Source organism: Brachyhypopomus gauderio, chromosome 18 (assembly GCF_052324685.1).
Source record: "Brachyhypopomus gauderio isolate BG-103 chromosome 18, BGAUD_0.2, whole genome shotgun sequence".
In the NCBI taxonomy this organism is placed as follows: Eukaryota; Metazoa; Chordata; class Actinopteri; order Gymnotiformes; family Hypopomidae; genus Brachyhypopomus; species Brachyhypopomus gauderio.
Window position 1 is genome coordinate 19,074,269 of NC_135228.1, and position 141,483 is coordinate 19,215,751.

Sequence of the window (141,483 nt, forward strand, 5' to 3'; positions counted from 1 at the left end):
TTAACAGGAGCAGAGCTGCAAGGCGGTAGGTGGACCAGGCGCAACTAACAGAACGTCGATAGATTAGAGTGACGCTCTAACTCCAGCCAACAAGGGGGGCTGGGGGTTCAGGTGCCAAATCGATGACGAAAAACGTAACCCCCAAATCCCTAAACTGGGGTCCAAATGACCCTGTCTAACTCGTCAACTATCAAATTAGCTACTCTGAACCCATGTCCCCACACAAATAACTAGCCAGCTTTACGATCACTAGACTTTAATATTTGTATTTGAACACCTTGAAGGAAAAACTATGTCAAAACTCATCAAAAGAAGAAGCTGCTATAGATTAAAACATGCGGGGAGACACTAATAACCGTTTATTGTCGTTACCACGGAAGTAGGCTACCGTAAAGTTCGCCCTATTCCCACTGTTCTCGTTGTGGTCCTGCACACTAGCGCAGAGTCATGCTCGTCGCTCCTCTTCTGGTGTGTAGTGGATTAGGATTAAGACAATCTCATTCCAAAACAAGGCAAGAGTAATCGAACACATTGCTTTGCACATTGCTTTGCACATTGCTACAGTATATAGTGCGTTGGTGTAGTCTGCTTTTCACAGAAACATACATTTCTAAATATGCAAATGTATAAATAAACTAAAATTTATTTGCTGTTTAACAACCTGTATTAACTAATTTCTGTTTTATGTTGCACATTTATTAATGTATTTATTTATTATTATTATTTAAATGTAATACATTTTATTTATTGATCACCTTTCTTCCTTCAAATCAAATCAAATTTATTTGTATAGCACTTTTCACAACACATGTTGTCACAAAGCAGCTTTACAATCTTCATATTTCTGGAAAGCAAAAATTATTTGAAGACAAAATGCTGTTTGCAAATACACAAGGAAACGTTACAATAATCACGTGACTAGTCTGGAAAATCCAATTTTATACATAAATTTCATCTAGAAATAACAATAATAAAAAAAAACCCTGAAACTCATTTGCTGCCATTCTAACATATTTGAAAAATTTCCCGACACATGGCATCACATTTTATTTTTTATAATGGCTAATAGTAGACTATAATGACAGAGATTTATAAAGTACAATCATAACAATATAAACCATAATCATATAGGCTAAATGGAAATCAATGCAATTATATGAAGACAAGTCCAGATATTGTGACCACATTGTTGAAAATTGTGGTTTGTATTAACTTTATAATCACATCTGTGTGGGCCTCAGTGACATGTTCTTCTCTGGCCCTCTGCCTTCTGGCTCTATATTCCTATTTGCTCTCCTCCTCTCTTCTTCTCCAATCATCTCTCCTTCTCTCTTCTTCTCCAGTCATCTCTCCTTCTCTCTTCTTCTCCAGTCATCTTTCCTCCTCTCTTCTTCTCCAATAATCTCTCCTTCTCTCTTCTTCTCCAGTCATCTCTCCTCCTCCAATCATCTCTCCTTCTCTCTTCTTCTCCAATCATCTCTCCTCTCTTCTTCTCCAGTCATCTTTCCTCCTCTCTTCTTCTCCATTCATCTCTCCTCCTCTCTTCTTCTCCAGTCATTTATTCTCTGCTACCAATCGAATATCACAGTCACCGTTCCTCTTTGTCATGGCAATTCACTGTGAATAAAAGCTGACTATTTAAAAAAATATATTTACTGACACTTTCTTTTAGTAAAAATATTTATTTCCACAATTACAACTCCAGCTCCAAATGACATACTGACATTAAGGTTACCTCTCCATGCAAGTCACAGACATTATAAAGACGTGGGTGAAGTGCTATAGTGTTACCATAAGTGTCCCTTTAACTACTGATGGGAACATATTTTTAACTCCTTTATACATAATATTGGGAGGGACATTTTGAACATATAAGGAGGAGTTTGTGTTTCCCCCAGTACTAGTCGTGATTAAGGGGGCGTGGTAAGTCAGCGGCATCATGTCCTGCCTTTGAGTGGAGCCGTTGCTGGATACAGGAGTATAGAGGTGATGACCTCATCAACAATATCTGACACCACATGACGCCCACAACATTTGGACAATGTACCGATTCTTCAGTGTACATACTGGACACCACATGGCAGTGTTATCAGGTTTAGAACAAGCCTAAAAGATACAGACAGCCTCTCTCTCTCTCTCTCTCTCTCTCTCTCATATATATATATATATATATATATATATATATATATATATATATATTTTGTGAAATAGCATCACCTTAAAAATGGGCAAGAAAGATAAAACCGCTCGACTCCAGCCATTCTGTAATAAAAGAAAAAAATGAAAGCTTCTTCTGAAAAGCTTCATTATTTAAAAGACTTCCAAAGGCAAAGTCCATCAGAAGATATGAAAACCACATCAAGCCTCAGCTGCAGGGGCCTCTTTTCAATGCAATGAATCATTATTGACGGTCACCCTGGGGCGATGGACAAACAGATGGGTTCTATTGCCAGTAATTGGACTTCCTAGAAAGGCCATTGGTGTATATAGCTTGACTGAGTATGCTGCATCTTCACACAGGTACCGTTGGGTGCAATCAACACGGGCAAAACATTACCATTTAAAACCAATCACATATGCAGTATACAAAAAGAGCAGGAGCGAACCCCTTCACACACATCCTCTAAACACAACCCCGGTGTCTGCACACGTGCTACAATTACACAGTGCAAGCAGCTCACAATCAATTAGTGAAGATGAGGAATTCATTCAGAACTATTTAATAACTGGAGAAATCCTTCTCTATTACAAAATCCTAATAAACAACAAAACAAATCAAAAGGAGAACAAAAATAGTTTAAATATTTGTTCCGAGGATGAAACAGGACTCTCACGAGATGACCGAAATAGAACCAAGGTGTCAGCAAACATTTCTGGGCATAGAATGAACTCGGACTTCAGATTTGCATTATATAAAATGATATAGTCTTAATTAAAGATGGTCCACAACATTTCTGAATATATAGGTCGGCTTCAATAAAGTACCAAGACCCCCCCCAAAATTTCATTTAATGTCGAATAAAGTTAACACATTTTGGCGGCAAGTTTTTATGTGGATGTATGGGGTTATCACACAATCCAACTGACTCTTTTTGCAGAAGACAATACATTAAAAGCGCTATATAATAAAAAGAAATAGCAGATATGTGTAGGCTGGTCCTCATTCCTTTCCTTCCACACATGCCGAGGGACACCCCGTGGGACACCCCGAGGGACACCCCGTGGGACACCCCGTGGGACACCCTGGGGGCCTTGGGGCCAACGCCAACGCTGAATAAATTGTGAACTTGAGGCTGGAGTTGGCTAAATAAGCTAAATATGAGAAACCAAAATCTAATCTAGATAAAAGTTCTAGAAATAAGTACATATCAAAGTGATTCTGTTCTGTGAGCATGGACATTCTTCCCATTTAAAAAAAAGAAACGTGCTTTGTGGTCAAAAATCCGCAGATGTCCATGCGAGTTAACAGTCATTCCTTTAAAAGCTAAAGGGTAGAGCGAACTTTCAACATTCCTCATTTTCAAATGAAAAAGAACTTGAATGGTGCACGTTGCCTTCAGCCTTGTTGTAAAGAAACACAATATATTTGGATATCAATTGCATCTAAATAGAAAAAGATGACATAAACATACTAGTTGTGACTTAGGAACAAGTTCAGAATAAAACTATACCATAATAACCTGAAAGTGACCGGCCTGCTTACAGGGGGATGCCAGGCCATGTTTAGAAATTCAAAATAAAGCAAAAAGCATGTACACAGCACCTTGTATGGCACACATTCTGTCAATGTAAGTGTGTGTGTGTGTGTGTGTGAACCAACTCGTTGTTCTCATTGTAGCCATAACAGGGATCACCAACTGGGATATAAAGCATCACTACAGAAGGACAGACTGACACTGCTGCGTGAAGCTCGCACGTTTGTCAAAACAAGACTTCAAAAAATAAAAGTAAAAGTTAAAAATACATTACCGTAAACATCCTTCTCGCATGCAGACACTGCAAAGTTTTATCAAACACAGATTCATGACTGAATTTCATCGTTCTGCATCATTAAGCTTGAGATGTCATATCGCATTTCGAATGAGCAGACACACAAAATGTCCTGTAGTCAAAAGTCCACATTGTAACACACGTCTTGGACTGGAACATGAAAATATTTCAGAACACAGAAAACATGTACTTACACATTTAACAATACATAAAAAGTGACATTTGTCAAAACTGTTCATTGACTACGTTTACATTCCACAATGTATATGTCATTTTTTTTTATGCTTCTCTGTAAATTTTGCACGATTGTCTCATTTTATGAGCAGGCGGTTGCTGATATGTAGTTTCAAATCATTCATCCGACTTCATTTTTTCGTTCTCAGTGTGGTGATGCTTGTCGCCTTATCCCACAGCGTCTGGAGCCGTTCAGGACCGGAGAATCACGATAGTCACTTGGCCTCCGCTGGTATTTTACACATCATCAGAATTTGTTTCAAGGCCTTCTGCACATCTTCATCCATTTGACCCTAACACGAAACCAGTGGCAAAAACAAGACAACAATATTTTAGCTGCTGACTAAAAAGCTGAACGGCTACCTGCATGGTCACTATATATAAGGATGACTGGAGAGGCCGCAGACCTGGACAGCGTAGAGGAGGTGCATCCGATACACAGAGACGATTTCATGGTGCTGTTTCTTACATTCCTGTTATGAAAAGAAATGTCCATTATAAAATGGTTTATAACCGTGTTGTTTATACAGAGCCACTGCCAATGCTAACAATGTTAACTTCTTTGCTAAATGACACAGAAGAAGAACTTGGTAGTAAATAAATGAATGATTGAATGAATGAGTCAAATGATGGCTGCTTGTATTCAGAACACAATAGATCAAGTGTGTAACATACAGCTAGTTGGTATTGGAGCTGCTTGATTTGCTGCTGGAGAGATTCGACCTGCTGGTTCTGCTGTCTTTTAGGGCTGCTGGTGGTATAGGAGAGCTGGGACAGACTGTTCAGGGCATCTTTCAACTTGCCGACCTCCTTTGACAGGTCATCGATCTTAAATGAAGAAAACCGAACACTGCTAGTGACCGACAGATGAAATGTTCCTGGACTGAGGGTTAGTGAGCCTGACCGAAACCCTGACTGAACTCACTGAACTCACCTTCTTCAGTTAAGTCACTGAACTCACCTTCTTGTTCTTCTCCCGTTCAGAGTTGACGTGGTTCTCCACCTGTTTCTTCAGGTGCGTGATGACGTCCTGGGCCTCCCTGTGCTTGGTGTTTAATGCGTTGCTCTCCTGCTCCCTCGATAAGGCCATCTTCTGCAACACCTGCTTCTCATTTCTTACGTCCTTCACCTCCTGCCAGGCGGACGTCACCTCCAGGGCCATCTCGTCCTGCTTCCTGAGCGCGTCCTGAAGGAGGTGGGTCACTTCCTTAACCTCCTTCTCCAGCGACTCCCTCATCTGCTGGTGCTCCGACCTGGACACGGAGTCCTCTGGTGGCGCGTTGTTCTTCGCCAACAACTGGCTCTGTAGAGCTTCCAGTTGCGAGGTCTTCCCGCAGAGCTGCGCTTTAAGGTCCTCCACCTCAGCTTCCAATTCCTTCACGGCATTCCCCAAGGACGCCACGACCCGAGTGTGGTCACCGATGGCCACGGAGGCCTTGGCTTGCCCTTCGGCCTCCTGCTTGAGCCGAGAAACCTCCCTCAGGGCCGCCTGGTATTTGACCTCCATGTCCTTCAGTGTGTTCTGCACGTCCTTGTTCTTGACGGAGAGCTCTTGTATTTTCTGCTCGTTCTGCTCTTTGGCGGAAGCCGCCACGTCTGGCCTCTCCTTGGCCTCCGCGGCTTTGGCCTGGAGCTGGTTGCGGACAACGCTCAGTTCACTTTTGGCCTCGCTGTACGACTTCGAGAGTTCCAGCAGCCGCCTCTGGAGACCCTCAATAACCTCGGCCAGCTCTGCCTTCATCTCCTCGAAGTCTTTGGCAGCGGCCTCGACGGGCACCGTGCCACGCAGGGCTTCCTGAAGGATCCTGATCTCCTCCTGAGCCTCCTTGTACTTTTCAATCAACAGCGCCTTCTCCTGGTTGACGTTCTCCACCAGGACGTCGCAGGACTTCTTCAGTTCCTCGCGCTCGTCCTCGGTAACGCGGCGGCTCTGGAGACGAGCCTCCAGGCCCTTTATCAAACCGGCGTCGCGCGTCTTCTCCTCCTGTAACTTCGTCAGCTTTGCTTTCAGATCTTTAATCTCCTGTTCGAGACAGCCCTTCAAATACTGAAACTTCTGAATCACCGGATCATCCCCGGCACTCGCGTGTCCTCTCCCTTCTGCTCTAGCAGTCCGCACCTCTTCCAACACTTCCTGGTATTTTCTCTGCATGTCCGCGAGCTCGGCTCCGAGTTCAGCCGCACTTCCCGACAAGCTTTCGGCGCCGGCGTCGTCCGCGCAGGAGCCGGGCTCGAGCTGGGCCTGCAGCGAGCGGTTCTCCAACCGCGACTCCTGCAGTTTGGCCTGCAAACTCTGCAGTGCCTCCCTGAGCAGCAGGACCTCATCTCCACCTCCCTGCTCCTCGTGCCTGAGAGACGCGCCGCTCACGTCTACGTGGGGGGAGCGGTGGGAGGCTCTGGACCCGATGCTGTTTGGGCGAGAGGGCTTCCCGTCTTCTTCGCCTTGAGGAGCGGGACGTTTCTGCTCAGAAACAATAACAGTACAGTACGATCACAGTATCAAATAAATCTGCCTAGTTCAAAGTACATAAACCTGAAGCGTCTGCGGTTGCAGTCATTAGGCAGGTCCAGAGGATAATAACAACCTCTTTTCATTCTCTCTACTGAGATCTACATTATGTAAGGCCATTATTTTGTTTCTCTACAGAGCAATTACCTTGATTATCTGTGCGAGCTGTTGATTTTCCAGGGAGAGGGAGGCCACCTTTGCTTGCAGTGATGCAAGTAATGAGGAACCTGAATTCTCACGGTGTGCCGTCTGTGTCAACACAAGAAACCAAACAAGTGTCTGGTTTAAAAAACCCCTTTATTACTTCTGAGGCAGAAGCTCTTGCTGTATGCCTATTGAAGCCTGCAATATGTCTGCATGCTAATTCTCTAATCAAGCTTCAGGTCAGTAGACTTGGAGAAACGTGTGTAAGGTCTAACTAGCCAGCTCTAGAAATGTTATTACTGAACACCATAAATGGCTCTGAAAAGTCACGTAGGACATTCCAAGGTCCTCAGTCAACTCAAAGGCTTTTGAGACTCTAAGGAAATAAAACACGAATGACAAGAACATACGATCGCTCGTCAATATTATTAACGTAGTGATGCAAGACGTCAAACCGAGGCTTCAAACCGACTGCTCTAATTCAGAAACGCAAGACTAGGTCTCGCGCGACGGTGGAGATGGAGGTGACGTTGGGTCCCCTCACGTGAGCTTACTCCACCTGGAGAACCTTACAAGGCCGGTCCGTACTCGCCTTGGGCTCACTCCACTCCACTATTTGATGCTTCAGATCTTCAACGGCCTCCAGCAGGGAGTTCCTTTCCTCCTGGAGCTTCTCGATCTCCTCCTTCAGCGCGAAGCTACGTAGCTCCTCCTCCTGCAGCAAAAAAAAAATAATGTTTTTTCGGCGAGAGCGGAAAGGTGAGGCGGGGAGGTTGGCACGGTCAGGAACTCCTGCTCAGTCCACCACGAAACGGATCCATTTTGGCTCTGGTGCCTGCAGTGCAGTGTAGTTTACCTTGTAATTGAACCTCTTGGATGAATCACTTCTACTTGATATGGGAGTTTCAGTTGGGGTGAAATAAGGCGGAGAGACCATACCAGTCACCTGAAAAGTGTTGAAAAGGACATAAAAGTCAAACTAAAAGGCAGAGATATTCAATAGCAATGTAAGACCAAAACCAGGACCAAGGGTCCACGTTCCTCAGCAACTTCAATATCAAAACAAAGTCGCTCCACTTTTCTTTTTTTATGACTTACTTTCATTTTTTGATGTTCCCAAGGATTCTGTCACATAGTTACTGCTGAAAGGCATTAAACCCCAACCAAGAAGAGGACAGACTATTTTCCATCTAAGATCCGCTAAACTGGTACTGAAAGAACTGGCGAAAGAAATGGCCTTTCATTTACTTCACTAGACTTCAGAAAGTCTTTATTTGTCCATTTGGGTTCCATTGTGGTCTCAGTTCTACAAAACCTTGAGAAGAGCCTTAGAATGAATGCTTTTAAATATAATACAAACAAGCCAACAGATATGGCATCTCAGCTGGGGCATCCTACACCCTCCATATGTAGCCGAGCAGAGATGACCGTGGACGGACTGAGCGCAGGACGAGACTCTGTTACCTGCTCTGGGCTGATGGGAGGTGGAGGTGCTTTTCTCTTTTTGGGGGTTGTGTTTCTCTCCTCATTTAGCTTAGGCACGTGATCATGCTGAATGCAAATGCAAGACAGAAAGAAAAAAAAGAAAGAATAAGAGTGCAAAAAAGGGCAAGAGAGAAAAAGTAAGAGATTGAGAAATAGTGTGTGTGTGTGAGAGAGAGAGAGAGAGAGAGAGAGAGAGAGAGAGAGAGAGAGAGAGAGAGAGAGAGAGAGAGAGAGAGAGAGAGAGAGAGACCAGGGGGTTCAACATGATCAATAAGAAAAATATAACAAAAGAATTTGGAATAAGTTTTCTAGCTAGAGTGTGAGGCAAATGTTCATGTTAAAAGTCCAGTAAAAGACTGTACAGGGGAATGGCTGTATTCAGCGACAAATCTACCACTCTGCCCAGTTATGGCCCAGCATGGGGTTTAAAATGCGCTCAGCTGGTTGACTACAGCTGCAAAAACCTAAAGATAATGATAATCTTAATAGTGATTAATTGTGAACTTTAGGTATGTATGGGAGTAATAATCCTTCACAAACTCAAAGATGTATTAATTCAGATAAGGAAAATATGAAAAGAAAATGTAATGAAAATAAATAAAAATAAGCAGCTTACCTGTGGTGTTCCGGTTGTATTCTTATCTGCTTTTACAAACAAAAAACAAACAAAAAAAATGGGGTGGCGGTATGAACGAAAAATGAAATGTCATGTCACTGTCACCTTTATTGATCACAGTTAATAAATCTATCCAGTTAATAAAAGCTTTCCATTTATCAAACAAACCTGAGAATGTACGCAGAGGAAATAATAACTGACCACCACAAGAGGGCAATGTTGAGCTTACATAGTTTGGAAACCGGTGTGCGTGCTGCTCACACCGCTTTGACCAAAAGAGGAAAAATAAATGACAGAATGGCGCTGCTCATGAAACTCCACCCACTGCAGCTCTTTCGTGGGTGAGAACATTTAAAAAGAGAAGATGGTCACGGCAAATAAGTCAAGGATGTCTCATGCATCTTCCTTTACCACAGAGGGGCCCACAGGACAAGAGCAAAGAGCATACTTAGAGAATTCATTATTCTCTTTAGGAGACAATCCAAGTGCCTCCTTCAAAAGTTCCCATAATCAATCACAATTTTCCCTACGGAGTGCTCACGAACAAAAGTTAGGCCACCGCTTTTGACATGTAAGGAGAAAAGAAGACTATTTTTGCTTCACAACTGACACTTCTGACTATGCATTTCATCCTATTTATTGGACATAATAATGACCACCGGAATCCTTCTCTGTATTGCCTGCTTCAGATGTTTGTATTTCACTGGCCTACACCGCTATGCCCTTACCTCAAGAGCCCTCTCCTTCTATGGCCCAAAGAACATTCCTGTGGCTGTAAAAATGTAGTTCTCTGTTCTGAGTTTTAGCCTCACTGAGTCATGCCGCTCTACTCATACCAGCCCGTACACCTCACTGAACATGGCTGGGGTGCTAAAAACAGCGTATACGTCGCTGTCTTTGTGGGAGGAAAAAGGCGGTCGAGGGAATTTGGAGTTGAACTGCGCTAGGGATTAAACGAGTATCACCTGAGTCGGTCTGCAGGCGGAGGAGGGCGGCGTTGATGGTGGCCAGGACCTCGGCCACACCAGACAGCTTGGCGTAGTGCAGGACGTCGTGGCCCAACGAGTCGACGGCGTCCAGGTCGGCTCCGCCCTGAAGCAACACCTCCACCGCGGGCCCACCGCCCATCTCGCTCGCTAGCATGACGGCGGTCCTGTCAGACAGCGAGGCGTCAGTCACCGGCGAGTCATGGGCAGTTGGCTGTTAGCCAAGCACAAACTCCGGCATAATAACACCACAGACCCTTCAGCACTCTGAAGAGCACAAAGTAGTTCGGTCACGGCCCGAGTTCACCAGTCGTGAAAAGAACAGAGTAGTGGTGATAATTCTAGAATTTTGTTGTGGTGATAAGGCCCCCACCTGCCACTCTTCTCACAAGCGTTGATGTCCGCCCCCCAGTCCAGGAGGCTGCGACACACCTCCGCATGGACGTTTCTGGCAGACAACAGCAGGGGTGTGAGTCCATCCTAATGGAAGAGAAGTTTAATTCCTCACCGGCATGTTACATGTTTCAAGGTCACAACGCCAGTTACGACTGGTCTAAAAATCCACAGATATTACAGCCGCACAATGACGTGATCCTCTGTGGTGTGAGACAGACACACAGTCAACTCCATAAAAGGAAACTGTGACGTGCTGAAGGAACACACCCAGGCAGAGGGGGCACCAGGGGGCACGTGCTCCAGCTTCAGGAAGTCAATTAAAGCCCCAGAGCAACATCATGGTTTGAATGCAAAACAAAATTACACCACCTTAAAAGAGTTCAGAGTGGAGGTTTCCTCTAGCTAGGGACGGAGTGCAAAGGGGATGAATCCTCCCCACGCCGTGGAATCAACCCCCCCACATACCCCACCCCCCTCTGTCCTGCACCTCCCCCAAGGTCACTGTGGGCTGTGGCAGTTAGCCCAATCCAGGAAACCAGCACCTCATCAAAATCCCATTTAGAGAGGCTTAAGCTGAGCTTCACTCCGCATCCAGGAAGGTGAAAGTTCACCCTCCCCCAAGTACACGGATGTGTATGCATGCAGTTGAACATTTGCATTGGTGCCGAATCACTGACCTTCAAAAAGTGCACGTCACAATCTGGTTCAGTGCACATAAATCAGTGCCAAACTGACAGCAGTCAATACAGAGCACTCAAGGTAGATTGGTTTTCTAGGGACAAGCACTCTGCATCCACATGTGTTTTGGCTTTAGTGCACTAGTTCATACACTCTCGGAACAGCAGACCGTCTTGTAAAGGCTGATCTAGACTCTCTGTGTCAACTCCAACAACATGGTGCAGATTTCAGCACCAAAGTGTAAAAGGAATGAAACACTGCTAGTCTTAATTTTTGGTACAAAATGGTCTTTGTGTGTGTGTGTGTGTTTGTGTGTGTGTGTGTGTGTGTTGTGTGCGCATGTCTTTGAGCAGCTGTGCATGCGTTATTGACCCAAAAGTCCTTTCAAATTCCCTGCAATTTCATTGAATGTGAGCAGGCTCAGAGGAATTGACCCAAGCCCAAACAGTAAAATGTAAAGAGAACAAAATAGTCTCTGTTCTATATAGAGTAACTGTGTCCTGCCGTCTGTACTGGAAAGAACTCCAGAGCTGTGGGGGGGACCAATTTAACAATCTGACATTTAAGCCCTGTGTCATGCTAGCGCTTGGCCTGAACCTGCGGGGGATGTTATGGCTTTGGTTAAAACCAACACAGAGGGAGGAGCCAAACTGGGACTGATGGGGTATTTTCAGACCATTTCAGAGTTCAGCACAATGGTGTTTGTTTTAAGCACCACGCAAGACACACACTGCCATTTCAGACTCTACAGCAGCAGTTATTACCTCATCTCTATTTTTGCCGGTCCGCTTAAGTAAAATTAGCATGCACTACGCTGACGTAGTTTCTGTTCCATAATTAATAAAAATTAACATCGCAAGTTGCTCTTAAGACAAGTTATCTGCAAAACATGAAACCAGAGCAGCCATTCATTTGCACTACACAGGTCCAGGCTGAATAGTGGAATACGCTTCAACTCCGGTGTTCAAAACCCCATCCCCCCCAGGCACTCTGTGCAAGGTGATCACTGATAATGAATGCTAATCGAAACAAGGTCATCGCCAGTTTAACGATGAGGGGGCCTCTTTGCACAAAAAAACAGACCTCAAAATCCCTGATCGTTTAGTACTGCCTTTCTGTTGCTGCTTGACCAACAGACAAGCTTTACTCCTCAGTCTCAATTTCCATGTCCGCCACACTAGTTTTACATTTCCAGTAAATTTAGTTCCTTGTTAAAATATTTTTGTGGTGTTTCATCACAGCTTATAGACACATGGAAAGTTTAAGATTAGCAAATTGGCACACCTCCTTTTTCAAGAGAAGGGGACTTTTCCAGATGTAAGCTTCCCACTCAATGTGGACCATGCCAAAGTTTTGGCCAGCATGGTACTGACGCGGTTGCCAAGCACAGAGTGAGCGTTATGGAGACGGAGAGCATCTGAGCGGGACACTAAGCACTACTCTGCAGCTCTGTCATTTTCACTGACTCGTGTGGGTTTTCTTCTTCTTCTCCTCTTTTCATTGAGCATCAGGTCCCACCGAGAAACTCCCACAGTGCCTCGTCAGTCGACATCAAAGCTTTCATTTGTCTGATCCCAGCATGCCATCAAAGTAATGTGCGTTTCTATATTTCTGCCTTCCAGAGAGAGCAGCTAACGAGGGCGGAGACGTCGTCGTGCCACAGGGAAGCAACAAAAACAAACATGCGATGTGTCTGACTCGGGAGGTCTGCGCTCCTGGGTGGCTCTCATCGCCTGGGTTGTGCTCAGAGCACTGTGTTGTAGAGCAACCACGACGGGTTATCAACAGAAGGAAGACAGTTCATTAAAGAGGTTCATACTCCACAGCACAACTGCAGAGTGCAGCACCATTTTATTGACAAATACATCCAGTTTAATCTAAGATTTCATATTTAGTGTTGACCTTTTTAAAGATTTCTGCAATTCACCTTGGCATGCGGGATATCGGCTTCTGGGCAAAATCTTGACCAATGGCAATCCATTCTTACCTAATAAGTGCTTAGAGTTGATCACAGTTTCTGTGTTTTTGTTTGTTCATCCTCTTTTTGAGGACTGACTCCAGCTTCTCAAAGGCATTGAGATCTGGGAATGTTCCCGGCCAAGGACCAATGACCGTATACGCCACACACGAAAGGTCTCGTGATGCTTCTGTGATGGCATGACGCAGGACTCAAGGTGGTCAGTCTTCTTTGCTGCCCTTCTTGACACCAGGCCGTCATCCAAAAGCTGTGCGTGTAGACACACACACACACACACACACACACACACACACACACACACACACCTTCTGCCATTCCTGAGCATGCTCTGCGCTGATGGTGACTCAACGATCCCGTAGCTCCTTCCTGCTTAGGAGACGGTCCTGTCACTTGCTTGACATGAAGCCTCTTCACTTCTCTTCTTGAAGTTATTGGTTATTGAATGCATAGCTGAATTAGGTGCCATCTTACAAGCAGCAATGTCCTTGACTGTGAAGCATTTTTGATGTAATGCAACAATGACTGCCCATGTTTGCTTTGAGATATCCACGGTTAACAGAAGGAAATGTTTAAAGCACCACCATTCTGAAGCAACCAGTCTGCTCTTCTAATCAGCACGACAGGGTGAGATTAGCTGCCTTGTCCTCATTAACACAATCTCCAGCGCTAACGAGAAAATCAATGAAATAATGATAGCAAGCCATGTTGTGGCAGGGCTGAAACTCGGTGGCTAGAATGCAGTAATTTTGTGATTAAGTTCATTTTCATGGCAAGGAATGACTTTGTAATTTAAACTACAATCTGATCATTCTTTATAGCAATCTAGAGTTGATGCAAATTGCCATCATAAAAACTGACACAGCAAACTTTGTGAAAACCAAAATTTGTGTCAGTCTCAAAACCCTTGGCTACAACTGTATAAGGAAGAGATGAAAGGAAAAGATAAGACATCACAGGAGAGGTGAAGAGAGGTAGACTGGACAGCAGATGAGAGGAGAGGAGAGGAGAGGAGGAGAGGAGAGAGTCATGTATAATTAGGGAGAGAATCAGTGTGCCTGAAATAAACCAGACAACAATCAGCTTAACAAATGGCCTAATGCCCAGCAGAGGGGCAGGGAACAGTAGAGGCATACAGAGCAATCTCGTTCTCATGGAGACCTCAAGTCTGCAAGTGGAAGACTATAATGACCACAACCACAGCACCGAGCTGAACTCCAGAGAGAACAAGGCGGGTGTGCGGTTGTGTGTTTATTGTCGCACGTGGCTGAGGTAATCCGCAGACACCATTTGGATAGCAGCAACATGTGCAATGAAGTGGCCAAGGGGCAGAGGGGAGTGGCCACCGGGCAGAGGGGAGTGGGGAACGTGGACTGTGTGTTGGGTGAGGGGCCTCCAGAACGGTCAGGCCGTGTCTACGTACCGCATCTTTGAGATTCACCGAACACTTGTGCTCACACAGAAGTTGGACAATCCCAACGTTTCCACTCGCAGCTGTGAGACAGAACAAAAACACCAGGCCTTAATCTTCCTGCTGAAGAGCTACATGTAAAACACCGAACATCCTTACAGCAGTAATCAGTGTGTTCACACTGTCCCGTGGAGTGGCGCAGCCTGACTCAACGTTTCTACCATTTTTCTACCATTTCCTCCTAACAAATCAACACCCCACCCTAACAAAATGAGTCCTCCATATGCTACGCACACAAAAGGAGCCCGCAGTTACCATCGACTGGCATGCGGGTGGTCAGCCTGTTCCTTTCTACCCCACAGTAACCTGACTGGCTGCCATCCTGCCTGGGGCAGGTGGCTGTTGGCTTTCCAACTCTGTCCTGTATTTTTATCCTGATGGCACAAACACAAAGTGCTGGCAAAAGGTTCAGTGGTCAACAGATGTAATGGCACCATCAGTACAGCTTTCTTTCGAATTCAGGGGCAATCTGGCTCGCCGAGAGGCAATTTCTCACAAGTTGAAACTCTCACTGCCTGCAAAAGCTTTTTCCAGCAGTCTGATACAGTCAGGTTTTAATAAGGTTCGTTCAGGACAGACGTCCTGCTGAGACTAGTGCACAGAGGACAATCAGGCAGAACAAAAAAATAAGTCCAACTCCAAACAGTGTGGTTAAATCTACAGGATCCCTGGCCTGGTTTCCCTCTTACCTGCGAGGTGAAGAGCTGTCCTCCCAGAGCAGTCCACAGCATCAACCACACATTTACTCTGTAGGACCAAACACAGCATTACATCACTATCAACATCAACGTCTTGTCCCCAAATTCTCATGTATTCTCGTTAATGACGTTAGACTGAAACAAAGCTGCCTTACAGCGATCGAGGGGCGTTTTTGGGGGAGGAGTGGTAATGGATGCTCATAGCATTCTCTCCTATTAAAGATTTAACAGTGTGTCAGAGCAGCGCTCACGGCTGAGGAAGCACAATTTGAGGAGTGAGGTACGACACCTCAGATCTGACTGCAGACGCCCATTAGTGGTTTTGGCTTCTTTGTTTTGTGTGAAGTCCACATGGTGCGAATGTACTGATCAGGGAGTTCTGATCAGCGCTAGTCAAGCTTTTTACATGAACAGAAGTTACGAAATGTACAAGACCGCCTGTGAGCTGAATGCTTCACTTTTAAAGTATGGGCCGATCACCTTTGCAGCAGGAGAGGTTAAAAGGGGATAAACATAATTGCGTTTATATAAAAGATGCAAACCCGATGAACCAGTCCTGCAACCAACCTGTTCAATGAAAACATCTGTGTAGGCATTTCCCAAAGCGCTCACGTTTGTACATGAACCGGAGTCCGCTAATCCCAGGACTGAATGGAAAGACTGGTGTGGCTGTGGTGGCGTGAGCAGGTTAGGCGAGAGAGCTTCTCTAGATCAGGCTACAGGAGGATCAGCTCGGCCGGCTGGAGCGGCCAGGGAGGGGGACAGTCACACCCGAATGGGAAGGGTCACGTGCCAACAGCGTGCGTGGGCAGCTCAAAGCCTCACGTGAGCCAAACCACACGGCCAGGTAAGTATGCAGCAGCTGGCCCATCGTTTAGTAAAGGTGCACAGCGCAGATCTGGAAAATATGCCAAAGTCCTTCTTAAAAGTAATTTTGTAAGTAGCTCTGCAGAAAAGCATCCGTTAAACTGCGTCAGTGTGTCTGTGCACAGGTTCATTATCAGTGATGCATCACACGTGCAATATCTTCACTGGACACAGATTCCAACTCAGCACTGGTTTCTGAACAGCACGTGAGAAGACAGGAAGTAGGTTTTGTAATTCACATCTGCCAAATGTGAATTAATTCTTGAGTGTAGTGAACCAGTTGCCGGCTCATGGCAGATTGCTACGTTCTTCACATAACTTAAGGCTGCGTTCACACTAGAGCAGTGCCTGCTGGGAACGATCGGGCTACACAAACAAACGCCGACACATAATCGCCTGACTGGCCTGGATTATTTGGTTTCATAACAACTCAAATAGCAACAAGATGCACGATGAATAAATGTTTTTGTGGTGGTGGTGGTGGTGGTGGGGGGTGTTTAAATTTTACATTCAAAGTTTAAATAAAAAGGGACCGGAGAATAGACTGGAGAATGAACTGCTTTTAGGCATGAAAGACAGATACCTCATATCACCTCATATTGAACACTAAATGGCCTGTTAATGGCGTTTTCCTGACTGACTGTAAAACACGGTGTGCTGTTAGGATACCCAATAATATGGGACATATTACGCACTTTGTTAGATTCAAGGTTAAAAACAGATTATATTAAAAACACTATATTACCTGCAGGAGTTTTCTGGCACACTCTAGTTGGTTGTTTTTGACAGCAAGGTGTAAAGCACTGGAACCTGGTGCAAACAGGAAGAAAAGTGAGACCTACATTCAGCAGGATCTAAGAGACGTCAAGAGTGGAGTGTGTGTTAATAGTGCGACACTGTTATTCACAGACCAGTGGGGAATCATTAGGTCCCAGAGAGCCTAACCTGAACCATCCACCACGGACACGTCAGTTCCATGAGTCAGAATAGCAGCGAGGCACTCGGCCTGTCCACGAGAGGCTGCTACATGGAGACTGAGGGAGAGGACACACACACACACACACACACACACACACACACTTTGAGAATGTGCACTTGATAATTCCATTATGATTACATGGTGCACTAGGATACATGCTGAACTGGGAAAGCGCATATCATAATAACATGGCCATCGTCTTCTGCCAACAGTCCCAGGATCTATGAGCAATCGCAGAGGAACACAAACACAACCATGTTCACCGGTGCCAGCTTACAGCACTAGAGCAATGCGCTTTTGACTTGACCTGATGAAGCATTAAAGAACGCACAGCAACACACAGACAAGATCTTCAGACAGGATTTACTAGAGGAAGCATGCGAGTGATTTTAATCATTAATCCATCGTACGTCATTGTCAGTCATTCATGTATGAAGTGCATACTTTCTCCAATTCCCTGGAACTCCTGGAATCTCTGGCCCATGGGAAACCAGCCATACTAAAATCCTGCAGTGTTACCAGCCATAGAGTCTCAATTCAGTTCAGTTCCCCGGTGCTTTTGAGGCACATTAATGGTCGATATCTACCATCTCATCACCACCCGCTTCTGTGTGGCACAGATGCTCACAAGACTCAGTCTTCATCGAAAAAGTAAGGATGAAGCAGGATCAAAGCAAATGTAATCTAAAAGTTCACAGATGTAAAAAAGCATCGTCAGATCAGAGCCAGAGCGCAAAATACACGATCTGTTCAGAATCTGTTCCAACACATTCAAACAAGAGGGTCCAGCTGGAGCCATGATATCACTCCACTGCACAATGTCTTTGACGACACAGCTGTATCACTCCACTGCACCTCTTGGAGGACACAGCTGTCTCTTCACCTGATCTCAGTGGACACTGCTTGAAATGTTTATTGTCCTGTAAAGATTCTCTAGGATACATTGCGTTTTGCAAAACATGATGCATTCATCATGGTAAATCCAAAAGAACCAAAACAACAACAATTTCAAGTTGTAACAAGCTTGTGGAGCAAAATCATGTTTTTAAGTGATTGAGTCAATCATGATTTGTTTGATCAAAATTCAGGTTTATTTATAAATATCACAGACCACCCAATCGTGCATCACCTTCATATCTGTCTGGTTATTTCCCCGCAAAATCCATTTTTACTACAAGGAGGAAATTTAACACCTTTAAATGGACTTTTAAAAGTATACCAATGCATCAATCCACTTCAAATATGGGTGGAGAATACCTTTCTGTTGAACATTTTCTGCATATATAACACTCACTAACCTTTTCTAACATTCTTGTAACCCTATACTGCATTCATTCACACAATCAACTTACACAATTAAAATTAAAATTCAAAGATAAAACTTGTTATAGCTGAAACCAGTAATAATCAGTGTTTGAAGACAATGATTCTAGCATTAATATAATCGTGTGCCAAGTCGAGTACTTTTAAATGTGAATTATATGATAAGCAGAGAATGTAATGAGCAAATTATAAAGGATCTCATGTGCAGTCTATCCACAAATTGGACGTGTTCATGGCAATTGGAGCGTCTCAGAATACCACACAAGCCTGTGGTCTATACAGCTTACGTTCCACCAGCTTGCCAAGACTCCTGTGGCTCAACACAATGGCCATTTCACATGGTCAGATAAAGAGTTATTGTGAGTTTATGATGAAGTTTCCTCTCAGTCAATTGCACTGAGACTATGCACTAGGAATTCAGGTCAGTAGTGTTTGAATGCATTACATCTGTAGTAAAGACATCAGACCAGGACTTCATCTTCCGCTGCTCTGGGGTTGGAATCAGTTACTAAAACACTTAAATACTTGCAAGAAGATTGCCAGTGTATATAAAAGAGCATAAAACATAGCCAAAGGGAGAATGACAGTTTAATATTTGGTCAGTGGACATTAGAACTAGGGATGCAAATGATTAATCGACTTTCGATTAATTGTCGATTAAGACGTTACTCGATCAAAATGTATTAATCACGATTAATCATTAGAGAGCGCTCCTGTATTAACTTGAACAGAGCGTAAGAACGAGAGGTGAACACGTGTCGCGAAAGACCAGAGTGGAAAACAAAATGAAGCGGGCGAAAAGACGTGCGGTGTGGGACCATTTTGAAGCGTGTTCGGGAAACGAGGCAGAAACTGCGTAATCCAGAAAATCCCAAGGAGGGAAACTTTATTTTCCACGCAACTCAAACAATAGCTTCCCCTCCCCTGGCGCGCGCAGGCGCCGCTCTCCCAGTGTCACTTAAAGGGCCAAGTGCCTGTCTGTTAGGGAATTCGCTGCGAGGAGTAGTAGTCGCTACAATTTCAACATTGTTAATTTAGGCAAAGAAGTCAAATGTTCTGTGTGTAATGCGGTATTGAAGTACAACAGTTCCACTAGCTCACTCAATTATCATTTGAACACCATGCATGCAGCTGTCCTGCATATCACCAGTGCACCTGGTCAACCTAAAATCACAGCTACACTGGGAAGGCGAGCGTTTTCGAAGCTCGCTACAAAAAAATACGAGTGAGCTAAAAACAAAGCTATCTACTGCTACTACTGTAGCCCTTACAACAGATTGTTGGACGGCTCTAACAACAGAAAGTTACATTACCGTGACGTGCCACTACACTGACGAGAACTGGCAGCTAAAATCTGCAGTGCTGATTACGACGAACATGTCGGATAGACACACCGCTGACAGTTTAACTGACAAGCTCAATGATGTTGTGGAAACTTGGGCACTCTCCGGTCGCGTTACAGCATGTGTTCACTACAAAGCTAGAAACATTGTCCAAACATGGGCTCAATAATATTCTGTTTGGCTCTCTATTTAATTTCTTCTTTTTTTTAAACATTTTTTTTTTAATGTCAATGTTTCAAATTGAACTGAGCCAGTCCTTAATTTATTCCTTTTTTAAAATGAAAGAATGTATTTTGTTATACCATAAAAATTTCCTCATGCATAATTACTTGAGCAATATATAATATAATACAATATAATTATCATAATATTATATATACTTTTTGAACAAAGTGTTTTAACTACACTGCTCAAAAAAATAAAGGGAACACTTAAACAACACAATGTAACTCCAAGTCATCCACACTTCGTGTTCAGATAGGAAGCAGCACTGATTGTGAATCAATTTCAACTGCTCTTGTGCAAATGGAACAGACAACATGTAGAAATGAGAGATTTTCAACTGATTTCAAAGATTTTTATTAATTGAGATCTAGGATGTGTTATTTTAGTGTTCCCTTAATTTTTTTGAGCAGTATATTTAGCTGATATTTTTAAAAGCCCTATTGAAACACTGAAATTCAGGTGAAAAACGCCGCTTATCGATTAATCGAAAGTCGATCGATAAGATCAGTCAACTAACGATTAATGAATTAATCGATAATTTGCATCCCTAATTAGAACGCATAAAAATAAAACATTAGCCCTGTCACACACTTTAAAACTAAAGTGAAATTAAAAAAGGAAGTGAAACCATAACAATGCATTGGCTAAAACATGAAATGGTTGACAAAGCAACCTGGCAGTGAAATAGGCCCCAGTTTAAAACAACGGGGTGCAATCGCACAACCCTAATGTCAGTCTGAGTCTCCCGGAGACGTTCTTGGCATTGGTTCAGTTCTTTTCAGCACATTCTGGGCATCCAGAGGGCCTTGAGAAATGAGCAAAAGGTGTTAAATGGAAAATGCAATTTGATTACGACGTGTGACCATGCCACATCTGCACTGCCACGATGGAACAAGATGCATTTGTAATATCAGAGCAGCAGCGGCACGTATCTGGAGCTTCAACTTTCATCCGCCCTGCTAAACAGACCTCAAAGCCGGTTCTGAATGTGTTCTCCTTTAACGTAGCCCTGTGCGTGGAGGTGAGGCGCGATGGCCGACCTCTGACCCTTCCGTACTTACGCAGACCTGCCCTCACTGTCCAGCTTGGTGGCGCAGGCTCCTTTCTTCGCCAGGAGCGTCGTGACCTTGTCCGTCTCGCCGTGCTCCACAGCACTGAGGAGACGCTCGTCGTTCCTGCTCCACTCGTTGGCCTGAGGACCAGAAGAACGCCGGTTTCATTACGCCAACAAAGCAGACGAGTCAAAAGGTCGTCGGTATAGGTGCGGGATTCTCTGAATGGAGTGTGAACTCTGTAATTAATGCTAATTAATTCGATGAAATTAGCATGTTACAAAAATTTATTAAGCTCATTAAGGCTGGAAAATGAACGTCTTTGTGTCAAGTGTTTGCTGAATGGCGGGGGACAAGGTCACCTTGAAATAGCACTCATTACTCGAACAGCTGTCAAAACGGGCATGTTGAAACGGAGTATTACAGCACTTCCCTTATACTCAAATGGACTTGTACAGATGATGCGTTTCAAATTAGATTATTTGCGTATCGCACAACCTTCACATCATCCCCCTATATCAAGTTAAATGTGCCATATTTTGTCAATTGTGATTTTTCACCGCAATCGAAATTTGTCCTCCACTTTTTACCCATCTTTGCAGTTAGAACACACACACACATTAGTGATTACTAGGGGGCTGTTGGGGTTAAGTGCCTTGCTGAAGGGCACCTCAGTCATGGCCTCAGGTCTGGGAATCGAACCCACGACACTCCGGTCACAAGACCAGTTCCCTACAACAAGGCCATTACTGCCCCAGCTAAGTTATAAAATTTTGCCATAGTTCTGTAATAAATACCAAAAACACATGAAAAGCAAGCGCACCGATGAGTCAGCGAGCACAACAATGTCCTGTCACAACAAACGAGAAAGAAAAACATTTAGGAATGACAATGTCCCGGCCCTCTGAAACGACCCCTGTGACTGAGAGGTGGAGAGGTTAGAGCACCACCACGCTCACGAGGCCACATCCACCCGAAAAGGTCCCCTCAAAGTCATCTGCGGTGTGAGCACTTTCCCAGTGGACGGTAACAAACATTAGAGCCAGGCAGCTAGCTCTCTGTTACAGTGTGTGGGTGTGTTTTTTTAAGGAGTCGGTTAAGGCCATAACGCTAAAGATGAGGCAGCATGAAATAAATAGGAACTCTGGATGACATCGCTCAGCATTTTATTTTAGACTGTGAGAGGAGAGAAGGCAGCGTTTAAAGCACCAGGAGGAAGGTGGTCCGCAGAGGTCAGCCAAAAAAATGTGGAGGGCCCTTCTAGAGCCCGTCACTATTTTTGGAAGGCATCGCAATACTACACTTCCTGCTGACAGATTATGGAAAACTCCGCGGTGCTATATTTGTAAACTGCTTGTATCTGACCTACAATTCACAGTCACCTGGTGCAGCTAAAACCAAACTTACAAAGCAAATTAGCATTTATTTCTGAAACAAAAGAGATCAAGCTTTATTTATTCTTGTGTTGCTGCACTGAATTATATTCGTTTTAAGGCCAATGTTTTAGCAAACACAAAAAAAACATTTATTGACACATATCTGGATCACTTTCACTACGACACGGTTTAGTTTGTTTGTGATATAGGTAATTTGCAAGCCATAAGATGCAGAAATGTATAAATTGTTCACTGCTTGAGGGCGTCACACTGTGCTCTATACAGCTCTCCTTGTGACTGGTGTGAAATAGACTACTGTCAATGGTTTGATTCATCTTGCCCATTTGATTCAAACGGGTGGGCTACAGCCACTTTTAAGCAACATGATGCATCGGCTGTCAGAAGCTGTGACTGGGGAAATGGGGCTGAGGGAGAGAATACAAATTCCAGATCAATCAAAATCAGAAGCTGCTCGTTTTTGCACAATCAAAAACAAACGGCACCCCCCCAACAGTCGGCCGTGAACATTTAATATGAACAACATGTGCAAGAAATACTCATGCAAGGCCTCAAATACTTGCAGGGAAGTGCCCTGTGCTCACAGACCCTCTGAAATCAGGCTTTATTGTGTGACGTGTTTCAACCCATAGAACTGGCTATAAGACATTAGCACTCTGTGATGTCTGCACACTACTGGTCAGTTCTACGGGACAGGAGGTGAATCACTGCTGCTCAGCGCTGGACCTGCAGCAAACCTGCCCTGCAAATTGTAGAACTCAAAGTGCTCTCACACTCCTGACAACGCGTTCACAAGTGCTTCAAGAGTGTTTGAAGAGGCAGAACATTAAAATGTACAGAGAATGCCTTCTCTAGATCCAGGACTGAGAAACAATAAATTAGGCAATTAATTTTAAACCAAGTAACAAAACTCAAAATATTCTATTACTGACTGATCCTAATCTAGACACCAGGCAAATCTATAAATCTACAAATCGCGCAGACTTCCAGAAACACAGGCATTTACTCCACTTCCTGTACTTCTCCAACAATCATGTAGACCTCCATCAGCTTTGACCCAGTCATACGGCACCTTATCAGGAAGAAGGCTGAGTGACTTGTAACCCATCGGGGAACATGGAAACCTCTCCACCCATTTCTTAATGTAAACACTTAACTGTTATCTGATTAAATTCTTCCTCAGCAGAGCAATATTTAAGGGGCACAAGGCAGCAGAGACGAGTAATATAAACTAAGCAACCCGGCAGTATAAACCCAACAGGCCTTAGTATTCTATTCCCGTACACCATTTGGATACAATGGTGAAAATTAATGGATATAATGTGTTGAATTGAGAATGTCAGTATAGTGAACTCCACCTCAGACACCAAAGGAATAACCACAGATATGACCAACAGATAAGCTAAGCACCTTTATTCAAGCTTTGAGCCTGACCACAATGAACTGCAGTCATCTCTGAAAGGCGGCAATAATCTAGTCCACTTCTGCTGACATCTGATTCAACACCGGTGTCTCAGTGGATCTCTGATCCAGCCAGCTACATGGCATCATCTACAAAGATTAGTGTGATGACACTCTTCTCCGGTTCCCCCTCCACCCAGTGAGAACGGGAGAGCTGCCATGCAGAGTCAGTAGCGCTCCATTTTCCATCCATTATGGCAAAACACCGTGAATAATATTCATGTGAAAATGAGCAGACTCGCCCCACCTGGATACACAGGGTCAAAAGTTACTATAATGTGACTATTAAAATCTATAGAGTTGCTGCATGTTTAACATCTAGCCTACCCGTTATGGGTCTGTTCCTGCAGTGCTGTTCAAGGATAATGCATTTCCCATTTAAATGTGATTCCAAGTTTTCCAAGTCAAGGGAGTTCTTTGCTTTCCAGTGTTACATTTGCTTTGGTCTTTAGGGGCCAACACCTAGATGTCTAGACGCTGCAATAATGTTAATTTAATCCAATAAAACGATTTTAGCTGTTCCAATACTATTACGTAACTCATTTATCCACATGATACATATCGATGTTATATTCAGCAAAGCCTCTAAACACATTACTATCAATTGCACAGGATTGATACTGAAAACAAGCATGAGAAATGTGCGTAACAAAGAAGGCACTTGTGCTAACAAAGTTTAGACCGCCTGCGGTTGCACACAGGCCAAAGGGATCATGTACTCATGTACAACGATACCTCATGTGAACCAGTCACTGGACCGCTTGGCTTGCAAACTAATAGCTTCTCATATTTTGAGTCTGAAGCAGTACAATCTGAGAAAAGCTTGGGCTATGACCTCTTATCACACAAGTCTCTGTTCCAGCCTGGCACAGTTTCGTGTTAGTAATGGGGGTATCTCTGCTAATGGCCACACATGGCAAAACGAGGTGTATAACGCAAACTCACACGCAAGGACCCTGGAGGAACCGAAGCCCATTATGATATTGTGCGTGTGTTTATTATTATTTGATTGACAGCTTGGAGGAAAAATGCAGAATAATCACCTCAGCCTTTTCAGAACTGGCTTTACATGTTCTTAGGACCGGCAGGCCCACTGCTGACAGATACGCCAATGGGTATAGACAAAATATGGCAAAATATTGGCACGGTGTTATTAGTAAGACAATTAATGCATGAAAAGGGAGAGCCACTCAGATCTGCTGATCCTTCCACGGTATTCATTATAGTATCAAACAAGAGGATGAGAATATTAAACAATTATAGTCTACCGCCTATGGCATTCATGAAGAATATGACGGAAAAGGAGTATCTGTTAGAAATTAGTTTTCACTGCACTCTCTAGCCATGCTAATTTATGATGGCAAAAGTCCACTAAGACCGTAATGTCCCTTAAGATTATTACCAGATCTTCAGGCATGTGGCATATTGGTTAAACATTGAAATTAGAAATGGTGAGGCAGGAACGGCCAGGCAGGAACGGCCAGGCAGGAATGTCGTGTTCTGCTGTCCTGCACAATGCTTCACGCATGACTCGGCTCTCTAGAGAGCGGCACTGTATCCAGGAGAATCTTCTAGAAGTGCCAGGGAGACCTGGAAAAGGCTTTAGTTCAGATTTATACTGGTCAGCAGAGACCAGCAACAGCTGGTAAACCCACTCAGATTTCTACTGAAGTCTTGGCCATATTTTCACCCACAGCAACGATCTGGGCTTAAACATTCTGCACCCCCCCCACCCAAACCAACCCCCCTGACCCTCACCCTTCGATCCCCAGTAACACACTGACAAAGCCCCGAGCCCCCGAGCTCTGCTGTCATGTTGCCACATACTGTACAAATTAGCCAATGTGCAATAATTGTGAGCTGCACACAACTGTAGGAGGAAATGAATACAGTCTGTCACATCTGATGGTTAAGAAACACTGCAGCTGCTGGCTGAGCCCTACCATGCAAATCTATAGAAGATACTGAGGCATTCCTGCGTAATCCCATTGCAAAGCAGAGCACCTCTGAGTAAGCCAGGGGAAATATCCGCGGTCCTGGACCATAATGGAGTAGTTAAGACTTCCAGTATTTGCTAACGAAGACAACGTGAATCATGTCTGAAAACAATGTGCCTTCTCACAAACAAGAGGCAAAACTGCTTAAACAATAAAAAACAAAATGTCAAATAGTGCATCTAAGCTTTTGGCAGGCAGAAACAAGTATAGACCCGATTTCAGGCACGAATCCACACGAATAGATTACAAAAGCTCCAAAACTCTGTAGCCAAGGGCTTCACCTAGCTTTGAACATACATCACCCCCCCCAAAAAACAAATGGACGTGTCCTTGTGCTTTTTTAAACCTGGACTCTGTCCATGTTCTTCCTGGGACTCTATCCTCCCCGTCCTCCCTCGGGCCTGACCTACCCTGGCTGAGGTGGGGGGGCTGTATGGGCGGAGACAGAGTGTAGACTACCACCATGCTGGAGACTGACGAGAACCCATGTACACCGCACTGGGCAGCAGCCCCAGAGGCTGCCTGGGTCACGGCCCAGAGAAGGATGAGTTTATGCCTGTAAAGGCGAAGGAGTGAAGGCTAAAAATAGAGCCATTTCCCTTCGGCATTCTTTGGACTCTCCCTCACATTCTTCAGAAAAACCTGAACTTAGTCTGTGTAGGTTTTAATTCTGAGGCAATGCCAAATAACTGCGGCACTACACATCCTTTTCAGACAAAGAGCCTTTCCTATTCTTAAATATATAGGATTTAATACAAAAGGCCATTTCGTAGTGGTGCTACATATGTAGCATGATGTTTAATTAATTTCCAAGAAAATGGTCACAGAACATTATTATGTGAGCACTATACAAAAATACTGCAAGGCTAAACAATTACTTTGAACCTGACAAACCATTAAACAAGAACAATCAAAAATCCAAAAAAAGTGCTTTGCTATTGTGATGCGATGCGCTTTACTAACGCTTTATTCACATGTGCTGCAAAGTTACTTTGAGAGTTTCTGAATGCACGATTGAATGTTTTATTTGGAAGTACTAAACTTTAATGTCAATATAATTTCCTGTGCGCTGGTTTCTTTATCTCAGATCAGCTACCTGTGCCATTACTTCAGCCTTTGAGTTTAAACCAGGGAGACAGGAGGGTTGAAGCAGAACGTGGTGTCAGATTTATTCTCACATAAAATTGCTCACTATTGATCAATTTTTTTTAAGTGCCTGTGATCTATTCTAAACATAAGCAGCAGTCACCAGCCTCAACTGTCCATGGCATGCACGTCATAAGTACCTGCAAGATATTATAAGATCATTTTGGTGCTTCTGAAATCTGCCTCTTTCCACAATTGCATGCAGTTTAGCACTGGTTATTCAGACCGCTGCATTAAGCAAGAGGGTTTACTGTATAATCCAGATAAGACATGAACTTATAATGGGTGCGGCTGGGAGGGAGGTGTGTGTGTGTGGGGTGGGGGGGATTAATCTGCTCAGCCTTGGCAGCTGGGACTGGTCTTATACAGTCTGATACAGTCCTTTCATACTAGCAGTAGCTGCTGTGTCCGTTCTCTCTCACTTTACCATCCAGCTAAATTTATTCTGATTGGTCACCTGGAGCTCTGTCTGAAGTCACCAACTTAATCCTGATTGATTCTTCACATAGCATATTGTAGCTGGAAGCAACTGTCAGTCCCTAAAGCGGATATACCACAGAATTTAACCACAGGCAAAATGAATGAATGAAAAATTACAGATCAGCAAAGAAACATGAGAACCTAAATTCAATCAAATGTGTAATTAACATGAGGTGTGATTTGTAATAAATTAATACATTGCATGCTTATTTAATTGATTGTTTTGATGTTGACTGACATGTGAGAATATGCAAATTTATATACACCTGGCCCTGTCAATAGCCACAGCTATTTATAACGTGTCAGTTTGAGATGTTCTTGGCATGTTCTTAAGCGCTCACAGCTCAGGTCCTCCTCTTTAACATCCATGTAGTAAAAGACAACGTCTCCTAAGGGGGTCAGACCAGGACAATTAGTGTGAGACATTAGTGTGTAACCTGTCTGCTGTAGTCCAGAAGCTCAGAAGAAGGATTTGCATCAAAATATCAATGACCCAAATTCAGTCCACAAACACACTTCTGGTACCCCAGTACCACAAGGACTTCAGGTCATGCAGGTTTCTGTTTACAAGGCAGAAACTGTTTCTGTAGTCCCTCCAGTCATAACTTACAAAAGATCATCTCACCATTTAAAACACGGATGGCATTACAACTATCCAGACACCACTGATATCCATTTTTACATACACGCAAACTTGTCACTCAGCTAGACTCAATTAAGTATAACATTTCAAAACAACAGAAATAGGCTTCCAAAAAACTGTACAGCTGCAACAAAAATTTTTTTCTGCTTAATTCACAAGAAAGGTACCAATATTCTGTCCTAACAAATATAGTTAATCAGACAGAGTGAAAAATTCCTCATGCTTCAGTTAGTTTAAAATTGATTCACTGCATGCCTGTGTGTCAGTGAATGTGGTAGAGTACTGAGGATATTTATGCATTTATGGCTTTGGTCATGAGTAGATTCCAAATGAGGTATAATATGCACTCTGGTAGAAATCTATAGTGATCTATCATAACACATATGCATGACTAATTAATATTCATAACATGCTAATGCATAACACATGCTAACTAACATAGCAGCATTTAATAACTCAAATATTCTACCTCTATTAAATTATTGGGCTTAAGAGTTAAAATCCCCAGCCTGTAATTATTGTATGTCACATGATATATTTCACTCACCTCTGGAACTCTGAAGAAAAGCTACTTTACAAGCCTAACAAAATGAAGGAATGAACTAATGAATCATCACCTAGTAAATCATGCAGGTTTCACTAGCATCCCAGACAGCCAGTACATCTGTGCAAAACAACTTTATTAAGCAAAATACGGAAGCACTATACAAATGAATGAGATTGTGAGCCTCATAAGATGCTGATTACACACCACAATTTTTTCGACCTGTACTGTCAGCGTACCATGAATGTACCCTTGCACCAAGCCATGTATACATAACATACACATCTACAGTGATGGCCAAACAAATAACTTGCAACACAAAACTGAAACAATCCAGTTTCAACAAGTTCAAAAATTCAGAAAAAAGATAAGATGCCAGTAGTTTACATACCATGGTGTACATGGCAGCTCCTGGCTGGTATCTAGTGTGGAAGTAGCACCTAACCACTACACAGGAGCTGGAATGCTCAGATGTTTTCTTTAAAGAAAGAAAAATCTTGCACACATGACCCACAAGTGAGTTCATAACAAAACAAACACTTCTCATATTACTACCAAAACACACATTCATGCACAGCAGTACCTGGATGCAAGATCTTTGCAGAAGATTACTTGGATGGCTATTTTAGGCAGGCACACACAATTCAGGTCACAGAGATGCACAATTCACTGCATTTAAGCCACATGCTTTAGTTTAAATGCACAAAGTGCTCGACATGAACTTGATTCTAAACCACTCCGTACAAGAAGCTTGGGAACGTTGGGAACACAGCCACGGCCATAAGCTTAGAAGACAAAAAAACATGGAGATGTAATTAATGATGCATCTGTTGCCATATTAAATCATGAACATCTAACATGTAAAACATACTGCAGCATTACCAGATCTACTCAACAACCTGCTGGCCTCAGATATTTATATTGGCTCTCCTGATCTCCTGTTTTGTCCAAGTATGAATGGCCTGGCTCTAAAAGACATTCCTAAACAGTTTGTGGCCGACACAAAACCTAAAATATAATCAAGAGGCTATTTTCTTTCTATGGTTCTTCATTACTCTCTTTCCAAAGTATGTCCTATACCACATGGTACAGAAATTAGGAGTTTAACTGGTCACACACTCAAAGAAAAGGCAGAGGCTTGGCCTAAGCACAATGCTTTTAAACGGACAGATCATTAGAAAAACAATTGAATGCACACACACACAAAAGATATATACGCTTTTACTTATATCTTCACATAATAGAAAGGCCAACCTACATAGCTTCATAACGCCACTATTGATGGAATTCAGTTGTAGGTGGATTTATTTCTAAACCTCTTGTAAAAGACTGTTACCAAGCAACCAAGCTGTTAAGAACACCTACTATTTAACTATACAGAGTTTAATCTGTTTTGCACAATATTTGCCACCAGTTACAGGTCATTTTTTAAATAAGGAACTTTATCATTTTTTATGCAAAGTAGGCCTTATCTCAACCTGTCGAGACACTTTCATGTCAAATGAAAATATTGTAAGGAATCAAACATGTGCATATAATTTTTTTTCTCAATTGCAGAAACATACAGTATGAACCCCCCCCCCCCCCCCTCTAAAAGAAGACGTTGAGCATCACTTCTGTAAATGCTACAACAGTTAAATGTATTACAGCTGACCAGGGCCTCTCACATGCCAGGTCTCCGGGCTCCCCAGGCCCGTTTGGCACACAAACTTTACCCTGGCGCTCCCTTTAGCTGAGGCAAAGCAGCACACAGTGGAAGCACATTGCGGTCTTCAGAGAGGATGCACACTGACATTTAAACTCCAAAGACTGAACTTATCCAGTCTGTTGTTTTAGCTTTTGCAATTATTTAGATTTTCCTTAAAGAAGCTTTAGATAATAGTGACTGACAAAATTAGTAAACTGAAACATGTGTGGTGATGTTTGGCACTGAAACAACCTTTAACATTTGGATAAAATACGTTTTGTGAGAGATTTTGATGTTAAGCTGCATGCCTATAGGAGAGAGGCACTGTTATGAGTTACACAAATGGGAGTTTAACCACTATGAACATTCACGGATGTTCAAACAGGTGCTGCCCTCAATAGCAACCAGAACTTTTACTTGGTGCTGCATGATATTCTGTTTGCAATAATCACGGCATTTTACTCTCTGACCAAGTTAAAGGAGCAGTGGTTAGGCAAGCAAAGACACAGGCCTACATTTACAAACATTTAACTCGCATCCCACTAAATTCTTACACAGGAGACTATGAGTGATGACCCTCCATTATGGTCACTGCTGAATCACAAAACAGTGGAAGCTAGTCACTTCCTCTTCAGCTCTTTCCCCTCTCTGGAGGGCAGAAACTCCCATCAGAGAACAGTCACTCCCAGCCATGAGTCAGTTATGACACAGTTATGCAGACACTTCCTTCTCCAAAGTTGTCCAGTGGTAGGAGGCAGGTACACACTTGTGTTTTGTGAGAACAGACAAGCATCTGCCCACAGTTTGACCAACTACAAGATTCAAGATGATTAATGAATATTCAATGAATATATGCAAATGAGTACATGCAAATACAGAACTACAAATAGCAAATAGCCAAATACAGAAACATGAAGGCACTGATAACCGAGTACCATATTATCTGGGAAGGATCATAGGTTTGGTTCCCTACACGAAGTCTCACAGATCCAAGGCACAATCTCAAAGGGCATGAACAAGAAAATCATTCAATTTACGGTTTTATTTAGGCATCCATTTTCATCTTAAAGACGATTAGACTAATGTTTTGATATAAAGGAATGCGAGCTCCATCCAGTATAAACATCAGTTATGCCATTAAACACCACAGATGCATGACATGTACACGACTCCATTCAGTTCCGAGCTCGTTTGTACTTACATCAGTCTTCCTGAACTTCGCTTTGAGGCTTTTCATGTTAGTCCATGCAGTTCCCAACAGATCCAGGCGTGTCTGAATGAAATCACAAGTTTTACACACTGAAATGCAAGGTCACACCAGCACATCGATTGTCTACTACTAATGCTCATAATGTGGCCTAACTGATACGTCACACGGTGGACAGGCCTTCTGCCAAGGTGCCTTCAAAAGGGAACTACTGCAGTCACACTAGCTGAAGTCATTAATATTCCTAGGGCGCAATCACTGTTGCTGAGGCACCTCAGCGGGAAAGTGAAAAGTTCAGCCTGAACATTGAGAGTAATCGGCTAGCTTGGTAGCTCGTAGTATAAATCAGATAACAAAAGCAAACAACGTTTTTTTATCAACAACCTTCTGGAATACGTGTAACACTGCATTCCAAACAAAGTTAGCTGACAGAAATGACAAGCACAAATGCAAACAATATGGTTACGTATGGCTTGCTATCCAGAAAGCTGCCTAGCTTACATGTTCTCATCTGCGTCTACGGAGAGCCTCTCAAGACTACCGCTATTAAAAGACTCCGAATTCGTGAAACAATTACGCAGGATAACTGTTCTTACATTCTCAACTTACCCGCTTTGCAAAAGTTGAACGGCACGGAGTTGTACGAATAGTTGCAAACAGACCCGTAGAGAGCAATAAAACTTCACATCGTATTAAATGCGCGGGGTTTGCTCGAATGCACAATGCTGGAAATAAGCGACAAGCTATTGCATATACAACCTTGCAAGAACATAAATGTTCGCCGACAAGACTCCCATTCAAATGTCTGGAACCCTACGCGCGAGCGCTCGCTCTGCCTTTGATCGTTCCCCGGGCAGAGTGACGTCACCTTCCATGTGTCCTCGTGACTGTATTGAAATCTGAGTATTTCACCGCTAAAATATCCTATCAGCACGGGTAACCGGTACGGAAAATATAAATTGCTTCACAGTACCAGCTCCCTAGCTCAGAAAGAAAAGACTCTGGGGGCTGTTTGCTACTGAATTCACTTAACTTAAGTTTCCATCCAACCGGCACAGTTGAGTTCAATCTTCACAATGAATTTGAGGCTAGTGTGCAAACATTGCCAATGTTTGGGAAGTGCGCCGCAAGGTGGATACAACCAACGAGTGCGCTTTGTGTCGCTCTAGCGATCATTCACTTTGTACAATAAAACTCCGGAGGTATAGCATGATTAAAATTCAGAAGTGAGTTTGCTCAAAAGAATTCACGGAAGTCCTGAAACTAACGGACCACTGTCCAATATATATATATATATATATATATATATATATATATATATATATATATATATATATATATATATATATATTTTTTTTTTTTTTTTTTTTTTCTAACTTTTATTAGGTTATTTTAAAAGTTCAATAAATATAGAAGGTAATTAGTCAAATTATCTGTGGCTACCTCAAACACACCTTATTATTTATTTTCTTATAAATGCATGTAGGCTACTTGATCCTTCAAATGTCAAAAGCACAACAGATCAGTCGAGACACCCCGTAACCTTTTCAATTTTCTCAGAATCTTGGCTGGGGTTTTTCTGTTCAAACAATCTACTCCTTCCTGGAGCAATATTTTCTGTGGCCCAGTAAAACTATTGCTACCCATTCTTTTAAAATCTCACACCATGACCCTGACAATAGATCTTCTACCTGAAATGTAGCACTCCTGTGCGTCTTCTGTGTATTTGTCTGTGCTATGTATATCTGAGAACATTTTATATAATTGTAATATCTGTGGATGTGCTGTTTTAAAAAGGTTTAAATGATTGACCCATTAGACTGTGTTTAAACTCAATGAAAAGCTTCATAAGAATATTGAGTTTCTCAAAAATTAAATCTGCAGAAGAGGCTTTGCTCTGCATGATTAGAGATTCATGAGAAATGACAATTTTAGTAATGGGCGAGTTGAAGGACAGAAAACGTAATCTTTAAAATCCTGATTGCACGCACAGTAAAATAATGCTGATGTACTATTTAAAGAAGAGATACTGTAGATTTTAAAGTGCAATCAATGGAAATCTCAGTGTCTTGTGCAGCAGTACATTGGACAGATTTTTTTAGCCTATGGACCTCGACTATTAAATCATGCTATGGTTGCTATTCTTGTTACTGATAATGATAATAAAAGCCTGGCATTTGCTGGCCATGTCTTTGCTGTGCTGATGACATTCAATACCATGTACCAGATGATAATCATAAACGTACAGTGCTGCTTGAAGGTTTGTGAACCCAGGTTGTGAAACCTTCAATTTCATCTTCTTTATTAATTCTTTGGTAAAAGGACTTCTGTGCTTAAGGTTATAGTCCTTCTGCAAGACCCAAATTCTCTTCGGATTGAGCTCATGGACAGATGACCTGACATTTTCCTGTAGAATTTGCTGGTATAATTCAGAATTCATTGTTCCATCAATGATGGCAAGCCGTCCTGGCCCAGTTGCAGGAAAACAGGCCCAAACTACAACACTACCACCATCGTGTTTCACAGAAGGGATGAGTTTTTTATGTTAGAATGTAGTGTGTTCTGTTATGGTAAAGTGTGGTAAGTGTTCTCCTGACAGTGGACTCATGACCATTACCTTTAGAAGATATCTTAGAAGATTAGAAGATACCTTCGGCTCTTTTGTGACCTTGCAGGCTATTACACACCTTTGTAGATTGTGTAGATGTTAAATACTTTAAAATGAACCACCTCACCTGGATTGTCTAGAGCAGGGGTGCCCATTACGTCGATCGCGAAGGAAGTGTCGGTCAATTGCAAAGGAATGTGGGTAGATCGCATGACATTAAAAAGTAGTGGATGAATGACAGGCTATCATCCATCTGCACTGACGGTTGTATTTTGATTGACATACATGGTAGCCAATCTGACGTCTAGGGTTTGACACACGCATCCCCCCCCCCCCCCCCCCAACAACTTATGTGTAAAATCCTACTTCTGTAATTCCACTTTAGTGATAGTTCCAATAAAAAAATAATCGTTTGAGTCTTTCAGTAGTTCCAGCCTGATTATTATCAACAACTCCTCGTCCTCAGAAATCTCCCATGTTCATGCCATGATAAACTTCCACAAACGTTGTGTAGAAGAAGTTGTAGAAGAACTCTTAGGGAGTTGAATTGTCATGTTCAGCTTGTTTAGGGTGGGTCTGGATCTTCAATTCTGTAAAGCTGTTTTACTACAATGTTTATGATAAAACAAACAAATAAACAAACAACATCAACCAACAATCAACTGAAATTAAAATTTGAATTGTTAATGTGAGTACGTAAGTCATTAAGTCATGTGTGTAAGTACATAATTGAAAAAATAAATTAAATTTCTATAAAAGTTGATGAAGGAGTAATTAACCATGACAAATTAACATGTTCTCAATAAATACATGCAAATGAACCATCATATTGATTGATGCCCCAACAAAGTCCTGCAGGGCAATTACGAGATATTCATTTGAATTATTGTCTCTCCAGCAGGGGGTGGTGTAGTTCTCTTGTAGCTTCTGTGGCTTTTTATCATCTTTAGTCATCCCCCATGCTATCAGAGACATGTAACCTCCATCTCCTCAACACTTTCTCTGTCACCATAGAGTCTCTCGGGGTACATTTATGGAAGCTGCCCATCTTTATATTTCACAACCGGCAAAGGCAATAAGAATCAGAGACAGGCCATGGTGTGATTCGATACCACAAACTGAGTCTGTGCTTAGTGAGTGCTGTTGACAGAACAATACTACATATGGCTGCAGGCACTGCACATATGAGAGCACTGTACGATAATCACATGATATGCATTCCTTTGCTTTTTCATATTTCATAAACAATTTTTATTGTATATTAAATATCAAACGCTGAATCCTACCAGGATCTCTTATAGAGATGTTCACTATTCCAGAAGTGGATATGACTTGATATTTGAATACATATATATTTTATCTTTGATCTTCTTTACATTGAAGATAGTTCATAATGACAGTGGCTGTATGTTTGGGTTTGTTGTCCTGCTGCAAGATAATGTTGGGACCAATCAAATGCCTCCATGATGGTATTACATGATGGATGTATTTCTGAGCATTGAGGACACCATTAATCCTGACCTAATCCCACACTGCATTTGCTGAAATTCAGCCACAAACTTGCAAGGAACCTCCACCATGTTCCAACTGCAGACAGTCAATATTGTACAGCCCTTTGGCCATCTAAACATGATTTGTCTTTCATCTGCTTCACTAGATTTCCTTGGCCGACCACTGGCTTTACAGTCCTGGGTGTTGCCTGTTTCGTTTTCCATCTTCAAAAGATCTTGTCCAGCACATCTTGAAACCCGTGTGCTTTGAAACCTTGGAGAGACCTTGATAATGCAGGGTAACTACCTTGTGGCTTGTTGCTGTGCTCAGTCTCACCATGGTGCATGACCTGAGACATGAAACTGTCTTTTCCCACCTCACCTTTGTAGCAGAGTTTGACTGTTCCTCACCCAGTTTTAAACCTCCTACACAGCTGTTTCAGTTTCAGGTAATGACTGTGTTTCGACCTACATATGAAGATCATTATCATCTGTAGAATTGTTTAATCCCATGCCTGACTGTAATCCTACAAAGATTGTGCAAAGAAGGGTCACATCAAATATTGATTTGACATCTTTTTTGTTTAATCACTATGCATTTTATTAATTGACAAAAATAAACTTAACACTTTTTTAAAGCATTTTTAATTTGCATCATTTTTCACACAACACACTGAGAAGTATTCTTTGTAATCAAATGTTTAAGAAGCACAGCTCACTGAATAAAGAACATGTCTAAAATGATTAAAAATAAGAGGACAATTCACAAAAGGTCTGAAAATACTTATTCAGTAAAATAATGCAACAGAGAATCAGAAAGCAAGGGTAAAGTGAATGCTTTATACGTACAGAGAACGCCACTGCGAGATTCAAACACTTGAGTATGTCATCATAAACCATACATTACAAAGTTATCGTGCTGTTGTATTCTTTTTTAAGTATACTGTTAATCCAGGAAACATGTCTCTTGGAGAGACGAGTATAGACACCAGGTTTCTTGGGGTTACCGCAGCCATCTCCTCCTGACACTATACCCACAATGCTCTTCTTACATTCCAGAGGTCCACCAGAATCACCCTGAAAAGGCAGAAAAAATCAAAGCTTGTTTCAAGTACGCTTGATAGCCTAAGCACTTATAAAAGGGAGGTGTAGATTAAACTCGGAAGGGTGGCATACCAGACATGCATCTCTTTTTCCCTTTTTGTTTCCGGCGCACAGCATATCGTCAGTGATCACAGGGTTGCCGTTGTAGTAAAGGTTGCACTGGGCCCTTTTCACCACAGTCACCTCAGCCTCTAGAAGTGTGTCACTGCCTTCTTGACTTTCTTTACTAGTAGTCCCCCATCCACTTACTTTACATTTTGTTCCATGTGAGATGTCTTTTGCAGATTTGGAGACTGCCTTCACCTCCACTACTTTTTTTTTAATCTGGGCTTTTTTGTGGAGCTAGGGATAAAAACAAACAACCAATCAACATTATTTAATTATTTAAAATAATTTTATTTATGTAATTATTGTGCATGGCATATGAATCTAACGCCAGGGACACACCAAACACACAATGTAGAAATAAACATCAATTCCGACCGTCGCACCTCGTTATCTGCAAGTGCTGCATTCGAACACACAAGTCTAAAGCCTGGTTTAAGCCTGGTTTATACTTGACGCGCCGGTCCGCGCGACGAAAATGACGTAATCGCTGTGGCTCCGCCCGTGCGCGACCTCTCGAATTTTGTAACTTCGCGCGCGCAATTCGAGAGGTGCACGACCGCGCGAGGAACTCGCGCACGGGCGGAGCCTCAAGTATGGCGTCAAATCCAAGTCAATAATCGCGAGCGCGGAAAATCATTTCGCGCGAGGAAAAGTGCTTATTCGCGCGAGCAAAAATGCTCTCGCGCGCGCGGAGAGAGCTTCCTCGCGCGAGCAAAACTACTCTCGCGCGAGCAAACCTGCTCTCGCGCGAGCAAAACGACTTTCGCGCGAGCAAAACTACTCTCGCGCGCGAGGAGAGTGTTGCTTGCGCGAGGAAAATTTGTCACACCCTTTCTGCTTGCGATTAAGCTCCTGCTCGCGTACCAGATTGTTTGATTTTTGACAGTCGTGGGAGGGACCCAGACAGGATTGGCTTCTGGATGTGAATTGTGATTGGCTGTCAGTAGGGTCTGTTTCATGTTTATTTTTTCACGATATCAACGCATTTAGACAGTTGGAAGCTCCATGAACTATGGTAAAACAAATAACCAGCTAGCTAGCTAGATATTTATAAGTCCGACTAGTTAGCTAACTAACTATGGATACAATGCTAATGTCAGACTTATTTTAACATACACAAAGAAAAGTTTTGCTGCAAGGTATTGTTAGTTTTCACATTAACATCTAAGGATTTTTACCTCATAAACCAAGTGTCCACATATGTGGGCATTATGCAATAATGGCAATACGTTGAACGATGTACCATGTCATAGATTTTTAAGCCGTTCATATAAATAATAATAGTAAATTTGTACAAAATGTGTTGTTGCTGTAAATAGAAACAAATATAAAATTTTCCATTTTTATTGCCTAAAAAGCTAAATCTAAAAACATTTGTGTGTGCGTGTGTTTGATATATTGTCTTACTGTAAAATTCATCAATATACACATATGTACTTAGTAGTGAGTAGAATGGAAATCACGTTATTAAGGTATATATTGAACATATGTTAGGCCTAGTACACGTTGATCATTGTATGCCTTACATGCTTGTAGGCACTCTCTAGTAATAAAGTAGTAAATTGTGTGAAGGCACTCCTTGTGAGATGAAGGCAGACAGCCCTGAAGGTCTCTGGTTTGTAGATAAGCATGAGCTGCATCTGAATGGTGCATCTGACGTACCGTGGCAGGGAAGGAGTGATGGGGGTGATACCTCACCCCATCACCTCACCTCACGTGGGCCACCAATGAGACCTAACATGCTTAACTCGTGTCATGGAAGTATGATGTAATTATGTAGCAAATCATGTAGTTTGATACCTCACCCCATCACCTCACCTCATGTGGGCCACCAGTCAGACCTAACATGCTTAACTCATGTCATGGAAGTATGATGTAATCATGTAGCAAAATAGTATAAGAACTATGGTCTGTGAGTGGGGGCAGCTTTCTCTTACAGACACTCTTGAGTGTGTGTACTGGAGATCTCTGGATCGATCCATCTTTCTATTTTTCTGTCTTTTGTCTTTAATAAACTTTGTACTCTACTCTGATACCATACCCAACTGCTTTTGACTTTTCTTGGTCACCATTAAGGTTCAAATTTCAACGACAGTACATTATAGCACACATGTATATGTGTTGTTTTTCAACCAGGGCAGTGTAGATCATCAACATCACACTATACAGTTATTGAGGATATTCCAGTAGGCAGTGCGTCAGAGTCCACTTACAGTGACAGTGACATCAGCGAAGGAGAATATGAGCCAGATGTGAGACGAAGTGAAAAAAAGCGAAAAATAACAAAACGAGGAAGGGAACAAAGGAAATGAGGGAGGTTTAAATAATTAGCAAAGAAAACAGAATGTCAGAGGCAGGAATAGAATCTGGAGATACAAGGGTACTGATTCCCATTGAGTCCCACCTATGTTCATGGGGATTTTTGAGGTGAAAGCGCAGGGTGAGGTACCCATTGAGTTATTCTTCAATCTTTTTCGAGACTCACTAATAGATGAGACTGTTTTTGAGGGATTTCACCCAAGGAAATAGCTGTGGAATAATCTGAATATTTTGACATCACTGCCTATCTTTATTTATCCAATTCAAGCTAAATTGTAGCCTGAACGGCATTAAATTGCAATTAACTGTTGTCACGTCTACGCCCCCTCTCCTAGCTGTCACTCTAGGTTCCCTTGTGTCTGCGTTTACTTGCCTGTTTATCCTGCCCAGCTCGTTGTCTCTGTGATTTCCCATTGTTTGCCACGCCCCTGTTATCATTGTTCGCACCTGGTCTTTGTCTAGTCCTGTGTATAATAGTCCCGGTGTCTCCCATGTCTGTATCGGTCTTTTTGTTCATTCGTTCCGTATGCCCTTGTGGAGTTCGCTGTTTCTGTTCTGTCATCTTTGTGAGTACGTCCAGCCTAGTCTTTGTTCCCCTGCCTGGTTTTGTTCTTTGTTTTGCCATGTCTGTTCGTATTTCATGTCTGGACTGCCTGCCCGTTATGACCCATGCCCGTGACTTCGACTCTGCCTTTGGAATTTCCTTTAATAAATCTCGCTCTCCTCAGCGTTTGTGTTCGCCTCCCTGTTCTGCCCAGCGCAGATCGTTACAACTGTTCAAATGTTAAGAGCTGTTTGTTTCAAGATTATTTTAACAGAACAAAACTTACTTGTTTTAATGAAAAGAGGATAGATTCTCACAATTTGTTATATATTTGGGCAATTTTTATAGAAAATATTCACTCTGTTCTTGTATGGTGTCCACATATGTGGACAGTTGAATAACTTTATTTTAAAAATTTTTTATGTAAAATAATAAACCATTTGACTTTTTATGCAAGTCAGACTAATAAAAACAATTATTTAAATCTAGCCACAAGCGGAGATTGTAGGTTCACACACGTATAGGCCTAAGCAGCCAAAGAAAACCAATGTGTTTTGAGCAAATGTTTGACCTTTGATATGAATGTATGAAGTGTTTTTTTTTATCTCAGATGAGGCACTAAATCTACAAAAAATCAAAATGTGGCTAAATGTATTGGCAAAAAATTATTCAGATCATATAACTAAATCACATGCTGAGATTAGCTTTGTGTTTATGTGTTTGCAAGGTGTTTCATGTAAGCAATGCTTTTCAGTAGGTTCCAGTATTTGGCCAGTAGATGGAGCCAAAGTACTACCATACAGATATTACAGCGATGAAAAGAAATTTTAGTGAAATAAAATGTTCATTCCTGGTCAGGCAGTATACTTTTTGTTATAAGATGTAATTACAAAGTTATTTGGCTCATTGGTCTGAATCATACAAGATTCATTACTTCTCTGTATTCTGCATGACAGGATTGCAGCATTAGTTTTGATAATTTTAGAGGTTTTTGTGTACAGTAGCGTCCCCGACAGGTCAATTTGAATCAAACTTGGAGCACATCACAGGAACCTCAATCCATGACAGCATTTGAAATTAGGAGTTGATCACTGTGACAGAAATTATGTCATTCTTGATTAGGTCACGTCATTTAGATTATAAGAGATCATTATGAACGTTATGATTTAGTACATGTCGTTCTGATTAAGCAGAAGGACTACAATAATGAAGTAGTGTGTTTCAGTGTAATCATGTACTTATGTTTAGTTAATATTATGCATTTGTGCCATACTGTGACCCAGGTCAGGGAGAGTGCGAAGGGTAAGAGCACTCTGTTAACTGGTACTCACTAGTCTACTATACTTGGGTCATTTAGCTTTCTCTGTGTTCAACTGATACATCAGTTTCTTCCGCTAACTCTAGGGAAGTCCATATTAGGAGATACACATATGTGAGACAAAGTAGCCTGTTGGGCGCCTATGTTTTGGAACATGCTGTGCTTAAGATAACCTGTTTGCTAGAACTGCTGAATGGTGTTTAGGATTGTATATAAACAGGGGGACTGTCCCCTTGCTTTCAGTGTTGGTTTACATGGTTTGAGTTATAGCAACATAGGTCATATATGGCATGGCCTCAATGATATAATGAAAAAAATTACCAACCTGAAAATTAAAAAATCCAAAATTGTTTTGATAATTATTCACCTAGAGATTGCAACAACAAATACATTGTATATAGAAACAAATCTTTATTTTACCATCTATGGTTTCACAATATACTCTTGGTACAACAGTTATTTAACTCAAATGGCTCTCTACTGACAAATCAAGAATTTAGTAAATATTTAGTAACTAAGATTTAGTAATTAAATTCAGTGTTGCAATTCCTTTTGCTGAATTAGTTATAAAATGCTATATATGCTGGAGTGAGTATGCTATTTAAAAGTACACCAGGACATGATCCAACATTATTACCCATCGACCCAACCAATCTTGAAATAGGGAAAATATGTTTCTCTACATCACACAATAGTAATCATTATATATGCTCACTGTTTCAGAAAGATGGTGTATCTAATCCATATGTATCTATTGGAACACCATCTTTAACAACCTCAACTGGAAAGAGATCTGGACCTTGCCAGCAAAATATATATCATACATAAAGTGAAAGAAGTATATTTTAAAATAATTTACAGTTTATCCATCAAAAACATTTTTAACAATGGTTTATAAAGGACATGGAAGCGAATTGCACTTTCTGCAGAATTTGCAGATATCGCGAAAAAATATACATGAAACGGACCCTACTGACAGCCAATCACAATTCACATCCAGAAGCCAATCCTGTCTGGGTCCCTCCCACGACTGTCAAAAATCAAACGATCTGCTCCGCGAGCAGGAGCTTAATCGCAAGCAGAAAGGGTGTGACAAATTTTCCTCGCGCAAGCAACTCTCTCCTCGCGCGCGAGAGTAGTTTTGCTCGCGCGAAAGTCGTTTTGCTCGCGCGAGAGTAGGTTTGCTCGCGCGAGGAAGCTCTCTCCGCGCGCGCGAGAGCATTTTTGCTCGCGCGAATAAGCACTTTTCCTCGCGCGAAATGATTTTCCGCGCTCGCGATTATTGAATTGGATTTGACGCCATACTCAAGCCTGGTATACTTTCGCGAGCGACCGTAGCGCGCGGCTCCGCCCACCTCGCGCGACCCTGCGCGAGCGGTGTAGGCGTTCGAGCGGCGCGAGGGTCCGCGCGGCGAAAATGACGTAATCGCTGAGGCTCCGCCCGTGCGCGAGTGCCTCGCGCGGTCGTGCACCTCTCGAAGTTCGCGCGCGCCGCGCTTCAGCGCGATCGACAAAGTCATGTTTGCAGGGTTCATACACCTATACAAGGTGGAATTAAAGCACTTGTACGGCACTTTCAAGGTCCATTTCAATATTTTCCAGCATGATAAACATAATTAAGTTAAATATTAATACATATACTCGAAATGATTCAAAATAATTCGCTTTTTTATCACATTATTTGATGGTTGTTTATTTTCAAAACGCTCAATCTTAACGTCTTCACGTTCTCTCATGTTTCGTCCTGGAATTACAAGAGGCTCGTATTTGTTAACGTAATTTCAACATTTTAATGTACTTTAGCCTAAATTCCAGCACTTTTCAAACCTGAAACACAAAGCAACATCAAAATGCGTCAGGTAAATGTTCATTCCCCTTTTTTTGAGGGGTGTTTCTTAAACCAGGCTTAAAGCGAGACACACGTACGCACTGCGCCTGCGCAACAGAAAACGACTCAGAAGACACCGTCGCTTCTTGAAGATTTATTTTAACGGGTGTATTGACTTCTCAGAATAAACCGTATTGTTTTGGGTGACTCCCAACTCGTTTTGTGCTCAACCATATACTCACATATGGCAACGTCAAGGTAATAGCAAACGTATCAGAAAACGTTCGCGTTCATAGTCTGCAGAGATAATAAACGCGGCCCAACTGACATTTCGTGAAAAGAAAATATTTAATGATTTAAACCAAACTAAATAAACACAAAACGACATTTATTACAAATGTATCTAAACGACAGTGCCGACAGGTCTTGTGTTGCTCAAAGCTTTCTAAATTCCTTCCAGTTCTCGCTCTTTTGAGAGTGAACGCGCGCGCCCAGAGGAGGTTGTGTTGGGCTCGTGACACATAAACGTAGATACTACATAAACGTGTTGATTGCATCAAGACCTTTTGACTTCGTCAGGAACTTCTATTTAAACAAAAAATCTCTCTTTGCCTCTTGCACAAAACAAGGAAAAGCAGACATTTCCAGACATGTAAGGCCAAATTGGTTTAGAGTTGGGTTAATGTAGGCTACTAAAAGATAGTAACAAAGATAACACAAGGTTAAACACAACATAACATTTGAGGTGCATCTGATTTGAATGCAGCACTCGGTTATTATCACACCTAGCACTTTCAAATCGGGGGATGTTTCAGTAGGTCGTATGAGGACACTGTCGGTCTTATTGCCTTCTCGGTTTATAAATATTCTTTAGACTTCAGAATTTCATGTTGTGAAATGACTTTACCTGAAGTAGCATGATGTCATCTTCTTTTGATTTCTTACTGAATGTTTCAGGGATATGATAACGTTGGACTCTTATACGCTGAACGTTTGCATCATTTGATAAAGAAACCGCACCTAAAAGGACGCTCGCCGATTCTTGTTTTAGAAAGCTGAAAAAAAAGTATTTTTGGTAATATCGCTAAAGTGTAACATGAGGTATAGGCTGTAATCTTTTACATTAACAATAAGTCTCCTATACACTTTCACGGTAAAAAAAATTCTCTTATGAAACATCGTTACTGAAAGTAACCGTCATTCTAAAGTAGGCTACAAACAATCAGTGTCAAACTTATCAAATGTAGCTTTTTAAAAGTATTCGTTCAATTTATATTTCAAGATAACTAACGTACAATAAAGCAAACTATTGCTCACCCTTTGCAGTGAGCCGCAGTCAAAACCCACTGATCCTCAATCAGTATTCCTCCACAAACATGGTGCTTTTCGGACTGAACCGACACCATCCACGGTTTTTTGACCTGCTTCCCTCCTATGATGGAATCATCCATGCAAGCTGAAAAAAGGATATTTGTTATACTATTGGTGATACTGCAATTATTGTAAATGTTTCAAGGCACAACCCAACAGAAAAGCACGTTTACCTGTTTCTTGTAAAATGGCAAAAAGCAGAATGCAATTATAAAAAAGATGTAGAATAATCATCATCTTGATTAATTAACCTCGAGTCAACGCAACAATGTCTCAGTGCTTAAAGAACCTGGCGAGAACATCAGACTGCTTCAGAGCAGATCTGTGGTTACATTTGTGGTCATGTCTGTTGGGTAGGCATGATGCGCAAAGTTTGTCATAAACTTTTCCAAATCTCTGTGAGGTACACACACACACACACACACACACACACACACACACACACACACACACACACACACACACACACACACGTGCGTGACTGTATTGCCATGTTTAAAACACTTAAACACTTTTAATAATTTATATTCATGCATATCTATTATTTATTTATTTTTCTTTTGTATTTTTTGCTTTCCTTTTGATTTTGTACTGTTCTCATCTTGACTTCAATTACTATTTCATGCTAACTACAGTTCTTTTCATGTTAATTACTATGAACTTACAGTGGAGTTTTTACTTTCCTTTATATGGTAAAGGTTCACACTTTTTTCGGATCATGCCAGTAAAGCTTACTTGAAATTGAATTCAGTTCACTTGGAATTATAACCAAAGATCTATTTTAGAGGAAAGGCAAGTTCATGAAACTCAAATAGAAGGCAAAAGCAGTTGATTGTAAAGCTTTGTGTGATGCCCAGCTAGTGGAAACACAGGCCATGTTTCATTGTTTCTCTGTCTCTCCAGAAAATCCTTTATTCCCACAGTCATTATAACCAGGATTACAGCAGTCACCCTATGACATCAAAGCTTAAATTAATTAATCGTATCTCAGAATCTGAAAAAGAAAATCTCACCAGTCTACAAGCAGCACTTTAAAACCCAGTAGTGTATATTTTAACACCTTCAGAATGACAGCACAACAGGAAACGTGCATCTGTAGACCTTTCTGGACCACTTGGAGGTGTGAATCTCAGTAAGTAGTGAGGTGTGAAGACCAAGACCTTTTGTCAAACATGAAATTTAAAAGGAAACTTTAATGAAACTTTGTCTTAGAATTTAGTTTTTATGTTATAGCTTCATAATCTGACACAGAATTGTGCAAGTCAGAGTGAACAGGAGCACACGTTGGGATACACCAAGGCCTTGTGTGAAGATATCTCTGGCTTCCTTCTCACTGAGCTGAATAATTAGAATTTGCCTTTGAAGCATCACCCTGCAGAAGTACTGCTTATCGCTCCTCCATGGGTGTTCATCAACTATTAAATCATTCTGAAACAGGATCACTCACCAAGTTCTGCCATTCCCTAACCCCATGGCTTCGTGAAATGTATAAGGTAGTTGCTATTTCATAGTTTATGTTATGTTCAACTTATTTCTTTAAGTTTAAATCACATTACAGAGACAGCTTGAACATTCATTGGTTATCTTTTTCAGTTTGAATGAACCTTCTACACAGTTTAAAGAGATCATTTGTACTCCAGAATACACCAGAGACTAAATTCACACTAATTGTACGTAGTACAATAACGAACATACAGGAGCTATTGTCACAGGATCAGACAACAGACATACCAAAAGGCACATGAACATATCCAGACCAGTCACACAGGCGGACAAGGTATAAAAAAACAAAACAAAAACAAATACAGAACACTAGGAAGAAAGAAACATGGGTAGGGAATAGACATTATGAGAAGTAGAGTCTCAGGAATCAGTGTGAGAAGAGTTAATTAAGCGGTTAATGGCGTCTGCATGGAATGTGCAGCACTGGTGGACTGGACCTGTGGGTTTAGAGGGAGAGCCAGAGAACAGAATCAAGCTACAGGTGTGTCAGTATGTGGGTGATTGAGAATGATGGAGTGGCTGAGGGTGTGTGTGTGTGTGTGTGTGTGTGTGTGTGTGTGTGTGTGTGTGTGTGTGTGTGTGTGTGTGTGTGTGTGTGTCTGTGTGTGGGTGTGAGTGGGTGTCTCCACGTCTCCACTGAGCTCTGGGGCCCGGCTCACCGTGATAGCTATGAATCAAACTGAATGTTCTGAGATATTTTAAACAGTGGTGGAATGAGTTTACACATTTAAATGGCAGTTTGGAAAGATATTATGGTGTCCACCACTACCTGGAAGAAATATTGTGGGGACAGGAAGACACAGGCAGGACTCCCAGAGTGCCATGTGTTATAGTACATTGATGTTTTATTGTTGGTTAAAGCTGTTGATTTGTGTGTGCATGTGTTTTATTTTTTGTGTCATTTTCTTGTTTAGTTTTGTTTGAACTTTTTTAGTTTTGACATTCCCCTTTCCGTCATTTAGTTTCTGTACTGTGCTGCTTGTGTACATGATATAAAATAAAGGAACTTGTCCTGAGCAAAACTGTCTCCCAGCTCTCCTGCATCAGTGCTATCGTATTTTATACCATCCACTCAGTTTTACAAGCATTTTCCTGTAATGGGATTGTCAATATTGTCTGCATCAGAGAATATGTTTGCTGGCTAAATTAAAGATGAGGTCAGTCTTCAACTGGTTGTGTGCTGATGCATACACTGACACTGATTCCACACTTCTCCTTAGAGTGGCCTTCCTCTGGAGACCTGGATGAAACAGAAAGATGGAATATCTATTCACTAAATAAAAAAAACTAGTTATAACATGTTACTTGTGACAGAATCTCTCCCTCTCTCTGCCTTGTGATTTATCAGGTTCTGGCCTGAAGCAGATCTACACCAATTATGAATGAATGAATGAATTAATGAATGAATGAATGAATGAAAGTATACTTACACTCACCGGCCATTAGGTACACCTTGCTATTACTGGGTGGGACCCCCTTTTGCCTTCAGAACTGCCTTAATCCTTCGTGGCATAGATTCATCAAGGTACTGGAAACATTCCTCAGAGAGTCTGGTCCATATTGACATGATAACATCACACAGTTGCTACAGATTTGACGGCTGCACATCCATGATGTGAATCTCCCGTTCCGGCACATCCCGAAATGGACTGTGGAGGCCGTTGGAGTACAGTCGTGTTCAAGAAACCAGCCTGAGATTATTCTCACTTTATGACATGGTGCGTTATCCTGCTGGAAGTAGCCATCAGAAGATGGGTACACTGTGGTCATAAAGGGATGGACATGGTCTTCTGCTGCTGTAGCCCATCCACCTCAAGGTTCGATGTGTTGTGTGTTCAGAGATGCTCTTCTGCATGCCTCAGTTGTAATGACTGGTTATTTGAGTTACTGTTGCTGTTCTATCAGCTCAAACCAGTCTTGCCATTCTCCTCTGACCTCTGGCATCAACAAGGAATTTAAGCCCACAAAACTGTCGCTTACTGGATATTTTCAAATTTTTTGTACCATTCTCTGTAAACCCTATGGTTTTAGAAATGGTTGTGCATGAAAATCTCAGTAGATCAGCAGTTTCTAAAATACTCAGACCAGCCTATCTGGCACCAACAACCATGACACGTTCATTATCGTCTTGGTCATGTCTACATGCCTAAATGCATTGAGTTGCTGCCATGTGATTGTGCTACATTTGCATTAATGAGCAGTTGGACAGGTGTACCTAATAAAGTGGCCAGTGAGTGTATATAACACCTTTCAAGGTGACCTAAGGATGCTTTCCTATCAACAAACACAGCTTTTACACCCAGTCACACTCCCCAAAGTAACAAATATTTACTCCGAAGTTTGACAAATGAAAAATTCCTATTGTCAAAAATGAATGAATGAATGAATGTTCAACTTATATAGCGCATTTCTAGATACCCAAGGTCGTTTTACAATTCATAATACAGGTACAACTCTTACACAACCAATCACACTCCGGCGAGAAGTGGCAGCCAACTGCACACAGTGTACACTCTACTGGGATCCACAGCCCCCTGGGGGACTGAATGAGGTGCAGGAAGGGGGGAGAGGACAGACCCTAGTGACAGAGCACCATCCACCACTGGGCACACAAGCACACACACATTCATGTACACACACTCACACAACTGCTTTTTATTGAACATGAAGAGATACAGACACACTCAGAGAGAATTTGTCAGGGAATCAGGGAGGCCAATTTTACCTAACCTCCATGTCTTTGGACTGTGGGAGGAAACCAGAGATCCTGGAGGAAACCCACGCAGACACGGGGAGAACATGAAAACTCCACTTAAATAAGGGCTTGAACCCAAGACCCCAGTGCTGAGAGGCAAACGTGCTAACCACCAAGCCACCGAAAAATAAAATCAATGATTTCTGCAAATGTTAATTTGATAAAATGTGATTATCATTTACAGGAAATTTGATATTTCCTGTATGTGAGTTCCAGAATTAATGTGGCCCTTGGTAAATTTGCCCGTGTGACACTGAAGAGCATCGACTGCAAGGGATGGGATTTAATCTGTCAATTATTTTAAATTAATCAAAATCATTATAGAATCCTTAAAATGCATGTCCATATTGATCTCTTCAATCATACATCACTCTCCCAATAATAAGTCAAAATACCAGGAGGAACTGTGACACATGGAGTTAAAAACCTGGGGCTCAACACTCAAATAATTATGGAGATGACAGAAAAAAGCACCACCCTCTGGTGCCGCATGACGTTCACAGCTCCAGAGTCAGAAGAGAAGAATCGTGCAAGTTTGTTTTGTTTTATCTGTATGGCCTTGATGATTTCTGCACCAAAGCCTTACTTACTCCAAACGGATGTCTGTTGCCACAAATCTTCATTTTGTCTCATTTTAACACAGAGCTCAGTTCATTCAGAGCACCAGTGATGGTTTGTGCCGCTGGAGGCATCAAGGGAAGAGGGGGTGGACACAAACGCTGAGAAGAGCCAGATTTATTGTGTGGAAATCAATATCCAGAGTTAGATAGACGGTCCGAGGTCATAGCACGAGAGCAGTCAGACATAAACAAAACCAACATGTAAGGACTTAGACAACATTCCACGCAATTCCATACAAAATAACCAGCAACTCAGCAACACAAACAAGCAACCAAAGGGTATAAACACACACACTTAAACAAGCTACACATGAAAGCAACAACGAGGGGCTAGGTTACGAAACATGTGGATACAGGTGGGAGTGGGGCAGACGTGACAGTCACCACGACATTTAGAAGGTGTCACAACAGATCAGGCAAACACAGCAGTACAGGAAAAAAACAGGCAACGGCAGGAACCAAGGCAGACCTCTTCCGGGTCACAGGAACAGGCGCCAACCCACACAGGGTCACAGGAACTGAGGGCGTGGCCCCACCCACGCAGGACACAGTGGCAGACTGAGTGGCATGCTTGTCTTCTACCTCCACTGGTGTCTGGGTGACGTTGGAGGAAGATACAGATATGAGATCTCCTTGTTGGTTCTGGACCTGTCTGCTCCACCTCACCTGAGGCACCGGCACACACAGAGTGCACATTCCATCCATCGAGCCACGTCTTGGGTTACAGGTATATCCTCCCTGTAACGATCTCCAAGACGGCCTGACTCTGGCACTGACCCGGCCTTCCATAGTACTCAGCAGGTAAACAAAACATATCTGTAAATACCTGCGTCTCCCGTGGGGAATCACCTTTACCTGCAGGGGACTCACTGTCTCCGAGAAGCCATCGCCGATACCTGTGAGGTTCCTCCTGCGTAGAAGCAGTCAGAACCTCAAACCGGTGAAGAAGCTCCTCAGAGTCTCGCTCTCTAGCTGTGTCCTCATTAGGCTGGTTATTATGTGACATCGGAGGCGTCAGGGGATGAGAGGGCGGACACAAACGCCGAGAAGAACGAGATTTATTGTGCGCAAATCCATATCCAGAGTTAGATAGACGGTGCTACCGAGGTCAGACGTAGACATAATAACAAAATACATAAGAAACCAAATAACAGGAACAGGGCAAACCAACATGCTACGAAAAACAGTTCACAATGACCATGAACATGCAATTCCATACAAAAAAACCAGCAGTTTGAACAAGCAACCAAAATACACACACACTGAAACAATTTACACATGACACCAATAACGAGGGGCCGAATTACAAGACATGAGGAGGGACGATGACTGACAAAACACCATGGCTACATAAACAAAACACACATGACTGATAGGAGGGGCGGGGCAGACATGACATGTTTAGTTAATTTGCAGCATTGACGTTCATGGTTTGATGACAGCAGAGTAGTTCTTCTTGGTGCACGAGGATGCTACTTTACTATTGGAAACTTGATGAGCTAAGATGCAGATTTTAACGTGGAACGAATGATAGGCGGACGTAAGAGAGAGATCTGTAAGAGTAATGTGTAGAAAAACCACCCAAGACGCCCAGAGGAGGAGCTGAAAATGCATCCAGAGATCTAGTTTACCATCTGGAAGACCAGATGTTTTAAAGCTGGGTGTGGTTGTTGTCCCCTGCCTTTACTACAAATGGAGTCAGATGCTATTGTGAGACCATTGGGAGTGTCCCCATGGTAGTGTGATGGAGACTGTCACTCAGGAAAGTAAAGATTGGGCTGCTGTGATGGTTTTTTGGTCAGAGGTCAGAGGTCAGAGGTCAGAACCAGGTAAGGTGTGGTTGTTGTCCTCAGCCTTTGGAGGCAGGGGAAAGTTGCTGTTTGTGGTGTGTCTACTGCAGTTGTCAATAATATAACGTTGACAAAACTTATTTTAATATATCACTTTTTCCTGTTTTGAAATGTGGATTGGATTATCCGAAATCATATATTGGATTTCTGGGGAAGTAGGACTATTACTGCTGAGATAAAACACAGCATGGAAGCTCAATAGAATGAATATTGTCTTAATCAAAAGTCATGTCAACAAGGTTTGCTATTTTCCAGCAGCAGGTCTGAAATTCTCAAAGCCTCAAGTAATTCAAATGTGGACAATTAATTGATCAACATGTGAACATTCAGCATGCTGAGAAGTTCTGTAATCAAATCTACTAGCCATACACACACGTATATGGTGAACAGACTGTAGATTAACATCTGTAGCTAGCTAGTAAATGTATTTTTCTTTTGCTAGCTACCGATACAATGTATCCCTTCATGTCGTGGACAAACTATGATTTATTTTTATCTTACTTTCCCTTCACTTTGATATCAACTCCAAACACAGCTCAGATTCATGTGTATGGGCTGTGCTTTCATTAGCTTCCCTACTGATTCTGTCTAAACTTACCAAAGAGTTTCATAGCCGTGTTTGGGGGCTATGATAATAAAGACTCATGGTGAGCAGAGTTTTGAAATACATTTGACCTGATATGCATGTGAGTATTTATTCTTTTGCCTCCTTTCATGTGGTAAACATTGGAAATTTGTGCAAGCCATTGATTCAACTTTTGCTAAAGATGCCTCCATCTCTGTAGCAGGTGCTTCCCAGTCTCCTCAACTCATCAACAAATCTAAAACAAGGGGAGGAGCAGCTCTTGCAGAATGAAGAAGCATCACGTGACCCAGTTTACCAGCTATAAACGCAGTGTTGCAGTCAGATTCATTGCATGGCCCATCGTCCTTCATGGTAAACACTGTCACGACTCAAGCTGAAGTCAGAACCTCCAGCACAAAAGTTCAGCTTATGGTGCTGTCTTTCATGACTATAACAACATCACCAAAACAAGTTGTTCCACCTGATAATTGTGTTCTATATTTATCCAAGAAATAGAGAGGCAATATGTGCAAATGGCTTTTACCTCAGGAATGATGAAGGCCATTAATGAAATTCACAATTTAATAAGTGAACGTGTGTATTGATGTAACAACCAGATTTCAACTTTGCACTGATTTGCCAATGGCAGGCTTTCTGTCAACAAAAATGAAGATGTAAACAGTTCTACTCCTTTTAGAAAAGTGACTGCACCGTTGTTCACCACTCATGATGAACATCCATTCAAGTAAATAACATCCCATCAGTCTGTTCTCAGTGCAAGGGCGTTCTCTGTCCTCCACATCAGAAGCCATGCTGATGTTAAATCACATAATATGAATAGGAATAGGAAGTGTAAGAAATTTCTATTTGCTCTGCAAATTTGCTGACGTTTAAGGTTTATTGATATATGGAGAAAGAAAAAGAAATAAACAAATTTCATGTTCAGTACCACAGAAAATGAATTCGAACTACTTACTGGGATGTTCCTGTTGGTTATTGAATCTTACTGCACTGAAAGGTAAAAAGAAAAGAAAACAGGAATCAGTTTGTTTGCTTACCAATAAATGACACTTATGGAATGTAACGTATTTGGCAAATACAAAGACACGGAGATAGACAGTTCACAGTACACAGTACACAGTAGGTTAATGTGTTTCAATGTAAATTACTGCAAATTCTTGCAGTTTCCCTTTGCAATGAAGGTGGAGCGTTTTACTTTGTGAAAATTATTGTTGTGGATTTTTTTTATACTATGTAATTTAATTACTATTAAACAACACTCCAAGTTTCAAAATCTTTGAATGCCCTTTGCATTAGGATAACTTAGTAGCACCAAAATCTAGACATATTGGGTAGCTGCTTGTGTGCGTAAAAATACGCCATCCAATCCAATGGACTCTTGCTTCAATAAAAAGGACCGGGCGGTTCTATCACACAGAAATGACAATAAACGATAGAGAGCTTCGGTCCAACTTCACTCAACACAAGCAAGCTTTCTTTATTATCTGCTTTTTATTTAGATACTGTATCTTTTAACGCTAAAACATGGACGTCGTTTGATCTAAAATCGCCTGTTTATTCAAAGAAAATCCCCCCAAAAAATATGGCTTGGGGAAAGTGATAAAGGACGTCTAAAATGATATCGGAACTGCCATATTTTCGTAGAAGCTTGCACTTGGAGAAGTTTGTGCATCACCTGTGTTTTAACAAGGAGTGAGTATGCGCTCCAGCAATGCAGCGGAGCTCGACCACGCAGGAGATCGTCGGTGATCTTCTGGGAAGGTTCCCGATCCTCGAGTACAACTCAAGTTTCATGTTTAATCAAACCAACCGAACATGGAGTGATTTACAGGACCTCGTGGAACTAGATATGACAGACTTGGTCGGAGACGGATCGGCAGTCCTAAGAATCCTCATCTCCAGTATTTATTCAGTGGTGTGCGCTCTGGGTCTAATCGGCAACGTCCTCGTCCTGCATCTCATGAAATCCAAGCAAGCTTGGAAAAAGTCGTCCATCAACCTGTTTGTTACCGGTTTAGCCATCACCGATTTTCAGTTTGTTTTAACTCTGCCCTTCTGGGCAATAGAAAACGCCATGGACTTCACGTGGTTATTTGGGAAAGCCATGTGTAAGATAGTGTCATACGTGACTGCCATGAACATGTACGCCAGCGTGTTCTTCCTGACCGCCATGAGCGTGGCCAGGTACTGCTGCGTGGCCTCGGCGCTGGAGAGCCGGAGACGCCGGCTGCGCTTTTCTGCGCGCTGGATGAGTGTGGTTATATGGTTATCTGCGGTGGTCGCCGCGCTTCCCAACGCGATCTTCTCCACGACAGCCTCCGTTTCCAACGAGGAACTGTGCCTGGTCAAATTCCCCGACCGGAGCGGCGACGCACAGTTCTGGCTGGGTTTATATCACGCACAGAAGGTTCTCCTGGGGTTCCTCGTCCCTTTTGGAATCATCTCCGTGTGTTACTTGCTCCTCCTGCGCTTCATAACTAACAAAAACGTCAACACCTCCAGCGCAAAGAGACGTTCAAAAGTTACGAAGTCGGTAACTATAGTGGTCCTGTCGTTTTTCTTGTGCTGGCTACCGAACCACGCACTGACCACATGGGGTATACTGATCAAATTAAATGCGATCCATTTCAGCTACGAGTATTACACCACGCAGGTGTATATCTTCCCAGTCACCGTCTGCTTGGCACACTCTAACAGCTGCCTCAATCCCATATTGTACTGCTTGATGAGAAGAGAATTTAGAAAAGCTTTGAAAAAGCTCTTTTGGCAAATGACTTCGCCGTCTGTCACTAATATGCGACCCTTTACCGCCTCCACAAAGCATGATCACGAAGAACAGGGGCAGGTTCTGGTCCCGCTCAGTCGAGCTGAGCCGCCTCTTATTTTTTATCCACCTGGGGCTGTTATTTATAATGGAAAAAACGACCTTCTGCCCAACAGTACGTAAAAACGTTTATCAGAATATTCGATGTACAACCGATTAATCTGCCCCGTAGTATTTACATTCTCTATACGTTTACCTTTCAGTGTTTTTTTGTATACAACTTGCCTTCTTTTCAATGGGCTAGTTCCTTTGCTTTGACAATGTTCAGCTTTTGACTGTAAATAAGTTATTTTTGCATATCCGTTTTTTGTTTGTTTGTTTCAAAAAGATGTAATGAGAATTGGATTGTAAACATTTAAAGCATACGTTTGAATATTTGGACAAAGCCACGAAGCTCATCTCAAGTAATTTATATATTCACAGTTGCATTTTACAAATGTACAGTGTATTTATGTGTATAACCTGTCAATAAGTGGACAAAATCTTTGTGTTCAGAGTTATTATGAGCCAAAAGTTCCAAAACATGCTTGTATTAAGATCACTCTATGTCAATGAAACAAGCTTTATGGTCAGAAAAGAAAAAAACATTCACTACCACAAAAAAAGAGAAAGAAATAAAGCAAATGCAGGTAATTGATTCAGCTCCGTTTATCACAACTGTTAACCTCATATCCTGGTGAGAGATTTACTTCATAAAATCTTAACATGCAATTAATTTGAGGTCATCTTGGGTGATTTCTCATTATATCTTTCCTGTGAAGGCACATGAAGTGGACAGATATGACCTTTAATAACCTGCTCTTAGACCCACAGGTACCGTTTGCTTTCTCCCACTCAGCAAATGCCAAGCAATATGGTAATTCCATTTGTATAACTTTCACAGCACCTAAAATAACTGTTTGGCGCACAGAAGACAGGCCACTACAAAGATACAAAGACAGACGATGTGTTTATTCACCGGTCAGACCAAGTTCAATCTACATGTTTTATGAAGAGAGCGATGAAGAGGCAGCCGATGAGGGACACCGTTGAAGCTGATAGCACCACTACCACAACACTGCCGGCCAGGTTCACCAGAGCCCCCAGTCCAGCTCCTACTATGATCTGGGCCAGCTGCACCATGCAGGTAATGGCAGCGCAGTCCGCCCCCATGCCGCGTCCCTGGACAGAGGGGTCCTTGCTGCCCCGTCTTCTCTGATTCTGTAGGACACGAGAATTTAGAGAGAAGGAGACGACAAGTCCTGTATCAAGTGCATAAATGATTAGTTACTTTAGATGGGTTTCTTTGAGCTAAAGTAGCCAGAAGAATCCATATGAAGGAAAAAAGTGATATGTTGGCTAATTTGTTGCTAAATTAAACAATACTAACTTAATAGTTTTATTACAAATAAGTAAGTTTTTCTTAATATATACCACTAGCCTTTGGTACTTGGGCTCTATGGTGAAAATCAAATGTTTGTTTCAAGGAGAAAACGTAATTTTTATACCACTTAAAATCAACACCAAGTGTAACTCATTCTAAGTTGTGGGGCTTGATAAGTTTGCAATGCAACTCTCCATTCACGACCTTTCTCATTAGTCCTGTAAACGCACTGCCTTCTCCGGCAAGAGGCAGTGACTCATTTAAGCAAATGATTGAGGCTTCCTCTGACATATAACATTGTTTGGAGAATTACCATGAAAGACATCAAATTAATGTTTTCAGGGTTTTTTTTGGTCAGATTGCTGACAAAAATGCTTCATTATAGATTATACTATGAGTTGATTGGATTACTGCCCTTAGGGCATTTAGCAAACCTCCCCCACCCACCCTCAAGAGACTAATAGCTCATTTTTACTACCACTTCATTAAAAATTTTAATCTCACGAGTAAACCTGAGTGGCCAACACCTCAGGCAGGCATCTAGTCAAAGTCAGATATATACTGATGATTAAAGGCTCTGTACAGTTTACAGGTTCAGTTTGCAGATGGACCTAGATTATTTCATACTGAGCATTTGCCAGTAATATGTGTCTTAGATTTACAAGAGGTCCAAATTCCTGTCTCTGACATTTCCAGTGGCCACAACAGCTGAGCCATTAAGTCTCATCTGTCTTGAGGTGTTAGGATCCAATTCTTTGAAATTTTCAGCTCCACATCTCAGAATACAAAACATTTTATTGCAAAAACCTAAATGTTTACACTAGTCTACCTATTTGTATAAATTCACAATAAATATAGGCTTCTTCATATTTAGCAAATACCCCACTGGCTAAATAAGAATTTTCCCAAGAATCATTAGTATACTTCAAGCACATGTTGATAGCATACATATTTTGATATATTTTCATTGAATTACTTTTAGGTTTTAGAATTTTAGACATATAAGTGATTACTCTTATTATGTTTGGAAGATCAGGTTCAGCACTGTTTGTTCAATTGCCTACCGTGGATGAGACACATTATAGATAAGAGAAGCATGAATGGATACAGTCTGTGTATAACAGTGTCTGTTTTGGATGACAGGGGAGGAATGTTAAGTTAAAGTTTCCCTTCATGAATTACAGAAGGATAGGCTAAGCTCTGATGGAAAGGGTTCAATTATTATTGCCCTCCCCTCCTGTGCTATGGGCTCCAGTGCAATTGCGCACCACCCAGAACCTGTATTGTCTCACCAGTGCAATAGAATAGGCTTCCATAGAAGTGTTTCAAATAAAGAATATGAAATAAAGTGTACCAGTGTAGTGTCTAGTCATGGTCAGGGCATCCCATTGTCGGGAAGCCCTCCGAAGTCTAAAATTTCTCTTGTACTTTATATTTTACAACTCAATATTTTCACAATACTCAATATTTTCAGTAAAATGAGTCATATCCAGTCTCTGACACACTTATCAGCACACATTATAAAACTCATTTGCCTTTCAAAAGGGAAAGTAACAATCCACTAGCAAGTACAATAGCAATCCAAGAGCTTTGCAATATGCTTTTATCACATAGAGAATAAAGCTGCACAGAGCGAGCCTTTCTTTCTAGCATGGCCTGATACTGACCTCCTCTTCCTTATGGTACTCTGAGATAAGGTTGAATGGAATGGTATAAAGGGTGCTGGACATCACACCAAACACAGTGCACAGTGTCAGTGTGGAAATGATGTTGGGAAACAGGCCGATCAGACTGGTGCCCAGTCCAAATGAGAAGTATCCTAAAAAGTAGAGTCCCTTCAGGCCAATGTAGGGCAGCAGCAGTCTCTGTACATCTGTGCACAAGAACATTTCACAGAATAAATACGTTGGCTTGTAATATCTAAAACGATGCTCTATATTAAGTGTGTGTCTTACGTAACAGATCAGACATTCAGAGCAGAGTTCACACTTTAAATAATCAGTGGATCATCTAATGCTTTTAGCATGCAGTATGTTTGGTCATTGAACAAAACTGAGTCAATAAGTCATTGGAATAGCCCTCTGAAACCTGGTCCTTAAGAATAAATACCCAGAAAGAATCCTTTCAGTCATTTAGATTAATGACAGCATTTCTCTGACTCTGATTCACAGACAGAGAGAGAGAGACAGAGAGAGATTGCTGCTGCACAGGCAGGTATATTGACAGGTGGTCTAATAGGACCAGTGGGCAATGCACTCACATCAGGGGGCAGGAACACTTACAGGAGTAGAGAGCGGAGGACACGGCGTTGATGCACAGACCCCAGCAGCCCACCTCCACACCCCTCTCATAGGTGACATACGCGGTGGAATTGTGAGCCGCATACGGGTTCCCCTTATACACAATCTAGAAGTAGCATGCACAGACATCATCAGACACCACTGCCATTCTGTAAAGGGCAGAGCAACAACAGGTGACAGCGGGGGAGGGCTGTGTGTCAATTAGTCAACATCTATCAATGGGGGGTCCATCACTAATAATGCAAGCCTCCTAAAATATAAAGCTCCTTGATTTAATCACAGCTAGTGGGGAAAAGCCTGAATGGGCCCAGTGTATGATAATAGCTTATACATCAGTTATTCTGCTGGGAGCAGCATGGGTTGTTTTTAGTGCATTTGACATCCTACTGAGAGAGCTTTAAATATTAAATATTTTCTCTCCGGCAACAAACAGGAAAAAATGGCGTTGCATTCATACCTACATATATACATGCACAGATGAAGGACCTCTGTCTGAAACATGCTTTTGTGCTATACTGTGATTTTTTTTATCATATATGAAGATGAAGGACCTCTGTCTAAAAATGTTCTGTTTCTCTGGAAATTCTGTGTACTGCACTACAATTTTGAAAAATGAGAGAGAGAGAGAGAGAGAGAGAGAGAGAGAGAGAAAGAGAGAGAGAGAGAGAGAGAGAGAGAGAGATACACACACACACGCGCACACACACACACACACACACACACACACACACACACACACACACTCAATGTCCACTTTATTAGAGACACCATCTCTTTTACGATTGCATAAATTCAGGTGAGCAAGTTTGCACTGGTTCAGTTTCCACACCAGTCCCCATTACAATCAGGACAATCATGTGATTTGAGCAACTTCAAATGAGGTATGATCATCGGGCAGCATGACCAGCAAAAGCTGCCAACTCCGTGGGGTTTCCTTGTGCTGTGGTGTCCAGACCATACCGAGGCTGGTGTGACTGAGGAAAATATTCAGCAAAAATGGCTCCTGTAGTCATAAAAACATGTTGATGGAAGGTTTCATAGGAGAATGTCAGGAATCATTCTGACAAACAGGCAACGCACAGGCAATGAAAAATGCAGTCACATACAACCCTGTTGCTCTATGTAACGTGCCCGAATACACAACATCAATCATACCTTATTCTTCCTCACGCTTTGTCCTTCTACTAGAGGTCTTGGAATTTCATGGTGCAGCTTTTCTTGTTTTTTTATAGGAATGTCTGGTCTGAGATTTGTGTAATTCCTGGGATTTGTTAGAGCCACTCCTCCATCTTAGGGGACAAAGCCTCCAGCGCCCCTCACCACTGGGACAAGCTTGACGCCGATCTGCTACCTTCTGTTTCCTCTTTCACTCCCTTGTATTTTTACAGCTTCTCGTAGTCCTTCTCTCCACCTTGTCCCCCATCACGATGTCTGGTAGGTTTGCTATCACTTATCTTAGCCTGGTTATTCTCCATCGCTCTCTGTGGCTCCTCCCACTTGGAATATGGGTGTCCAGCTAGCATATGTTACTGTATATGACCCCTGCCACTCCTTAGTGTCTCTCACAGTATATGCGTCTCCTGCCCGGATGTTGTCCTGCTACTAGGAGCTGAATTGTCTCACAGACTACTTTGCATTGTCTGGCCGCTTGTCTAGTGTGATCTTGTCTACCAGACTTGTCTGATCTGTTGTGATTCATCCCTGCTCTGATCAGCCTGGCACATAAGTTATTTTATCTTGTGCAGTTATGATTTGTTGATAGAGCTTGATGCCGGCCATGTACAGGTGGCTAATTGACGTCCTTATGCCACCATCACTGATGATCTATTTGTGTGGATGATCATAACTAAGGTAACTACCGTCAACTACTGTTGCAAGACTCCTCTGACTTAGTGGAAAGCTATCATCAGGCAGTATGCCAGCAGTCATGAATACAATACCCTAAGTTACAGAATACAAGCTATAGGTCACTTCTGCTGACCCAACATCTGTGGTCAGTGATTAAGAGCACCACAAGTTCCCAGAGCAGAAACCATTCGGCATCTCAACAGCAGATGTCCAAGAGTACGTAAGGAACATTAAGACCTGGGTAGACATGATTCATGATCGCTTGTACAAACTAACAGCTCTGCTGGTCAGCCGGCAAAACAAATGAATCACTAGTTCAATCACTAATTCCCAGATTCCCAGGTTCAACTACAAGATATATACAGAAGAATATATATATATACATACACACACACACACACACACACACACACACACACACTGGATGGCAACTTTATTTGACACACTCATTTAAACACACTCTGCAATGAACTGCTGCAATTTATCATGGCACAGACTCCACTAGGTGTTGAAATTGATTCGCAGGGATGTTGATCTGTGTGGACAGCGTATCTTCTTGTAGTTACTACAAATAAAATGGAGGTACTGACCTGAATAGCCTGTTCTGCCAGAGATGCTCTGTAGGATTAAAATATGGGGACTGTGAAGTCCAGGTAAGCAAGGAACGTTGGTGAAACTACTCCATGAACATTAGTGCACTTCCACCAGCCTGAAGTGTTGACACCTGACGGGAGGCCTCATCGATCCTGCTGCTTGCACTGAACTTTGACCCTTACATCAGCATGGTGCAAGAGGAATCTGGATTCATCTGACCAGGTGATGTATTTCCACTGCTCAGCGACCCAACTGTTGTGATCTTTTGCCTACTGGAGTCTTGCCTTTCTGTAACCCTTAGGCAGACTATCTGCTGTTAAAGCCCATATGTGCTACAGCACGATGAATTGTGTGTTCAGGCATGTTAATTTATACTAGTATATACTGTATGTTAGTGTAAATATAGGTTAACATATTCTGCATACAGGTACACCTGTAAACACAGCTGAAAACATCAGAGATTATGGATTCTTCCTACGCTACCTCCATCTGACAGTTTACTATAGTACATTGAAGTACTTGAAGACTATGAAACACTTCTCAAAGTTTTAGTTACTGCTACAACTCTTTTTCCATATAATTTCTGTGTATCTCATTAGCATGAGCTTAATTTCACAGCATGAGATTCTAACCCTGCTGGACCGTCAGTGTCATTTAGCACTGGCAAAATAACTGAATCATTCAATTCATTCAGTTAAATTCATCAGGATGGTCTGTCAGATGGCTGACTGTATGTATCTATCCCAGTTGAACAATAATTAAGGGTAGTTGTGCCAAAAAGCTCGCAATTTGTTTTTCCCTATGGCATAATGAATGCAGCTCTTCTATAGCTGGTAATGAAAATAATTAGAAGGACTGGTTAGTGAATTAGGATGAATGGAAGGCATATAAAATAGAACCATTGGAAGTACCATCCCATCATGAAAGCAATCATGTGATGTAGCTATAATGTGATGGATGTCCTCCAGAAACCTTTATGTTACTGGGCGTATAAATGTTTATAACTGTGTATTTCCTACGAAAATGATACATTTTTGCTTGTTTTACCTTAGTTCATGTTTCACCTGTTCAGAAAACAGCTACATTGACAATCTACTGTTAATCTACTGTCCTTTTAAGACTCCCAATATTTTAAGGTTGATCTTTAGATCCCCATGGAATGAATGAAAATTCTTTAACTGGTTTCACCACCTTAAATTTTAGAAGCACTTTGCTTGCACAATTGATGAAGGACCTCTGTCCAATCCATTCTGAAGTACCGCGTGAAGTTCAATGCAATTGTCTGTCTGGCTCTCTGTCTGTCTGTCTATCCACACATACCAGCATCATACTTAACAAAAGATGTTACTAACCTGCCCCATGAAGTCAGTGAAGAAGAGCATGTTACACAGGAAAGCAGTCCAGCCCAGCAGGTGACTCACACACAGGCAACGGTACTGACTGGGCATGTTGATCATGGCGGATAGTAACGATCTTAGAGTCATCCTCTTCTGTACCTGCAACACACACATACACACATACACACACACACACACACACACACACACACACACACACACACACACACACGAGCAGGCACACGCACACACACGCGCACACACGTGCAGAAACACACCAAATTAATAATGAAAATTACCCATACACAGACCCATAAAGCCATTTACAAAAGTAAATCTCTACTCTAAGGCCTTTGGGGCCGTGTTTGAAATAAGAAGCTTTGCTAAAATTACAAAAAGAACTCTTTTATGTTGCCAGGTGTAAATGCCAAATTTTTTTAACTCCATGCTTATTTTACTGATATTGTGCTGATGGCAGATATCACGCTGCAGGGCACGTGATTACAGAACCACTTATCAAAGGGTCCATGGATCCCTTTAAGAAATTACATTTTATCTAAATGAGGCAGGGAAAATAAGATTAAGTAAGCATCTGTAGTCATTTCATTACCATAGATATCATCTTTAGTTTCCACCACCCCCTCTAATCTTAAAAGACTCCAACATAATGAGGCAGAAATGATGGAAATCTGAAAAGTTAATTACCTGGTCCTAAGAGCACAGGAAGAGGCCTAATAGAAAATAGGCTACATCATTAGGAAACATAATTGGCAAAGAATTCAGCCAGATATTCATAGGAGTTTGTCTTTCATTATGTTACCTCTGCTTGTTACCTGCCTACCTCGTACAGCCTTTATCAACCAACGTGAAACAACGTGAAACTGCTCCTCTCGGTGAGAAAGAGACTCAGGAGGTCATGAAATGCACCCTAATCAGTTCAAACTGTCTTTTCATTTTACACAGGCGGCCGTTGCTCTAGTGACATCATTCCTTGTCTGCCGTTGAGACTCGCATAAAAGCAGAAGGCAACAATTAATCTGTTAATGTTCACGTTGGTCTAGTGAACAAGGGAAGATAAAGGCCCTGATTATGTATTTCCAATTGTATTATTCCATGTGTCATATGCATTGTGTCATGAAAAGTCGTCCGAGAGACGTATGGCGTGTCCTTTCATTAGAGCTGAAACGATGGTCTCGCACTGCAGTTCCTTCCTCTGAACGAGCCTGGTGTGTGCTGCTAAATCTCCATAAACCTAATCATCCATGAACCACTGCAGATGGCTGAGGGTTTAGCTCCCTCCTTCAAACGCAGCGTTAGGGAAGAGACTATACTACAGCCCCTTGCTTGGTTTAAATATGATACTGAACTCCAAAACCCCTACACGTAAGCATTCTCTAGGCCAGGTCTCCCAGCACCATTAGCTCCGTGTGGATCAGGGCGCCACGTGGAGGTGTATACAGACAGTGAGCTCTGGGGCAGACGTCTAAGGGACAGATGGTCTGTGTGAGGCCAGCAGTTAATCATTGATGGAGCTCAGAATAGCAGCATTACTGTGACATCTCAGGTTTTTCCTCCCCTAAACCATATCTTTCACAGTAGCACTAAAAACATGGTTGTCAGTAACTTAACAGCAGAAGTTGTTAGTTTCTGGATGCAGAGCACACACTAGCGATTTCAACAGATACTGTCTTTCAGTATTCTAAAAGTTGAACAGGTAGTCTACTTCAGAGGGAGGTATTGCTCTGGAATAACTTAAACCTGCACGATTCATTCTTGGAGAGCTGTTTCACAGTAATGAACCCCATCAGTGAATAGAGAGCCACATCTCGTATGACTCACATGGCACATTTCAGGCTTAAGAAGCAAGACTATGGCTTCACAAAGAGCATGTCTGATTTTTGCTACAGAGGCTGAAGACATTAATCTAGAAAGACATTAATTTCTAGAAATCAAAACAACGTTTTAGAACCCTGATCAGGACAAAGAAATAGACCATGCTTTCACACCCTTGATAATTTTATCCTTCCTCTTCCTTTGAATACTTTTAAGAAGCTGAAAGAAGGTGGAAGGGTCTACAGAAGACAGGCAGCAGGGTGGAGTGTCATGACCCACCTCTCTGTTGACACTGGAGGTGACCGAGTTGGCCTCGCTGAGTGCAGAGAAGGATCGGGGGCGGAGCTCTGCCGGGGGCGGAGTTTCCCCGGGCAGGGCTGTGCCATAGGCAGCACTGCCCGTGCCCAGCAGCGGGGCGGCCGGCCCGAACGGGTCAGGCACAGGCTGCTTGAACAGAGGCGCCTCAGGGATGCTGAAGAGGTGTAGAGTGAGGAAGAAGATCCACGTCAGCGCCGAGAAGAAATAGATCACCTGGTACTCAGAGCCCAGCAGGACGCCCAGAGCTGTGTGGGCCCAGTCCATCGCCCCAGTCAGGTAGCCAAAGGCTCCGCCCAGACCTGTGGTGCAACATGAAATAAGTGATGTGGTTTTGGCATAACAAAAAACATGTGAATATGCTGTTGCAGCCTTTCTGTACTGCTAATCTGGGGTACAACAAACTAGAGTAAATCTAGCTGGAAGAAAATGTAAAATTACTCCCAGTGGGCAAAGTTTTTAGGAATGTACCCCAATAACCTTATTATTATTGTTCTTATAGGAGCAAAAGGTGGTTTTATAAAATTTTAGACTGAAGGGCCTCAGTGCAAGCAGAAATTATATCAAATTTTGACATTGAACATTTCCTGAAATTAAAATTTTGATTTGCAATAAAAATACTAGCTGTAGCAATGTCATGTGTAATTCAGATCCATCTGATGAGATTTAAGGGGGTTGAAGACCATTGCAAAGCACTGTACATGATCTATATTCAGGGCTTTGCTAGCAAGTTCGAATTTATATATCAGGTGAGCAAAACGTATATTATAGCAAAAAAAAAACAAAAAACAAAACAGTAGTACCATATTCCCCAGTGCTGTTGGGAATTTACAGATCTAATAGATTAACGGGTGTAGTTCATATATATCAAAAGCATATTGACACAAACCAAAATGAGATGCTTGACCATACAAAGCACAAGTCCATCCTAACTTATTACACAGACTCACAGCTGTTCTTCATGCAGAACAAAACAAATATCAGCCTTGCAAAATTGGACCTGGGCCTTCTGGAACAGGACCTGATGCAAATCAGTTTGGATAACAAAACAATTCAGAAAAATACATTAGTAGTAATTCCAGAATTGTATTCGATCAGATTTAGGAGAAAATGGATTTGGAGATTATTCTTCGTAAAAGGCCCTGAATGCAACAGCCAAGGCTCAATCACATAAAGCACGTGGAAAACCCGAGAGGCTCTAGCTGGAGTGTACAAACTGAAGTCAAAACTCTTGCTTTTTATTTGAGTAGTGTAATTAAATTACACTACTCAAATAAAAAGGAAGAGTTTTGTCTTCAGTGATTGACAAATCTAATTATTGAAATCTAATCATTTCAATCAGTGAAATTTGTATAAAATGCAACCTTCATGCAAATAAACAAATACATATTCATGCATGCACATGTACACGTGAAAACACACACACATACACACACCCACCCACTTACCCGCCCACACACACACACACACACACACACACACACACGGCCTAGAGCTGTAGTTTGAACTGGTCATATGCATATCAACCCATGATCCCAACACATGACTAACCCTGCACTGGATTAGTACATACTGAGCATGCTCAGAGCGCTCTGTGCCTGTTTCCTGTATTCTCACACACCGTATTATACATATCTCACATACTTGCATATCTCTCCCCACCAGTTTCACTGAACTGCAGTAAATATTTTGAGCACCAGCCCCCCAGGCTATCTGTTCTCTTTACATTTCCATGTTACCAAGTTACACTCCATCATCCTTTCAACCCTCACCTCAGTTTTTCATTTACATATGATTTCCTACAATTAAGGGTAATTTTTTCTCAGTGTTTACCTGCTTTTTTGCTCTTTTATGTTATGAAATCATAATCCACATGTGAACTTGCAGAACTCGTCACCAACCTCTAATTCAAACGCTTGTGCAAGAAATACACTAGAAATTTGGAGTTAGGGAAACGCGAACGGTTTTCAAAATCGCCTGGCTAATTCCTTCTTAATGCAACAAAAGCCCAGCAGAGACCCTGTCACCACTAATTAGATGCTGGGCTTTATTACGTCAGTAGAAGCCAAGGGCATGCAGCCTGCTGAACCTTCTGTGCGACCAGAAACCCAGAGTGAGCTGCAGATACAAAGGCCTGTGCTCCACTCCAACCCAAGAGTCACTTACAGTCATGTGCTGCCAGAACTTCAAAAGCCACCTGGGAATAAGAATTTACCTCACATTCTGAGAGTGATAAACAATCGCCCAGTGTTACAAAATGTCTTTACAACAGCTATATAAAATGTCTTGGTCTTGAAATTATAAGACAGTGGAAAACAGAAGGAGAAGAGCTAAATGAATTAGAGATCTGAATTAGATATCTGTGTGTGCAATGAATCTTACTGAATGTTTACTTAAATGTGAACACACTACGAAATTACAGAATTTTCTGCTTTACAAGTATACAACTTCAGGAAAGTTATTACCATGATGTGTATATGTAACTGCATATAATGTGAAGCAATTTGACGCACAACGCACAGTCTGTGGGATTCTAGCTGGTGGCTTGTGCTACATCACCAGTCACACACAGACAGAGAATCAACGTTTAAAGCATTTTCCACAGCATGGAAGAGGAAGATACAAAACAGAAATCTGCTGTCAATCCAATAAATGTCAAGATCACTTTATAGCCTTCTCTGAAACTCCCTGATGTGATTCTCGGAGACCACAAATATATCCTTTGACATAAAAGGGTATAAAAGACAAAGAGGCACGTTTTATAGCAATACAAGCACTGGCCATTCCCAGTTACCTACCTTTTATGGTATTGAGATTACCAGAGAGAAAGTGAGAGAGAGAGAGAGAGAGAGAAATAGAGAGAGAGAAATAGAGCGAGAGAGAGCGAGAGAGAGAGAGGCAGAGGTTGGGATAAGACAATGAAAGGGTGAAGAGTCAGATAAACATTGTTGCTACATTGCATAAATGTTTGTAAGCAGTTACACATCTACAATAGAATATATCTACAGCAGGAAGCATTCAGTGCAGATGTGAACTGGACACGTGGGGGCATTCAGGAATTTTCCCTTACCAGTAAATAGGGCATGATAGTGAAGACCTCTTTCCTTGTCCTCGTAAGAGCACACATCAAACAGATAGGCTTTCACCGGCCCGTCTATGAAGTCTGCCGCAAAGTCAAAGAGCACCACTCCAATCATCACCACCGCGATGGCCCAGATCTTCCTCACACCCCTGGTTGGTATTACGGCTGCAACAGCGAGAGCACATTTGCAGCGTCAACTTCAATAAACACGCTCTTAACGGACGCGAGTACACAAATTCTACATCCCAAGATCCTCGGCTTTCAATTAGGTGAAACCTTTTCAGAAATGCACTTACGGCTCACCAAAACAGATACCAAGTACCAAGATGCTTCTTTCATTTAAATTCTCTAAATTCTCTTTGAATGGTACTCACATACATAAATGTCTAGACAGGGTGCTGTAACACAGTAAATGTTAAGAAGAACAGGACATCATAAAACAGCAGGAAAAAGACCAATGTAGTAAACAAGTAAATACAACAATAAATTAAGTACTGTCTGTTCTTTAGATCTATAGAATTCAGATAATTATGATCTAGATATAAATAATAAATAGAATTATTTAATTTAAATTCAAAGCAAATCAAGGTCTCCTTCAGTGTATGATCTTCGATGTAAACATGCTGTTATTGCTACTTTAATTAATGTGTAATTTAGAAAATATTTTCCAAAAAATATGCTAAATATTTTAAAGCATACCTAGAAGAAAATGCACATAATGAAGCTCTGATTCCAGACAGTTTTTGACATTTTTTCCAACATGCACTGCTGTTTCACACACACAGGCATTTCATATCCTCAGAACAAGCAAGCAATACACACAGGGACATACCAACAATACAGACAGGAAAAAAAGCAAAAAGACACAGATTAACAAAAACAGACAACGCCATAATATCTGGCCGCTCAAAGGTAATTCCGTAATATCCAGTCAGCTAAAGCTTCCGTGATCGAGGCACTTAAGTTACCTGTGACACCTCACCTGTTACCACTGCATCTCCGTTAAGGAACATGGTGATGCCCACCAGCATCATGACTCCCAGGGACAGGATGTAGGGTCTCCTCCGGCCCCAGGAGGAGCGGCAGTAGTCACTGGCCGAGCCGATGACCGGCTGCAAGGTGAAACCCAGCAGGGGGCTGATGAGCCAAACCAGGCTGTAGAGGCTCCGTGGCAGCCCCACGCTGAGCAGCACGGGCGTGACGAACGCCGCCTCCACTGCGTAGCAGAACTCCCGTCCGAACATCACCATGGCGTGCATGACGAGCCGGCCCCGTGACCTCCGCTCGGGCTGCGGTGGCACCCCCGACCCCTCGGCGTGGGCCTGGGCCCCTTTGGATGTTCTGCCCAGCGAGTGGGGCTCCAGAGCGCTAATGTGGCTGCCCAGCTGGGGGAAGCCATGGGGCTTGTCCTCGGTGAGAAGAGTCATGGCGTTCGGCTCTCACTGGTCAGCAAGCTCCTGAAACGAGTAGCTGCTAATTAGGACCACATCGCTGAACTAAGAGCATGCAGGAGGAGCACTTTACTACCACTCGAGATGAGGTCTGGACTGAGCAGAGTTAAGGCAAGTCCAGTTTTTTTCTTCTGCCTCCCAGTTGTAAGCACGTGATAAAGATTAAGAGCCGAGAGGTCATTCTCACTTTACATGGAATTTCTACCTACAAAAGAATGAGCATTGAGAATCAGTGTTGGTATGATGAGATAATAGTTGTGACCAGGCACAATTAAAGGGTAATCTGTGAGCACATGTTTGTTTATGGAAAAAAAAAATTACCTTCAAGGTATAATTGGCAGGATCACAGCTTAACCTTTAGCAGCAGCCTACGTACAAGGGCTCTTTTGTGGACTCTTTCTGCTGTGGCGTGTGCACATTAAGTTTATCAAATGATGCAGCATGTGATCTCAAACTTCAGCAGGAGGGAGGGGGGTTCCAGTGTACAATGAAAGTTCAAGAATTTAAAGACACAACGATGGAGACACCATGTCTGCTATGTACTACGTCCAAGAAAACTTGTTCCTTGAGTTCCAAATAACTTGCAGGTTTAGATGTGGACTTGTGTAAAAACAGATCACTCACAAGCATTATGAGACACTTTTTGGCAGAGAAACCACTTTTTATTACTGATAATTCAGAGTGAGAGGGAAGCAGCCAGGCCATGGCTCACTAAAGTCGTCGCTTAGAGCCACTCGGATTAAAATGTCACATTTTTAGCATATCTGCACTTACATGGCTTTACACTGCAGTGGTTATGACACGCATCTCAAGTTCCATCAATTAGTTCCATCAATTTACTCTCAAGAGTGCATGACTTTGAAAGGCCTTCTCTAATACAGTATATAAACAACACTGCAAAGATGCAAGATTGACTTAATCTACAAGTCCTGTCTTGTTATAATGCAGGGCAACAAATAAACAAAGTATAACTTATTCAATTATTGAAACTAATAAACACAGTATGTCAAGCTAATGTGAAAATTCGAGTTGCTTTAGAGTTAAGATTTAAGGTTGGTGGTGATCTAAATATTCAATTACATTTAGATTTTATACTGTGTCCTCAAACATTTTAACCAAAGGGGACTGTGGGGAGGAAAAGGGATAAAAATAACAAAAAAATTTAAGTTTGTAGTTTGCGGACATGTTAGTTAGTAACTTAGCCACTTGAAAACTTCTTGATTTGTTTTAAATATTTGTTTTATTTTTAATATTTTGCCTCATTCTGCTCCATCATTTTCTTTGCATCTTGATTGTAATCTTTAAGTAGCCAATAACTCTTGATATGCAACACACACAGTCGTGCACACGCCCTGCACACAAAGGGACAGCAGGAATCATATTGTGGGTTGAATACTCTTGATGATCCTTTTGGTTGACGTTATTTCACGTGTTCTCATAAGGGGATGCACAAGATGACAATGTAGGCCAATGTAGTTGCAATGGGAAAATGGGACATTGAGTCCATTGTGTGGGTGAACATTTTTACTTGCTCAAGTATAAGCAGCACTGTTAGTTTGAAGACAGGTAAGTGGGTGGCCAACATGAAGCTAAGCACTCTGTAGTATGGAGACCCCTGTTCTTAAGCAGTGGACTGCTCCTATTTGACTAAATAATAAGACATTAAACAAAACAAACTCGAATATTTTAATTATTCATATGGACAATATATTCCGATTAGAATGTAAAAATGAAATTTTTACTGTTTTTTATCATCTTTTTGAAATGATTCAATTCAAGTTTCAACTTTGTGTGTAGCTGGAGTCAGTAAAGATGCACCAAAAATGTGCTAAGAACCAAAATAGCGTGACAAATCCCTTTAAAAACCCAAGGGACATGTCAAAAGTGTTTGTATTGTCAGGAAATATGATTAAATGACTCAAAACCCAACCAGACCGTCTCATATCTGAGAACGGTCTGGCCGGCTGTGGTCTTAATATTCCAACAGGCAGGCTTGACTGACAGCCCACAGCCCGCTGCTCGAGCAGAGTTGAATGTGATGGCGAATGAACAGAGAATGACTAATCATACACGTATTATCCTAACAATGAGGAGGCCGATGCAAATAACTCAGAGTCTCAGGCAGCGTTGCAGCCTCGCCCGTGTCTGATGGAAGGATTTTATGGTTTCCATCAGGATAGAAAAAAGGCTACAGATTTATGCCCAACCAGCTGATACATGGATGGTGAAAAACTGCAAACACTTCAGTGCCAAAAATAGCTTTTCATGTCAGTTCTTGTCAGTGTAGCCTGATCCAATACAGGTTTTAATACGTTTGAAACTTGGGAATCACAAGGTAATTTTAATGTTGGTGCCTCCGAGTCCTTAACAAAACTGCTCTTTAAAAGTTTGTGGAATAAGAAAGCCCACTGAATATTACTTACATTACATTACTACTGAATATTTATTACTACTGAAAATCAACCCTCGTGTTGCTCGTACATGGGAGAAAGATAAACTCTGCCCAGCTGTCCATAACTTCTAAATTTTATTATTATATATTATTATATATTTATATAGGGAGGGAGGAATTGGATTGAGCACTGTGAAGCTTTTTTTCACACCTTCGTGAAAAAGGACAGGTCACGAGTTCACGATTTCCAACCTGGGATAGTCAAACCAGCAGCAATCACTCTGAAGTTCTAATCACAACGCGCTAAATTATTAAATGCCCCAGGTAAAGTTTTTCAGTTGCATCCATAATTAATAGGCTTAATGACAAACATGATTGCAGAGCAAAATGTTAAGAAGATTCGTCTTAAATTAATTCGTCTCCGCATGTCTCCCCCTGATGGAGGCTAATCACGGTAAAGTAGAGCGTTTAAAGGACGTGAGCGGGGAGCGTGGAGGAACCGCTGGGAAGCAGCCATCACCACTCTAAACCGCAGTAGCCTGTGGATCACAGGAAGGTTATTCTGAGCTTAAACACTCCAGGGGCGAGAGGGGGCGGAGCCACCGCGTCGCTCAGCCTGTTCTTCTGCCAATCCAGGCCGTCTACAAACGTGCTTTGGCCTCGTTGCACTCCACCACGCCGGCGGACACCAGACGCTCGATCTCGGCCGGCTGGAAGCCGTACTCCTCCAGCACGGGGCGGGTGTGCTCCCCGATGAATGGGTCACGAGACAGGGAGGGCTGGGCGGGCGAGCGGGAGAGCACCGGTGCCGGCCGGGGGCTCACCTCCCCCTGGGTGTTGCGGAGGAAGGACCCCCGCTCCTGGTTATGAGGATGCAGGCCGACCTCGTCCAGAGAAAGCACAGGGGTGACGCAGGCATCCGTCCCATCAAAGATGCGACTCCACTCCGCCTGGGTTTTCGTGGCAAACACCTGCGTGAATGTCCGTTTCAGCTCTGGCCAATCAGAGACGCTCATCTGGTTTGGGAGGTCAGCTGCTTTCAATCCCAACCCTGGAGTAGACATGCATTGGTAAAAAAAATCTAAACTTAATAATAAAAAAAGATAACGGAATTATAAAGAGCCATAATATATTCTGATCCAAAATTTGAAAAAAACTAAGTGTGCATTGGCTCAAACAAGCTGGCGAGTAAATGGGAACTCGTATGTACATTCTGCCAAGCATAATGTGGTTTCTGCCTAATCAAAAAGATCAATATTGTTGCGCAGAAGGAACAGGGTAACCTTGAAGAATTTGTGGTCAGAACTATGCAGGAGTTTTGTAGACGTCTGGCACTACACACTGCTGGGGAAATTATTCACTATGTGCCAAATACGTATCCAATTTAAACATAAATGTGAGCTGTAAAGACTGCAAGATTAATTAAATGTGTAATTTGGCAATTCAGCAGTAATTTATCAGTACTGATCACAATGTCGTCTTGAAAAACACTTGAATGTGAATCCAAATTATGTAAATTATGAAGTTTACATATACAAAGTATATGTGTGTATTTATACAAAAGTAAACAATAAAAATGTTTTATTCTAAGTTGATTTTTATGGTCGGAATATCACATTTCATGTCTCAATTACTGCAAAATTAATTTAAATTAATATCACCTTCATGTCTTAACCTCATAAGCACTGTGTATATGGGCAGTGATGAACCCATCATTAGTATTTGACAATATCACCTACGTCCTAGCATACAAAGTTCAGAGCGTGATAAGCGAAAGCAAAGGCCCCTCAGTGTACTAACCTTGAATGAGCTGATCATAAAACTGAGGCTCGATGGCCCCCACTGCTACGTACTTCCCGTCCGCAGTGCAGTACGTGTCGTAGAACGGAGCCCCGCTGTCCAGTAGGTTCTGGCCCCGGGGCCGATTCCACAGGCCGGTGCTCTGAGACTTCCACACGAAGGAGCCCAAGTATGCAGACCCCTCCACCTGGATAAAAACACACGGAGTGGCTCACGTCGGCTTAATCCACATTAGATCATTCACATTTCAGCAGGATTTTAGTTATACATGCAACCCCAAGTCTCAAGAAAACCCCATACTTTTGGGATCTAAAATGTCATCATAGATTTATGCTGCTACAGTTTAACTATCAGTATATGGCTGAATAAATTGAGTGGTTTGTCATTTTGAATTTCCAGAGCTGAAGGCACAAAAAAAATTTAAACATTAACCCAAAATTATGTAAATATCATAAGCATACATAATAATGTTGGGTTGAATGTTTCATAATTGCAATGTTTTAATAAGGTTTTATTAAAACCAGCCTTATATTAATAAAAACATGCACATTTTCAAAGGTTTGTTTTAGTCCAGGTGTGCTGCTCATGGTAAAAGAGTTTCACCCAGAGACACAAAAGACTACACGTCTGTACAGTTAGTCCAGGTGTGCTGCTCATGGTAAAGAGTTTCACCCAGAGACACAAAAGACTACACGTCTGTACAGTTAGTCCAGGTGTGCTGCTCATGGTAAAAGAGTTTCACCCAGAGACACAAAAGACTACACGTCTGTACAGTAATGGCTGTGTCCCATTCTTCCACACGCACTCATGAAAGCCACTCCTCAAGAGTGCACGCCGTCGAGCAGAAAAGGGCAGACTTCACATCTACTAAAGCCACTCAAAATCGAGAATATAAACACAAGTGGTTGTGTAGTTAGGGCAAAATGACAGGCAAGAAAAAAAATGTCTGGCCTGTCCAAAAAAGAAAAACAGGACTACAAAGAGAGGACAAAACGGTCTTAATGGCCTCAATCCAGCAATATTGAACGGCAGAGTTTTGTGCACTGGAATAAAAAAAAAAGGAAGTAGAAATAGCACAGATGCCATTAAACGAGGCGTCTCTACATCTGCCCTTCACATCGTCAGGGACGTGTGTTTGTGCTTACTCATCAATTAGCCTGATACCCACAGCAACACATTTATTAGGAACACCTATGATGCATATACACTTAGTGGTCACTTTACTCAATGCACATATATCTTATAGTGGCATTTTAGAGATATATAATACAGCCCAACTGTTACATGCCCAATATGTCAGCCCTCTGCTCAGAGACCAAGCATTACTCAAGGGCTAGATGGTGGCCCGTGCAGTCTATGCCTCTGACTAAGTCTCTAAACAGCACAGCTGCATGAAGTTTCCTAATCAAGTGGGTGGTGAATGTACGGCAGTGCACATCAGGCTAAAAACGGCCCTGGAGCTGAAAAGGAACGAACCATGCTGGCGTCGATGACCTGGCCCCGGCCCGACCTGCTTCTCTCCAGCAGGGCCAGAACCACCCCCAAGGCACACGTTAGGCCTCCGCCCGCAAAGTCCGCCAGCAGGTTGAGCGGTGCGTATGGCTTCTCCGAGCTACGGCCCAGCATGGACAGCATCCCTGGCAGGCCAGGAGGCGGAGCCAGAGAGGATAAGCATACAGAAAGACGCAGGCACACACAACCCGCCAAAACAAAAGTTCACTGTTAGCACCAGACTCCAATTAGCACCAGATGACAGGAAACATTTAGGGAATTGTACATAAACTCCATGAGGACTATTCGTTCTTATAATGATTTAACCTACCATCAAAGCATTCATTAACATCAAAATAGCCTGAATATACAGCTGATCATTAGCAGATATTCATAAAATATTCAAGTTTATATATAATCAAAGGTAATAAAACAAAATGTGTACAAGATTTTAAAAAGAAATAATGCACTTTATATAACGCACTGCATAATTATAAATAATGCAGTTTAAAGCACTAAATATGAAAATAACTGCTAGACATTAACCACATCCCTACAACACAAAGATCAGAACAGAACCCTTTTTATTAATAATTATTTAAATTTTTTGAAACACTACTATTCAATCAATTAAATCAATATATGAGAAGTGCATACGACAGGAAACACATACCGGACATGGCCAGGTAGTTTATATCATGCCCAGCAGCCTTGGCGTAACAGCCTGTCTGGCCATAGCCCGTGAGGCGAGCATAGATCAGCCCAGGATTCTCCCTCAGCAGCTCCTCTGGGCCTAAGCCCAACTTCTCCATCACCCCTTCAACATAGAGCATAGAGCAGCCGCCTAGAGCTGACTTGACAGCAAGAGCTTCATAGTGAGAACACTGGAGCTCAAAGGAGACGGGCACAAGAATGCTAATAACTCCAACTCACCTTTCCGAAAAGGTTCAAGAACCACATCAGATTTAATGCACAGTGTTTTCAGAACCTCTACACCCTCAGGGCTCTTGAGGTTCAAGGTCACAGAGCGTTTGCCCCTCGCTTGAGTATCGACCGTCATTGCGACCTTTGTTCGATCTATACGGATCACCTTGGCCCCGAAGTCTGCCAGTATCATTCCACAGAACGGTGCAGGAGCTAGTCCAGCTAGCTCAATAACGCGCACTCCTGCCAGTGCCATCATAGAACCTGTTAAAACAAGAAAACTATATATTTAAAGAGGTATAACAGTACACAAAAATCATGGTCTGATTCTCATCACAATTTGGAGTCCAACAAATGCAATGCATAAGGCTAAGATTATTTTCATTTTTTTAAACTTGGACATCACTCAGTCTTACCTGGGGTTATGGGGTTTGTTATGGCTCAGAGCAGTGAATTAAGCAGTACAATGTAAAATGTAAACAGTGAACACATTCTTGCGTAGTTCATATATTTTTTCATGTATGGCAGATAAAAAACAAAAAAGTTCTCCTTATTAGAGTACAGAATAAACAGGATAAAGATCCCCCAGACAACATTTCAACATCTAGATACTGCTGAAAAGCAGCAAGTATGAGGGTTTTGTTGTTGTTTAGACTTATCACTCTCACGCAGGTAGCTACCACATTTGTGCAAACTGCAGGCTAGCCGGCACACACGTTTCTGTTGCTCTACTGAGAAAACCTTATATAATGGTATAAGATACAATGAAAGTTAACCTACGTTAAAATGAACATTAATAACTAACTAGCTAGTTAACTCACCTATTTGTACCTAGAGTTATTCAGGTCATAGTTCATTTAACCGAGCCAAAGTAATATCTGACGGAAATACAATAATCCAGCATGCATTTTAAAATCACTTGGCAAACAACCGTAAGATATGTGCTAAATAATCGAGGAAATGCATGTTACATAACGGACGTAGCTGCTACCTTGTAAAAAATACACTCCAAACTTCGGACCAAAGCAGAGGCAACTTGTTTGGCGCCCGTGAGTGATGTCACTCGCGCAATGAGTTGTGGGAATTGTATTTCTTCCTACTGTGACCCGTCCTATGTCTGAGCTGTTTCTCTTTCATTTCATAAAACGATTGCTTAAATCTGCTTTTAGCTTGATTTAAATATATTTCTTAGAAATCGATAAGGTGGACCTATTTAAAGTTTTATTGCACTTAGACAATTTTATAAAGTGTGACAATAACAGGCTTATCATCAAAATGTTTTGTCTGCTATATTAAATCATCAACTGCTAAGAGCAAAATTTTGAGAAAACACTGACAAAAATGTTATCGTTATATTCTCATGACAGGAACAAATATTATGCTTGTTATTATTCTTGTTTGTTCTTGCTTGTTATTATGCTTTCAGTTTCGTGTTTAGAATTCTAGTCCAAATAATTATTGGGCCATGCAAGGGAAAAGGAGTGAAGGTTTTTATTCCCCATCTGACATTGAGCTTTTATCCCTTTGCCTACGCCGAGTTCTTGCTTGATAGAACCGTTAAAGTGTCTTTTCCTGCTTCAGTAAATCAGAATAGCTTAGAAAATATTAACAAAAATAACATATCTCCCGACGGTCACATAGCTGTACACTTGGAATGTGTATCCATATGGAGATATTTTGTATCTCTTGTGAGACTCCCAGCTGTAAAAGTGTAAAAGCAATCAGAAGTAAACTTACCCTCTCACAAAGAAGTGCTGCTATTCTTTTCCCTCACACTGCAGCATGAAAGACATTTGATTGCCCCATAGATGAAGGGGAAGAGGCATGAGTTGTTTTCATCAATGGCCTAATGAGCCAGAGAATGAGTCAGAGAAAAATAGACATGGATTAAATGGTCATGTTTCTAAAGTAAGGAGTTATGGAGACAGGACTACAGTTAAAGCTTAGGGGCTTTGGATAAGTATAAATCATAGCTCATTATGGTATCTTTTGCTACCATTCCTTTCCTGGTAAAATAAAGTAGACCATGCCATTTGCTTGACAGGTCTTACAGTCAACAAAAAGAAAATGCAGACAACATTCATCCATAAAAGATGAAAACATACACATGGTTGTAGCCTAGTGAATAAAGCATCAGGTCATAGTTGGGTGGACATGGTTTAGCGGAGGAGATTCCTGTGTGCTAGATAGATCATTACCTCAGTGTGTTACTAATTCACAACCAAAGCATTATAGAATAACCTCACAATAACAATATTTGATTTTGCAGTGCTCAGTGTTAATGACAATGAAAGAAAGAAAAGATTCACATAAAGCAAATGAACACTAATTCTCATCTCCCCTCATGAAGATACCAGCTTCCATCTGCCCTACTTTAGACATAAAGAGTTCCATAATTTATACTTCATAACAGTATCAAATACTTACAGGCCTCAGAGCTATTCATACAGGTAATAACCACACAGTTAGACATTCTTAGACATTAAATACCGGAAGGGTCAGAAGCACTGGGAAAATCTCTGTCAAGTGTTAAGAAAAGTTTCTTCCTTCTTGAGTTCAAAAAGGCCTGACATTTTCAAAATAATCTCTCTAATAATAATCTCTCATGCTTCATCTGCACCTCCATCTCTGACTCATGTGTGACCTTTCAGTCAATGGCTTTATTTGCTCTGCTGTGCAATAAAATTATTATAAAAGGCCATAATAACTTTTAATGCCTCCTTCCTTTCAACAGCTGTTTATACTCCCTTAACAATAACTACAGCCAAACACTTTCTGTAGTTGTTAAGTAGTGCCTCATAATGACATGGATGAATTTTGGCGCATTCCTAGAAAACCTACTTCAGTTCATTGACATTTGTAAGCCTCCAGATATGAACTGTGCATTTCAGCTCTTGACACCTTACATAACGGTGGGGTCTACACCTGGACGTTAAATAGGTCATTCTGAAAACGTAAGTTTGTTTTTTCTTCAAACATTGTGAGATACATTTGCTTGTGTGCCTTGAGTTGCTGTCTTGCTGCATGACCCTAACTGCTCTTTGGTATCAGTTCAAGGACAGATGACCTGAAATTCTCATGAGGAATTCTCTCGCACACATCAGAATTCATTGTTCCCTTGCTGACAGCAGTAAAGGCATTGGTCATCTAGTCTGGAAAGAACTTTTATCTCAAGTTAATGAAGAGTTTGTTTCTTGTGCAAATTGTGTTATTGACAATGCCAGAGTCACGTTAGTGGAAAAGGTACATCAGCACTTAAATGGTAAAGCAAATGGTTCTATCTGGATTATTTTTATGGATTTTCTGCAGATTGTAATACAGATAAGCCTCATCTTCCCATAAAGCCCCTGTGCAATCTGAACATCAATACTAACCTGGAGTTTTGGATAGATTATTCCTGAATGAATGGACTCAGCAGGCCTATATTAAAAATATGTTATCTGACTACCTTGTCCTGAATATTGGGGTACCTCAAGTTCTGATTGGTCCCCTTTGCTGTTAAATTTAAATAAGGTGCGCTGTAATAGCAGTGATATCTCTTACATCGAATATGCAGGCAATATAGCTCTTATTTCCTGCCAGTAAGACGCAGCAAGCCCTTCTTACTGGAATACAAAAGCAGTCTTGTCTCCAGCTTAGATGATGGATCTTGAGGTCAGTAACAGTAAAAAGCTGCACATTTGAGACCAGGAGAAATGAAACTGCTCTGATACTGCATAACGCCAGTCAACATAAACGCTCAGAAAGTAAAGCAGCTGCCTAATTTCAAATATCTGGGGACAATAATTGATAACAAGCTCATGTTCCAGGACCATATGGATCACATCTATGAGAAAGCAATGCTTACTTACATTCTGTGCTGCGTTAATTAGTTTATGGTGTGGCGTGCATTGTAGTTTTTATATGGGGAATGGATAACTTATGTGCATTGTTTATATATACATCTGGGTAGACTGACAAATGTTTTCCATCACACTGATGTTCGCCATGTTATTTAATTGGACATCACACAGATATGTTTGACTCAAGCCAGGTCTTAGCAACACATGCAACTATGAGTCTAACTAGGAGTTATAACCTCATTTCAGCAATCAATCTGCTCTGTGCGCTCCACACACTACATAAGTTGCTGATATACTAGGCTATGAGAATAACACCTCTCTGCCCTCCCTCAACAGAGAAATGTGTGATTCTTACAGAATCACATAGAATAGATGCAGCATTGTGGATGAAATCTGATGACCCAACTTCTGATAGATTTCAAAATGCCATTAAATCAAACAACAGCATAAATCATGAACAAAAACTGCAATATAATGAATTATATTATGTAGGTAGGTGTCTGGATTTTGAATGAATATCATTCCTGCTGTGAAGCATACTGAGCTTTCTATGGCATCATCAATTATGGACCTACCTAGTGATATCTAGTGGAAGAAAAGTCTGTACTCGAATTATAGCTAGAGTTTTTAGTGAACTATAATACAACACATATTATTGTTTATCAATGACTATCATTACCTATCAATAGCAGCAATAGGATTATGGAAAGCTGAGTGTATAACTAATTGATGTACAGCTTTCCTGCAGTAGGACAGTTGTTGAGAAACATGCCATTTATAGAATCATCTCTAGAATAATACATTTACTATTAAGTGACAGGTAGTGAGAGGTGGCATACATTTTGCAGCCAAGTGTCATTTAATGATGAAGTAAGAGCTTTATATACAAAGGACCTAGATGACGCCAGTGTCTGCCTAGCACAGTCAGCATTCTGCGCAAGAATCCACATCACCCTGAATCACTACATTCTGTTTAAGATTACACCTGCACATGGTTATTGTTTGGTGATGGAGAATAGCTACATTTGTATTATGAAGAGTCAGCTGTGTCAAAAATGAACCCCGAGGCTGTAGCTTGTTAATATAAGGAACATATGAGATGTTTAGCTGTGACAGTGTGCACAAAGAGATCTATAGATCTCCTCCTGCTTTGATCCTGTGAAGGTTATGAACTTTTCTTCATGAACATATCATGAACCCACAATCATGAACATATGTAGAATAACCAGGAGATTGTTAACATGACAGTTATACAGAGATATACAATATTACACAGACGGACACATATACACGCATATGTGTCTTGAATACTGCATTAGCCGTTTTTGTAGGAATATTCATATTTATAGACCCAGTTAACATCTTCCACTCCTCCTTTCCAGCTTCATCTCAGCATGACATCTGAGCCAATTAAAAATAACGAGCTCTTTTGTTCATTACATGTTAGTTCAAATGGTAAATGTTTAAAATAACAAAAATTACAATGAGGTCTTGGTCTTGTCACAGCATGCACCATCATATGTGGGTTTGTTGTGATGTTAATTTGTCTGTATTCACCACTAACATGGTGGTTTTAGAACAATGAAACATGCTGACCTGACTATTATCTTTGTCTTGGTAAAATGCTCTGGAAATCATGCTATTATGGGGAAAATGTACATTTTGGGGAGGAAAAATATATAGCATGATATAGCAAATTGATATATACAGTACAGGCCAAAGGTTTGGACACACCTCCTCATTAAATGTGTTTTTTTCATGACTATTTACATTGTAGATTCTCACTGAAGTCATCAAAAATATGAATGAACACATGTATGAGTTATGTGCTTAACAAAAAAGGTGAAATAACTGAAAACATGTTTTATATTCTAGTTTCTTCAAAATAGCCACCCTTTGCTCTGATTACTGCTTTGCACACTCAAGGCATTCTCTCTCTAAGGCAAACCTGAAAACCATTTCAGGTGACTACCTCTTGAAGCTCATTTCACCTTTTTTTAAGTACATAACTCCACATGTGTTCATTCATAGTTTTGATGCCTTCATGCCTCTCTTTCTCTCTCTCTCTCTCTCTCTCTCTCTCTCATATATATATATATATATATATATATATATATATATATATATATATATATATATACACACACCACTTAGAACCAAAAGAACTTTCATTTAGAAAAAGCATTAAGTGTTGAAGTACATTAAGCCATATTGAGACTATTTGAGAGAAAAATGAATTCCAGCACTTCAATACTAGAGTTGTGGTGATTTTCCTGTCACTCCTGCCCCTTCTAACACATTTGTAGTATTGTCGTATGTACCATCGGGAATACAGAAAAGGAGCATCTCTTGAAAATACAGAATAACAATGTAAAAGGAAGATTGTGGATGAAGGCATAAACCAACATCCATGGCAACATACTGTAGACCATGCATACAATAGTTGATAATTGAATACATTTATGTACTATGTGTTGGTAAATAGCAATCTACAGGCTGTTCATTTGAAATAATTTAAATCTGTGAATATGCTTATGATGAGACCAAATGCATTAAACCACTCTATAAAGGATTGGAATTATCCCTTTTCTTGCTTGTCTGGTAAGTGGAGGTTGTTAACGGAAGTGTCCGGATTTAACAAGTACATGTGAAAAAGTGACGCATGAATGATGTATATTTTGCAGGCCAGTCATTAGAACAATGCACCTCACTGGCCTCTATGCATGTATCGGGACTATATCTGATGGTATATCTACAGTAAAAAAGGATAAAAAAGAAAAACAATGAATACAAAATTCCTACTGTTAATGGCAGTGGGGGTGGGGACTGTTTATAGACTAGAATGAGGCCTTATGCATACATTTTTAAAAGATTTTAATTAAATGGAATTCCTAAATTGGAACAAACAATTGAATCATGGCTGATCCAATATTTCAATTGATAAGAAAACCTAAAACATTCTTCACAAAGCACGAATAATATTCATTAATGGAAACAATCTAATCTAGAGAAAGATGACAAGAGTCAGATGTTGATTTATAAAAGGTAGGAGTGCTGTGCTGCTAATCTGATTTACATGCTTGACCGTGGAGCCCTCCACACTGTATGTAACATACATATCGCACATATCGCGCCTTATGACATCCCTAGTGAGCGATACATAATCCTACATTGACCTAAGGGTCGTAACAATCAGGCACTTTTCATATGCTTGATAAAGATATTAGTCCTAAGATCTAATTAAAATATTTTATCCTCCCATGAAACTAATGGAAGATTGAATGTTGTATCTGAGAGAACTCTGTTTATATTGAAGGACTAATTTTTGTGCCCAACATTATTTCTGATGATAGGGGTTTTACCAAAACATGTATTTTATCACTGGTAGTCAGACTTTAGAACATTTAATTACAACCTAATTATTGTTAATGGTGCACATGTGCAGATGTACATGTTTCCAATCCTTGATTATTCTACTGATTATTATTTTTTTGAGGTTCTGCTTTGATCAACCCTATTACTATTATTATGGATATATGATGTTCATAGGCGGTTCAGCAAAGTAAGTACTACTCAAGTTTAACTCTAGATGGCAGTGTTCCCTTTACATAAGAGGCCATGCCTTCATTCAGTGATCTAATTAGATGACTTGTTCTGCATATGTGTCCAAATGTGCCATTCATGTAAATACATGAACTCTATTATTAGAGGCTTTGTATTATCACATTACATTGACATATTTATATAGAGTTCAAAATTGCAGATGTTTTAGTCAGAGTTTTCTAAAAAACAGGATGTTTCAGACAGAGGTTCATCTGCACAAATAGGAAAAAATCAGAATACATATAAAGTCTGTATAAAATTCACAACAGTCCTTATCCTTTTCTGGCTTTAATTATTTGTAGTATCGATGTAGCATGCAAGTAACCTCGGTGCAGTGGCTGACATCCATGCCTGTACCATGCGTTAACACTGCCAGAGGTGTAGGATTCCTGACGAGCTCTGATCAGTGTCATCAAGCTATTTATGGCCCCTGTGAAACACAAGGTCAGCTGTACTGATCATCCTGAATGGTTTCGGTCAGCGTGAGTGCACTCAGACTTCTAAGACTTAAGAGCAATAAAACCTCTTTGAAAACTATGGAACTTCAAAGCTTTATCAGTTATGGCTGTGGTTAAATAACTAAGCTGAGGTGGCATGTGTAGCAACATCATAATTAGGACACAAAGCAGCATGGTAAATGTCATTTACCTCTGCAACAGGGTCAAACGATCAAAACCCTCGAAACAAGCTATCCAGACATGTTAAGAGTGGACATTTCAGTGTCATGCACAAGTCACTTTCACCAGAAGTTTAAGAATAAGCAAACATCAAACATTGCTTTCCCAAAACAACTGAACCGAAACGGTTAACTGAGCTGAAAATATAAACTTTTGTAGATAAGTGTTTGAAGCGACATCCTTGCTGTCGATATCGAGGTGTGCATAAGAATAAATGAAAGTTTGTAGACAAATATGTGAAAACAATTTATTTATTTGTGACAGGTTTTCGTGAAAACCTCTCTACAGTGGAACTAGTTCATTTTTGTCACAACTAGAATGAATGTTTATCACAATTGAATGTCACTGCACATAACACTATATTAGCAAACAAGAAAACGGCCATTTATCATGTTCTGGACATATTCCAAGTAATAAATAGATCAAAGTAATTTGTAAAATTATTTTCAACTGTTGGTCATTCAACATTTGGACAAAGAAATATAAGCAACTTGAAATACAACAGTAATATCAGACTGATTACCGGGTATACACCACTGAAACATACATCTGAAGGCTGTTTTCATTGCACTTTGCCCCCGAGGGTCTCAAGACTCCATAAACATCTGTTTACATGGCAGGAACAGACAGTATAATACCTCATGTTTTCTGTGGAGCACTACCGATGGAATGATCAACTGTAATATGAAGTAACCTTACTACTTTCATCATTTCATTGAATTATTTGAAAGAATCCAGTTTATTATAAAGAACGCAGATTGTGTAGTAGTCCATCATACACCACAGCCAGTACTCTTGCACAACACTAACTGCATGCAGAACACTGCCCAAGTCACAGGAACCTGGTGGACTCCGTGCTGACACTGATTTCAAACTAAACGTCCATCCTGCTGTTTCTTCATGCGCGTGTTGGCCCTTCTCCGTAGCCGGACGGAGGCGCTCGGCTCATAAAGGAAGAACTGTGCACTAGTGCACAAACGCTGGCTGAGGTACACGGCTCATAGGTCCATTTAAAGTCCACTTTCAACTGCACGCCCGAGGAGAACAGCTTGGCTGCTTGTCTTTGTGCTTTCGGGTTCATTTATCACTCAGCCCATCTCCCTGCCTGGCAGGCGGGACCATGCCTCGCTGGCCAGCTACACACAGCCCTGCAGACAAATCAACAAGGCCATCCAGGCTGTTACCACAGCACAGAGCTCCACACGTACAGCTACAAAGAAAGTTGGGACAATTGTGGCCTACACTGAGATTGTGCTTAAGTGTACTTCAAAGATGATGCACACTTCAAAACGTGGCTTTGCCACATGAAGCCATAAAGCACATGAGCACGCTTCCTCCAATGAGATCCGGACTTCACACATACTTAGAATAAGTGCCAACCAGTGCTGCTTATTACTAGTAATACTGGATTGTTATACAGCTAGTTTTCTAAAGGAAGGAATTGTGGCCCTTGGTTAACAGCTAGCTGCACAGCTAAAAAAAACATGCTAATTAAAATATGCTTTGAATTGCATAAGCCAATTATATTGCATTTTTGATCAATTACATTAGAACGAAAACATAGAAAGAATGCATAGCTGATAGAGTTTAATCGGTTTACCCCTTCACACAGTACTTACACATTCAGTCGTCCATATCAATGAACTGCTGGTACTATGAAAGGCTGATTACCAGTGACTGTCAAATTCTCTCTGATTCTCATAAAGTAAACCAGCACTGTGTGTAAAGAGTTAAAACACATTCAAGCTTTGCAGAGATTTCCATCTTTAGGCCGGGACCCTGCTGTGAACACTCCAATGATTCGCTCTTCATAATCAGCACTTTCTTTTCTTGGGAGTCTTTTGTTTGTTTTGTCTAGGCACTCAGGATGTTTACTCATAAGATTTTACATACCAGTTATACTTGCTACTGTTGAGTTCAACAGAACAGCTGTACAAGAAGAAGGCCACTTTAACTTACATTTGAAATCAAATCTACTACAGCCCTATTATTAAGAGCAGAATGGTGAGCCATTACTGCCGTTTTTTTGTTGTTGAAAAAGCCACAACGCAGTGGGAGAAGTGGTCAAGGCCTCCTCCCGAGCTAGCTGGACGCTGGATATGATTTAGTGTTCACCAGAGAGGCTAGCTGTGAGCAATGCACAAATAATGCACGCCAAGCCAGACGTGCTTCATGGTTGGAGGTTTTATGCACACCTTCCCTTGTGCCACTTCCAAGAGTGACTTGATGCTTTCGATACACCTCAGTGAGGATCACATTCTTTGTCCTTTAAAGGAGTGGAAACGGTGCCATCCCCTTTATCGGACACGCGGATCCCAAATCGACTTAAGAGATGCCGAGACTTGAAGACTAACCCCACGAGTAGCAGACCAATGTTTTCTGTGCCTTTTTTAATTATTATTTTACATCAAGGTAACAATTACTAATGCATATGCTATGGCTTTAATTCTAATATCAAGATAAATGGCTGGGTCATGATTAATTCCCTTACCAATCACAGGTTAATATCTAAGCTCTGAACAGTCAGGTACCAAGTAGACGATCAGCATTGCATGGGGTGAATGGAAAAATATACATGTACTCAAAAGAATGTCGGGATCTTGAAGATACTCACTTCATACAGTGTTTGTATCAGATGTGTCTGCGAGCACAGTCGAAGATTCGTTTGGGTTCAGTGTATGAAGACTCTCATCATCACGCCTTTTTTCATTTTTTCTTTTTTTCCCACATGGCTTCATTCTGCTACTGCAACAAGAAAGTATGAAAATATGCTTCATTATTTTTATTTGCACACTTCATGAATCACCCTCACTGTACAAATCACCTTATTAACAACCACGAACTTTCAAAGCCTCTTCCACACCTGTGATTAGCACTTGTTGACTGGCTCAGTCTTACTATCTGATAAATACACAGTGGTTTCACACCAGCCCCTTTTCAGAGTGATTAGTGTGATAAAATTATTTGTGTACGATACAGCAGTAACGTTATGACTTGTCGTATAGGGAGGACACATTTTTCCATAACAAAACGATCCAGCCACAGCACTAGATTGCCTCATAAACAGCACTTTGTGATCTGATTACATACCAGTGAGTGGTGCCCACACCTTTAAACCCACTGGAATGTGGACAAGGAAGTGTGCAGAGAAGGTGGTTTGGAAAAAAAAAATCAATTTTACAGTTTAAGCAAACCAAAGCACACACAATCACTGGAAATAAGTTGGGGTCCATCACTTACTGTACACAGATGAATATGAAGACAATGACGAGAAGAAGAAAGACCAGTCCGGCTACAACACCAGCAATCACTATGTGTTCACGCTCAATCTTCAGCCAACCAAGGTGTAGATATTCACATCTTGAGCCAATATATCCACTATCACATCTGTGTGAAAACCAGATAATTCAACATCACAGAAGAGAAGAGGAACCCAGAAGAAAATCAGCACTGTTCTATGGGGAAGGGAAGAATTATGAAAAAGCAACATGGTGTATGGTTAGACTATCACATCAAATAATACAACAGGCTTTAGTAGAGCCCTGATAAACTGATCAAGTGGTCAGGCGAGACTTGCTTTTACCTTCTAACTAAAGCCAGCCCTGTTGGCGGGGACGAGACAGATCAAAACCTTACCTGCAGGCAGGAACGTTCAGCTCCAGCACGAAGTGACAGCTCCCATGAATGCAGAAGTGCTCGTACTCCTGAGGACACTTGGAAAAGTGGCCACTCTCACCGTGGATGTCCGTTTCCTCTGTACCAGACAGAAATAATCAAACACGCTGACGTGGGAGCAGCATTAGCTACACGCTCAACAGCACAGCTCACATCTGAATGTGCACGAATGCAAAGCCCAAAGATTTCTATTTCCACCCCTCTACAGCTTTAGCCAAGTAGAAACATGGAAAGATAATCAGAATCTTGCCTAATTTAATCAGATAATCAGAATAAGCAGATAATCAGAATCTTTGCCACTAGGTTTCACACTGAAAAGGCATCATGGCATGGCAGAAGTTGAGGTCAAATTAAAGAGTACCCTTTGTGTCTTTTTCAAAAAGGACTTTTTTGTGTGTCTTACTGCAGGACGCTAAAGGCTACTGCGGCGAAAAGGGTGAGACAGCCAACCAGCTGCATTTCAGCTGCCCTCTGAAACTCGAAGCCCCGATGCCTTCAGAATGATTACTAGTTGAATGGAACAGGGTTTGGTTACTACTCGCCAGCACATGTAACATGATATTCTTGCTTGGCATCAGGGGATTACCTCTCAATATTAGTGCTTTGAACTGGTCTTAACTGAGAATACATTACAATTCTAAAACATCTTTCAATTTTATCTGAGCGTACACAGCATTGTGTATAGACGTGTGTGAAATAAGTCCTTTCTTTCTGCCTGACGGGGGCCCTTCTTTAAAATCAAGTGGACTGTACAGGACATGAGCTGAATATGACCGCCCGTATTCTTGAACCACCCAAGAACATTTAAAACCTGAAACACACGGATAGTGCTGGATAATGAAACAAAGACACAACATTTTTGGCCATTATCTTTATCTAAATTCCTTGTGAATTCTCAGTGTATTCAATAACAGCTGACAGCATGTACACAATAGAGATATTGTTTTGCCTTAAACTTGTTTTATTGGTTCAAGGCAGATGATTGGACATGAAAGCACGGGGAGATGCCAAATTATTTACCTGAGCAGTTGTTGCTGTCGTCATGGGGACCGCAGGACACAGTTGTATTTGCTGTGTCTTTTGTGGCATTCCATTGAGCCTGTGAATATTTGCATAGGGCCACAACTACAGGCAGAAAACAAACAAATCACAGGTGCCACCATGCACACAAATACATGCAAACAATGACGCATCTATTATCTTAATATGAATAAAACTCCATAATGTCCAGAACTATCTATGTGGGGCCTTGTCACGTGCTTTTATGACTATTCCTGACCCAAGATTGGATTCCAACACACATCCAGCTCTCTGGATAACAAAAAAAAACCCAACACCTGAAATGTAACAGCTGAAGTAAGAAAAAGCCAGAAAATTCCCAAAGAAGACGCTCAACATTCTCACAAGCATTACTCTCATGCCTAACCACTCCTTCCACTGTCCATATGCAAAAAATAGCAGAGACTTCCCAATGCATACTTCACAAGTGCATGTTGTAGATGGTCCTTCCTTCCTAAAAAGATAACTTTTCGTCCTTTAATCTCGCTGTAAGAGGCTGTGCGGTTCTTACCTGTAAATACCCACAACATTAACTCGTGTGTCTTATCCATCTGTGACTTGCTACGGTTCCAGATCAGTAGTAGTTCATGGTGGAGGTCATCTCTTCACAGTCTTCACACTGCGGTTCGGTTCTGCCGTCGTTATCAGCATCCACAATGTCGCATATATTTGTTTGCACCAACAACTCGTCCTCGTGTGCGTAGTTACACATTACACGGTACACTTGTTTTCCTTAGTTTAGTTAGTCTGTGTTTCAGCATGCCAGTTTCAGGTTGGTTTACCGATTCAAGGGGGCGGTGCCGGTTTATATCCGCCTACCCGAAAACGAAGCCGGTACTGACTTATTAATAACTGTAACAACAACGCCCGGAACCGCAACAACATCGCTAATGAACTCCTTAAGTAACACAGAAGCGAACACAGTCGCAGTTGTAGGAGTTTCACTTCATCTGGCATTACAGTAAAACCACAGCACTGTTCTACTACAAAACACACACGTTTAATGAAGTTCTAAGTCACTGCATACACATGAGCACAATAGTTCATTCGTGTTACCTCACAAATATAAATTGTGTGGGTTGGCCAGCCGAACACACATCATTCCCCACGACACTGATGTGAGGCTGGAACAGGCCTGGAGTGATGGAGGCCACCACACACAACGAGGCCTTCAGCCTGTGCCCCAGGTTAGCACTGACCACAGTACTCAACCCGGTGGGAACACAAACTCAGACTTATTACGTTAACCTACGGATTATCAGTAAATTATGTAATTATGTAGACACGCCTTCACTATCATTTAACCGCGCAAAAAATTTAATCTCAAATTGTTTGGTATAAATTAGTCGGTAACACAACACCAAATCATGCATTAAAATAATTGAGATGTGTGACAATGTCCATGTATTTCCAACAGTAAAACGATTAGGTAATATTCTTGCCAAGTGTCGAAGTGTTTGCATATTAACCTTGAATATATAAATATCATAACACCCAAAATAACGTAAGTGAAACAACTATTCGTCGTGAGGGAGAATAATTCAGTATGTGAACATTGCCACCTAGTGGACAAACCTATTTTCATTTAAATAAAAACATTCAAAATGAACAATGCGTTATTTTACAAGCATAAAGCAGCAAACGATGTGTATGAAAGTGATTATTATTTTTTATATAACCCGCAGTTCACATGAGATGAGGAATTAAATTGCTTTGCTGAGCACCAATTAATGCTCCAGACAGCGAGTCCTCTACGTGGGACCACGCAGCAGCCACGATCATGTTTAATAGATTTAGTACAGAATCTCTGAAACAGCCTCCAGCCATTATATTATATAATATTATATATAATATAATATAATATAAGACTCCAGCCATTATATTATATAATATTATATATAATATAATATAATATATTATATATTATCAGTATAATGGCCGTATCATAACGTGAATCATCATTGGAAAAATACTTTTCTAATTTAATTCATTTATTTAATGAATTAATTGACGAAAAGGAGACTCACTTTAATGTTAACATTCAGTACTTATTTTTATAACATTTATTTTAGTTCCTGGTTTAGATTTTATTTTTACACTTTTGTAAAAGTGAACTCCATTTGTAATGTACTTATTTCAATTGTGTTTAATTATATTTTCTATTTAAATAGCTTTGTTTATGTATGTAAGCCCCTTCTTTTCTTTCTGAAACGACAGATCTCAGGATATAGTATATATAAGCTTTGTTATTTAATTTGGTTATGCAAAATACTTTGCCACTGTATATGAAAAGTGCAAATATAAATACAGTTGCATTGCTCTCCGTGATTTGAAAGCCTGTCATTTTGAATTGAGCATTTCTAACACCTTTACTGAACTTTTACCATGGATATATATAAACATAAGGCATAGTTTATAAAACATCACAGAACAAGAATATCTTAAAACTTGCAGATACTCATGCAGTCCTGACAGCTGTCTATTTTCAGTAATTACATATGGTCATTTTACTAAAATAGCAATTCCCCCGAGTCCAATCCACATTCTGAAGGCTAATTTTAGACAGCATTAATGTTCTCACCATACTGTCGAATTATCGGGCGTTCTGAATTCAGTTAAACATATGCTAACATTTTAATATACTGTACGTTAAACAGCTTGTTAAAAAGTGAATTCTCATATTGAGTGCATTCAAAACATCGTGTTTTAGCAGTTTGTATAGGTTTATGATGTTTCAATAGCTTTCCGCTCCAATTAGACAAACATTTGGACAGTAACCCCAACGTGTGGGACAATGGTATGTTTTTAGGGTGCCTTTGTTGGTTCTTAAAGAGGTTATTTGAAGCTAGGAATACTTTAATAATATACATTAACATGATATCCATTATGAATAACACTGATTGATACCCTGATAGCTCTGTGTAGTTCATGTGTTATCTAGATAGTAATTTAATATATAGCAGACTTTACATTAATTCATTTTTTATTCATTTGCCTAATGTTGCCCTTTCTGTTTTTAGAAACAGAACTAAAAAAACTATTAGTCTGCCATTGAACCGTGCTGAATGTGCCTGGATCAGTTAATTTTGTGTAAATGAATAATAAATAAATGTTAATCTTGAAGTAACATTATAACACCTTTCAGGACAGCAGGAAAACCAAGACGAAGGAGGGCAGAGCCAAACGTGCCCAGAGGGCGTGGTCCAACGTCTTCTCCATGTTTGGAGGATTTGAGCAGACTCACATCCAGGAATTCAAAGAGGGAACACCTGCACTTCATCAAAATGCCACAAAACAAGTATGAGAATCCAACCAACCTATCTACTTCTCAAACATACTTTTTGAATACAGGCATTTATGCTTATTGATCAAAACAGGGATGGTTTTATTGACAAGGAGGACCTTAAAGACACGCATGCATTTCATTCCTTTAAGATGTTTGATCCTAATGCAAAGGGATTCATACATAAAGATGAGTATGTGTTCATGACCGAGTTGGCAACATAAACTTGTCACAATTTAGCAACATGAAACTGAAATTTCATCAACGCTATTTTTTTCAATTCCAGAATGCAACACACCCTGACACAAGCGGACAAGTTGAGTGCATAAGAGGTGAGAAATATCAGAGTACGAATATGTAAATGTGCCGACGCACAACCTTCACAGACACGGCGGACTTCTCGTTTTAATCAAAAGGTACGTCAGATGTTTCAGTCCTCGATCATCGACTCAGCAGGACACCTGGACTACAAATCTCTGTTACATAATCACACACGGAGAGGAAAAGGAGGAATGATGAACCCGTCAACAGGGATCAGCTTATGGCTGTTGGTAATGCCGACTCATGGTGTCATCGTCTAATAGAATTCAGCGGTGTGCCACATTTTTTCACTTTCTTCCTTGAAATGAGGAATTTGTTTCTTCCTTCAGTTCAGCCTCCTGAAAACAAGGTTTTGTGGATGGAAGAGAACACCAAGTGCATATGACCATGAAAGGGTTAGCTGAAGCTGTAATTGGAATCATAAAATCTTTAAAAATACAACTAATACATCAGACCGTGATACATCAGACCATGAGACATCAGACCATGAATGTTGTTCATCATGCACTTCAGTAACACATTACAGGAACTCATCATTTTATTGGGTAACAGTAGAAATTAAATTATTTAAATTGTATAATAAATATAGTACACTTCGTCAAACATATTTTTACTTCTGATTAAGGTACAATTAACTGATTTTTATCATTTTCACAAAATATATACATCCAAAGGAATGTGGGATTTAAGCATTGTTGTTAATGCCTTTCAGTATTAAAAAAAGATCATTTGTGACCAAAAATGTAAACACATTCGCCTTAGGTTAATGTTCTTTGGCAAAAATTTGAAACCTTCAGTACTAATGTCCCTCAGACATGACAGCAGCAGATGAGGCAGCCCACACATTTCTGATCAGGTCTCGTATGCACACACTGTCAGCAAACAGCAGCACGGGCTTGCTGCAGAACGTAGAAGGCCAGAGACAGCCCGGGCATCTGGAGATGTTCTCCGGGAGGCACGTGTGCTCCGCTGAGCGGAGGGAGTGTTCGCTCGTCCAGCATCTTCAGCGGTGCTCCGTTCAGCTCCACAACCCTGGAGATTCAAATCAGGGTCATACTAGGTCAACCAAACGCTGTGCAGGAATAATTCGATGGTGGATGGAGTGAAGTAAACGTTACCTGGAGTAGAGTCCCTCCTCCCCTGGCTCTGCTGACTGGAGCACGAAAGCCTCGGCGCTGCTGTTGGAGATGCAGGCTGGTAAACCTATGCCGATTGGACGTTTGCTCAGGTTTAGGGCGAAGAGGGTGACGGCTCCTTGTCTATAACTTGAACTAAGGAGACAAGTGTCACAAACTCACATGTACACTGATTCTCAGGAGCACCTAGTACAGGTTAATATGCAGTACCTGTTCCTGTTGGTGCAGTGAAGATACACACGCAACAGCTGCTGTGGCACTGAAGTCCAGAGAACTTCTATCTTCAGCACTTCAGGGCCTACAAGCCTCTTATACAGTACTGACAGCCAGTAGTCCTGCCATGAAGACTCAGGGTGAGTGTGTGGATAAGATTATCATTGGATTTTATTGCATGAGGTTAGGGTTTGGGTTTATTTACAAGAAACACTTTGAACATTACACTTTGGATATGTAAATATTCTGACAGCAGGCAGAATATGATCTAATATACAAACTTAATCAGACGTATTAGATCCTATTTCAAACAACCAGCAGGTATTCATATTTTTTAGATTCTATATAGGGCTTAGTCAGTCTTGACTAACGCATAACATACCGGAAGTGGATCAAGATTATTATCCACCAGATGATATGAACCAGAACCAATTAACACTTGTCTCATGACCACATTCAGACCCAGCTGTGCAGCAAGTCCAAGTTTGTCCAGCCACCTTCAACAAAAAAACATGTTTCAGAAAGCACTTTTCCATGTCAGCTGCTGTCTTCAACCACAACGTTAATTTAAAAGAAAACATTATAAATGATAAGACCTTGAGGAAATGTCAGAGTAAGTGCAGAAACTCATTAGAGCATAAACTCACATAAATCCAGCAACAAATGTGTCCGAGAGACCTGCGGCACCCCCACCGTATGCCGAGCTTGTTTCTCCAAGCCAGACTTTCTTCTCAGGAGACACAGAACGCACAACCTGCACAAATAGAAATATAGAAGTAAATAATACAACCACGGTCACCATAAAGCAAGCTGTTATGTTTGAAGTAAAGTGATTTTACAGAATCTGTGAGAATGGGTTAAGCAGAGGTGTCAAATTCCAGGTTCAGAAAGTAAGTGTCCTCACCAGGATGAGGACTTTTACTTTCTGAACCTGGAATTGACACCTCTGGCGGGTTAAGAAAGCACAGTGGAGTCTTGAGGCAACTGAACAATGACCATTTTGCTTGTGGATGTGTAATTCAGCAAACTTAAAAAAAAACCTTGGGGTTAAATATAGAGAATGTCAACACAGGTTCATGCACATGTGTTCCTGCACAGCAGAATTAAAGGGTGAGGGATTGATTGTACATAATACTGTCCAGTTACTTATAGACAACAACTGCAAACTGCGTTACAGCCATGGGCGTCCTAATCAACTACGTAAGATATGGTTAAAGTGACAAAGTCAATAGGCTTTTACCTCAAGGACCTCGTTAGTTTTGACAGCCAGTGTATCAAGCACTTGAGGATCTAGGAAATCCTTCAAAGTTGCATCTCTACCATTGACATAATAACTAATAATCAAGAAAGAAACCAACAATTATAGCATATAATATAAAATACAATGCAGCAGGTTACTCATAGATAAACTGACTAGGGTTGGAGTTGAGATCATTATAGAACTATTATAGGCTATAGTACAGAATAGAGGCAGCATGTATAATGGTGTATAAGACCAAGCCCAGGTGTTGCTTGCTCATTCAGCAGGCATGCACGAGGCGTGCCGTTTGTAGCATGCATGTGCACTGAAGGTTATGCACATACTGGTGCCAGGTAGTTGCATCAATGGCATCAGCTGCAGTCTCTAAAAACCTATTAAAAAACAACAACATACAAATAACAATCTTACAGGTGAGTAACCGGTTAACGTCGTACATTCCAACAATCTGGAACGTGCAGATTTTACACACTTCGTAAAATGAAGCCATTTATATCTGTTTTGACCAACTGATGAGCCTCGTACTCTGTGAGTATATCTTTGCGGTGTTCTCGTAGCTGACCCACATCTGGTCCATAGAGCCCTGCTGAGTGGTAGAGTTTAGATTCCTGCAGGATGCTCCGCAGGTGGAGGAAATCCTGACCTAGCTGGTGGCCGTCGACTCTGATCCCTGCCTTCTTCTCATAGCTATTGGGCTCTGGAGAAAAAAAAATAGTTGTAGAGCAATATCAGGCTCTAATATCAGCAGAACAGAGACAGCTCAGTTTTATCATTTTAGATGCTGGTACATTAATATGTCAGCAGTATCATCATATTCTGCTTATTTTTTATGCTTTTATGATTCCAGTAACAGCATCAGAGAGTCACTTTCATTTTCATATATAGCACCAGAGGTGGACATTCCAGGTTCAGAAAGTAAAAGTGCTCACCACAATTTTGCTCAGGCTTCCTGGATTGTGTTGATTCCACTAATTTTACCTGGCCTGCACTAATTAGAAAATCCAGCAAGCTTGAGTAAAATCCTGGGAAGGAGTTTTGCTCTCTGATCCTGGAATGTCCACCTCTGTAAAAGCACCAAATTAAACAATATCTAATGATCACAGTGTTCTTCAAAGTTCAGACGAAAAACAAAACACCCAAAGTCACACCGTTGCCCAGCTCCCAGGATATGATGTAACGTCTGGATTCACAGTAGTTCATTAGCATCTCGGCGTTCTGGCTGTCCCAGGTGTTCCCAGGTGTTCGGAGCAGTGCATTTAAACCAAAGATCAGGTCCAGTCCAGAGCAGTTTGCAAAGGAGTAGAGCAGGTCCACTGCGTCTTCTGCCACACCACGAAAACAAAACCTTTAAATTTGTCATTTGTTAACGTGACATCATTTACAATCACAGAACGGCCCTGTCAAAAGGAAGAAAACTGGATGATCTGTAGTGGGCTAAATCTGCACAGATTAGATTGTACTCGGTGGTGACAGGATTAACTTTCTTACCGGAGAACTTCACTTTCTTATATTTGTCCTGCAGCTCTTGCTGGTGTAGGAGTTGGGCTTGCAGTGCCCATTCTTGCTTCAGCTTATCTTCTAATAATGGAGGCAGCTCAGACGTGTCACATGAGTGCCCTATAAAAATTAAACGCATGTTTTCCAGACATGCTTCTATGTAGGTCAACATAAGGACAACATGTATATGCTAAAAACAGAATATGATTCTGGATTATAAGGAGTTACCCTCTCAAGATCAACTAACTAATTTGCAGTCCTTTCCTGTATGTGGACCATAGGTCCTGAGAGAAAAGGCGAAACAGTAGCGGTAAACATTCGGTATATTATATTCCGACTAGCGTAAATCAATTGATAGGACCCATAAGGATGCGCCTTGGTTGAACATTTTGACAAAGTAGGACCAACTGTCTAAACTTCAGTTCTGTCCCATACATCTTTGAGTGTTACACAGAAATCTGTGGCCACTAAATTCGGTCACCATTTCTCATGACTGACATCAGAATATGAAATCCCACTGTAGCGTTACGACACGGAAGTTAATCACTTATTGGCAGCTTCCGATTTGTTTGGTTACTGTAGTGAAGTACACAAAGTTTCCAGAGAGACAGGACATTTTGGACAGAGGTCCATCAGCTGTGACCTTCAATACAATTTTGAATCTCTCTCTCTATATATATTAAATGTGTGTGTATAATATATAGCTTCAACAAACCATTATACACTTGTAAGGAAATTCATATTGATCATATTTTACCATTATAAAACAAAATATTAAACATGTGATACCAAAATTACTGTGACTTTAATGCAAAATACAAAAATCACTTACATCACCCAAAAGTGGAACAAAAACAGGTTTAAAACAGGCCCACCACGAATAAGTCCATTACTAAGCCTGTGAAGCTGCCAATTGACTTCTGTATACTACTGCTTAATGTGCTGTGTCCAGTTACATTTGAGGTATAAAATGATGTTGATGCATTTATTATTTGTCTGGCCTGACACAATATAGACATACAACAAGCCTCTGAAATTGCCCTTCTGAATCATTTCACCTGTGCACACGATTACTCAATGTGCCACGTTTAGAGGTAGATTTGAGGTATGAGGTGATGTTGAGCCAGGCCCACATCAGGTTCCTCTAGTACGGAGTGACCTGTTCTTTATGATGCATGTTATTTCTCTGGCTTGCCATCAATAAGGCCTTCAGTAAGCCCATTTGAATCAATTCACCTATGCCCACTGCTCAATATGCCATGTTGCCAGCTGTGATGTATGTGGTGACTATGGACCTTGCCAAAATCAAATTCTCCTCACACAGCTTGATTCCTAATTGAAAATATCACATGTCTAGCTTGTGGTTATTAAACCCTAAAGCTGGAATTTCTTCTTCTGATTAATTTGTGTGCTATCACAGTATGCGTCATGTTCTCCGATTTTAGTTTTCACATCTAAAATCATCAAGAGTCTCTCTAAAAATAGGTTTCCCTATAGAGATGAAGACTAAAACATTTATGTACAAACGGCAAACAACTGGAATGAATTGGAATAAAACAATTTTACATTACATTTTTACGATGCTTTCTACATTCTCAATATCAGTATTGAAATAAAAAATAAACTTTAATCCCATGATCATTTTGTTCCCCCATCTCTGTAAAAGTGTGCAGCAAACACGCGTGGTGAACGCTCCCTTTTATGAATAAGGAACCAACGTCCCGAATAAGCTGCGAATATGTAGGCTAACCAAAGAATCGGAAGCGTCGACTGTGTAAATAAATGCGTCGAACATTAAATTTGTCCAGACGTGCATACATTTGTGTCTTAGTTAATTAGTTCGTGTGAGAGGATGACAATACCTGAAATTTTGATTTGATTGGTTCAACTCATTTATTATGAGGACATGGTGGGGTCTCCTATTCTGACTGCACGAGTCAATTACTGTGATCGTTTGTGTAAAATTACACACAAAATGTGTTCACTGTTAAACAGTGTAGGATACAGTTTTAAAAAAGCGTTTACCTTGATAACGAAGAGAATTCCTGCTATTGTTCCATGATAACAAATATTCGCTTTGTGGGCTGAATTTCATGAAATCTTGTGTAGTACCTCCGAAACGCAAAAACGCGGGACTCAAGGCGTTTGCGAGAGCTCTTAGTTTTGGTGACCTAGTGAAAAATGAGTCGTGTGTTGTTATTTCGCGATAGCAAACAAGGAACAAGTAGTCAAAGCAGGTACATACTAAACACATAACACCGAGTTTGCGTCGAAACTTGTGTGGCAGAAGCGGAGAGCGCCGTCAGGATCTGAAACACTCACCCGAGAAGGTGCATGAACTTCTCTTCAGCCACCAAACTCGCGTCTATAGTCACTGAGAGGAACCTTTCGCTCACCAGATTGTCCACACGGTGAACGTCAAAATCCAGGATCACTAAATCCTCCTTGTCCAACAGAGCCTGAACTGCACCTGTAAAAAGTGCTTGAAAGAGGAAATACCCAAATATCAACGAGGGATTCATGGCACCGGGTTGTTCCCGACTTATCTCAGCTGTAGACTACATCCGTATCGTCTTCGTCGTGGTTACTAAATGTGGCAAGGAAATAACGCTTTGAACTAAAATACACACATTGTTTGGTCGAAGGCACTTATTTCCTGTTGAGTGTATTTTGAGTTCGTGTCGGAGGGACGTAAGTCTACACAGGTCTGTCCCTCTAAAGGTGGGGCTTCAACAACACACACAACAACTCCGTCTAACCTGGACGGGCGTGACAACAAAAAAGTCACAAAGGTACACAAACGTAATCCAGAGAAAACGAGTATAGAAGAAGTTCTTTAATTTAGCCACATGGGCTAGCGTTGGTTATTATTTACAGTAAGGTAAAACACTATACACAATAAATTACATAACATTGAAGATTTTAGACAGACGGGAGGTCAGTGGGTAACATCAGTAGGTCGTCGACCTCTTCCTGTAGCGCCTCTGCTTTCTCGTGTAACAGCATCTGAAACAGTCACCGGTTGCTTTTATATGCACTCATGAAAAACAAAAACATTATTTTTTATTTAGTGACCCCCCCCCCCAAACAAATGGCCACCAGCTAAATAGCAAAAGAAGAAATTATGATTTTACTCCATCTCCATCACCCACTTTTGCTGAGGCCACAATCTGATGGGCTTGTTTCTTATAGAGGTTATCCACGGTGCTGAACAGCACATTTGGGTCTGCGTTGGCAAGATGAGCCAGAGTCTTGTATCCAGCATTGTAGAGCTGCTTGGCACGGAACTGGAAAATGAAGGCAGACCAGATGTATCCTTATTCAAGTCAGGGTAGCATAGTGTTAGTGATGGTGTTCTCATATCATCAACACAATTTCAACACTACTGCTCTAAACATTTTCTCTTTACTGGCGTGTGAAACCAAAAGTATTCAATATTGAATCTATGGACTTTAAGCCAAAGAGTATAAAAGCTGAGTGAATTTTCACTTCTGCTTATGCAAACCACGGGGTAAGTAGTCTTGTACTTCTAGGAAATGATCTTACAAACTTTTTACTGGAAAAACACTTTTCATATCTTCATGTCTTACATACTTATGATCCGTGTCTCGTCACCTATGATCTGATCACATGACTGATTAACATGACCCGGGACGATCGTCAGTGCCAGGTGTGAACAAGGCCTTAGACTCATTGGAATCACTACACTTCCCTTTACTGTGCACATTTTGCATTGTATTTAAGTAGGACATCATAATATAGTAATATCTCATAATAATTAAGATAATAATAGCACACACCTCCATGACTCCAGCTACCTCCATCAGTGGGATGAGCTCAGCCTGCACGCAGTAGGTCAGCCTGCGTGTCAGCTCTGACAGGAGGGCTTTAAAGGCCCAGAACTCCTCCAGCTCCTTCAAGAACAAGTGCAGTGTCAAATGTGTACGTGCCTCATTGAACCACGACCCATTCACAATCTCACATTCACAGTGCCTCATTGAACCACGACCCATTCACAATCTCACATTCACAGTGCCTCATTGAACCACTACCCATTCACAATCTCACATTCACAGTGCCTCATTGAACCACTACCCATTCACAATCTCACATTCACAGCCCTTATGTTTATTAGGGAGCCTGCACAGGCAGTGAAGAGTTGCCAGAAAAACAAACATTTGTTTGGGGGGGTGCTCAGACCTCGGTGAAGTGCAGCACACAGGAGCAGAAGGCTGAGGCAGAACTGAGCTGAGTCTGGACAAAGCCCCTGGTCAGCTGGAACCTGTCGGAGATGCTCCACAGGTTGGTCTCCCTCAGCAGGGAATAAAGCACCAGAGCCAGGTACAGCCTGCTCACCACCACGGTGTTCACACACTGAGACACACACGAGGGACCAATCAGGAGGAAGCACGCAATGATGATAACCATTCAGCCTTTAAGCCAGCCAATTTCACTGCTCTTTTCAGGAACTTTCATTACAAAGAAGAAGCACTTGTAGGACAGCAGGCAGGAGATGAACGCACCTTCCTCACACTCTGTCCAGCTGCTTTTCTAACCAGGAAGCTCTCGGGCACCCCAAGAGCCGCTGCCATTTTCTGTTCGGCAGCAGACAGCTTTGTAAACTGATATAGATTTAAACAAACAAAAAAACACAGACATTTTCAGAAAGGATCTACAATTGATTTATATGTTCCATATCTAAAAGCAACACATCAATAGCCTTTTTTTTTAATATCAAAATGGAAATTGTAAAGAATTCAAAGAAATTCAATGAAGTCTAAGAGCGCTGGCCGCACCTCTCTGAAATATATCATCCAGTCTGGCTTGCATTGGGAAACCATGTCGTAAGGGGTGACCAGGTAGACCAAGTGCAGGAAACTGTTGAGCAGTAAACCCTCCAGACCTTTTGCCAAATCTTCGTAGAGGACGTCACAATAGCTTAAATCTATAGAGCCTGTGGAGAAGATGAGGAACAAAAAGAGTATGTGAAGCGGATGAAGACACAACTCAAACGCACTATACAATCAACTGTTTATGCTACACGAACAGTTCGTTTTTAACTAAATATCACAAAACATTAAATATCACAAAATAAATTATTTTCACACGCTCTGAAATCTCACCTTTAAATGTTGCTCGGCCAAGCTTGGTGATTTGCAACATAGCTTTACTGGGTACATCTGATGTAATGAGCCCCTTCTGTAGCAGGATTTCTATTGACTCCTGTGTGAGCTCCCTCAGACTCTTCTGCTGACAAACCTGACATTCCTGCACACCGAGTAACGTCCCAGACATGAATTCTAGGACCTGCTCGACAGTCTGGGTTATCTAAAACCAAAACCATGCATGAATTACATCTTTGGGTGAACTGACCCAAGAAGGTTGAATTGCTACAGACTTTTGTGGTACTGTTTTGTGGTACTGTGGTACTGAACACTTACATTAAGGCCAATGAGGGAGAGGATGAGATTCATAAGTCCTCTATTCTCATCATGGAGAAGGTTGCTGTAACAGTTCTCCATTGGTGCAGACACTAGCTTCTTAGCCTAACAACAAACACAGTGTACAAAGTTGCTCAATATCAGAGTTATAATGGCAGGATGTCTCCAGGATTTTTAACTTTCCATCTTTTAAAGAATGGCGCTACTGCAAAAATGAACGGAAGCAAAACCAAGCAGAAATAACCATATGAAGTCCATGTGCGGAAGTGCATACACACGTCTGTGAATGGAGCCCTGTGGTGTGTTTGTACAGCTACAGAAGGGCTGCTGACAGTCACCTTGTCCTTGTCTTTGTCCTGCAGGATGAGGATACTCTCGCCCATTGAATCAATCCCAGCACGTCCTGCTCTTCCCACCATCTGCTTGTACTGACTCCTCTTTAAGAAGTCTGCGCCCACGTAAGGGGAGCGGAGTATCACTCTTTGGCACATACACACCAGATTAGGATTAGGAAACACAGTGACTGTTAAATACAACCTCAGCATTGCTATGGATGTCCTACCAACTACATCATAACTGCCGTGATGTTAGCCAAACTATAAAAATGTCCTCCACACCAAAATCTTGTTCTCCATCCAACTACATAAGCCCCGTCAGGACTGCGGGACGCCTTAACGTGTCTGACCTGCAGGCAGGCAGGTTGATGCCCGCGGCCAGGGTGGAGGTGCAGGCGAGGAGGCACAGCACCCCAGAGGAGTAGGCCGCCTCCACCAGCTTCCTCTCATCGCTGGTCAGGCCACTGTGGTGGTAGGCCAGGCCGTAGGGCACGGTCTTCTGCAGCACGGGACACAGGCAGCCTCCTCCGCTGTCCTTCAGCTCGGCCAGTAGGGCAGCTTTCTCCTCCTGCCTGTGCCTTAGGAAGTCTCTGACAATGTTCACAGAACAGTGCGTTAATGTTTGCGATGCTATTAAAAGGCTCAACATAAATGCACTTCAAAATTGTTTAATTGTACCCTTTTTTCTATTACTTACTTGTTCAAATACTTGCAAATCATACCAACTATGTTTTCACAGTTCTTCTTGGTGGCACAGAAGATCAAACAGGACTTCTTTGGTATTACTTCAGTAACCAGAGCAATAATGTGATCTGGATCCATCTTCTGCATTGCACTGGAGTACTAAAAAACAAACAAACAAACAAAAAAAAAACATCAGATCATGTACATCAAACCTGCTTGTTCACTCCAGACCGACCTCCTTTACCTTAAAAGTCAAAAGTCGAGAGAACTTGAGGCAGTCTTCCTCCTTCGGGTAAATTTCATATATCCCATCCCTGAGTTTGACATATTCTCTCAGCTGGACCTGACGAAGCAAAATTGAGGGCATCTATGACTACGATGATGCTTCTGGTTGGAATTTGTGTTCTCGCCACAAATTGTTAATTACTTAAAGGTGGTATTTACAGGTCTGAAGTCACTGGTATAGTTAATTAGTTAAAACAGTGGTATTTACAGGTCTGAAGCCATTGGTATAGTTAATTAGTTAAAACAGTGGTATTTACAGGTCTGAAGCCATTGGTATAGTTAATTAGTTAAAACAGTGGTATTTACAGGTCTGAAGTCATTGGTATAGTTTTCAGCTTTTAGGAACTTCTGGAGATCTCCAACATTGCCCAAGGTGGCACTCATTCCAATTATCTGTGTCCTCTCTGTTAAGAACAAACAAACATTTGATGAATGCTAAAATAACTTAAAGTAATACTAAATGAGAATATTAGAGGATTTGGAAGGCCAACTTACTACAGACATATTGTACTTTTGCCAAAGTCATTTCAAGAATTGCCCCTCTGCTGCCATCTCCAAGCATGTGGAGCTGAGAGGAAGTTAATAAAGAGATCAGTCATATGTCACTTTATAAATAGGTTGTTCATAGCACGTAATAAACTGCAGACATTACACAATCACTACTATAAGAACTCATCATAAAATTGCAACGAAAATGTGTTACAGAGAGGGAAAATGCAAGGTCTGGCAATAAACCACTGTTCCCTAATAAGAGGAACTTCGTACCATGGAATGTCACATTCTTGCATGTCTGGTTGAATTATTCACACTGCAGTACAGATTATGCTTGATGGTGAGGGTGAGTCGCTGTGCCCCCACACTTATTACCCTTTAGCATAGCTGCAAAAGCCACCTAAAAGATTTCCAAGGCAAAAGTGCTCTCAGAACACTAACATTTTTTTGTGTCGTGCAGGAAACAGACTAAGCAATGGATGTCTGCTGCCATTGTTGCCTGCTGGAACCTTGAGTTGTTTTTAAAAGGTTTTACTATAAAGCAACTAAAAGGCAACTTGTTCTAGACTAATAGACATTAGGTGTGCATAGCAACATGAAGAACTTTGGAGATGTGGGGGCAGCGTTACGCAGCAACTCATAGTACGTGTTGTACCAAGTGTACTGACTGAAAGGGAAGAGTTTTGGCTTTTTACTTAAAAAAAAAAAAAAATCCTTTTTGCAGAAACAAAACAGCACATTATCAATAAGCATCACAACCTCATCAACCACGACCAGCCCGATACTGTCCAGGCGCTGTGTCTCGATCAGTGAGTTAACGAGGCTGTGGCCCTTCTCAATTGTGGCAATGTAAACACAATTCTTGGTTCTTCTTTTCACTGGAGGGAACCTTCCTTTACTCCCAGCATACTCCTCCACCATAAAGTCCAACTCGATACCGAAGCTGGACAACCCTCGAACCTAAAGAAAAAACACATTTAATCAGTATTCAGTATGCTGATAGCAGCGAGTTAACTGCATTTGAATTGTTCCTGCTGTTTTGTTTACCTTTTCTTGCACCAAGGATACATACGGCAAGATAAGCACAGCATCCTTCTTTTGACAAAGAATCTCCTTGAGAATAAGGATCTCTGCAACCAGTGTCTTCCCACCACTAGTCGGTAAAGAGTAGATAAGGTTCCTTCGTTGTTGTACCGAGTCCAAACTCAGACATGCCTTTTGCCATTCTGAAACAGAGGGAAATGGTGCCAATCTTATTGATTACATTATTCATTTATTGAGTCAGGTGGGTGGGGAGTAAAAAAAAAAAAGCCAAGCAGTGACTAAAGGTTCACTAAGAACTGTAACAAAGACATACAGGTTCTATAACATGAAGAGACTGAATTAATCACCATACAACTCCTCGATTCCCTTCAGTCTTAAGATCAAATCCTTGACTTTGGATGGAAGACCAAAAAAAGGACCAAGGTCTCCTTCCATGGAAACAGATTCAATGGCCTGCATGGCAACATTAATCTCTTCATTCATCACAGCTTCCTTCTGTAGAACGCTCATGGATATCCTGTTAGATGAGGCTGCATTTTCCAGCATTGCCCTCTTCAACTGGTCTTTCATGCTTCTTCTAGCATTTGGAGCTGACTTTTTGCCGTCTGTGCATGCATTTGTGGACGCGACCGGTTGCTTTGAGCGTTTCACATCTGGGGTGGAAGTGCTTTGCGTGCAGAGAGTGGGACGTTTGATGTTTGACGCATCTTGTTGAAATAAAAACTGGGAGCTTGGTAAATCCTGGGAGCTTGGGAATTCATCTGAGAAAACAGAGTCAGTGAGAACACCCTCACATGAGTGTTTAATGTTTTTATCCCTTTGCGGGTCCAAACATACGTTGTCATGATCCTCCATTTTCTGTTCCGCATCTTCAAGTTTTGCGAGGAAGGAGGAGTCATCCATGATGCTGTCATATCCGTCGAAAAGATCTTCATTGTCACTGTAGTACTAGAAAACAATTGTATGAATGTCACTGTTCCCCCCAATGCTGAACCACACAGCTTTTAATAAATCAAGACAACTGTTGCCCAAGGAATTTTACGAAATATATGACTGAGGTTATATGACTGAGGTTACAAGTTACCTGCTCTTTGACTGCCTCTTTCTTCATTTGCTCTATGTAATTTTGCTCAGCTTTCAGGTGACATTTACCAAGCAGGTCACTGGACCGTTTCTTGGCTGGAGTGAACTCAGTCTTCATGCCGTCCCTTCTTCTCCTTTTGGACGACCAGGAGTTTCGTCTCACAACTATTTCGGATGCGTTGTCCACGTCGGTGTTCATACCTGCTGGTGTTCATAAACACTAGATATGTGGAGTTAGATACTGCAGGGATTACTCATGTATAAAAGTGAGGTTGGAGATTAAAGGGCGCATCGCACCTACGTGTCTGACCCATAGTGATACCAGCTACAACACAGGCTTTACTGACATTACAAAAACACACTCGAGTGTTAAATGAGAAATGCAGAAAGTGCAAACAGCGCTAACTAAATACACATGTAGCCGAGCTAGGTGGCTAGCAGCTTGTGCTAAATTGTCAAGCTAGTTTATTGTTGGTAGTCAGACGCTTTTTAAAAAATAGACAGCTGTCCAATTAGGAGCCGGCATTTGTATCACGTGACCGGAAATCGCGACACAAACTTTTTCCGACCTTTTTATGGTCTAAAGTACTTTAAATGAAAAAAGAACACACATTAATTTAAGATATTGTGTTTTTTTTCTGGAACATTGTACACATGTGTTACACAAAATATGTGAAAGTTTACGCAAAATACGTGTAAGCCGCACCAGTCCGCCAGGGGGCGGTAAGTAAACACGTAGCTCATGAACCCTAACGTGTTTACGGAGGTACAGGGAATGTCACGGTGAAGCTTCACTTCAGAACAATGATCGTGTTTAGACACTACCGCATGCTCTACTGCCTGTCCAGGCATGGGCTCTCCTCAAATATCTCAGGTGTGTGAGTGAAATGTTCATTACTTTAGAACCAGCTGTTTTGTCGTTGTTTAGCTTGATCTCGTTCGCAGTCTGGCTGCCTTTCATGGTCTTCCATGTCTTTGACTTGGAGACACTGTAGGACCAGATACCCAGTTAACTCCCTAACAGTGTTGTGACCTAAACCTGCTATTTTAGAGGCATAGTTTCACAGTACCGCTGGTTTGCAGTTGCTTAATCCTGATTGTGTTATTTCTGTCACACAGCGCCGTGTCTTAGAGGTTTCGCCACCACACAAGAAGAAGCCAAAGTAGATGATATGGTAAGTCAGTAGATGTTTCTGCCTAATGTAAAGACTTTGCTTCCATCAGCCATAAATACAGACACCAAATTAGTGATAACTCAAGTGTTTTCTGTCAGCCCATTAAGATGGAGAATCCATTCAAACAACCTGAGAAAAGATGCACCCTTTGCTCTGTGTCAGTGGATTTCAGAAATATTCAGGTAACTTGATGCACAATTCAGCACCTTCGTTGTTTTGTTCAGTACTTCAGATATCAGCTGAGCCGTAACATTTGAATGTCTTTGCAGTTGTTATCACAGTTCATCTCTCCATACACAGGCAGAATCTATGGCAGGCATATAACAGGTGAGGGTGGATTGTTAAACTATCTCCAGATGTTATGGTTTTTGCCTTTAAGTGAAATAACTAATTTAATGCAACTCTTATAAAGGCTTGTGTGGTCACAAACAAAGGGAGGTTACAAAAGCAATCAAGAGGGCTCGATCAATGGGTGATTATGATTTTCCTTATACCTTCTTTAATTTTTTTTGTTTGTGGTAAATTGATTTTGTCACCTAAAGTAGTATGTCTAATGAAAACTGTCCTTCCAACAGGCTACATGTCGGTGACACTGAAAGATCCACAGTTCATGAAAGATCCCAACGTTTGCAACATCAGACAATTGGACTAAATTCAGGCTCAAATCTGACAAGTCGTCAGTCTCTGTATGTTTGTGTTCAACAGCTGAATAAAAATCGAACCAAATGTATTAACCTCTGTCTTTCATTGGCACAGAAATTTGTTGAGTGAGAATTACTCAAGTTACTTTTCAAATGAAGCAATTTTGCTGGCTACAGCCTGTTACATTGTTATAACATTAAAAAAAGGCTGGGGGGCTGGCACTTACATTATATGTAATTTAGTACTCCACCATTGGGTTATAGTCAAACCAAATATACCATATAAAAATAAAAGTATAGCAAAAGATTTCCTTATTTTAAGGCTTTAATAATCAATGTTTAGGTAGACAGGTAAAGAGATTCATGTTCTACATCTGGCTGGCATGTTCAATGTTAACAACAGCTGAATACACATTGTACTGACAGGACAATTTTACCATATGATCTCAGAACAGAATTAAATGGGATGTCGTCTAAACGTAGCACGAACCAGGTCATAACTAGCGTTCCTAAAAAACCGGAGAATTACGGTCAACTTGGCTGTTCATCTCCACGTCTTCCTCAGACCCACTTTTTGACGGTGAGTCACTTGTATCCATAGTTGTGGTCTTCCTTTTATGCCTATGAGTGATACCGGTGGGATATTTCCCCTTTAGTCTAGGACCTCGGCTCACGTTCCTCTTCCTCTGCCCTCGCTCCAGGACCACTGGCAGCCTGGTGGGGATGTCAATTCCATGGTCAATGCTGCAGCACATCTCTAGGGCCGGAAAGCCCTGGACACTCAGTGTTTGCGTCCGCAGCGATGGCGTATTTGGGAAAAGAGCTTTTAAAGCTGCACATAGTAGTACATTCTCCTTGGGTTTTTTTGGAGTAGGGCTTTCCTTGGCTAAAATCAAAGAAAGCACAATTATGCAACGATTCACTGAAAGTTTATGCTCTTAACTGATGAATTATGCAACAAAATCTGTCGAGTATCACAGCCTCTTACCGTCGGTCTCCTGATCCTTTTCTTTTTGCTTTCTGATGGCCTTTCTGAGCCCAGTGATCTCTGCCTGCAGCTCTTCTACTGAGCGTTCGCTGCTTTCTACTTTGTAACATGCAGTCTGGAGCAGGACGTTCAAGGACAACATTCGTTCTTGGGAAAGTTGCAGAGCTCACGGTTTGTAATTTATAAAAGAGACCAATACTTGCCTTCATTTCATCCAACAAGGCCTCGTTCATGTCATTGACCTTCTCGACCTCTCTGAGATCCTCATCCGAAGAGAAGAATTTGGCTCTAAGGACATGGAAGAATAAAACATAAGTAATGCTATACAGAACAAGAGGCTTGGGAGATTATTTTAAAAGAAAATATCAAGTACCTGTGTTTTTTAACAGCTTGACAGTGGTTTAAAGAAGGGCACATGGCCGAGGCCCTCCAGTAGTCCTGCTGGTCCAACATACCCAAGTTGCTTATTGAGATGGGGATGCTACTGTACTGCCTAAAAGTACAGGAATTACAGCGAATTCACAAATATCAAGCTTGTGTAATAAGAAGTAGTGCCTCTGCCCACCTGCCATGCCATATGAAGGCTGAGTATTCCATGCGGTGAGTGGAGCCTGACTGTGTAACCTCTGAGGGTGTTAGCAACAAGAAGATAAGTTCCTGATATGGCAGAAGCTTTCTCAAATTCTGATGAACCCACTGCTCCTTTAAAGTCATTTGCTGACTGGTGTTTCTCCGTTGTCTGTACCATCCGATCACATTCTCCTTTGGCCAAAAGAAGAAAATGTGTTATTGATGACGGACTTTATGTATTCTTTACACATTTTCATCAAGTGTGGCATGTTGCAAAGTGAAAACAAAATCACAGTACCTCTCTGAAATCTGACAGAATTTGCCGAATTTTTTCTTTGTCTACTTCACAAGCATTATTGTAGAAGCTTGTAGGAGAAAAACAAACATGAAATTATTGAGCAGTGAACGATTACGCAACAAGAACTGAATCAAAAGTGCTGGAAACGCTCCACCTACCTATGAATCCTTCTGCAGGTAATGTGTTTTTGAACATCTGAGAAGTAAAGCACCATGCATTTCACTTTATGTTAAGAATCTGGAATGGTAATGTATTTATGTACAGCAAAATGTCAGTTATTTAGGACACAAGTGTGGTACAACTTACTTATTGTGTGTACAAACTGTATGTGATCCGTCTGGGAATCTGTTATTTTGCTCTTCTCCTCCCCTACACTCTCACCAATGAAGAGTCCCTCCTGTTTCACACACACACAGATGTTAGATGTTGACAGATGTCAGTGTGAACAGCAGCTAGCTAGGCTAGACAGTCAAGCTACTTACAACATCACAGTCACTATTCAAATGCTGAAACATTAAAGAACTCAAAACGAAGCCAGATATTTGCACGGTGGTACTGTATTCCTCCATGTCTTGCGTTTACTTTAATATGGTTAAAATAATTTAATTGTTCTCAATAAAAACAACAACTGGGTTCATATTAATCCCAGCTCCTTAAATCTTCACAAACTTTTCTGCGCATCATCTTTTTTTCTACGATCTGGAGCGTCGTTGAGCACATGTTTCAGTGTGTCGCCCCCTCGTGGTTCGGAATGGCAATGACCTGTTAGGTTTAACCTGACCTGTTTGCTTAACGTTAAATAAATTTGCTTAAGGTTGGTCCAACGACCAAGTCAAATGCAGTAATTGTTTAGCTAAATACAGTTTTGATACTCTAATCCTAAATGTTATATTGCTATTATTATTAGCTCACAATTGCCAATTTGGCGCAAGCAGTTTGCCTTTGAACGCAGACGAACCCACAGGTTTGTCCCAGACCATGGCCTGGTTCCAGGAAAAGGTTATGGAGTAGAAGTTTTTACATTTGATAATGTTTTTAGCAGGATCTTTGATTAAAGGCACACAAGGATTAAAACTAACAACAGCTACACTTAACTGACCGTGCTTGCAATTTCATTAGACAACTACCCGACTCTGTTTCTTCTCAAGGTAATGCTGTATTGTTTTCGACAGTGGGAGGCGCTATTATATCACGTTTCCATTTTTTTAAAATAGTGTACTTGAACTTTGTTATGAGTCAGTTGAAATGTCTTTTAGAAAACACTTTATTTGTAACATCAGTCTCAAACGACTGGAATGAAGACTGAAAATCATCCTGGTAAGCGATTGCTCAAGACTTCGTGTTATTGTTCAGGGGAGGTTAACATACGTGTTCCTACACGGTGGTGTCGGAACAATCTGATAAGGAGCTTTTTGTTAACGGAAATACAATATAAAGAGAAATACAAGCTTCTATAGTTTCTCTTATTCATAATAAACGTCTCGTGTTTTAATCTTATGTCGTTGCATATTGCTTTTGCATATTTGTGTTGTTTTAATGTCAGGCGGCAGGACATGCCAAACCTTAACACCTTGCAAGAGGTTGAAATGGATTTTGGTGAAACGAAATAAACTGTTTCCAAGATGACAGAGCGCATTAACACACGTGCCGTTCCCCCCCCGTTCCTTTCACGCCCAGCCGACCCGGTCCCGATGGGCGCGAGCTGACGAGGGTTCGGAGGAATGGAGGGGCAGTGGGGGCTCGCGCTGGTGCTGCTCGAGGTGTGGCTCTGTGTGCTGCTGGGGCTCATCGTGCTCCCTGCCATGTTCGGGGTGTCTCTGGGCTTCACAGACGCCTACATTAAAGTGCTGGTCAGAGTACTGGAGGTAAAATGCCATTTGAAGCAATGATGCCATCGCTTATCTGACTTTTTCTATGAATATCATTAAAATGATTCCTAAAAATCTAGCAGCACCGAACCACAGCTCCACTGTCTCTCAAGTGATTGCATATCGAGTTGCAAGTCACTGTATTGTAGTTGGTCTAAGTTTAATGGCCATACCAGCTAAGCAATGGGCTGCATGTGCTTCGAATGTGTGTAAAAGGTCGCCCCAAAATAAACTTGTTTCATGAACAGTGGGCCACTCTGAGGATCCAGAGGGCACAGAAGATTCCTGCAGTCCCCTCACATATACCCGGTGGTGAGTACTGTCTCCTGGCACAATGCCAGCACAGAGTAGCAGAAGCAGACAGATGCTTTATAAATATATAAACTCAAAAGTGTTATATATATTTACAGACTTCTGTGAACAGTCTTCATTGCAAACTGAAGTTTATATCGCCAAAAGTCTGTGTCAAGTCAAGTAAAACATTTTAAAAACACAGCCAGTGTTCAATATTATATTAAACAATTCAGTTACATTCTAAAATTATTCTTTTATTCTTTATTTTTCATGTCTTCATTTTTATTTTATTTTCTACATTAACTAGAACATTTCTCAGTATAAGTAATATACAGTTAATTGAACTGAGTTGTTGTAAGTCACTGGTTTCATCATTGTGGTTGGACAGCTGACATTTAGATTTAGTGAACTTTAACCAGCTTAGGACATGGCATTGATCAACTCTAGAGACATTATTTATTTGGAATCTACTGAAGGACACTATAGATCATTAGCATGTTATATTAACAGTCATTAGCATGTTATAGACAAGCGTTATTTTACACCAGTCAACTCTTGGCAAGTTTTATTCACGAACCATAGTAGCCCTGACCAAAACATTATTTCATTATTAGTTTATTTTTTTTAAACTTGAGTTTAAATGATCTTGTTAGCCACTGATTTTCTGACATTCAGACTGTAAGAGTAGTTTTAGTGCATGGAACATCACAGAAGGACTGCATACAACAGACTACTGAGCCTGTAATTCATTAGCTTACTAATATAATTTTCTACTAAAACGTTATTGCATATATACCATATATACTCTAATAAATACTGTATACCATATTACATATGTATTGCAACAGAAATGCAGAGACTAACTTGTCCCGTCATGAGAAAATAAGTGTTTCTGCGGTGTTGACTTTCAAAAAAACGGCCCCCCCATTTCAGAGCTTATTCAGAGAGACGACGGCTCTATGGAAGAGGAGATCGGGGAGCTACGGCGCAGTCATCCACGTTCTCTCGTCGGGGGAAACTTCACGCTGTGCGACGCCTTTTATTTCTCCAAGAAGGGCATAGAGAGCATTGTTGAGGACCAGGTCACTCAACGCTTCACGTCTGAGGAGCTGGTCTCCTGGAACCTGCTGACTCGGACAAACAACAACTTCCATTACATCAGCGTGCGGGTCACCATCATATGGGGCCTGGGCGTGTTTATTCGCTACTGTGTCCTCTTACCCCTCAGGTCAGTCTCATATGACCGCTGACTTGGTCCCTTTATTAAACCACATACCTGTCTACTTCACCTAATTCCTTAAGTTGATTTTGTGTATACGTGTGTCTGCCTATGACAGGATCAGTCTTGCTGCTATTGGACTGAGCTGGCTAATGATCGGCACCACACTGGTGGGCCTGCTGCCCGACAGCAAGTAATATTCTGCTTTGATAAATACGCTCTCGAGGATTATGCATAAAGATGTGTGTTGCAAGAGCAAAGTTACAAACCAATGTGCAATAAGAGATTAAACTTTAACGTGAGCGTTTTCAATGGTTTACTTTCCGTCAGTGAATGAATGCCTGCGGTTATATAAAGTGGAACATTAGGAGCTGGACTATGTATTAATGTTAACCTTTAGGAGCTGGACTATGTATTAATGTTAACCTTTCTGTCATCGTCAGTGTGAAGGACTGGATTAGCGATCTGGTCCACATTACGTGCTACAGGATCTGTGCTAGAGGCCTGTCAGCCAAAATTCACTACCACAACAAGTGGGTAGCTGCTTCATCTCTGTCTGTCTCTCCTCTTCCTCCTCTTCTTCCTCCTTCCTCTCCTTCTTCTATATTCTGTCTAGTATTTCTTTACCTTTTGTAACGGTTTTTTATGATTGCAGAGAAAATCGTCCGAAGAAAGGAGGAATTTGTGTTGCAAACCATACATCTCCAATCGATATTGTGATTTTGGCTAATGATGGATGTTATGCTATGGTATGTGTTCACGTTTTTAGTGATTGTTTGGTATAACTACTACTGCATTCAACACAATACTGTATGCTGTCTGATGCACTGCTGAAATAGCTTAAAATGCACATGTTAAATCTGTGGGTAGGTACCATTTATGGTATACAGTATGTATCAAGCGTGTTGTGAGGAAAGTGGTTGAACACAGTGAATGAAACCTTTGGGCAGCTTGTGTATCAGTGGCCTCCTCTCTCTCTCCATAGGTCGGGCAGGTTCATGGTGGCTTGATGGGGCTCATTCAGCGGTCCATGGTGAGATCCTGCCCCCATGTGTGGTTTGAGAGATCAGAGATGAAAGATCGCCACTCAGTGGCCAAAAGGTGACATAACACATAAGAATAAAGCTCAGTGAAGAAAGCAGCCCAACGGTGGCTGTAGTGCAGATTCTGTCTGTGACATAGATAAACCATTCAGATGTTACATGACTATAGCCAGTTGTGTGGGACGCCTTCCATTTTACCACTAGCTTTCATTTCTATTTCACAGGCTAAGAGATCACGTTGCTGACAAAACCAAGCAGCCCATTCTTATTTTCCCAGAGGGTAAAATGCCTTTTTTTGTGCCAATGTGTTTTGCACTACTGGAATAACAACTTCTGTTGATTGGCTATGTGAATGCACTTAGCAATATGATTATACGTGAAATGATAAGATTTGCCAAGATGATAAGATTATACGTGAAATGATAAGATTATGTGAAATGATAAGATTTGCCATTGCAAGTACAAAAAAGTGTTATATGGGCACATCCAGAGCCGGAGTGGCTAATCGGGAGATTCGGGAGGATTCCCGATGGGCGGGCTCATGTCAGTCTCTAGTTTGGGCCGATTGGGAGGGAAAAATAATTTTGGGCCGGATTTGGACATGAAACTCCCGGGCTGAAAAAGTGTCCCACTCCGGCCCTGGGCACATCACAATAGCAATGAGTACATTTAGGTCATCCAGTATACATATACCATATACAGAGGTGGTCTTTGCATAGAGGCATGGCTAGGCAACTGTCTTGGGCCCCTCCAACTGCAGCCCACTGTAGGGGCCCCCTGATTAGCTAAATTATTTCTCGCATATTAATGTTGATGGGCCCCCTAGCTAAATTCGCCTTGAGCCCCCAAATTGCTAAGTCTGCCACTGACCATATACCACACCTGCCCAGTCTTTTCCTTATGGCCAAGCACTGGGATATCCAGCACTGAACTGCTGCATAAGCAATCTGGCACAGAAAGAAACGCTTGGAGCATTTTCCCAGGAATTCAACTTAATTTGACTTTAGGTTGGACCGGAAAGTTGTCATACCGAACCATTACTGCATAGTGCACTATTCTCTATATTACAGGACAAGAGAATTTTAAAATAAAGAAATAAGTATATACATGAAAAAAAAACAGAATGCTTACACTGCAAAGTTGAGAGGCACAGTTTTAATTAGGCAAATGTCACTCCTTTGGTTTGAAGCCAAATACGTTCCTTCTCTTCTTCTGCAGGAACCTGCATTAATAACACATCTGTCATGATGTTCAAAAAGGGAAGCTTTGAGATTGGAGGCACCATACACCCAGTAGCAATAAAGGTATTTTAATAGAAACATACTAACTCCAGCAGGGTATTCTGGGCAATCCTGGCTAGATCTCATACGGCTTTACTGAGCCCCGCCTTCCTCTCCCAGTATGACCCCCAGTTCGGAGATGCTTTCTGGAACAGTGCGAAGTACAACATGGTGGCCTACCTCTTACGAATGATGAGCAGTTGGGCCATCGTGTGCAACGTTTGGTACCTGCCCCCTATGAGCCGACAGGTAAGGCGGAAGCAGTGGTCACGTAAAATGTTTTCACATTTATACTCATTTATTTTTAGAGTGTATACATTTATATTTTTACACTCTCTTGTTTGACCTTTATACTCTTTTCTTAGGATGGCGAGGACGCTGTTGATTTTGCCAACAGGGTGAAATCGGCCATAGCACGACAGGGGGGACTGGTTGATTTGTGCTGGTGAGAATCCATCCATATTTATACCTCCTTTAGTCTGTTTGTCACTTCTCGTAAAAAAGGTGAACTTGTGTCTTCCATAACTTAATAAAACACATCAGACCATTTGTCTAAACATAATTAATACTTATTGCTTGACTAAAAAGACTTTAATGGGCAATTTCTAGACTGTTCTTGTAATATTGATTTTTTTTAAAGGTAAGTATAGGCTAATGACTGAGTGGGTTGTGTTATAGGGATGGAAGCTTAAAGAGAGGGAAAGTAAAAGAGTCTTATAAGGAAGCGCAACAGAAGATGTACAGCAATATGATTGTAGGACACTGAAGAGACTACCCTGCTGTTCCTGCACATCTAGACAAGGTGTTGTAGAAACATCCGGAAGCCTACAGTCTGAGGTGAAACCAAATGGTTCTTGGGGTCTGCTTTTTAGTATAGTGTCAGGCCTACTTTGTATTTTTAAATGGTCCCTGGAGCTCATATGACTTGTGATAAAATGCTTGAGAAAGTGGGAAACGCTTTTGTCAGCTTTGCTGGAGTGTTCATATGAGCGTGTCAGTGAATTGTCATAACGTGACAGTCTTAATGAAAATTATGTTTTCATTTTTGGTCTTTGTACTTTGCTTGTGTGATGTTCAGTCACATTTACTTTTATCTTCTTAGCTGTTACATTGTTCCCTCTGTTAAAATGCCACTCTGGTTGGCCCTTTTACGTTATTAGACCACTAGGGGTCACTCTAGATCAAGAAAGGAAAAACGCACCAAGACGTGAAACGACTGAGAAGTCTCCAACAGACTTGTGTGCAGCGTGTGTGCTTTCAAAAGTCACAGCTGCTAATCAGTGTTATCATTTCAAAGTGTTGAAGAATTTCTTTAAACCTGTGTGATATGATGTAAACTTAATAGTATGCTTAAAGTACACTAAGCAGTATGTATTTGCAATAAAACATGCTGACACTTTAAATGCGACTGACCTTGTTTGCCTCAGTCATTAAGGAACACTGCATATTTTGAAATCAAATTCATATTTTCATAGTAGCTTAAGAAATAAGAAATAGTGAATAATTTTCAAACTTTTGAAAGACGTGTCTGTCATGAGTGTGCTGCTAATGATATTAAGAGCATAATTGACTTCTTGATTGCAATATTATTAGCTCATTTTACTCACAGCTCAATTGCAACGCCTGCCATTATAAGCTCATTAGAAACAAACGTTTCAGAACAAAAACTCAGTGCCAAAATTCTCAAAGTTTCCTTGCCAGAGAGTGAAACAAGCTGCTTGGGTAAGTCCGAACAGCCAGAAGAAACGGAGTGTGGGCAATACATGTTTACTGTGACGGCACTTTAATAAAGAAAGCAGAGAGTGTGAAATAGCACAGACTTATTCTCTGGCACAGAGAGATGGAGCAGGCTTAGGTTTCATGAGTCCCCTCTCTCTTCCTCTCTTTTCCTCTTTTTTTCTCTCACTTGCCGGCTTACATCCAGACCATCCTCAACCCCTGGGGCAGCACTGGGCTTTAATAACAATCCTGCAACTTAAATTGCTTGAACAGAAATGTTTGTTCTCTCCTAACAGGATTGTGAATTATTAATCGGATCTGAAGCTGATTTCATAACCCGATTGTTGAGGTGGGATTCTGCGCGAGCACTGCTCCGGCTCACCATTTACTGTGATGTATGTGTCTGCACATCTTTATATCCAATTTAATGCGATTCAGATAGATTTCAAAGAGACATCATAAAAAGCACAGGAGTGACCCCTGCAGGGCTCCCCCCATGTAGACTCTCTATGATTACCCACCAGGTCCTCGTGTTTTGATTAGATTTCCTTGATTTCTGTTTTTTTGTCCAGATGTGATCTATACAAATGCAATGCCAGTACACTCAGTAAATATGAATAAATCACTAAATTAGATCATTTTCCCAGAGAATGTAGTTCAAGCCAAACATCGTTTTAAATCACAGTTTGCCTGGACACAGAGTGGCTTACCCAATCAGAAGGGTAAATGACCCTGGCTCTGCCCTGGACCCACCATTAGTTAGAGGAAAATGTTTTTTAAATACATTGTTCCACAATCCTTCCTGCGACTCTAGTGGACCTTCTTCACTAATGTAGGAGATTGTGAGGTACGATGCGTCTCTCAGGGAAAAATCAATAGAGGAGCATTGAGAAAGATCTCAGCACAGCCGCCCCCCCACACGCCAGCAGCTCCCACACCTTGACGGCCCTTAATACCTGATTGTGCTCCACCACACCACCCCATTAAATGCATCTCGTAGAGTCGAGCTGTAAATGTTAAGTGTTCGCTAAGGAAGACCGTTACTCATGCCCGGCTTGATTTTGAATAAGAATCTGTTCATTTTTACAACTCAATGAATCATCAACTTGTTAAGTGTGAATCATTACCATCCTAGCACAGCTGCTGTTGGCATTACGTTCAACGTGGGATATTTCTGATTAAGCCAATGCATGCTATTTTAAGTTTTATATGCTATGCATACTTAATAGGTTAATAAGTAGGCCTACACATCCCCCATACACACTCTCTCTCTCTCTCTCTCTCTCTCTCTCTCTCTCACACACACACACACCTATCTATCTATCTATCTATCTATCTATCTATCTATCTATCTATCTATCTATCTATCTATCTATCTATCTATCTATCTATCTATCTATCTATCTATCTATCTATCTATCTATCTATCTATCTATCTGTTTATATGCACACACTCTTGTTTAAACACACAAACTTATTTAAACATATTTCCAGTGTACTATTATTGTATCCAGTCGGTTTAAAACTAGTTAACGTATCAAAACTGATAGCCAGTGTCTGAGAAGTCCAATTTTCTGTAGCAAAACACGTCTCCCTATAGTGTGCACTTTCCCTGACACTGGATACAGTCAGGCCTGACTGGAAAAAATGAATTACAAAGAGTCTACATGGTTCAAATGAAAGGGCTGAGCACATGACTGCCGAGAGGATAAATAATCCAATCAGATGCGTGTGCTCAGCCTCCACGGGGCTCCGCAGACAGCCTCTCATACCAGAGCATAGCAGCAGCCCACAGACACGGCGCAACACACTACGGCCCTGGAGTGGCTGACCCAGCTACACACTGCAAGTGTCTGAAATTCCCTAAACACAAAGACGTTTTGCCACAGTGAATCCTCTTGACTGGCCGGTAAAGTTTAAACACTAATAATTCACCACTATGAATGAAAATAAATGAACAACAACAAAAAACAATAAATTAAATCAGTTGTACTTTAGTTATGTTACATTAAGGGCAGTTCACAGCCAGGAATTAAACTTAAAGCACTTTACACACACACACACACACACACACACACACACACACACACACACACACACACACACACACACACACACACACACACACACACACACACACACACACAAAATGAAACTACATGCAGAAGCATTTGTGCAATGCACACCTCATTATTTCTCTGTAAAACAGAATAATATTTCCCAACAGTGTTTGCCGAGTCCCATTTGTGGGAATTCCAACACATTGGCTCTGGAATACAGGGTGTTTGTTCCAAATCTTGTGCTCATTATACTGAACTATAAGCATCCAGGAGGGAGAGGTATAACAGCGGCTCGTTTGTGGCTCTGCCTGATTAACATAGCTTAATGAAACAGGCTATAATTAGGCCGCATTGATTTTTTTTTCCTTTTTGATTGAGCTACGATGGAGTCCGAACTTCTCTGGGTAGAGAGCTGATTGATTTGCGGTAAGATTCCATGCTATTCAGTTTGAGAAATAATTATGTTCTTATTTAATTATCACTAGCTTCTTTTTTTTTTTTTTACAACGGAGCCCTTATTGCACATTTTTGTCTCACTGTTGCAATGTCATCTCTCTTTTTTGGTATATAAATCTGTAGATTTGAAATTGGTCTAGTTATTAATAAAACAAACCCTTATAGATATCTCATGAAACAAACCATTTTTAACTATTTATCATTGCTCAGATATCCTAAAACCCACAGCACACTAAAAAAGTTTCAGTACCTCTAAATTTGAAAGTTTTGCTTTTGAATCCATTTTGAATGGAATAGAATGGATTTTAAATAATATTAAAGGCTAGAAAAACCAGACCGGTCTAAAATAACTCAATAGGAACATGATCATAAATGGTTGCCTGTAGTTTTCTGTGACGTGAGACACATTTCTGTGGTGTGAGACACATTTCTGTGATGTGAGACACATTTCTGTGACGTGAGACACATTTCTGTGGTGTGAGACACATTTCTTCTTTTATTGACAGAGTGGGAGAATTTCACCTTGGATTTGAGGCGTGTGTGTTGTTCAGTGTTCCAGGCATTTCACCCTTTGCCGTGATTGCTTTTGTTTGCGGGTCACCTCCTATCTGTCGCTCCAACTTTTCCAATTTGTCAGGACTTGTTATATGAAGACAAAGGCCTGCTGACGTGGATCCACAGACAAGCAGCTCTGAGCAAATGTACATAACGCCATAAAGGGAAAGAGGCACAATGCCACTGATCTAGAGTGTTCTGCTCCTTCATGGTTTCTGAGCAATGGGCATCTTTCCCCGAACAGATTTCATAAAATTCACTCTGCAAGTTCATCAAAATAAATAATGAAATAAAGGCTGCGGTCCATTAATAGAAAATTATCCAGCCTCATGATTAATTGCATTAAACTTATGAAAGTGTGTTTTTGTACAAATCAAGGGGAGGAAATGATGGATGAGAATGCATGATGAATGAAGAACACATCTGAACTAAATGGAAAGGGTACTCATCCGTTCTCACTTCACAACTAATGATAAATTGAGCATGTCATGCCGAACAATACATGCAGAGCCTTAAACCGAATCCACACTTGAAATCAGGAAAGGACAGAAGCAAGGTAGTTTCTGCACCAGAGTTGAAGTGTAAATTAGGGCAGATTGCTCGGTTTGTTTTGGCCTGTTTTCCTATCGTGTTTTAAAAGGTAATGGTTGGAGTTTACTTTACACATTTGAATTTATCTTCATGTTTAGAAATAGTTCTAGCTATGTTTATGATTACACAGCTATAAGGTACAAGTGTCTATTCGCTACAGCCTACAAGTAATATGAAAATGTTTATAAAATATTTGTATACAGGAACAGAATGATATAAAACACCGTTTCATTCCTAATGTATCCTCACCTCAGGTAGTCTAATGAATCCTGTGTTTGTTCTTTCTTTACACATAAAATAATTTATCAGCTTTTGAGTGTGCTCTGTGATTAAATATATTTTTTTATAGCTGGTATTCTTCCTAAGATTAAGGCAAACCCTACGCACTGGCCAGATATGCATTCATAAATGTTTTTTATTCATTAATTAGATTTGCAGAACTTCTGGAATATTCTGAGCCAAATCTCCATTTTGAAACGTTTTATCATTATTGAAATAGACAGTTTACTGCAGTTGCGGTAGGTACAGCACAAGTTGCATTTAATGTCTCGTTAATATATTTTATATGTTCACTCAAATTTCTATGTATATGTGTTTTGATGTTGGGTGGTTCTCTAGTGAAAGTAAGTCTTTGCAGAAAGAAAGAGAAGAAAAAATAAGATCAAGCACTTTGTTTGTTGAAAATTGTACTAATTGACAAGCTGCCAAAGTTACAGATGATCAAATTCATATTAAGATTTCATCTGGCCCTGTTCCAGGCCACAGTGTGTGTTGTAAATAATATTGCCATCTGCGAGGTGCCGACAGTTGGGAAATAAGAAATCACATGAAAATAATTAATGCAGAGAAGATAAAGGAAGCGGTGTGTTCATAAACACTCGGGTTCATTGTGAGTCGATTTTCCTTTTCTTAATGCGGTCCACCTAGAATGAATCTCACATGCTAATACTATATGAACTGTTCATTCTGCTAACTGAGGATTTGTTACTACTGCCAAAGTGGTTTATTGTGAATACAAAAGGACTATTTTGTTAATGATAGCTTGCTATGATTGCTAATGAGGTATAATAACAAATTCGGTGATGATTTTTAATTTGAACGTATGTTCACGCACACGTTTACTGGACAGACTGTTTCATTCTCAGCAGCAGAGATACAGAGCAATGCTTTCTGGGACATCATGGGAATATCACAATGGCAGTCACACTGTCTATGTATCACGTCAGGGCCAAAAGCAAGCGATGCAAGTGATATTGAAATGCACTGTGCAATTTCATTTTCTCCAAAGAGGGGTGAAAAAAATAGAAAGTGAAAATATCAGCTCGTTGGAGCAGCACGTTACAAGTTCACACAGAAATGAATATTTTCTTTAATTTCCATGCATGCAATGGGCTTTGAGCCCCAAGACAATGTTGATGGATGATGTTTTAATGCTGCTGAATGTTATTTTTACTGAACAGGGAAAACTATAAATTTTTACTTCATTGCCAATGATCGTGCCCTATGCATAAAACTGCGGCGGGCCCGTGTTGCCCATGACTAATCGCCTCTTGCAGCAGATGTTACTTTGCAGAAACCAATTCTTCAGATAAGATTTGCAGAAGATTAATTGTCTACAGCTGTTTCATGGCCCAGTGCAATCTTAATACATTTATGATAAGTTTAAAAGCTCGCTAGACGCAACACACGCTCCCAAGTGAGACAGCGGGGTAGGAAGGGGGGGGCTTTATTCCTACATCTGGATTCACCTCCTCCATCATATTCATTATTGCCTTTATGCAAGGCGATGGGGGCTGCACGGATTATTATTGTGCAAGGTGCGGTTCCAGCCCTCCACCCTCTCCTTTATCCTTTCTTTCTTTTCTCGTCGGCCTATATTTTCTCTTCTTTTTTTTTCTTCTTTTTTTTTTTCCCCGGGAAGGAATTATTCAGATCTGTGCAAATGAGATGTTTCCATTTCTTGCCCCTCTGGGTGGAAATTGGAAGTGACCCAGTTTGACCCTCCTCTATTAATCGTGGCAAATTGCAGCAAATGCACAATCCAGTCCGGGATGATGGTACCGGGTCCCCCCAATGAGCGCTTAATGAGGGAGATATGACCCAGCTGCTTCCCCTCACCCGCACTAGTTAAGAACAATCACAATGTTACGACCCAAACCAGGGGTCTTATCAAGTGGCTTTACATTTTTGTCTACTGACGACTAACCGTTGCCCCTGGCCTGGTCATAAGCCAAATGTTGCACATGTGCGGGGTGTTATTTAAGGAGGCCTTTGTGGTTCCTGGCACAGTTCAACAGAGCAGCAGTGGTGAGAGAAACACAACAGATCCCCTAAGGAGTCTGTGTATTTTTCAACACATTACCTTAATAATCTCTTGGATGAATCCTTTTTTTCCCTTAATCACAGGATCCTTCTGCTCACGTTCCAGCCAAAATCCAACCGTCACTTGTATTCCTGACATAGTCATACGCTTCCCCCATATATCATGTGGCCAATATGATGGCTACTTGTGATAGTTAAGGAATTCCTAATGATGATGTAATGCAGCTACTACAATACGCAACGGTTGTTATTTGAGGTGACCTTGGTGTTTATAAACACTATAGGTGTTTATAAAACTATGAACCTCCTACCTCATCAACTAATCAGGTAGACAATACTGCTCAATAATGAGTTTGCTTCGTGCTTCCTGTTTATTATATATATTGGCACATTGATTTCATAGAAGTTTTCTGAATTTCTCTATCACCCATAGTACCAGTATACTCACGTCAATATGCATAGTGTAGAGAAGTGTCAGTAAGGAAAGTGGGTCTCCTCTGTGTTGGCTACTGTACATTGAAAAGGGACATAACTCAGGGAAAAAACTGGACATTTGAGAAGTACATGTGCAATTTCATGAATTTATTAATTGTTTACGAATACGTAATATATAATGTAAAAACTGAATTACCCTGTCACTTAAAAACCAATTAAAATGCAATTGAAAATTCCTTAATACAAATTTGAATTGTAAAAAGTGCTAAATAGGTCCAACAAATTTGGTATGTGAAACAAACAAAGAAAGAAGTTTTAGGACAGCATGTGCACCTAAGACAAGGTGGAACCCACAGGTCTGATACGACCATGGGGACATACAGCGAGTAGCTATGTAGGTGATCTGCCCCACCATGTAGGTGATCTGCTCCACCATGTAGGTGATCTGCCCCACCATGTAGGTGATCTGCTCCACCATGTAGGTGATCTGCCCCACCATGTAGGTGATCTGCCCCACCATGTAGGTGATCTGCTCCACCATGTAGGTGATCTGCCCCACCATGTAGGTGATCTGCCCCACCATGTAGGTGATCTGCTCCACCATGTAGGTGATCTGCCCCACCATGTAGGTGATCTGCCCCACCATGTAGGTGATCTGCCCCACCATGTAGGTGATCTGCCCCACTATGTAGGTGATCTGCCCCACCATGTAGGTGATCTGCCCCACTATGTAGGTGATCTGCCCCACCATGTAGGTGATCTGCCCCACATGCTCCTGTTCTGCAGATCAGTCTCATGATAACCATCATAGGACTCCAGGCTCCTGGTTATTGCTCCCCAGAACATTAAAGAGCAATAAAGCCCAACTGAGTATTAACTGACAGGTAGGCCATAAATAACACGCTAACCTTGGGTAGCGCTCTGATTCAACGCCACCTTGTGCATTGAACATGACTTAATATGGTGTAATAAAACAAAATGTTCACTTCATAAATTTGTATGATTTATGTGGGGAATATTAAATTAATTTAACATTATTAATATGCAAACACATGAAACGGATGTAGCTCCTTAATGTTCATTTATTCTAATATGACATATACTTCATTAGTGATTGGTTGCTTTTTCTTTCTCTCCTTTGTCTGCAGTAAAAAAGAAATAATTAAGTTAACAAACTTAATTATGTGGCTTCTGCACAAGGTTTGAATCTCATTTCAGAATGACTTTCAGCCAGTGCTGTCTTAGTATATCTTAGTACCTCAAATTGTTAAAGTGGTTAAAAGAGCACGTTATGGGTTTTTTTTCTGCACATGAACTTTGGGAAATGATGACCGATGTTATGTAGGATGCTCAGCACATCTGCCACACTCGGGCGTCCGGATCTCCTGCGGTGCGGAGCCCCCGGGGGTGACAGGAAGACGCCCCCCCCCCTCCCCATCCTCCATCATCATTCCCCCAGCACACCTTCCCTGCCCCGCGCGCCAACAGATAGCTGTCACGTATGAAAAATAGGATGCCTCCTTAACAAATGTCTCATTCTCTGCAGATTATTTACTTTTAATGGGCAGGGGATGAGAAAAGCACTTAATATGTGGTCGCGAGGGCCGTGATGTATGGGGTCACCCGAGCTGTGCTGGCACCACAGTTTGCTCTTTTCTAATAAATCTATCAAGGCCTGGAGATTTTGTGTGGCTTATAACAAATTGCGTTATAAAATCCCTATTCCTCTCACCAAAGAACTACTCGGTGCCTCGGTGTCTAATGCATTGTGTTTGTAACTACCTTTGGGTCAATCGCTTTAGATACGTGGTGTTAAATACAACTAGAATTTAATTCATAACTGGTAGTTGCATGTATGAGTGTTCATGTGTCAAATCTATTTCTAAATGTACTTTTAATATTTAGAAAAAATACCCGGCTGTTAAAGTCAGGTCACACTGAGTTGGTAGGTTTGTGTGGACTGCAACTGAGCCCAGTACAATAGTGTTTTGACTTGTTGTGTAACTCTTATTTGTCCTTGTTATGTCATTGCAGTATTATGATTGCAGAACAACATTTTAATGTATTTAGCTCTTAGATTATGAGTTAATACCTTCTATTATTCAGCCTTCAAATGTTTGATGATTAACGTGTGGAAATTTTCAATTGTGTTATTAATATCCTGAATGATGGTAATATCAAACATGGTAATATCAAGTCCCACATAAAGACAATGAGATGGCTTCTATCATTTGTCTTATTTAAATAACAAATGATAACACTTTATTTCAATTCATAAAGAGATTAATTTTCCTCACATTTTGAGTACTGACTAATCAGAGTAATTTCACCACAGCTTAATAAAAAACCCAAAATCTGCCATCAATCTTCCTAAAAGAGCTTTAGTGGATGGCTAGCCATTTAAATGTGCATCCCTTTTTTATCTTTTTCTATAACCCCTGAAAATTATCTACATTTTTGCTGGACATTATTCATCTCAGACACGTCACTGATAATTGTACTGGATGTAATATAAGATACAGCACTAGTTGTACAAATTACAACACAAGTACACAAATAACTTTGGTGTATTTTGTTTCATTAATTATAGCAAAAATATATATATTTTTTGCATTTTTTGTGCAATACTGTCATATAAAACTTTCATTATCGAGGAAAAGTGAACCAGAACTAGAACTGTAACCCTCACCACTGGACCTTAGATCTATCCATTGTTTAAATCATGTTCAAGCAATGTTGATTGACAAAAAGAGAAATTTCAATTGAACAGAACTATGTTTGTTTGTGTGTTTGGGCACCCGTGCATGTGCTCATAAGGCCCAGAGTGTGCACGGTGAAGCAGGTTACTCTTCCACAGTAGTGACAATAGTGAACCTACTGCACTGGGGAAGTGAGTGGGGACTGTGGAGACCTACTCAGGAGTCCGCTGACTTGAGGAAACCCCCCAGGGCGAAATGACACGGTCGTGGAGCGTGAGACAGCATGCCGCCTGGCCAGGGTTTGGGTCTGGAAGGTGAAATGAACGGAGGAGCTCATCACTGGAGACTGCAGGCTGCTGCCACTTGTTGATGGGGAGGGCGAAGATGAATCACTGGATTATGCGCAGGGCCGTGCTCTCTGTAAATGAGAAAAGGGGCATCGGCCAACATGCACGGGCACTTTCTCATCATCTTTTTAATAACCTGTAATACTGTAGCGGAGGATTTTTGCCATCATGAATCTGATTGATGTCCTCGCCCATAGAACACCACAAGAGCAAAGTAAATTGAGCAAACAGCTAAACATATAAATTATTAAAAAAGGCGGGGCTTGCCGCCGGACCCTTGGGAGCAAGAAGAGCAAATGGCCTTTATTTAAGATCATCCCATTTCCAAGAGCAATTTATAGTCTATTGACTCGAGACAGTTTCTTTTCAGGTGCGGAAATTGTCTTACATTGCACATGAGATGCTGACACTGGATTTGCAGGCCATCAGAAGAGCAAACATCACATTACGACTCTCCACGTCAGGTTGCCAGTTAACCATCTTCCCCTGTCGACAAAGGCAAACCAGCTTCCACTTCTTTATTCTTTTCTCACCGTGCCGAGTCAAACAATTGCGATAACTGGGGGGGAGAAGAAATGTTTCTCAGGAAAACCTGATGTGTCGACACCAGTAAGGAGAATTTTCCCATTATCTTCCTGCCTGTGATGTTGTGACAACAGAAAATCCTTGACTGCCACTCAAGTCTATCAATGTCAAGAAAGGGCTTAGATGCAGCCGGATACATTTGGATTAAACAGTCAAAGACATTATACAAAATGTTATTGACCTTTTAAGAAACAAGTTTAACAGCTTTTTTGCTACTCACTGGGTTTGCCTCAAACACAGAAGGCAGCTCTCTATATGAACTCATGAAATGATTTCGTCAAAATGAAATAAAGCTATTCGTATTTTATATTATATTTAACTGGAAATGTCACTGTGCACAAAGAAATAACAAAAAAACAACCAGAATGAAAGAAGACTAAACAAATACTGGGACTACAAACAAGGATGGCTATTAGGATTCCACGAAAGGCCACTAATTTTACGGTTGCTTGGCAAGCTTGATAAAACCTGACTTACTGGTTTGGTTGAGTTTATGATTTGCTGAAGTGGAAAATGAAAAGCAAAAACATGAATATTTTAATGTGATTATGAACTTGAATCATATTTCAAAACAGAATAAATGCATTGTTATTTTTAAAATGCACTAGAAAATACCTGTGAGGTATTGGCAGTATCACATATTTATTTATCTGACTGTGTTTAAAACAGGTTGTCAGAAGTTGATATTATTAATATCATTCAAGACCTGTGAGACAATATTTATCATGACTCCTAAACACTTCAAATGTGTGAGAATCCAAAGGTATTACACGAGGTATCTCGTCTCCTGAGAACAGCCGGTCCATTCAGCCAGACGTCTGTGTCTGGTGTAAACTCTCACACCTGCCTGCTGTCAGAACCGGCACAGTTATTCACCATCTCATCAGCACTTAGCTTTTTTCCAATTTCAGGCCCAGGGAAGTTACAGCTTTTTGTACAAGCGCCTGCTGTAATTGAATTTGCCGCAGAAATGGCGGCCTGGAAAATTTCATTTTCTTCTCCTATCGCCCGTGTATGGGTGCAGAGAGGCCGAAGCAGACAGGCACCTCCTCTCTCTAAACTTATCTTATCTCACTCCCATCTCCCCATTACGGTCAATCTCTTTCTCTCTTTCTCTCTCACTCTCTCTGTCTTTTTCAGCAGAAGACAGACTTACCCAGCCTGTCTCTCTGTCTCCTTCCCCAATCCCTCTGTCTGTCTGCAGGGCACGTTATCCCTCAGAGGGACAGTCTGGATCCCCCCCCCCTCTCTCTTCCCTTGTGCCACCACCAAATCCTTGTCCTCTGATAATCTCCGTAAGCGCGGGGGCTTGTCACTACGGCTATTTTCCCCTAAATGCCTTCCACAAATAATGGTTTTCAGAATGAGCATTAACAGGCTTGATTACACGAAATGGCCCTTTTAATTTACAGCGGGATTCTATTGATCACAGGAGTGCAGATTAAAGCGTTCAATGAAGCCAGTGATGAGGTATTAACCAGCTGAAGCCCCCCGCGGGACCAGAGAGAGCAGGAGGCAGGCCCGGCCCGGCCAGCCTGTGTACTGTTATTCCCCCGTAATGAAGTGCCTCTATGCGGCGGCATGGAGCACAGTCAGGAAAAATAGATTGAAGATGATGAGCTCTTCAAAGTCATTTCTGGCTCTCTCATTCCCCCTCATGCCCGGCTTCTCCTGCCATTCTTCTGAGCCACTTCTTTGCCAAAATGCCCAGGATTTACTTAGCTGGACCAATGCAATTTTTATGACCTTATTGCTTTTTTACCATGGTAATAGTTTTGAATCAATTTATCAATCTGCAGGAACCATCAGGCATGTTGCCCTCAAAGATCAAGTCCAGGTCATTCCATCAATTCACTGAGGTTCACTGAGATGGAAGAAAAAAGAGACACCCCCCCCACCCCACCCACTACTGCTTGTGTTGCTGTCTCCTTTCAAAGAGCATGCTCAGGCCCTCACATGACATGCTGCAGCAGGCTTGACTTTATCCCTATCTGGCCTTTGTCATCATCATCATCATCATCATCACAAAAACTGTGGTAGCGCAGGGCTGTTGTTTACCTGCTGTTAGAAAAGAATGCATAAAGAAAGTCCACAACACTGCCATTAAACACTACGGCTATATAGTAAGTGTATATAAGTATACTATACTATACTGTATACACGTCACTTTTGGAAGAACTGAGCTATATTTATAAATAACCTTTGCAGCATTCTGTGTTATGAACTAGTTGATTTAGAATATTTTCTATTGCATTTGGTCATTTTTTGTAGAAAAAAAACTGCACTGGTCTTTGAGGATTTATTTGGATTGTTTGAAAGTCTTTTAATTTGGTAGAATTCCCCTGATGTCCTTTGTTTGGCTTGAACAAATGCCAATTAATGTTCCATTTCCCCAGTCGAATGGGAGCTGAGCACTCTAATGTAATTGTGATGAATGATTTGAACGGGCTACTGTACATCGAGTAATGGTAATGCAATAATGTGATAATGACAGAATAGCTTTTAGGGCCTGGCTTTTAAAATAAGCTGCATTTATCAGTGGTTTAATTTCAAAAGCCTCTATCAGTACAGTGCATGTAATGACTGTTTTTATGTTATACTTTTCAGAGCTGTAGATAACCTATATCGTATAAGACATAAACACATAAATAAATACAAAAACAAAATGACTATTGTTCTATTATAACTATATGGGCTGCTGGCACTGCTGTACTCTGTGTTTAAAGTTTAGAATCACGTATACTATAACCACAACATGTTTAGTGAAACAAGTTCAAGGGAACAGACGTGTATTTGCATGAAGTGGTGGTTGTGTGTGGGGGTCTGGCCCTCGTGATCCCATGGTCTTTCTCCCACTGCAGTATGGGGCAATAAGTCTCCGGGAGCCCCAGCAAATCGGATCCTAATGAGCCTCTTTAAGGCTGTTTGAATTTCTAATGAATAACTCGAGGCACAAAAATAAACACATTGCTATTGATCATGCCATGAAGATTTAGGATAATCTAATAAGTGGGGCCAGCATTTGGCTTGTGTCTGGGCGCCCAACACACCAGCCACAGTGTACTGCAGTGTCTGTGTCAGTCTTTATGACACAGTCTCACTGTGTCTCACTGTGTCTTTACTGTGTCTCACCGGATCAATCCCAGATCTGAGATCTGAAACCCTTCATGCCACAAAGTACTATGATTTGTACTATAAAATACTTATAGTAATAGTACAGCAATAGTAATAATATGAACTGTTTTGTTTGCATGCAATGATACTTTTAAAGAAAAATTGTGATTAATTATAATTTATACAAAGGATTTATATAGAGAATACATTTTATTTCATGCTCTAGCTAGATTCCTAGCACCAATATGCATTATAATATTTATATTGACATAAGTGCAAAAAAATGAAAAAAAAATAGACTAAAACATTTAGTGTTTGTTGCTTTTTTCAAAAAACAATCCAGTGACTGGAATAATTTTTATTTTTATAAAGATTAAGAAAAATAATAATCTAGCAGTGCCAACAGAATGGCAGCACAATGTGCTCAACAAATGTTCACATTTTGTAGTCAACCTAAAACCTCCTGTCTCTACAACAATAACCTTATTATCATAAAGTCAGTGGATTTTCATGGAGCTTTACATTCATTGAGCTTTTCACTCTCATCACACTTACAATAAATAATTATATTTAATACAGCGTGTTGCTCAAATGAATTACATCCCTTATTTCTAATTTGGATGAAGCAGTACATTTCTAATTTATAGGTATTATATATTATACCTTCAAAACAGATATACAGTTGTGATCAAATTTATTCAACCCCCAATGCTGCGAAGGGTTTTATGGAATTCAGTGCACATTTGTAATTGTGTTCATAATGAAATCTTACAAGGACTTGTTAAAGAACTAAATGCAACTAAGATAGCATCAATTTTTTTTGTCATAAAGTATTAAATGGCCTTTTTGTGATTTCTTCATTGACACAATTATTCAACCCCTTTACGACTACCACTCCTAAGAACAGAGGTTCATTCCAGTGTTTTCCATCAGGTATTGAAAACATCTGTGGATGTCAACGAGCAGCAATCAAGCATGATAAGCACCAATTAGGCAGATTTAAAAGGACTGTGATACTCAGCTCCTTCTAGACATCTACTGGTGTGTTTCCAAGCATGGTGAAGGCAAGAGAATGGTCCCAGAAGACAAGAGAAGAGGTTATTGCTCTTCACAAGAATGGCAATGGATATAAAAAGATTGCGAAGTTGTTAAATATTCCAAGAGACACTATCGGAAGTATCATTCGCAAGTTCAAGTTAAAGGGCACAGTGGAAACGTTACCTGGTCGTGGCAGAAAGAAGATCCTGACCGCGACTGCTGTGCGCTACCTGAAGCGTAATGTGGAGAAAAATCCCCACGTGACTGCTAAGGAACTGAAAAAAGACCTGTCAGATGTGGGCACTGAAGTTTCAGCTCAGACAATAAGGCGCGCACTGCATAACGAAGACCTCCATGCCAGAACGCCCAGACGCACCCCCTTGCTGACTCCAAAGAACAAGAAATGTTGACTGCAGTATGCCAAAAGTCATGTGGACAAGCCACAAAGGTTTTGGAACAGTGTACTGTGGTCAGATGAAACTAAATTAGAACTGTTTGGGACAATGGACCAGCGCTATGTTTGGAGAAGGAAGAACCAGGCTTATGAACAAAAGAACACCTTGCCTACTGTGAAGCATGGCGGGGGGGTGAATTATGCTTTGGGGCTGTTTTGCTTCTAATGGTACAGGAAAGCTTCAACGTGTGCAGGGTACCATGAATTCCCTTCAGTACTAGGAGATCTTGGAGGAAAATGTGATGGAGTCAGTCACAAACCTGCGGCTTGGGAGACGTTGGACCTTCCAACAGGACAATGATCCGAAGCACACATCCAAGTCCACTAGAGCATGGTTGAACATGAAAGGCTGGAACATTCTAGAGTGGCCATCGCAATCACCAGACTTAAATCCAATTGAGAACCTCTGGTGGGACCTAAAGAAGGCAGTTGCAGTGCGCAAGCCTAAGAATGTGACTGAACTGGAGGCTTTTGCCCATGAAGAATGGGCTAAGATACCCATAGGTCGCTGCAAGACACTTGTGTCAAGCTATGCTTCACGCTTGAAAGCTGTCATAACTGGAAAAGGATGTTGTACTAAGTACTAAAAAATAATGTCACTAGGGGGTTGAATAAAACTGATAATGATGTGAGCACAGTAAAGACATTTGTGGTTATTCCATCATAAATATTATGTTATGTTTGTCTAATTTATAAGTGCCTCTTTGATATAATTGTAAATAAGATGACTGAAATGATCAAAATCAATGTCAAACTGGCCAAAACACTTTATTTCAGTGGGGGTTGAATAAATTTGATCACAACTGTAGGTACTGTATGAATCCAGTTTGTTGTATATTTCTTTAGTACAGGGCACATTTTAGAGACAAATTAGAGACAAAAGTTATTTTGGGATGATAAATAAACAGTAGGCCGTCCCTTTCAAAACCAACATTAAGTATTATATGGATCTGTCTGATCTCCATTATTCCTGTGTTTGACTTTTTTCAAGTAACATTTTCCTTTTGTTGCTAAAAACCACTTTTAATTTAGGAATGGTACATAAGGGACATAGAGTTAAATTTTTTCTACTGTGAGGACTCTGAATTCATACTTGATCACCTCAATGAAACCACTTTAGTGGGTCGCCATGTCCCCTATTAATTCTTACTTAATGTATTGAAATGTTATGCAACATGCTTAATAGATGAGTGCAGTCATGGGTGAGGTACAGGATTGATTATTCGATGACACTATCCTGTAGTTTTTAACTCATCCCTTTAAAGCAGTGCTATCTGCCCTCTGGGGTATAGAGCCTTGCAATGGTAATGGGTCTTTAGGGCCTGCTGTAATGAATATTTAAAATGTATCTTACATGCGACTGTGTCAAGGGCACTTTGTTAAATGTTATATTAGCATCACTCATACAGACTTAGTTGCATTTGGACATGATACACATCTACATCATTGGTGAATTTTTAGAAAGAAAAAAAAAAGGCATTTTGGTTAAAGTCTAGATTTTAGTAATCAGTTCCTAAGGGTGAGATTCAGATCCTAAAGATGAATATTTGCACAGTTGCACTTTGCATTCACAGACTGTATCACCTGTGTTGTACATGCTTTGTCATGAAGATATTTCAAACGGCAATAAATTCACAATCAGATACCTCGTGGGCAGATAATGCCTACAGTAACTTCATGTTTACCGTGATGAATTCCAAACGGCCTGGGAGAGGCATCCATCTTTCTCTGATAGCTGCGTGGCAATGCTGCTCTTGCCGAGGGCAGGGCTCTGCGTGTGGGCCAATAAAGGGGTCACGGTAGTGTATTCCTGAGTCCGTGGGGAATGAGCCTGTACCCAGAGTCTGCAGGCCTTGACCTACAACATTCCCAGAAAGAGGTCCAGTGTGCAGTCACTATTATTAGACCAGCACCCCTATCTCTCTCCCCTTGGAGGTTAGCCTTAAAATGACCATTAAGCAAATAGCTAATGGAATTTGGGGGGTATAATAATATAGGGATATAGTGAGACAATTCTATTAACAAGATATAAATCATGTTGAGTGTGAGGTAAGTGTTTTTTAATTGATTGATGGAAAAGACGATCCATAGGTTTTCTGAAGACTAACAGCCATTTACCGTCTCCTCTGCAGTAAGAGAGACAAAAAAGAGGAAAGATAAGAAAATTACAGTGTGCAGGGGATAAATTATTCTGAGAAGGGAATCATTTTGTGCTGACATTACTAATGTGAAGAAGCATTTAATCTCCCCTTGCAAGACCCACTCCTTTGGGACAGAGGACTTGGGTGAAGGTTTTTATAAAGATTAAAGCTAGGTCCTCCTGGCTGTGCTGACGTTACTTTGAGCCTTCTGTGTTCTAATCACTGCAGGAGGTGGAGAGAGTTCAGGGAAAGTGGGGATCACTCCTTTACTCATGAACTCTTACACCACTAAACTTCTGAATGCAAATCCTTCAAGTGGCAAAGTCAGAGCAACTCAGTTTGAAAGAGTGGGACACCGGGTTTACATTTTGTCAGTTACTTGTAGTATTGAATTTCCCCAGGATCTTGGGTATTCATTTTTTAAAATCCCGTCTTGCAGTTCAAACACACTCAGCTATGGTACATTGCTTTTATTGAATGGTCCAAGCTGTTCTTGTTATTCACAAAACACTGCTATGGCGAATTGTGCATTTGAAGTGGATGTTTCAGTCTGGGATTTGGTCGTCCAAGGGACATAGAGATCTTTTCACATGCAGTTTCTCTACTTCTGCGTTGACACTACATGGGAAAACAAATTGGTGTAAATACCGATTTATCTGTGCAAACAAACATTACTACATCTAAACCACAGAGTCTAGGTTTGAACAATAGTATCTTCCTAATATTAACTGATGATGGCAGACATGTTCGGGCCTTAGATGTAAACATCCTGTTCCTCGTGAATCAACAGATGTCTCCATCTGCCCTCTGATCCCTCACACATGAACACATCTCAATGTATACCCACATTGATCTCGGCACAGATCCATTGTGTCAGGATGATACGCATTATTTACAAGTGTCTGCTCTCCCCATCTTGCTATTTTTCACCTCACCTCTCTTCAAAAGGGTGAATTAGAGGAGGATGAAAAGAGAAAGGGAGGGAGAGAGAGAGAGACAGAAGAGCAGCCCTCTGATAACCATCCACCATGACAAATTATGAGTGCTACGAAATCAAATGACAAACGGCGTTGCTGGGCTAGAAGTTAACAAGGTGCTGATCAGACAGGGTTTGCCGTTATCTTCTCTTCATGTTTATTGCAGGCAGGCTTCTTATTACCCCCAAACTCTGACATTGATCGACAGCTTCTATTAAAGCCCCTTCCCTGCAGGGAGCAGATACATTAAATAAAACAGTTATTGCTTTTCATTGGCTGCCCCATAAAATATTGCCACTAAATAGCTGCTGCCATCAAATGCAGTTTTGCTACAAGGTTTTAATTTGAGAGACTGCTTTCTAACGGCGGCGCGACTGACACCGGCCTTTGTCCGACCGCCGTAATGATTGTGTACATATCGCTGAATTGATGGGCCGCTGCTTTGTTCGCCTTTAATGTGTGGCGCTGTTTGCCAGGCAGGGGAGCAATGCCTGAACACGGATTTTATCTCTCCATTTTCTGTCTGCTCCTCCCCTCTTAATCCCTGCTCCTCTCTCTTTCTCTCTCTGTCTCTCTCTCTCTCTCCTTGTCTTGTGCTACATGTAGGCCTTATCAGCCACTGGGGCTCTGGAGTGGCCCTAAGCTCTCATCTGGCTGTGAGATAAGACATTCCTGTCCAGCAGTGTGCATGGAGACACAACAAAGGTCTATGTTGTCAGGCCCTAATTAGGGCTCTTTTTGTGCCTGAATGAGACTCTTGCACACACACACACACACACACACACACACACACACACACACACACACACACACACACACACACTGCAATCGGAATTACAAGCGTGAGATGGGTCCCTAATGCCAGAGCAATAATGATGTATTTGGTAGAGGACTGTGCTGTCCAGCGCCGTCCCCCTCCCCATGTCCACGCCGTTATCTCCGCGGCCACGGCGCGGTGTTGGTGTCATGTCCCTGCTTTGTGTGCTGCATATTAAAAGCTTTATGGGAGCAATTAAATGTGTGCTTAATGGCAAGGAGCTGGCAGAATGAATGTACAATTGAATTAGCAGTTATGATGGGGCACATTACAAGATGAAGTAAATGCAATTACCGCAAGGCGTTTTCTCTCTCTCTCCTGCCTGTCAGGTTTAGCAGCCTGACACGACTTCATTACCCCCTTTGTCACATACACTTTCCCACTGATCTAATTTTCGCACAGCTGGAAGCATCGGCTCAAAGTGAGCATTCGTGCTCCTCTCTGCACAGCCATTGATATTTCTAATACCTTTTCGGGAGCGTGTTGTTCTGGTGCTGACTCATCCCAGTAGTAATTACCTTGCAAAGTGGCATGGGCGGCAGGAAGCTGTCGCCCGGGCTAAACTCAATTACGGCCACACTCTCCTGGCTCTGTCGGCCGCGTGTAAGACAGCACGTCTCAGACCACCGAGGATCTTAAGACTTTTGTCACGGGTTAAACCGAGAACTGGAGCCATTATGTTGCAGGTAAAGTGAATGTTTTCAGTCTGCACTGCCCGGTGAGAGAGAGCACTGATTGATAAATGTGTGGTTTCTTTTTTGATAAGGATATGAAATGTCACAAAGTATAAGAATAAAATATATAGTGTAAAACAGTTGTCGGGATTGATGTTATCATAAGAAAGAGATATTTGTGTCACAGAGGTCAGCGCAAGATCGGAAAAAGTATTGAAATAATGTATCATAGCAGCTCACCTCTGTCAAGCCAAGCACTGTGCAAAGAGTCCTTTGTCTTACGTCATTTACAGAGGAGAAAATATCTGTTCATCTCTGGAATATATTAGAATATTGTGCATTTGCATTGGAGAGAAACGTACACCTTATCAATCAAAAGAAAGTGTGGTTCAAGAAAAAAAAAAGATGTGAAGAAAAAATAAGTTTTCTCTTGCCATGAGGTGGGAACAGAGAGATGGGAGCTATAGGAGCATAAAATATCACCACCATCCCCCCCCCCCCCCCCCCCGGCTGCCCCATGAGACACAGGGACCCCGGCCGAGGTGTCAGCCCACATCACCCTGTGGTGAGCACTCTCCTGCTGAATACGGTGTCCTTGCAGATCGAGTGGTCACTTGTTCAACTTTGGCCATTAACCTGAGTGCAGCAGTCAGTCTACACTCCCCCTGGACTCCACGGGCTCATTTATAGTACTGGGACAGACTAATGGAAGCCCCGCTAAGGTGTGTTAACAATTTTTCTAGCGATTAATGAAGGGGAATCGTGGCCAGACTAGACTTAGCCAACATGATTTAGTAGCTTTTAAGGTAGTAGCAATGAATATAATGCTTTAGAAAGAGCTTCTGTACATTAGATATATGACACCTGCTACATTAAGCTACATTAAGGTTTAATATGTCTTCATTACTGGCAGGCTGCCGAACCCCTTCAAGGTTGAAATAGAGATCCACCTTTCATTATGCCACCCATCATTGCTCTGTGGAGAGATATCAAATAATAATGGAATTGTTGAAACAGTTCTGCCCGAGTTGTTAATGTTAATCGATGTATTAAATATTAAGGGTTTTCATAACAGGACTTTGAACAGCTGCCACAGAGCTGGGTGAGAGTGGCTCGGAATTTCTCCCGAGGTCCAGCTTTTCTCTCATGCTTAATTAAACAAAGTAGAGCATCACAAAAGTCCTTTGACCTCTCACCTCTGACCTGCAGTAAAAAAGTCATCAAGGTCATTGTAGTTCTCGGTGATTCATGTTCACCTGAATATACACAGGCCACAGCCCCTTTTGACATGCTGCTTCAAAATATACATTTGTTAATATTTTTATTATTATTATTACAAAATATTTATGTAGACATTTTCGGTCTGTACTAAATATACACTATGTAAATGTGCCATATTTTGTCAATTGTGATTTTTACACCGCAATCGAAATTTGTCCTCCGCTTTTAACCCATCTGTGCAGTTAGAGTTAAAGTTAAAGCTTTTGCAATTCAACATAATATTGATTATTTTGTCACAATACTCTATAATGCCTTATCATTAAAAAACACCTTTCTGTGCTGTGCTGTGTGTTCACACACATTATTATCTTTATTAGTACCCCAGTAATTTCAGTAAATAGTGAATGGTGTACCCAGCATAATGGACCACACTGTAGATCATAAACATCAGGTTCCACAGCTGTAGTTCACTGTAGATGTTAAACAGCAGGTCCCACAGCTGTAGATCACTGTAGATGTTAAACAGCAGGTCCCAGAACTGTAGTCCACTGTAGATGTTAAACAGCAGGTCCCAGAACTGTAGTTCACTGTAGATGTTAAACAGCAGGTCCCAGAACTGTAGTTCACTGTAGATGTTAAACAGCCACCCCCAGAGCTGTAGTCAACTGTAGATCTTAAACAGTCTTCCCTGGAGCTGTGGTCCACTGTGGATCTTAAACAGTCGTCCCTGGAGCTGTGGTCCACTGTGGATCTTAAACAGTCTTCCCTGGAGCTGTAGTCCACTGTGGATCTTAAACAGTCTTCCCTGGAGCTGTAGTCCACTGTGGATCTTAAACAGTCTTCCTTGGAGCTGTGTTCCACTGTGGATCTTAAACAGTCTTCCCTGAAGCTGTGGTCCACTGTGGATCTTAAACAGTCTTCCCTGGAGCTGTAGTCCACTGTGGATCTTAAACAGTCTTCCCTGGAGCTGTAGTCCACTGTGGATCTTAAACAGTCTTCCCTGGAGCTGTGGTCCACTGTGGATCTTAAACAGTCTTCCCTGGAGCTGTGGTCCACTGTGGATCTTAAACAGTCTTCCCTGGAGCTGTGGTCCACTTTGGATCTTAAACAGTCTTCCCTGAAGCTGTGGTCCACTGTGGATCTTAAACAGTCTTCCCTGGAGCTGTGGTCCACTTTGGATCTTAAACAGTCTTCCCTGGAGCTGTGGTCCACTGTGGATCTTAAACAGCCTTCCCTGGAGCTGTGGTTCACTGTGGATCTTAAACAGTCTTCCCTGGAGCTTGGCGACAGCAGCTAGGCTGGATTCCTCCATGCCGCACACGATGCTTCACAAATAAACGCAGCGCAGCAAGGCAGGCCGAGGCCCCGCCCTGGCTCGGGCGCCCGCTGCCATGCCCGTTGTATAGAAAGAAAACAGGCTGCCCCGCAGGACGCCTGAGGCCAGACCCAACCAGCCAGATATTCCCGTCTGCTCTATGTTTCTCTTTCCCTCAGAGTGTCCAAAGACTTTGTTGTGTTTACCTTGCAGCCCTTTGATGAGAGTAAATGTCTTTTTGTCTCTGGACACTTTCATTCTGTCCAAATAGTGACAAATCAATTATGGGTTTTCAACACTGTGGAATGCCAAACTACATTTCATTCCATGGTGCTTACTAAGTTAACCAACTGTCACTGTACAGGGTTAAGGTCTCAGAGTAACTTTTACGATGCAGGAGAAGAATCAGTGTTAGCTGTTTATCTTATTTCATAGTGGCCTTTCATTACATTAATAGTATTAGTTCATGTGTCAGCAAATTTTCTCAATTAGCTATAAAAATTTTGGCAAGGACAGAAACTCCGAACCTGATGACAGAACATGCAAACCTAGATGGAGCTACGCTGCAACAATTACCAATGGCAAAAAATTCTCCATTTGTCCTTCCGTGGCACTTTTACGGGCTGTAATGTGGAATTGTTGCCAATATCCTGCACGGGGCAGATGGGCAAGTCAGCAAGATGGATCAGATGCCACATAAATTGGCGGGTGCCATTGAAAGTGAGGACCGATACAGCTCTGTGTGCTTTATAGGCCCGAACAGAGAGGCTGCTTGCCAAAGGCAACAGCTCAAACTATCTTTTCAGATTATTCCCTATTCAGCACAGTGAGGAACACATTCTAAATGATATTTGCCCTGCTGGTTCCGCTGCTGTAATATAAAAGAGAACTGTTCACTATGGAATTTCGGACGGCCATAAGTAACAATACAGTTTGCCGTGCTTAAAATAGCTGCAGTTCAAGGTGAAAATTATAACGTTTGCATTTCCATGTCATTTATGTATGTGATTCAAAGAGGGTTCAAAGTGTCCTGGAGGTTTATTTATCGAGCGCGTGTGGAGGTGAGAACAGCATGCCAGGACACACCTGACCGAGGAGGCCCGCTTGAAGCCTGGGGCCTCGATGGGTTTCCACAGGCTCCTTGGTGCATGTCTGCAGGGGCACAGGCTCATGTCTCCCTCCCCGCCACAAGGAACTCCCGAGATCACCGTCATCTGCAGGAGCCTATAAAGGTCTTTGGGGCGGCGCTGTTCAGACATGTGCAGAACAGATATATAGACGCAATTTTATTTTCACATTGCATGGAATTTTTGCAGCATATTATGTACAGTATACAATTGACTATTTTGTTCCCTACTGAATGCACCCCCCCTTCTAAAAGAACTGCCATATTTCACAGTTGGAAGTAACATAGCTAATATGACTCACTTTATTAGCTCTATTGGGTGAGGGCGAGGACACCTGACAGTGTGCAAAAGCACCACGGGACGTCCTACGGAGACACTATTACAACTGTATCTGCTGCAGGCAGACGTGGACCCTGATCACAGCTTCATTCTGTGTGCCCCCTTTACCACAATTGACTTGTCATGTATTTCACAGCTAATTAGGCCTTTACAAATGAGGCCTATGTCCACTGATAAGAACGCAGCTAAATTGACCGTAAATGCTACCATTCAATCAGGCACAATGACCAGCCCTGCAGCAGTAATCAGGATTAATTAATACCGCTTTACGTGGAGCGGGAGAGACACAAGGGCTTTGGAAGTGGGAACACCCCATTATGTTGTGCTAGCACTGTGCTTTGTTGGAGCCGAGCTGGGTTCAACGGAGGAGCGAAAGGTGGGAGCGTGACCTAAAACGAAACGTGATAGTGGTGCCTTGTTTACGTGAGGATTCTTTTCAATACATTATCGAGCTTGTCACCCTCACGGCCAAACCATTTAGGTGCCAAAGGACACAGGTCTATATTTATTCTGTTCCTAAGCTCTAAGTTCGCTGCTTTAAGCTCGTGTCTTCACTCCCAAACGCTGCTTGCTGCTGTTTGCAGGGGCCTCTGGGTGCACACACTCTCTTCTCCTATTAGCCCTGCCAGCGCAATCAGCCGCGAGTCCATAGGCTGTGTGATCACTTGTGGCTTCACTAGTTTTTTGGGGATTAAGATTCACTCTCCCTAATCGAGTCAAGCTCACATGCACCATGCGATGACAATCAGGCAGGCTGGCATGAGATATCTCCCCCGGGGAAGGGGCATCAGACTGCTTCGCCCTCCCTATCATGGCCATCACACTGGGTGTCTCCAGCAATCACTGGGACATGGCATCACCTGGCAGCAGTGGTCAGCTCTACTTTGATCTTTGCCGGGCTGAGACAGCCATTTTAGTGCTAGATCATCAATAGAGCCCCGTGGCTTTAATTCGGCCTCTGTCAGCATAGCGAGGGGCGTTGTGTTATTGCAGCAATATGCTATTGCAAACCATGAAAACGGCTGCAGCAGGTCTGGAAATGTAATTGTTAGAGGCAGCTAGGTATTAAAACAGTTTTGTCAGGCGTCTTGGTAATAGATATGTTCTGGAGTGGTGGGAGGTGTTGGCATGCCTCCCCCGACAAGCCTAACATCTCCACATCTTCTCAAATATAGATGTGGCGGTGTAGAGGTGAATGCTAAACGTACATCCGTGTACTGCCAAGTGCATTTTCTATGATTCCCAGGTGCAGACAAATAGGGGAATTAGGATTCAAAATTGAACTCCAGCAGTACTGCTGATGACATTTATGTTTTAGCTGCCAAGAGTCACCGCACCTTCTTTGGCCCTTAAACATGTGTGTCAACATTTTGCCCCCTTTTTTGTAGTTTGATGATGGTGCAAATTAAAATGTTTTGAATGCCTGTGCTGACAGCTAGATTCCAATTACACAACTAAAAGTAAATTAGTAAAGTTACCTTTGCTCAGCATTGCCACACAACTACACACAAACACACAACCCACACAAACACGATTTGCTTGGGTGTCAAACCCTCCACATCCTACAGAAATTTTACCACTGATGATATAAACGTAAGAACGTTTTTACTCCAATGCTAATCTCATCTAAGTTGTTAATCTCATTCCCTGCCTGAAGAGGATTACTCACTGTTTCAGCTCTGTCAGGTGTGGACGGCAGACTGAGAGACCTGCCACCTTCTGCGTTCTGGACCTCTCCGCGGATCCGACCTTCATTCCCACTGAGCGCTGAAGGACGCGCCAAAGGGCTGACGCTGCACTTCCTGCGTGACGCCGAGCAGAGCCACCGCTGCCACCCGCCAACGCCCCCCCTACGCCCCTCGACACCCCCCCCCCCCCCGCCAACGCCCCCCCTACGCCCCTCGACACCCCCCCCCCCCCCAACACCCCCCACCCGGGCTTGTGAAGAAAAGGGATCAATGGAGTGAAGAATGATGAGGAAATAAAAGTGGGAGACAGACACGCCGCAGAAATGAGTGCAGCGGTTTTACAATGACTAACCAAACACTCATTTAGACTGTAAAGAGGAAATGTATATATGCTTAATCGTTTTCACCAAATCAGTA

At 41.5% G+C, this 141,483-nt stretch overlaps 11 protein-coding genes and 1 pseudogene across 19 annotated transcripts; 4 read left to right on the forward strand and 8 right to left on the reverse strand.

The window, feature by feature from the left end:
* Nucleotides 1–3,562: 3,562 nt before the first annotated feature.
* Nucleotides 3,563–32,589, reverse strand: rai14 (retinoic acid induced 14). The gene is made up of 18 exons (XM_076979390.1): nucleotides 32,140–32,589; nucleotides 31,525–31,596; nucleotides 20,981–21,111; nucleotides 16,995–17,083; nucleotides 16,795–16,859; nucleotides 15,174–15,231; nucleotides 14,437–14,507; nucleotides 10,338–10,444; nucleotides 9,944–10,131; nucleotides 8,979–9,004; nucleotides 8,342–8,428; nucleotides 7,734–7,823; nucleotides 7,470–7,592; nucleotides 6,881–6,982; nucleotides 5,186–6,685; nucleotides 4,900–5,052; nucleotides 4,632–4,697; nucleotides 3,563–4,517 (listed from the first exon to the last, which is right to left on the reverse strand). Exons 2-18 carry the CDS (start codon nucleotides 31,558–31,560, stop codon nucleotides 4,440–4,442), a joined length of 2,970 nt encoding a protein of 989 aa, XP_076835505.1. The 5' UTR covers nucleotides 31,561–31,596; nucleotides 32,140–32,589; the 3' UTR covers nucleotides 3,563–4,439.
* Nucleotides 32,590–36,247: 3,658 nt separating this feature from the next.
* Nucleotides 36,248–44,544, reverse strand: LOC143482234 (granzyme K-like). The gene is made up of 5 exons (XM_076980534.1): nucleotides 44,394–44,544; nucleotides 44,167–44,305; nucleotides 43,757–43,904; nucleotides 36,805–37,074; nucleotides 36,248–36,705 (listed from the first exon to the last, which is right to left on the reverse strand). The coding sequence occupies exons 1-5, from the start codon at nucleotides 44,455–44,457 to the stop codon at nucleotides 36,532–36,534; spliced, it is 795 nt and encodes a 264-aa protein (XP_076836649.1). The 5' UTR covers nucleotides 44,458–44,544; the 3' UTR covers nucleotides 36,248–36,531.
* Nucleotides 44,545–52,980: 8,436 nt separating this feature from the next.
* On the forward strand, nucleotides 52,981–55,015 carry rxfp3 (relaxin family peptide receptor 3). Its single transcript, XM_076979642.1, has one exon. It carries the CDS (start codon nucleotides 53,246–53,248, stop codon nucleotides 54,479–54,481), a length of 1,236 nt encoding a protein of 411 aa, XP_076835757.1. The 5' UTR covers nucleotides 52,981–53,245; the 3' UTR covers nucleotides 54,482–55,015.
* Nucleotides 55,016–55,288: 273 nt separating this feature from the next.
* On the reverse strand, nucleotides 55,289–68,457 carry slc45a2 (solute carrier family 45 member 2). The gene is made up of 7 exons (XM_076979641.1): nucleotides 68,013–68,457; nucleotides 67,019–67,195; nucleotides 63,913–64,250; nucleotides 61,816–61,959; nucleotides 58,004–58,127; nucleotides 57,389–57,594; nucleotides 55,289–55,558 (listed from the first exon to the last, which is right to left on the reverse strand). Exons 1-7 carry the CDS (start codon nucleotides 68,455–68,457, stop codon nucleotides 55,331–55,333), a joined length of 1,662 nt encoding a protein of 553 aa, XP_076835756.1. The 3' UTR covers nucleotides 55,289–55,330.
* On the reverse strand, nucleotides 68,350–76,170 carry amacr (alpha-methylacyl-CoA racemase). 5 transcript variants are annotated; one of them, XM_076979647.1, is made up of 7 exons: nucleotides 76,080–76,170; nucleotides 75,098–75,352; nucleotides 74,838–74,981; nucleotides 74,150–74,310; nucleotides 72,674–72,860; nucleotides 71,698–71,924; nucleotides 68,350–68,487 (listed from the first exon to the last, which is right to left on the reverse strand). In XM_076979647.1, the coding sequence occupies exons 2-7, from the start codon at nucleotides 75,345–75,347 to the stop codon at nucleotides 68,470–68,472; spliced, it is 987 nt and encodes a 328-aa protein (XP_076835762.1). In that variant the 5' UTR covers nucleotides 75,348–75,352; nucleotides 76,080–76,170; the 3' UTR covers nucleotides 68,350–68,469. The 5 variants fall into 5 exon arrangements, with proteins under 5 accessions (XP_076835762.1, XP_076835758.1, XP_076835761.1 ...); XM_076979643.1 differs by lacking the exon at nucleotides 68,350–68,487 and having other exon boundaries at nucleotides 69,117–71,924; XM_076979646.1 differs by lacking the exons at nucleotides 68,350–68,487; nucleotides 76,080–76,170 and adding an exon at nucleotides 75,910–76,073 and having other exon boundaries at nucleotides 69,117–71,924; nucleotides 75,098–75,331.
* Nucleotides 76,171–83,443: 7,273 nt separating this feature from the next.
* btc (betacellulin, epidermal growth factor family member) lies at nucleotides 83,444–89,143 on the reverse strand. The gene is made up of 6 exons (XM_076980350.1): nucleotides 88,456–89,143; nucleotides 87,906–88,010; nucleotides 86,847–86,964; nucleotides 86,451–86,597; nucleotides 85,825–85,955; nucleotides 83,444–84,358 (listed from the first exon to the last, which is right to left on the reverse strand). The coding sequence occupies exons 1-5, from the start codon at nucleotides 88,493–88,495 to the stop codon at nucleotides 85,826–85,828; spliced, it is 540 nt and encodes a 179-aa protein (XP_076836465.1). The 5' UTR covers nucleotides 88,496–89,143; the 3' UTR covers nucleotides 83,444–84,358; nucleotide 85,825.
* On the forward strand, nucleotides 89,088–91,743 carry LOC143481533 (myosin light chain 5-like; annotated as a pseudogene).
* Nucleotides 91,744–91,918: 175 nt separating this feature from the next.
* Nucleotides 91,919–98,337, reverse strand: hpse (heparanase). Its single transcript, XM_076979425.1, has 12 exons — nucleotides 97,975–98,337; nucleotides 97,678–97,823; nucleotides 95,644–95,772; nucleotides 95,304–95,477; nucleotides 94,681–94,852; nucleotides 94,482–94,529; nucleotides 94,138–94,231; nucleotides 93,545–93,651; nucleotides 93,280–93,394; nucleotides 92,895–93,019; nucleotides 92,667–92,819; nucleotides 91,919–92,580 (listed from the first exon to the last, which is right to left on the reverse strand). Exons 1-12 carry the CDS (start codon nucleotides 98,172–98,174, stop codon nucleotides 92,424–92,426), a joined length of 1,620 nt encoding a protein of 539 aa, XP_076835540.1. The 5' UTR covers nucleotides 98,175–98,337; the 3' UTR covers nucleotides 91,919–92,423.
* Nucleotides 98,338–98,473: 136 nt separating this feature from the next.
* On the reverse strand, nucleotides 98,474–105,503 carry helq (helicase, POLQ like). Of its 4 annotated transcripts, XM_076979422.1 has the most exons (19): nucleotides 105,314–105,503; nucleotides 105,018–105,236; nucleotides 104,281–104,881; nucleotides 103,937–104,115; nucleotides 103,649–103,849; nucleotides 102,893–102,965; nucleotides 102,704–102,801; nucleotides 102,357–102,455; nucleotides 102,126–102,271; nucleotides 101,779–102,018; nucleotides 101,432–101,573; nucleotides 101,094–101,198; nucleotides 100,776–100,980; nucleotides 100,449–100,606; nucleotides 100,176–100,274; nucleotides 99,853–100,026; nucleotides 99,453–99,566; nucleotides 98,805–98,939; nucleotides 98,474–98,658 (listed from the first exon to the last, which is right to left on the reverse strand). In XM_076979422.1, exons 2-19 carry the CDS (start codon nucleotides 105,213–105,215, stop codon nucleotides 98,575–98,577), a joined length of 3,051 nt encoding a protein of 1,016 aa, XP_076835537.1. In that variant the 5' UTR covers nucleotides 105,216–105,236; nucleotides 105,314–105,503; the 3' UTR covers nucleotides 98,474–98,574. The 4 variants fall into 4 exon arrangements, with proteins under 4 accessions (XP_076835537.1, XP_076835538.1, XP_076835536.1 ...); XM_076979423.1 differs by having other exon boundaries at nucleotides 100,776–100,920; nucleotides 105,018–105,503; XM_076979421.1 differs by having other exon boundaries at nucleotides 105,018–105,503.
* Nucleotides 105,504–105,731: 228 nt separating this feature from the next.
* Nucleotides 105,732–106,921, forward strand: mrps18c (mitochondrial ribosomal protein S18C). Its single transcript, XM_076979429.1, has 6 exons — nucleotides 105,732–105,890; nucleotides 106,136–106,191; nucleotides 106,290–106,373; nucleotides 106,461–106,518; nucleotides 106,604–106,663; nucleotides 106,767–106,921. Exons 1-6 carry the CDS (start codon nucleotides 105,821–105,823, stop codon nucleotides 106,841–106,843), a joined length of 405 nt encoding a protein of 134 aa, XP_076835544.1. The 5' UTR covers nucleotides 105,732–105,820; the 3' UTR covers nucleotides 106,844–106,921.
* A 224-nt stretch (nucleotides 106,922–107,145) lies between these two features.
* Nucleotides 107,146–109,394, reverse strand: abraxas1 (abraxas 1, BRCA1 A complex subunit). The gene is made up of 9 exons (XM_076979428.1): nucleotides 109,171–109,394; nucleotides 108,995–109,085; nucleotides 108,847–108,883; nucleotides 108,689–108,755; nucleotides 108,386–108,582; nucleotides 108,194–108,313; nucleotides 108,024–108,108; nucleotides 107,821–107,935; nucleotides 107,146–107,718 (listed from the first exon to the last, which is right to left on the reverse strand). The coding sequence occupies exons 1-9, from the start codon at nucleotides 109,255–109,257 to the stop codon at nucleotides 107,342–107,344; spliced, it is 1,176 nt and encodes a 391-aa protein (XP_076835543.1). The 5' UTR covers nucleotides 109,258–109,394; the 3' UTR covers nucleotides 107,146–107,341.
* A 79-nt stretch (nucleotides 109,395–109,473) lies between these two features.
* On the forward strand, nucleotides 109,474–115,800 carry gpat3 (glycerol-3-phosphate acyltransferase 3). Of its 2 annotated transcripts, XM_076979427.1 has the most exons (14): nucleotides 109,474–109,836; nucleotides 109,945–110,005; nucleotides 110,366–110,553; nucleotides 110,805–110,868; nucleotides 111,784–112,078; nucleotides 112,188–112,262; nucleotides 112,513–112,602; nucleotides 112,725–112,818; nucleotides 113,055–113,170; nucleotides 113,337–113,392; nucleotides 114,331–114,416; nucleotides 114,513–114,641; nucleotides 114,758–114,837; nucleotides 115,071–115,800. In XM_076979427.1, the coding sequence occupies exons 3-14, from the start codon at nucleotides 110,410–110,412 to the stop codon at nucleotides 115,156–115,158; spliced, it is 1,317 nt and encodes a 438-aa protein (XP_076835542.1). In that variant the 5' UTR covers nucleotides 109,474–109,836; nucleotides 109,945–110,005; nucleotides 110,366–110,409; the 3' UTR covers nucleotides 115,159–115,800. The 2 variants fall into 2 exon arrangements, with proteins under 2 accessions (XP_076835542.1, XP_076835541.1); XM_076979426.1 differs by lacking the exon at nucleotides 109,474–109,836 and having other exon boundaries at nucleotides 109,852–110,005.
* Nucleotides 115,801–141,483: the final 25,683 nt, after the last annotated feature.

What these genes read in the sequence shown, in the direction of transcription:
- rai14 (XM_076979390.1), bottom strand. Translation starts at nt 31,560, where the DNA reads ATGAAAAGCCTCAAAGCGAAGTTCAGGAAGACTGAT. An exon ending in CTCCCATCAGCCCAGAGCAG is followed by an intron (nt 7,824 to 8,341) that starts GTAACAGAGTCT and finishes AACACTTTTCAG; the next exon opens with GTGACTGGTATGGTCTCTCC. An exon ending in ACCTCCTCTACGCTGTCCAG is followed by an intron (nt 4,518 to 4,631) that starts GTCTGCGGCCTC and finishes GTTTCGTGTTAG; the next exon opens with GGTCAAATGGATGAAGATGT.
- LOC143482234 (XM_076980534.1), bottom strand. Translation starts at nt 44,457, where the DNA reads ATGATGATTATTCTACATCTTTTTTATAATTGCATTCTGCTTTTTGCC. An exon ending in ATGACATCATGCTACTTCAG is followed by an intron (nt 37,075 to 43,756) that starts GTAAAGTCATTT and finishes TTTTATCCCTAG; the next exon opens with CTCCACAAAAAAGCCCAGAT. An exon ending in GAAAAAGAGATGCATGTCTG is followed by an intron (nt 36,706 to 36,804) that starts GTATGCCACCCT and finishes CTGCCTTTTCAG; the next exon opens with GGTGATTCTGGTGGACCTCT.
- rxfp3 (XM_076979642.1), top strand. Translation starts at nt 53,246, where the DNA reads ATGCAGCGGAGCTCGACCACGCAGGAGATCGTCGGTGATCTTCTGGGA.
- slc45a2 (XM_076979641.1), bottom strand. Translation starts at nt 68,457, where the DNA reads ATGACTCTTCTCACCGAGGACAAGCCCCATGGCTTCCCCCAGCTGGGC. An exon ending in CTATCATGCCCTATTTACTG is followed by an intron (nt 64,251 to 67,018) that starts GTAAGGGAAAAT and finishes GTTGCACCACAG; the next exon opens with GTCTGGGCGGAGCCTTTGGC. An exon ending in TCACTGACTTCATGGGGCAG is followed by an intron (nt 58,128 to 61,815) that starts GTTAGTAACATC and finishes TGCTACTTCTAG; the next exon opens with ATTGTGTATAAGGGGAACCC.
- amacr (XM_076979643.1), bottom strand. Translation starts at nt 75,347, where the DNA reads ATGATGGCACTGGCAGGAGTGCGCGTTATTGAGCTAGCTGGACTAGCT. An exon ending in TCTTGAACCTTTTCGGAAAG is followed by an intron (nt 74,982 to 75,097) that starts GTGAGTTGGAGT and finishes TCTATGTTGAAG; the next exon opens with GGGTGATGGAGAAGTTGGGC. An exon ending in AAACTACCTGGCCATGTCCG is followed by an intron (nt 74,311 to 74,837) that starts GTATGTGTTTCC and finishes CTGGCCTGCCAG; the next exon opens with GGATGCTGTCCATGCTGGGC.
- btc (XM_076980350.1), bottom strand. Translation starts at nt 88,495, where the DNA reads ATGGATAAGACACACGAGTTAATGTTGTGGGTATTTACAG. An exon ending in CTGAACGTTCCTGCCTGCAG is followed by an intron (nt 86,598 to 86,846) that starts GTAAGGTTTTGA and finishes GTTTTCACACAG; the next exon opens with ATGTGATAGTGGATATATTG. An exon ending in TTCATATTCATCTGTGTACA is followed by an intron (nt 85,956 to 86,450) that starts GTAAGTGATGGA and finishes TTCTTGTTGCAG; the next exon opens with TAGCAGAATGAAGCCATGTG.
- hpse (XM_076979425.1), bottom strand. Translation starts at nt 98,174, where the DNA reads ATGAATCCCTCGTTGATATTTGGGTATTTCCTCTTTCAAGCACTTTTT. An exon ending in GATGCAACTACCTGGCACCA is followed by an intron (nt 94,232 to 94,481) that starts GTATGTGCATAA and finishes CTTGATTATTAG; the next exon opens with TTATTATGTCAATGGTAGAG. An exon ending in CACTGCACCAACAGGAACAG is followed by an intron (nt 92,820 to 92,894) that starts GTACTGCATATT and finishes TTGTCTCCTTAG; the next exon opens with TTCAAGTTATAGACAAGGAG.
- helq (XM_076979422.1), bottom strand. Translation starts at nt 105,215, where the DNA reads ATGAACACCGACGTGGACAACGCATCCGAAATAGTTGTGAGACGAAAC. An exon ending in ATACCAATGACTTCAGACCT is followed by an intron (nt 102,456 to 102,703) that starts GTAAATACCACT and finishes TTGCTTCGTCAG; the next exon opens with GTCCAGCTGAGAGAATATGT. An exon ending in GGATGATATATTTCAGAGAG is followed by an intron (nt 100,275 to 100,448) that starts GTGCGGCCAGCG and finishes AATCTATATCAG; the next exon opens with TTTACAAAGCTGTCTGCTGC.
- mrps18c (XM_076979429.1), top strand. Translation starts at nt 105,821, where the DNA reads ATGATCGTGTTTAGACACTACCGCATGCTCTACTGCCTGTCCAGGCAT. An exon ending in TGGATTTCAGAAATATTCAG is followed by an intron (nt 106,374 to 106,460) that starts GTAACTTGATGC and finishes ATGTCTTTGCAG; the next exon opens with TTGTTATCACAGTTCATCTC. An exon ending in CAAGAGGGCTCGATCAATGG is followed by an intron (nt 106,664 to 106,766) that starts GTGATTATGATT and finishes TCCTTCCAACAG; the next exon opens with GCTACATGTCGGTGACACTG.
- abraxas1 (XM_076979428.1), bottom strand. Translation starts at nt 109,257, where the DNA reads ATGGAGGAATACAGTACCACCGTGCAAATATCTGGCTTCGTTTTGAGT. An exon ending in TGAATAGTGACTGTGATGTT is followed by an intron (nt 109,086 to 109,170) that starts GTAAGTAGCTTG and finishes TGTGTGAAACAG; the next exon opens with GAGGGACTCTTCATTGGTGA. An exon ending in TTCTGTCAGATTTCAGAGAG is followed by an intron (nt 108,583 to 108,688) that starts GTACTGTGATTT and finishes TTTTGGCCAAAG; the next exon opens with GAGAATGTGATCGGATGGTA.
- gpat3 (XM_076979427.1), top strand. Translation starts at nt 110,410, where the DNA reads ATGGAGGGGCAGTGGGGGCTCGCGCTGGTGCTGCTCGAGGTGTGGCTC. An exon ending in ATGATGGATGTTATGCTATG is followed by an intron (nt 112,819 to 113,054) that starts GTATGTGTTCAC and finishes CTCTCTCCATAG; the next exon opens with GTCGGGCAGGTTCATGGTGG. An exon ending in CGCCACTCAGTGGCCAAAAG is followed by an intron (nt 113,171 to 113,336) that starts GTGACATAACAC and finishes TCTATTTCACAG; the next exon opens with GCTAAGAGATCACGTTGCTG.